Below are 142,876 nucleotides of genomic sequence, written 5' to 3' on the forward strand. Positions count from 1 at the left end.
AAAAAAAAAAAAGTTCCACGAGGTACTGACTACTGAGGTATGCTTTGAGATAAGGCCTGTAAAACCCCCAAAAAAAGGTTTCCGTATTTCAACGTTGATAAATGCATCCTACTTACCCTTTATAAATTTATCCACTTCACCAACACAAAAAAAAAAAAAAAAGCATAAGATAACTTTTTTTTAATTTTAAAACTCCAATAAAAAGCATATTATGCCTGACTGCTAGCATATCCCTTTCCTCCATACTCCTTGATTACGACATCACATCTCAAACATTGCATCACCACCGTCAAATCCAACGGTCCAAAACAAACCCACACATAAACCCTATAAATCAAAACGTGTTGGTGGATCGAATTTACAATAATTTATTTTGCACATAAAAATTGACGTTGTTGCGCATAAATTGAATATAATATAAAAGATTATTGACTACATCACATAAAATCTGATTATGAGTGAGTTCTTTCTTCACCTAAATAACATGAACTTATTTAAACTGACTTATTAAACCTTATTGATCCTTACTTGAACGTATATTTGAGTATTATCTCAGACCTGATCAATTATAATCAGACTATATCTGAACTTATTAGACCTAAAATTTATTTTTTAAGTTGAAGAGAATATACCTTATAATTCATATTAAAAAATTAACTACATATACAAAAAATGATTATTTAAAAAATAATTATATCAAATAAAAACGGACTATATTATACTAAAGCTATATTTAGTTCACCCGAATTTTTTGATTAGAACTTATGTTTTCTAATCTGATCTGATCTGAACTGATCTGATTACAAGATCTTATCTTTTAGATTTTTCTCAATATATAAGAAAAAATATAATCATGTGGGGTCTTGTTTGATTCGTATCAATGAGTACTTTATTCATGTTCAATTATTATAATTTTTACTAATACGTGAAGAAAGATATTTAATAGTAATAATGATTTTTAAATATGAGCATGATCTGAACTGATTTGATCTGAACTTTTTTTTTATCTGATCTGAAATAAGTAAAAATAAGCTCAACTAAACATGGCCTAAGTATAATTTTCAATAAACAACATTAAGTTATTATGAATGTAATCCATTTCAAGTTTTTTTTAAAACCCTATTACACCTCACCACACCCAATAAAAACCCGTCCTAATTTCTCCTCACTATAAAACTAAAAACCCACTCCACTCTCTTACACACACTCCACACTCAAATTGTGTTGTTGTCTTAACTGTATTTTCTCTGTTGCCGGAATTTCGGCGATTTTTAGGGTTCCGGCGTAAAATTAGGGTTCCGGTGAAGAAAAATGATTTCAGATCTAGCAACAGAGATCTTTATTCCGGTGTGCGCCGTCATCGGAATTATATTTTCTCTTGTACAATGGTTTCTTGTTTCTAAAGTTAAAGTTTCCACTGACCGACACGTCAACAATGGCGGAAGTGCTAAAAATGGCTTTAATGATTACTTGATTGAAGAAGAAGAAGGTGTTAATGACCAAAACGTCGTCGCTAAATGTGCTGAAATCCAAAACGCCATTTCTGAAGGTGAACAAATTTTATCTTCTTTTTTAATCTTAGCTTCTCATTATTATTATTTTGCTCTGTCTAATCTTTAATCGAAAGTCATACGACATCTACAATAGATATCGAATATATCTGCTTCATACTACAACATTTTGTTTTGTTCAGATCTAAATATTTATATATACTTCACCACCCTTTCACTATCTCTTATGATTTTTACGTTAAGGTAAAATATAGTCACGTATGATCTTGTTAGATTTGTCTCGATTTGAATAATTTTAAAATTGGCAAGCGTGAAAGCTCTGTTGTTGCAATAGAAAAAAGACGGTAGTATGATTTTAAGTTATTAATTAATTTTGTGTTTGTTGCTATTTCTGAGATTTATAAAGTGGAAATACTTTGGATCGGAGGTTAGATCTGATTTTATGTTTATGTAGATTTTTTTAGTTCTAAGTTTGTAAATTAAGGTGGTCGTTGTTGAATTTTATTTTATTATTTATTTTGAGATGTTTTGCCGCTCAAATGTTGTTTGTAGTTTACTTAATGATTGTTGTCACTTTCCAAATAAAGAAGGATTTGGTTGCTACTTTCGATGTTGTCGTAGTATGTTAGTTCAATAGTTTGTTCTGTATCTAAATTGTTCACGTGTATTGCACGTGATATGCTACTTCAAAATTTTGAGTTCTGACAAATTACTATAGTGAAAGTGTTAGTAATTGGGTGTGACCTTCTTTTGCTGGGATTGGTACATTGCAACTTTTACCAATTTTTATCTGATTTACCTGATATAAGTGAATTAAGATCTTTAGGAAAATTAAGTAGAAGAAAAAGAGAAAATCTGAATTTCCCAATTGCTTGGGATTTTTGGTTAGTTGATTTCGAGTCCAGATCTTCTACACCATCGATCTTGTTGTAATGATATGCCCATATTCGATATGGGGCCAATATCATGGCATTTATGTAATTTTTATGACAAAAATAATGTTAAAAAATTATAATTTTTTAGTTTTTTATTTTTTATTTTTTGGGAGCTTGTTAGTTGAAATCTTATATCATATCAGCTAGCTATTAAATCATATCCGAACTACATCTAATCATATCAAGATCCGATATGTACAAAGTGTGCACATATCGGATATGGGCAAATACTTTCTCATCGATCTTGTACCAGTTGTGTGTCACTTTTTTTTTTGTAATTTGTTGTGATTGCTATTGCCATCCAACTTACACACAAGTGGTACACGAATTGTGGGACATTTGGAGTGAAGATTCGAACGTGTGTATTTACTATTTACGGTTTGGGGTTACTTTGTAGATAAACTGAGATGCTAATGCTGATTCGTTCACTACCTTAGAATTTTTTTTTGGGTTAAGGAAGAATATGCTGGAATTATGATATAATTGAATGAAGGCCCTGTAAGCGATGTAGTTCATTCAAATAATTTAGCCTTTGGATATCATATGAAAGAAAGTTGGTCTTTTTAATTTTATTCGAAGTTAAACAATTTTTTTATAGAAATTAGCCTTGAATGAAGAAATGAATGAAAATTCTAAATTTCTATTTGCTTTACCTATAGTGGTTATTATAAATAACAAGTAATGAACTATTAAACTTCAGAAGGAAATGTGTAGTGCATTGTAAGAAATGTAATTTATCTTCATTATCTGCTAAAGTCCTGCTGTCCTGCATTTCTTGTGTGGTTATACTTTATCTTTTTCCGTGTCTAAATTGCTATTTGTCTGTATTGTAATTTACTTTTGTTCTTCTTATCAGGTGCAACATCCTTTCTGTTTACGGAATACCAGTATGTGGGGGTGTTCATGTGTGCATTTGCTGTCCTCATCTTCGTCTTTTTAGGATCTGTGGAAGGCTTTAGTACAGAAAGCCAACCATGCACTTACAGCCCTTTGAAGAAGTGCAAACCTGCATTGGCTACAGCTCTTTTTAGCACCGTCTCTTTCTTGCTTGGTGCTATCACTTCTGTCGTCTCTGGTTTCCTAGGAATGAAGATTGCTACTTATGCAAATGCAAGAACAACCTTAGAGGCTAGAAAAGGTGTTGGGAAGGCTTTCATTATTGCCTTCAGATCTGGTGCTGTTATGGGTTTCCTCCTTGCGGCCAATGGTCTATTGGTCCTTTACATTGCCATTAATTTGCTCAAGCTGTATTATGGCGATGATTGGGAAGGTCTTTTTGAGGCTATTACTGGTTATGGTCTTGGTGGTTCTTCAATGGCCCTTTTCGGTAGAGTTGGGGGAGGTATCTATACTAAGGCTGCTGATGTAGGTGCTGATCTTGTAGGAAAGGTTGAAAGGAACATCCCAGAGGATGATCCAAGAAATCCAGCTGTAAGTGTCTTTCTCGTTTATGAATTAGGTCTCTGTTTTGGCTTAATTCTCACAACTACTTTCTGTTGTTTTAGGTGATTGCTGACAATGTCGGTGACAATGTTGGTGATATTGCTGGGATGGGTTCTGATCTTTTTGGTTCTTATGCTGAAGCATCATGTGCTGCACTTGTTGTTGCCTCCATATCCTCCTTCGGCATCAACCACGAGTTCACTGCCATGTGTTATCCGTTACTTATCAGTTCCATGGGGATCATAGTTTGCTTGGTCACAACTCTCTTTGCTACTGATTTCTTTGAAATTAAAGCGGTCAAAGAAATTGAGCCAGCACTGAAGAAGCAACTCATTATTTCAACTGTTCTTATGACCGTGGGAATTGCAATCATCACTTGGATTGCTCTCCCATCCTCTTTCACCATTTTCAATTTTGGCACACAAAAGGTCGTCCACAATTGGTAAGATTGACCATGTATTCTATCTATCTCTAGTTTTAAGTAGTTGGACACCTAGTAAACCAGTCCTTAGCTACCACATGAAGGCCAATAGGTTACTTGTTCAACTGCCATAGGTTAATTTCTTTGTGGGTCGATCCCCTCACTTGCATTGTACTTGTGGGGCGTTGACTAGATTTTCTATATGCCCCCCCTAAGGGTCTAACTGTTCTCAATTTTCTTTGAAAGCATGGGGTTCAAGTTATTGATAGGCTCTGAGTTGTTTGCTTTTGGAAGTTCCCATATTTGGGCAGATAAACCAGAGGTCACATTTATTACAGTTAGCAATGTCGGAAAACAATCTAAAATGTGGTTCACTTTTGTGTCGGAATTATCATGGCTACTAGGATCTTTTAGGCTTTTCTGCCATACTCATTGATATTAGTATATAAAAGTAGAGCTCTGTGTCTTTGATTATCTATGATCAAATTTTCCAGAGCTAGTTCTTGAAATGATACTTGAATATAGTATTATAGTACTTCATCTTAATTCACCAGTAGTTGATTTGCTATTCATGGTTTTCTCGTACATGACTTAAGCAAAAATTATGTGCAGGCAACTGTTCCTATGTGTATGTGTTGGTCTTTGGGCTGGACTCATCATTGGTTTTGTAACAGAGTACTACACCAGTAATGCATACAGGTGAGCCATTTCGCCTGGAGTTCTAGACGTCTATTTTAGTGTGAATGTAATTAGATTAATCGACTTTAAAACCCTTTTTAAATTTTTTTTTCTTGCAGTCCTGTGCAAGATGTTGCTGATTCCTGCCGGACAGGAGCTGCCACAAATGTTATTTTTGGTCTAGCCCTGGGTTACAAATCTGTCATCATTCCCATCTTTGCTATAGCTGTCAGCATCTTTGTCAGTTTCAGTTTTGCTGCCATGTATGGTGTTGCTGTTGCTGCCCTTGGAATGCTGAGCACCATTGCCACTGGTCTTGCCATTGATGCTTATGGTCCAATCAGTGACAATGCTGGAGGTATTGCTGAGATGGCAGGGATGAGCCACCGGATTCGTGAGAGAACCGATGCCCTTGATGCAGCAGGGAACACAACTGCTGCCATTGGGAAGGTATCTTCTCATTCCTAAGAAATGCATTGGTCTTTTTCTGCACAGAACTCAATGCTGGTTGTTGATTTTCCCTTAGCAATGCCTCATATTCTGTTCTAGCCAATGTTTTGCATAGGAACTATGTATCTCTTTGGATCTCCTTGGTTCCAAGGATCATTTTATTGTTTGCGAGCTTTTGCATCTATATTATAAACGCTGTCCAACAGCAATACAGTATAATGTGGTTTCTAATGGGATTAAACTGCATAAAAGAATCAGTTAACGATACATGGTTAATGTGATAGGTTCTCATCTTATATATTTCTTCTTGCAGGGATTTGCTATAGGATCTGCAGCTCTGGTCTCCTTAGCTCTGTTTGGGGCCTTTGTCAGCCGTGCAGCTATTTCAACCGTTGATGTTTTGACTCCTAAAGTTTTCATCGGTTTGATTGTTGGTGCCATGCTTCCTTACTGGTTCTCTGCCATGACTATGAAGAGTGTGGGTAGTGCTGCTCTTAAGATGGTGGAGGAGGTCCGCAGACAGTTCAACACCATCCCTGGTCTGATGGAAGGAACTGCCAAGCCTGATTATGCCACTTGTGTCAAAATCTCTACTGATGCATCTATCAAGGAGATGATCCCACCTGGCGCATTGGTCATGCTCACCCCACTTATTGTTGGAATCTTCTTTGGTGTTGAGACCCTATCTGGTGTTCTAGCCGGATCCCTTGTTTCTGGAGTCCAGGTAACGCTTGTTCCTTTTTAGCTGTATCAGTTTACCATCATATTACCTCTATACTTAGACTCAAAATGAGAGTGATGCTGGAATCTTTTCTAATTTCTGTTCAACTTGCATATGAACAGTGAAAAAGGTAGTATATGAATAGTGAAAAAGTTAGCGTATGAAAAGTGAAAAGATCAAAAGTGTTGCAAGTATTTCGAAAAGGAGAATGTTGTAGATAGAGAGTGGAAAGGACATGTAGAGAACCAGTTTATGGTGTAATGGTCTTTGAATTAATGGGTCTTGGATTATATTTTGCAGTTGCAGCATTCGTATAATACTTCCTTTGGTTGAGATAAATCCAACATCTTGCATACTATTTTTTTGTGTTAATTGTGTATTAGTCTAAAATTACCAGTCAAGGTTAGTATATAAATAATGCGAAAGGCAAATTTTGCAACTAAAATATAGGTGGTATATTTTTGCCTCACAGAGTAATGATTTAATTTGCTCCTTTGCTATTAATTTCTTTCTTGCTTAACAATCTTTTTTCGACTGACTGGTAACAGATAGCAATATCTGCCTCCAACACTGGTGGTGCATGGGACAATGCCAAGAAGTACATTGAGGTATAGTCTTAAAAGCTAGAGGGCACCTAAGTAGTACTAGTGAGATTTATTTTCTTTGATACGAAGTAAAAGTGAGATTTAAGATGTACAACATATTCTTTTGAGTTAATGTCGATCTTCTTTGCTATTCTATATTATTAGGCTGGTGCTTCAGAGCATGCAAGGAGTCTTGGACCAAAGGGGTCTGAGCCACACAAGGCAGCAGTCATTGGTGATACCATTGGTGACCCACTCAAGGACACCTCAGGCCCTTCATTGAACATTTTGATCAAACTTATGGCCGTTGAGTCTCTTGTTTTCGCTCCATTCTTTGCAACTCATGGTGGTCTGTTGTTCAAACTATTTTAAGAGGATGCCAAATGTGTATTCAACAGGAAGGTCAATTTTCGAGCTTCTCTTCAGTCTTTATGGGCGAATGCAGAATGCGCATTAAGCAGACATCCTGTTGTACTCATTTCTATCATGGCTCAGTTTTTGCCCCAATTTTTTGGGTTTTGTCTGTTAGTTTTGGTAGAGGTAAGGATGATTGTTGTCACTTATGATGATTGTAGGAATGATTATGCATTTCGAGTTTAGAGGAAAGAAAATTCTGCGGTTAGGGGTTACCTTTGTTGTAGGAAAGGTTGATAGATCAACCACCAATGTTGTTAGATCGGAATGAGCAAAATGTTGCCATCTTGTTGAGGTTATAAATTTTGTTGGCTTCTTTGTAACATCGATGATTTGATGTATGGTGTCTTATCGGTTATTTTGAATCACGAGTATTTTGAAGGTATTTTACCTTTATAGTATTTTTGAAAATTACAACCAACGGTTAGAAATCTTGAAAACCTCTCTAGTATTCCGATATTGTGTTTTTTTATAGAGTATTTTTCAACTTTTGGAACAACCATATATTCTAGCACCTGTCGTCTGCAGTAGGAATTCTACAACTCATTCTTAATTTTGTATGAGCAAAATTTTTTAAGTTATTGTCCTTGGGTGTTTGGTGGTACCATTTGGTTGATTATATGTGTTGGTTGGTTGTTTGGTGGTACCATTGGGTTGATTATTTGTGTTGGTTTTCTATCCTATTTTTATAGTTTGTGGTACAATCTACATATCACTAGGTAGCATATCGCTATTGCCTATTTATGAAGATCTGAATCTTTTGATATTTTCTCAATTTCCAACCATTTATAACATGGTTAAAAGTCTCTCAAATAGCTAAAGTACTCGAATACCCTAATCCTCCTTCCTACACGATTACGTTTTCCTCTCCTCCAAAAACACGATTATATACGCTTAATGGTACAAGTTCATGTTTACATCATCAAAATCTCATTAAGGTTTAAAAAAAATGCACCTTTGTCACAAGTTTTCTCAGTTTCAATCTTTGATTAATTGTTGTTTAGAATAATTTCAAACTTAATTTTCACATTCAAACTATTCTATATACTTGCTAAATCTCATTTTATTACAATATTTTCAGTTTTGGTATTATAAACCGTCAATTATATAACTAGCCTTTGTGTTTCATATGTATGGAAAAATATAGTCATGACTCACATGAATCTTTCTCAATTGTGTACTTTATTAATATTTAATTTTTAAAGTTTTTATCAAAACATAAATAAAGATATAAATCGTGTAAATTGTGCATTAGTAAACGTGAAAATGGAAGTGTTTCAATTTGTGGTTCTATGCAACATTTTTCTTTTATCTAATTCTTCATAACAAAATTTCATTTGTAATGTTTTCGAATTAAGGATTGCCCCCTTAGTTATAGATAACTAAGAATGTTAGTGGGACATGTTTTGTGGAGACCTGCCCCACATCCACCCCAATTAAATGGGAAAGAGGGTAAGAGCACCATTATTCATGATTGAAAACAAAGATCATCCCACTCTCTTTCTAACTTTCTCTCTCTAAAAAATAACATCCCACAATCTTTTTCCACTCATCTCCTTAACCATGAACCATTTTTCAATCATCCCAACTACTTTTTCCTCTCTCTCTTACTTTTTGACCCCACCCAACTACTTTTCCCTCTCATCACCCAACTACCATCATACAATATTTTTATTATTTACTTTTTAGTGATATGAAATATTAATTACTAATTGATATTTTATTATTAATTAATTAAAAAAATAAAAATAAAATTTTAATTTTAATTATCATTTTAATAATTAGCGTATGTAATTAGTGTTTTCATTAAGTAATTAAATAATGATATGAGACACAATTAGCATTTTTAATATAATTTTAAGAACGAAATACATAAAATGCTACATTGGTGCGACAATTACAAACTTAATTACGAAAAAAAGTGAATAAAACTTCTCCACATCAAAATTTCAAACTTAATTAGCATTGCCACCAAATTTCTGACATGTATTGGCAAGTCTACTCCAACGACCTTTCAACATAGCAGCATTTCTTGGAGCAATTTTTGTTGGGTGTGCTATTCTTCCTGCCTCGAAAGCTTCCCAAACTTTTCCCCAGAAGACATTTTTCCTTTGGTTCGTCCCACTCACCTTATCAAGAGTCGTGTTCGTAAATGCGGAGATCAGGAGTTCATCTTCATGTTCACTCCAAACCCTCTTACCACAAGAACCATCAGAATCATCATCTTCACGGTATGATAGGTTGACATTTTCAGATGGGGATTCATGGTAGAGGTTATCATATTGAGGAGAATAATTTTAAGAATTTCTTATATAATTAGGATGATTAGGATCCATAATTATAAGAGTTTGAAATTAAAGAGCAATGGAAGAAGAGTTAGAACAAATAGAAGAAATTAGTGAAGAGGGAGAAAATTAAGTGTGCCCAAAATATAGCAAAATGGGTCTCTATTTATAGATCTCGAAAAAATAGAGCCGTTGGTATTTTTTTTTTTTTTATTTATATTTTTTAAAATATAACCGTTGTAAAATTTACAACGGTTATATTTTACAAACCAATAACAACGCGACACTTGGCAGCATGCATGACAAATGTCACGCTGCAACTGGCGCTGACACGCGTGTCAGCTGCCAGCTGCAGCGTCAGCAAGCCAAATTTTTTTTGGCTGAGAACGCAGCAAAACGCTGCGTTTTGCTGTTTCTCAGCCAAAAAAAAATTAACAATTGATGACCTGGCTGTGGGTCCCAACCCCACGGCTGATCATCTATTCAATCGTTCCATCCCTTTTTTTTCCCACTCACCTTCAATCACTCCACAATCTTTATTTCAATTGTGGTTAAGGCCCATTTTTTCTCAATCACCTCCATGATCTTATTTTCCAATCATGGTTAATGGTGCTCTAAATATGTCGGTTGATGGGTCCGGTATGAATATTAAATTTTACTCACCTGTACCCACCCATTTCCTTTTCTATATTCACCTATTTAATGAAAGACAACTAAATTAAAATTAATAATTTATGAAGATTCCCATACAAAATATATTTTTTGCGTTGTTTTTCTTTCGATTTGGTAGCCTCTATGGTAAGAGTATCAAGCAAATATTGCAAGCGGGAATCCCCACCATGGCGGCAAAAATTGCTTCATATCTCTTCAAACTTATCAAGCCTATTAGTAGAGGATACATATTTATTCTTTATTATCCTTGTAAATGTATTTTAGTTATGATAAGATTTTGTTATTGTAAACCTTCTCTCCATATCAGTTTAGGATACATATTTATTATCCTAGTGATTTTAGGTATCCTAATTATTGTAGACTTTACTGTAAACCTCTATATATAATGTGATCAATGAACTTCATAACTCAAGATTACGCAGTTTTACCAAATCTAACATTCAGCAAAAAAAATTAGTTCCTGCGCAGTATGCAGAATCAGACGATGGAATCACATACCCACCTCCCAATTCTTCCAGACCATCTGATAGTGGAACAAATACTGTTTAGACTTCCAGTAAAATCCCTAATCCGCTTCAAATCTGTTTCTAAGCATTGGTTTTCCATAATTTCAAGTCATAAATTCGAAAAAACCCACCTAAAATTCTCCTCTTTCTGTCCTCAAGTTATCATGGTTAATGATTATATAGTTGGAAAGAAGTACTATTTGTTATCCTTATCTAACGAATGTACCAATGTGAAAGAATCAGTTGAATTGGAGTGTAAGTATAAACTCATGATCGCACCGCCTCGTCAATCTACTGTTGTGATAGGATCCATTAATGGTCTGGTGTGCTTGTATGACCAAGTTTCTTGCTTTTATCTATGGAATCCTGCAACTCATCAACGTCGCAAGGTTGATAATCCTTTTTATCAGTATCCTATACGTGATTATATTAAGGGTGTCGGATTTGGTTATATATCTTCCATGGATGATTATAGGATAGGGTGCATTAGTTGTTCATATGATGAGGAAGTGTATCATGTTGATGTTTTTTCCTTGAATGCTGGAAAATGGAAAAGAACAGCGACTTTAGATGAGGATTATTATTTCTCAATGGCTAGGACAAATATATCAGTGTTAGTTAATGATACTATATACTGGCCTCCACACCTTCTAGATGGTTTGCAAGGTAAGGAAAGCCACATTGTTGGGTTGAATTTAGTTAGTGGGCAATTGAAGAAGATTCAATTGAATGATTTGGTGATTGGTTACAACAACGTTGACGTATTTCAGATGGAAGGAGGTTTATCTTTGGGTGGGATTAGCTATTTGAACGGTTATCATATTTGTGATGTTTGGATGTTGAAGCAACATGATAATTGCACTTCTTGGGAGAAAATTTTTTCTCTCAACATTGGGAAAGACACAAGGTTGATGTATCTCTTTGAGACGGGGAAGTGTTTCGTGGGAGATTATTATGAGAAACTTAAGCTACTTGACCCTAGTAAAGGTGAACAAAATTCTGTTATTTGCCAAGGATCTAAAGAAGGTACTCTCACTTCTATCACTGATGTATGGGGTTATGTTGAGAGTTTGATTTCGCCTTTTGGGAGAACCAAGCATGATGAGGATGAAGATTATTATTAGATTTAAGGAATTTGAGCAAGAAGCATAAAACATATGATTTGTGTCATTCTATATTTAGTTGTTCCTGTAACATCTTTTTATTTTATTTTTTGTGGAGTTTGAATGTTACAAATACCAGCTAGTTACTGGATATATAACTATTTTAAATTTCAAGTTGAAGTTTGTTAAACACTCAATTTTCAATATTATGTTGGGATCAGAATGAGCAAAAATGTTGCTATCTTGTTAAGGTTATAATTTTGGTTGGCTTCTTTATAACATCGATGATTCGGTGTATGGTTTTCTATTAGTTATTTTAAATTACAAGTGTTTTAAAGGTGTTTTAACTCCAAGATTTCTCAAAATTACAACCAAAGGTTAGAAATTTTCCTCTTATTCTCTAATTATGTAGAGTTACTGAAGCTCGTTCTTTTGGACTAAAAGTAACATAACCAAACTGAATTGAATTGAATTGAACTGCAGAGAGTAACTAAACTGAATTAAAGTGAAAATAAGTCCAAAAGAACAGGATCTTACACATCTTTTTTTTTTTTTTTTTGAAAGAAAGGAAAGGGATTTCATTAATATTTCGCCAAACGGCACTTACAAGTCATTTCTGAAAAACATAAAATTCTAATAGAAATACATATCACCCTAGAAATGTAAACATCGCAGATTTGACTTAATTTTGCCTTAATAAAAATCTTCATCTGAAGCAATGCAATCTGTGAGTTCGCTCTGGTTCGGCATACGATCTGCAAATGCGGAAATTTTGGGATGAACGTACTCCAATAGTCTTCCATAATTTTACAGAAGTTGTGAAACCCTAATTCTTCAGGTTGAATCTCGAACTTCAACCAATGAGAATAATTTATCATACCTAAAAACAAAAGAACCATACTCATAACTCCCATAGGGGAGAAGGAGATTTCCAAAACAAAAACTAAAAACCCCATAAAAGGGTTTGAGAAAATCTCATAAAGAGATACTAATTTATTGAACAAAACAAGAAAATGAACTAAAAACTGAAAATAAAAGGGAAAAGGGGCTTACCATGGATGAAAACATCCATGGCAGCCCCCTAATTGATGAAGAAGGGGTAAAGGAGGCTAGGTTTTAGAGAGAGAAAAGGAGAGGGGAGACTAGGTTTTTAGGATCTTACACATCTTATTAAACACGAGAGGTTAAGTAACGAAACAAGGAGAAGCCATGTCAACAATGTATTATTTAATTTGTCCCTGATTGTGCGAAATCCCCCACCTCAAATTCTCCTCTTAATTCCTCAATGTCGTTCCATCTCGTGTCAAAAACTTTGATAAACTTCAAGTATATTAGATACTAGTTTTGAAGCACGGGTTATTGTTTAAGAGGTGCGCTAGAGGTGGCCAATGAACAGTTTGGGCCACGAGTTTTGTGAGCTAGTTTAGTGGGGCAATTTGCTCGACTCACGACAGTCCGATCGAATCTTTCGCGGTGCATGTAGTGGGTTGGCGAGTACTCATGGCTTTAGTGGGTTGGACTGGGTTGGGCTATCAGTTTTTCCCACAAAATACACCTGTATAAACAAATTAATTAATCACGAGTCGATGAATACTTGTTAATAGTATAGTATTGTATATAACCTTTATTGTATAATTATGGCCTTGGTAATTTTTGTTATCATAATATTAAATATTTTACACTTGGAAAATAATTTAAATATAACACTTAGTAATTTTCTTGATAAAAATTGTTTATTTTTATCATTACATCTTACTCATTATAATATACACTTTCACACTAATTTAAAGAAAAACAAATAAAAATGTCAACGATTTCATGAGTTGGGCTAATCCTTGAGTTAGACGGTTTTACTGGCAGGGTTTTATAGGCTAGACTAAAAACAATCATCCAATGACCCATCCAATAATTTCACAATTTTGGATCAAGCTGTTCAAGGACCTGATCAGCACATCCATGAGCCGGATTAGGTTGGATGGACTGGATTATCCCGCACTGTGGGCCACCTCTACGGAGCGGTGCGCCACGCAAGCGGGCATTATTTTCCAACGTTCTCAAAATTTTTGCAAATTGCCAGCTTCCCGCCCATTTTCTCCATCCCCATTTTTTTTGCCCCCTTTTCCTTCTTCTCAAATCTCAAAATCTTCTTTCTGCGATACAATCTCACAAAGTCCAACTGTAAAAAATTCCCCTCTTTTATATGTTCAACAAACTCAATTTTGGCAATTCCATTATTTCTTTCTCAATTCGATGAACTAACTAGAAGCACAAACAACTAGAAAAAGAAATTAGGTTAAGTTATACCAGCAGCAGCTGCAGAAAACTCAAATTTCGACGAATTTCAGGTGGCGCAAACAAGTAAGTGTTGTTATTTAGCGATTTTGCACTTAGGGTTTTGAAATTGGGGATTTCTCTGTTGTTCTGAATGTTTGCGTTAATGGTGCTAGGTTTTGGATGGATATGTTAATTCATGAAGAACAAGAAGCTTATAAATTATGAGGTAATTATCTATTTTTGTATGTGTTTTGATATTTATTGTGAGAAATGGAGGAAAAATGTTGCTTATTTTAGTTGTTTTGTAATGCAGTGGAAAGGGTTTTATTGCTGGTGAAGAATGCAATAAGAAGCATCCTAAAGTTAATTGGGCTGAGCATGTAAAATCACATAATAATTTTGCTACTCAAAATAAGTTCTTAACCTCTAATTTTCTTTTCTCGCTACCTACACAAAAGGCACATTCTGAAGACAGGTAAATTTCTGTAATTGTTTCATCAATTATTTGTATACGATTCTCTAGTGTAATGTAGGGTTTATTTCGTTGAATGTTCAGTGCGTTGGAAATGTGACGATCGAATAGTTTGAAAGGTGGAAGTTTAAAAGTTATGAAGGGAATGATTAGTTCCATGGAAGAATGGGTGTATAATGAGACGTGTATCTTGTTGTAATACACTACACTTGCTTTAGTTCTAGAATTTTTGCTAGGAGATTTGAAAAGTATGATGTTTTTGTATATTAAGAAGTTAATCAATGCCTGCAGTGGCAATAGTCTGCTCGATCATTTTGCTAAGCTTCTGTACTACTGTTATCTTTATCTGTGGCTGCAACATAGTTAATGTGGTGTATTCGTATAATGGTTCACGGTAGCTAAGTTCTGGACTACATGATGATGTCATATAGTACTGGCGGTCCAATTTGTTATAGAAAAGGATAGAATCAGCTATCCTTTTGTGTTATTACATTGTGGATTTGGCCTCCTGGGTACATATCTGTTTTCTTCAACTTGTATTATAAGTATATATGCTCACCATACTCATGGGTTCTATGTTCCTTCTTAGGATGATGGGCTGCCAAGTTCAGAGTATTGCCAGATCACAAACGGAACAGGTAAAAATTCTGCTTGGCTAGAACTATATGTTATAACGGCTGGATTTAATGATAATTGGAATTGCCATTCACTATCTAGTCTATAGATTGTAGACTCTTTCCTGTTTTCAATTGACTGTTGGCTGTTCATGTGGTATTTATTTGTCCGATTCTCCTCCCTTCCCTTGCTCTTTCTGCGTGTGACATTTTCATGGCACATGGAGGTAGTTTAGGGCTGTCTCCTTTGATTCAAGATGACAATTAAGCTTTGGAAAGGTCTCTTTTAGCATATTGGTGTTTATCCAAACTTTTTGTGTCATTTCTGGCAGGCTTGGAAGGCCCTCTCGAACCTTCAGCTCGGTTGCAGGAGCTTTGTCAGGCCAGGGAAAACTGTACTGCCAGTGAAGGATGTAAATGCCTTTCAGATTGCTGGAAGACATACGGTGCCAAATAACTCACATTATAGCAGCATAAAAAATTCTGTAAATCAGCAATTGCATCATAAAATTGGTGAAAGCAATGATAAAAGCGGAGATCCGACAAGGTATTATGCTACCTCAATTCCAACGTATGAGGCTTCTGAAGCTGGAAAAGCTATTGATGACCAAAACAAGAGAGAGAGAACAGTGTTGCACAACTCTCGTTTACCAATTCCTGAAGGTTCATGGCATTATAATGTCAAGGCCATAAGTGATAGCAAAGGGCCGGACGAGGCAATTACCGATGTCGTAAATGATGATGATATCCTCGAGGTAATCTAATGTATAATTTGACATCATTATTTCATCTGGAGCTGCTTGAAGAGGAGTATAAGCCATTCTTCACGTTTTTTTATATGATGAGGCACTTATGTTTGTTACGAACCTCAATCAATGTTAAAACAACATATGATGACCATGAACTGTCAGCTTGTTACCCTCATGTTCAATGGCATATCATGAATCTGTTATTCTTATTAAATGTGGTAATTTGACTGGTGAAGATTTTGCTTATGATTGCCGAAGATGAAAGAAAACTATGATTATTATTTAAGATTTTCGGTTTACTAATCAAATGGTTAAGCTGAATCTCTGCTATTAGAAAACTATGAGCTTTTGTTCATAATTTCTAGTCTAAGGAATGTGCCTGGCTTTCAGAACATTGATGTTGACCAAATAGTCATGGAGCACTACCAATCAAGTTGTACTCCTCAGCCTACTGGTTCCAAGCCTCTACAAGTTACTCCAGTGGCAGCTAAACATGATATTCTGAGACATGACGGAACCTTGCTGCCTCCAGAATTGTGCTGTAATTGCAGTCATGGAACTCAGGTGTTGTGTTTTTGCCTTTCTCTTGTTGTCATAATTTGCTGCAATAGGAACTAAGCGGCGAGGACTGAGGTGATAAACTTTGGAGTGAGCCACTTTATGTCAATGGAAGATAATAGTTTCTTATATAAGAACGGACCTATTTCACCATTGTTCTGGCCTTTGTTTTTTGTATTTCACAGCTAGGACTCTGTCCAGAAGGGGCAAATCATCTGCAAGAGATGAAAGATACGTTAATTTCCATATCAAATGAACTGCTTGACAATTTGGAGTTAACTCCTGAGAGAATGGAGACGCTTCGCCAGGACAGGTTTGTAGATAACTCTCCTCACAACCCCCGCTATGCCCCTGACCCAACTATGTGCAATGCAAATAGTTTTCGTGGTTTTGTATCATGGAAAAATATCAATTATTTTCTTAAGAAAGGATTTTATCAGACATTTTACTGTTACATTTAAAGGTTCTCCTGTTTAGGTTGCAGCTAAATAAGCAAATTCAGCTTTTGGAGACTCAAGTCCGCAATTCTGCTATTGATATAGAGAGGCAGAATTCTCAATTTTCTGCATCAACAGCAAATGTAAGGGGCTTTTATCATGAAACACCTCAGGCAACCTTTAGGTCGTCGAATGGAAATGGTACACCTCAGACAACCTTTGGATCTATGAATGGATATAATACACCTCAGGCATCTGGCTACAGAGCAGTTCCAATGAGATTAGATAACCAGTTCAATAACTTTGATGAGTCAAGTGGCTATAATCATTGTAATGCATCATCAGTTCCGTTCACTTCTATGGAGAGATTTGATTTTTCATCAGCTCCCATGGTGAGAGAGCCTTTTACACCCATGGTTGTTGATGTAAATTACATTGAAGGTTCAAGTGACAAGAAATGGAGTAGCAGGGACTTCCCATGGACGAAGAAGTTGGAGGTCATTACTTGCATTCATTTGAGAAATTCATTCCCGACATGGTTATGTTTGACTGTTACCTAAAAGTCCTCTTTCAGGTTAACAACAAAAAGGTGTTTGGTAATCATTCTTTTCGACCCAATCAAAGGGAAGTAATCAATGCAACCATGAGCGGTCATGATGTTTTTGTTTTGATGCCTACTGGAGGAGGAAAAAGTTTGACATATCAAGTACGTATCCTCTGTCGAATATTTACACGAGTTCTTTTGTTACTTTTGTGATGTCAAAATATGTAATCAGTTACTACATTGTAGACTTGTTAGGCTTTTGCTTTTGTTATTCGTACTGTCATAACATTCTCACTTTAGGATGTAATGCACTCTATTTTTTTAGAGCTAGTTTTTCCTTTCTGTGCTATCTCATATTTCAAGTCTTTAACATGGTAATTGTTGTTCTTTCAGCTTCCTGCTCTAATTTGTCCAGGAGTAACACTAGTAGTATCACCGCTTGTTTCTCTCATCCAAGATCAGATTATGCATCTTTTGCAGGTGATTTTCTTAACTTCCTTCCCTTGAAAGCTTGACATTGAGATACACAATGATCATATATGATTTACTAATAGCAATCTGTGGATGGCCTGATAATTGGTGAAAAAGCTTCATTTTCTACCAATTTAGTTAACCAAATGAACCAACATTAGGTAAGGGGTGAAAGAGCCCGTGAGTGATTACACACGTGTAAGGTGTCAGTAATCATCTCGGATATCCTCATATTCTGGACTTGTCGGGTGTATGTCAGCTGCTTGAACTGTAGCAAGCTAGCATGTAGACGACATATGAAGATTTCATTGAAGTTCTTTTGTGGTTACAGCTAAGCTAACTTTACTTTTCTCATCGCAGTAAATCAATGACAGCTATATGTACTCTTTGTTTTTTAATAAATGCCAATAATGGAAAGTTAAAGACTTAAAGTTAACAATGCACTGAATCAAGAACTAAAAGCATTTATCACAGAAAGGGGGAAAAGGAATTCCTCACTGCTGGCTAGTATTGACCCAAGTTAGTTTTCCCTCATTTATGTCATCAAACAAAGAGTAAGTTGGGGACTGTGTTCTCTTTGTCTTTAGGAATATATAATATCTGTGTGTTATGGAGTAGAAACCTCTTTGTTCCTCTAAAGTGAATAGGAAGGGACTTTCTTGCAGAAGCTGGAAAGATGTAACCAGGTTAGCAGAGGGTTAAGAGACTATATGCAAATAGAGGACTAGCAGTCTAGGAGTGCCCTGAGTGGAAACTAATAAAAGAAAGAGAACTAGTAAATCATGTATGGTTGAGGCTTGAAATTTATAGCATGTTATTTTTTTTAGGGCCACATGACTGTGACTCCGTGAGTATGGCTTTCATATGCGATTGAGAAAACAATAGATTTAAAATGTTGGAATCTTTCAAAACTTAGAACCTGTCCTTTTGTATTTTGGCAGTTGTGCATAAGGGAATACTGGTAAGTTCTAAACTTGTAATCCATAACCTTGTTTTGATATCACCAGTGATTATAAAGGATAAATTGGTGAATGAAAGTATGCATTTTTTCTTTTAATAGATATATTCTACATGAGCATCTTGATGTTTTCAATGTGTAGGAATTTGTACTTTTGAGAAGTTGGTTGGTTTGTTATGTAGAGGATGTTTGCATTATTGGGGGTCCTAGTGAAGTCAAACTTGATCAGATTGGTTTGGAATCCAAGAAACAAGTTCTCTTAAAAAGTTCATGTGTTCTGATGAATCTAGACTCCAAAAATGCAATTTAACGCTGAATAGTGCTTGGGAAATCCTTTTTATTTGGGTTTTGTTTTACTATACTTCAACCTTTTTTTCGTTGTACCATTTGCTCTTTGCACTTTTGTCAATGCACACCTTTGGGCATTAACATCTTTTATTAGGTGTAAGTAAAACTTATGAAAGTTCGATATTTTGAAATTATATGTTGTGACGAATCCCACAAGATTTCATATGATTGTTTCTTCTTGCGTCTAAAAATACAAGATGGTCAAATGGAAATTATGAATAGTTGAAAGAAGCAAATGGTGGAACTGAAAAAATAAAGTATAATTAATTAAATTCTTTATTTTGAGGAAGGATATGTGCTCGTCTCATGTTGGTTGAATCGTGCTCTGCATATAAACATGCTCCAGTGAGCTTGACGTCTCATATATTGATATATAAGTATATAACAGTTCATTTATCAGGAGCACGAATTTTCAAATGTCGTGACTTATGAGTTTTCAGTCTTCACTACTTGTCAAAGGCTCAAAGCACTCTTATATGACTTCGAAGAATCTGAATCTCTTGCTCATCTAACTTTTCTGTTTTGTATGTTTTTGCAGTCTTCATTCGTCCATTTAACCTTACAGTTTTCATTTGTTCATTTAACCTTGCAGTTTTCATTCGTTCATTTAACCTTGCAGTTTTATTGTAACTTGACATGAGTGATTTATTAGGCAAATATACCAGCAGCTTACTTGAACGCCAACATGGAATGGAGTGAACAGCAAGAGATACTTAGAGAACTTTGTTCAGATACTTGCAGATATAAGCTCATATATGTTACGCCAGAAAAAATTGCCAAGTGAGTATCAGCTGTCCTATGTATTACATGTCTATAGTGATACTGAAAAAAATTGATCAATTGCCCCTTTTAACCGTTCTTATTCATGCTTGCAGAATATTAGTTTAACGGTTTTCTCAACAGGTACCCCTATGATTTTTCAAAATTCATGGGTACCCCTGCTTTTTAAAAAATACACCAGGTACCCTTACTTTGGGGGTAAAATGTACGAAATGCCCTTAGTGATTAACGGTGTCAAGTTTTCGTTAGTCATTAGGGTTAATTAACCCTGTTAACCCTAATTAAATCCTAATTTCTAACCCTACCCTAACCCCCTTAACTTCAAACCCTAACACTACCACCACCCAACCACCACCTCCTCTCCCTCTCCCCTACTCCCGCAGCATCCCCTTCCCCTGTCGATTTCCCCACCCCCGCAGCAGCCCCCCCTCCCCCGTCGATTTCCTCACCCCCAACCCTACCCCCTCCAGCAACCCCCCCTCCCCCTGCAGCCGACCGAAAACTTCCATGGGAACACAACAGACCCCTCGCCCCATTCCCTCCACAACAGACCAAAGAAATCTCAGGTGGCGCCTCCTTATCTCACTCTCTCTCCTTCGACACCAATGGCATATTTCAATTGTTTTTTTTTCGAATTTTACCTAGATTTAAGTTAGCTCTGAATTTTTCGACACTAATGGAGGGTGCGGGGGTGGGGGAAAGGCTGCGAAGAGTGGGGAATTCAACGGGGGTAGAGGGAGGGTGGGGGAATTCGACGAGGGTGGGGGGAGGAAGAGTTCGACAGGGGTGGGGGAGGGAGGGGGAGTTCGACAAGGGTGGGGGGACAGGGCTGCTAGGGTGGGGGGGAAGGCTTAGGGTTAGGGGGTCAGGGTTAGGGCATAGGTTTAGGAGTTTAGGGGGTTAGGGTTAGGGGTTAATAATGGTAAATAAAGCTAATGGAAACTTAACACCGTTAGTCATGAAGGGCATTTCGTGAATTTTATTGAAATAGTAAGGGTATGTGGTGCATTTTTTTAAAAAGCAGGGTACCCCTTGAATTTCGAAAAACCAGAAGGGTAATTGGTGAAAAAACCGTTGGTTTAATGAATGCTGCTAGCATGGAATAGTCTTGATTTCTTCTTCATGCATCCTTGACAAAAGAAACATAGAACTCTTTGATTATAGACCTTGTTGACATTGTCAACTCTGTGAACTTGGAACTCTTTGACTTATCAGAACCGAGGTCATCAACTCATAACCCACAAAAGAAACATAGAACTCTTTTCCTTCAAATTGTACATGGTGATGATATGCAGAATTGGGTATGAGAAAGTTTTATGGCTCTCAAGTAATGCCTAACAATTCGCAAATGACGTATCATTGTTTTATTTGATATCATATTACAAAGGATTTCTTTTCGATGTGAATGTAGAAAATAGTATTGATAAAGGAGGGTAACCAGGATTCCTTTGTGGCTTGTGAGGGGAGGGTTTTGCATCACACGTGTAAGTGCCTCAAAGAGAAAATTTATCTGCTGGCAGGAGTGATGTTTTCCTGCGGCATTTGGAGAAGCTATATTCGCTTGAGTCACTTTCCAGGATTGTTATTGATGAAGCCCATTGTGTCAGTCAGTGGGGACATGATTTCAGGCCAGATTATCAGGTATTATTTTCGAGTTCGGAATGGATGTTCTGCTGCTAGGCTTCCCTTCATCACAGTCTTATTGTTTACTGTTTTCTATTGGAATATGTCCAGAGTCTTGGTATCTTGAAACAGAAGTTTCCAACCACGCCAGTTCTTGCTTTAACTGCCACTGCAACAGCTGTTGTCAAGGAAGATGTTGTGCAAGCACTTGGTCTTGCCAATTGTGTTGTTTTTCGGCAAAGTTTTAACCGTCCAAATTTGTCGTAAGTCCGGCTGAATGCTCATCTTCTCGGCAGGGTTTTAACTGATGAAACTATTAATTATTTCATCTCATGTGTTATAAAATTCAGGTATTCAGTTATCCCTAAAACAAAAAAGTGTGTGGAGGAAATCGACAGCTTCATCAGAGAAAATCACTTTGATGAATGTGGTATTATTTATTGCCTTTCCAGAATGGACTGTGAAAAAGTTGCTGATCAGTTAAAGGTCTGTGTCTTTTCTATGGTTTTATTACTTTTATAGTTGCATGTGGACAAATTTATTTGTTATAGTTCAGGCAGAAAAGGTTTTGAACTGCTTATTGTTGGTTTCATCGACGCACCTAGATGGTAGTTATGCTTCATTCTATTTCAAAATCACTGCTAGAATATAGTTCATCATATCCTGAATTATTTTTGAAGCTGTTTGATTATTGCAAACGATTATCTACTCTTAATTTCGTTGGCACAACAAATTTTGTTTCTGTTAATCACAATTAATCAGTTCAAACTTTTTTATGTTGTTCAGGAGCGTGGACATAAAGTAGCATTTTACCATGGCAATATGGAAGTTGCCCAACGTGCTTTTGTTCAGAAGCAATGGAGCAAAGATGAAATTAATATAATATGTGCAACTGTTGCTTTTGGAATGGGTAATTTTTTCTGTTGATTGGTGCTTGGTGGTTTTAGCATAGCCTTTGCTAGCTGTCATCTGACATCGTAATTAAACTGTAGGTATCAATAAACCAGATGTTCGGTTTGTGATTCATCACTCCATTCCAAAATCTATTGAAGGCTATCATCAGGTTTCACTAAACATAGTCTTTTACCCTGTTTCGATCATCAATGCTGTAGGATAATATTGACTATATGTCTAGTTCCGTTTTGTGAACTCTTAATTTATTTATCTGAAAGGTTAAGAGTAGCCTTGTTACTTTCAGGATGACTTGTATCAGCTTGTGTCCTATCCTATAAATTATCAGTTTGTTGCAATGCAGAGCAGTCATACTAATCTATTTCTAGAGTTTATGAGTTATCCATAAGTTATACTAATATATTTCTAGAGTTTGAGTCCATAAGTCATAATAATATATTTCCAGAGTTTATGAGTTGTCTGTAATGTTTTCTAGAGACCACGAGTGCTTGAATTTCTTTTTGCTCATCACTGGGGATGCATTAACAGTCTGATTAACAGAAAGTATGAATTTTGAAGCACTTGAGCTCTTGTTAGATGTATCTAATGTTTAAGCTCAAGTTTTCTCTGCTTAGCTTCCAAAATAATTTGAATTTAATTGGGTAAAGGTGCATAAAATAGAAGCTATTTATGTTGATACAAGATCCTTTACTTTGTCACTAACAAAGAATTTCATGTTAGGAATGTGGTCGTGCTGGCAGAGACGGACTACGTGCATCTTGCATGCTGTTCTACAGTTACAGTGATTATGTAAGTCCTAGTGCATGGTTTTGTTTCGATGACAAAATTTCTATGAATAACCATATTCCTTCTCATTTGGCAAAGCGTGCGTTTTTTTAGATGTGTTTTTCCTGTTTCCATTTTTATTTGTATATTGACTGTTTAACGTTGTCCAGATTCGTGTCAAGCACATGCTCAGCCAGGGGGTAATTGAGCAAAGCGCATCTTTATCTATGCATAATCGTTCGAATTCATCAAGTTCTGGGAGAATAATTGAAACTAACATAGAGAACCTTTCACGCATGGTATATGATCTTCTGTGTGTAAATTGAAGTTTTTGCTTTACACAAGTTTTTGGTTTCTCTTTTTCCGTATTGCTTTGCAAAAGTCTGATAAGTCAATCTAATTTTGCAGGTGAGCTATTGTGAAAATGAAGTTGACTGTCGACGTCTTCTACAGCTTGCTCACTTTGGAGAGAATTTTGACCCTTCTCACTGTAAAAAAACATGTGACAATTGCTCTAAGATAAGAAGTTCTATTGAGAAGGATGTTACACATGTTGCAATACAATTGGTCAGTGAACCTTCTGAATTTGTTGTATCTTTCAGTCAAAAAGATGAATTTACATAGTGATGCAGCTGGTGTTTTGTGTAGGTGGAGCTTGTAAGGTCAACAGGACAGCATTTCTCATCAGCTCACATCTTGGAAGTCTTCCGGGGCTCCTTAAGTCAATATGTAACAAGTTCATGCATTCCAAATACTTGGTTTCTTCATTTTTTTTCTTGCTTAGGTGATGTCTTTCACATCTAATTTTGTGTTGAAATCCAGGTCAAGAAGCACAAGCATAATTCTCTGAAACTTCATGGAGCAGGAAAAGGTTTGGCGAAGGGTGAAGCTTCAAGAGTGCTCCGTCACCTTGTTGTAGAGAACTTTCTTGTTGAGGAGGTCAAAAAAAGTGATTTATATGGATCTGTCTCATCAACTCTAAAGGCATGGAAGTCAAATTAAATCCCAGTTATTCAATCTATTTATTGCGTGTGTAAAACTTTGCCCTAGTTTAAAGGCATGATGGGGAATATTCATTGAACTTACTATAGATGCATTCTTCACTTGGTTTCAGGTCAACGATAGCAAATGTAGAGTCCTTTTCTCTGGCAGTGAAAAGATCATCTTAAGGTCTGGCCTCTAAACCAAATTATTCATTTGGTGACAGATTCTTACATATGTGAGGTCAACCTTTTGAAAATTTACGGTCATGGGTTGTGCTCTCGACCACATCTCAAACCTGTGATAGATTTTCTTGGGATCGGCCTTTTTGGTAGACCATTTTTAGCTTGAGTTTCCCATAATATGTTCATTTAACAAGTTCAATTGTTGGAAATTAGATTTGAATAGGTGTAGAATTGCAACTAGCATTAAGAAAGTTAATATTTTGTTGTAAAGTCCTTTTTTCAGCTGAGTAATGAGCATCTGTGTATTGGACTGTGTTGTATGCTGACATTTGACATGTACACTTGCAGATTTCCTTCAACCACCAAAGTATCAGCATTGAAATTAACCAGGGCTGAGGCAACAGCGGCCAAGTCCATGTCCTCTTTGGGGAAAACAAGTCCCCCGCAAAGTAACACTTCTAAACCTGAATCAGATTATGACGTGGTATGATTCAAGTTCTCCCTTTTCATTATGAATTTTTGGCTCCATTTCTGCAGCACTAATAATTGATTGTCTTAAATACTTATCCAGAATCTCGCTGCTAAATTGTACTCTGCTCTTAGAAAGCTAAGAATGGCCCTCATGACAGAAGGTGGAGAAAGGCTCATGGCACATCACATATTCACGTAAGCATGGTCTAATTACTGGATCCATTTCAGCATGTCTCCTTTTTATTGTTCTATTGCTTTACTGTTAGATTTCAATATGCTACTTAGGATTAACGATTTTCATCTGAGAATATAAATTGCTGCGTATAAACTCACTTAATTTGATTGCTTTAATGATGAATGGAAATCCTAGTATAAAATTCTCCCTAGGTACTGTTCGCGCATTTATTTGACGTTTTCTTGCCCTCACCTCCCACCCAAAAAAAGGAAGAAGACTCATCGTAATGTATAATCTGTGGTTGAACCAGGAATGCGACATTGCATCATATCGGCAGGAGGGTACCTCGAACCAAAGAAGAACTACTAGAAATAAATGGCATCGGCAAGTAAGTTATGCTTTTAAATCCTTGCATATAGGAGTATTATGTTTTCCTATCCCTGTCTTGCAGTTTATCTGTCATTCACCCCTAGGCTCTCTAATCTTCCATTTTCATTGTCATGTAGTATAAAGCTGAACAAGTATGGTGATCGTATGCTGGAAATCATTGAAGCTACGATCAAGCAGCATTATAAGATAGATAAAAACAGCAGCAGCAGTAATGAGAGCGCAGATTCAATAAAAAGGAGAAGAGAGGCTGCTGCCAAGGTTTCGAATGGTATCTCTAACGACAATGAGGATGACCTGACGGAAAGCACTGGGAGATCAAAGAAAAGAGCTGTCCAAGCCAAGAACATTGCTGAAGTCAAACCCTTAGACATTGATGTATTTAGTGAATGCTTGGATGATGTTGATCTTGATTTTGATGACTCAGTTTACGAGACTCTGACTAATGGGTCGAATCCAAGGGGTGAAACTAATGCTAATGGAAGAAAGCTGCCTTCGTGGTCAGGACAAAGCAACATGTAACTCAGCTAGCCTAGAAATGTTACAATTATGTTCTCAAATGTGTTAGTGTATGTATATAGATGTAGATTTCAGCTTAGGCTACCCCGTTTATGAGGCGAAAGATATACTGGACGGTTGGAAATGAAGTTCTGCTGATGTATTTAGCCAAAGAAGATAATGTCTATAAAGCTTTTGAGCTCGCAGTCAACTTGTATTGGTAAGACATCCAACCAATCATATACTACTATGACATCCTTGTTTTTTTTATTCATATGAGCCACGAAGGCAGTATAAAGTACAAAGGGGAGGAGGGATTCGAACATGTGACCTATTGTTCACAACATCTCAATTTTAGTTACTAGGCCAAGACATCCTTGTAGCGGGAAACGGATTAATTTGTTAGCAAAGTTGATTGCTGATATGATGCATTTTTGACAATTAGTTGTAAACAAGTCACAGTGATGTGGTTGAGATTTAATCTTAGGTTTTGAAATACGGCCTCAAAAAGCTCTTGATATGTTTCATCTTTCAACCGAGGCTCATTTTCTATACACCTCAAAATCATCATCAAATCCTTTTTACATTATTCAAAAACCTAAATTTAACATCTATGTAGCTTAAATTCGTTCTTCCAGTACATATATCAAACGTACATATATGCTATGATCTTTATAACTTATATTCCTAAGTAAACAATACTATGAATACACTGTTAAAGACGAGTACACCACGTATGCCACCAGAAAGAACTTTTTAAAATATTCTAATAAGAAAATTAGGAAGAACATCTATACAGGAGGAAATGTTACAGAAAATCAATTTCAGTGAGATGTCAAATTTATTTTGTGCATGCAAACAAAAAATACCAATTCTATAGATTTTACTAATAGAAAACTACTTAATATTTAAGTTGGGGGTGGATAAGCGTTGCCATACTTGCCACTCGCAATAATTGGGAGAAGTAGGTTTGCAACGAGAAAGTGCAACTATTAGTGTCCAACCATCTGAGTCTTCTAAAAGATCAGGTTCAAAATTAGGTAACATCTGATATTCTTACCTTTTTTTAAAAATTGGATTAAACTCGTATTTTGATACGAACGATTCTCTGGGTCAGTTTAGTTATCAAATATATTATTATTCATAACTTTTATGATTGATTTCATTTGCTTTTTATTGTCTAGTGCGAAAGTGAAAAATTAAACGTCATATCATGATAAGTTTTTTATAAAATAAAACTCTAATATATTGGAGATTAAAATAAAAAATTTAATAGAATTGAGAAATACTTTAATAAAGTGTTAGAGATTAAAAAGCTTATCTATATCTTTATATTTACATATAACTATAAAAACTTTATATATTTTATTTGAAACATCAAACATTGCAATTGTCGTGGATTGGGGATTAAGGGCCTGTTCTCTTCGGCATAAAACAGCTGAACTGAATTGAACTGAACTGAATTGAACTGAACTAAACTGAATTGAACTGAACTGATATGAATAGTGATATGTGAGAGTAAAAGTATTGTCAAGAGCTGAAATGAACTGAACTGAACTAATCTGAACTGAACTGAATTGAACTGAACTGAACTGAACTGAAAATAAGTTGGGGACAGGCCCTAAACCTCACATTTCATTTCAAAAGTTATGTGTTCAATTTAGTAAGTACACATTATTAATATTTTTAAATGAGATCATAAACATGTATTATAAGTTTGAGAAGAGTCTCACATGACACCATTCGTTTAATAGTAACGCCTTTTAACGTATCTGTGTAGATAAGGACCCTCTTTCCATTGGTACTAAAAATTGTACATATTCCAATTCGTTATAGAAGTATCGGATTGAAATCAGAATATCAAAAAAAATTAAAAATGTTAAAATCATCAAAGAGTATTTTTAAGTTCTTTTATCCTTTTAAATTGAAAAAAATAAGGAAAAAACCCTAAAAATTTTAGTAGTCAGAAGATGAAGATTTGCATGTGACACCATAGGTATTGCACAAAAACCATCCACGTACTTATAGATAGTATGATGAAATACCCATGCACAATTCTACTACTGACACGTCCTTAACCTCACCCAAAACTTTATATTTTATCACTCTTTATTTTATGTATTGTGGATAAACCAAAATACACATTATACTTTATAAATTAAAAACACTTTGATCTTGCAAATGCATTCGTCCTCACTTCAACTAAGTTCTACAAAAAAAGTTAGAGCCTAACTAATAAAAAGAAGAGAAGAAGAAGAAGAGATTAATAGAGGGGAAAAAAAATGCAGGTAATAACACCTGAAGAAAGTGATAATATGAGAGGAACAAAAGCACAAATGATGAAAAGAATAGGAGAAAGAAAAGTGAAAGATATAGTGGTAGAAAAGAGGAGGTTGGTGGAGGTGCCATACACAGCCACCCTAGCACACACCATGAACACCCTGGTGGCTAACCGAGTCGTGGCGGTGCCGGTAGCGGCACCGCCAGGACACTGGATTGGAGCTGGTGGGTCTATGATTATGGAGACTGATAAACAAACTGGGGCAGTAAGAAAGCATTACATAGGTATGGTTACTATGTTGGATATATTGGCTCATATTGCAGGGGATGATAGTGTTAATGGTGGAGAATCTACAAATGATGTTGATAACAAGTTATCTGTTCCGGTTTCCGCTATTATTGGTCATTGTCTTGAGGGTTTGAGCTTGTGGACTCTCAATCCTAATACTAGGTAGTATTCCTCCGTTTCTTTTTAATAGTTGCACCCCGTTTCTTTTTACAAAAATTTGTAAAAAGGCGGTTTAATTTTAATATAAAATTAAACCTAATTACTAAATGAATTAAACTAATCATCGAAAAAATTAACTTAATTACTATTGATTAATTTCCTTTTTGTTATTGGGTTTATTATTGTCTAATTTTAATTTAAAAGTAAACGGCTCCTTACAAGATAAATTATACTTTATAATATCTTTACAAGTCTGTTAATGTTTTGAAAATAATATTTATAAATTGTATTTTTAAAATTATAAAAATTGATATTCTAGAAGTATATATCAGAACGAATCGAATAGTGTTTATAAGAAATTTATTACTTCGTGTCTTATTAGTTGTAATATTTATTTATTTATATTTATTGATCTTTATAACAGTATTTTAATTATTAATAATTTTAATTATTAATTACTTGTAAAATTATATAATTAAATAATTTAAGAATATATATTGAAACGAACCTAACAATATTGAATATGATTTCATGATTCACGTACATCTGTCATAGTTTGCAAAGTTTGTCCACACAAATGTTGCAACTCATAGAGAACGGAGGAACTATATATCTAGCCTCTTATTTGTTTCTTGTCACTATGATTCATGGTAGCAAGTTTTGTTGACATACTCCCTCTAAATTATTAGACATTATATTAATAATATTGAACTATAATGTGATAACTAAAGTTTAAGACTTGTTTATACCTTTATTACACTAATAGGGCTATGTCTTTACTCATGAGCATCATTAGAAGTTGTCTTAAAGATTGCATTAGGAAGTTTGAGTAGGCTTTGTTGGGTAATTAAATAACACTTGCTATTTTTTTTTACATTGTTTATGTACATCGACTTTTAGCTTATTGACATGGACAAACAGCCAAAAAAGTAATTGATAAATATACTAAATATTTGCATCAAAAGAAATATATACGAAATATATTCATCTGGACGAAAAAATTTGGTTTTCCATTAAATGAAACTTGTGCAAATAACAGGAATTATTGTTAGCATTCTGAATTCTAAATAGCTAAATAGTCAACATAATCAAATTAATAACACTACTATGAGCTGGTCAAACAAGCCACCAAACTAATTAACTCTAAGGCCTGTTTTCTTCGTCATAAAACAGCTGAACTGAACTAAAATGAATTGAAATGAATAGTGATATGTGAGAGTAAAAGTATTGTCCTGAGTTGAGCTGAGCTGAGCTGAACTGAATTAAACTGAACTGAATTGAACTGAAAATAAGTTGGGGAGAATGGATCAAATCTCATCTATATTATTGTCCTTTGTAGCGCTCTCTATATATACATGTTAAAAAGACGTTGGATTGGATAAAAATGTCATATTATTGAGGTCCAAAATGATGCTAACCGAAACCATAGTGATTTTATCTTTTACAAGGAAGCACCTAAATGGTGAGATTTGCTTTTTCTTAAACTTCTTCAAGTAGTTTAGTTCTCCAATAATAATATATGCATGGCATGGTCATATTGTTGGCAACGTATATATGGCAGTCTCCTAGATTGCATGGAAGTCTTCAGCAAGGGAATTCACCGAGCAATGGTTCCATTAGACAGTCACATGGAGAACATATCAGGAGTTGAGCTCGTAGAGTCATCATCTTGCTACCGAATGTTAACACAAATGGATGTCATAAAATTCCTGAAAGCTCATGGCCATCAAGAGATGCGTGATGTATTGGCGCGCACCGTGAGGAGCACCGGGGCTGTTACTGACACTGTACTTGCTGTGTCTCAGCGCACGAGAGCGATTGATGCCATCAAGTGCTTGAGAAACGCTTCTCTTCAAGCCGTTCCCATTGTAGAAGCCTCTGAGATTCCATATGAAGGTCACAGCCAACTGATAAATGTAAGTTATAGAAACACTTGTTTTGTTTTGTGATTCGATTATAATGTATGCTAGTTGCTTCCGGTAAGTTTGTCATATGATTCTTCATAAATCATAATTTTTAGAAAGTCAATTATTTAACACTTGTTATGTGTTGAAATAATAGTTTTCCCTTGATAAATTAACATGTTCTATAGTGACTTTTATCTACATCTTATAAAGGTTTGTTTGGTAAATGGAAGTAATAGGTTGTGTACTGTCTGTTTGGTAAATGGAAGTAATAGATTGTGTATGATGAGTTCATATCTAATTTTAGAATGAAAATCTCATGTCGATGCCTGTAAAAATGGAACTTCATCTTCAAAAAATCTCATGTCGATGCCTGAAAAAACGAAACTTCATCTTCAAACATGTGATTTCTTCATGAATCTTTCGCTCAAATATGTGCTCCTGGACACTCATCAGCAAAGTTGTTGTTCGAAATGTAGGGATATGGCAGGAAGCTTGTGGGAACATTTTCTGCAACTGATTTAAGAGGATGCCCAGTTGATTTGATGCAATCCTGGCTATCGTTGAATGTGAGAGATTTCATGAGAAGAGTTTATGAAAACCCTTCTCACGGAGCTCCAGACTTGGTGAACTCCCCTAAGTTGCTTGTAACTTGTCATCTTGATTCGACCTTGTCGGAAGTTATCGACAAAGTAACTACCAAACATGTGCACCGCGTTTGGGTTGTCGACGAGTACCAATATGGTACACTCCTTGGGATCATCTCTCTTACAGACATAATCCGAGTTGTTAGAGCAGCTCTTATTTCAGGATCCTAGCTACCAAAATGGGTCCGAAGAGTTTGCTAACTGAGATTCTCTAAGGTTCACAATCGAGCAAGGTTTTTGTTCGGGTGTATGATGTAACCTTTAATGCTTTGTTGCGAATTAAAGGGAGTGCATCTATAATGTTTTCAGACTTAGGGTTTTTCTTTGTTCTTGTGTTTGAAGTAACTAGCTTTTTGGCTAAAGCTGGTTTGTTGTATGTAATGTTCATTGGTTTATCCTAGTTTCTGTTGAGTAATGTGTGTTTATGTATGAGTGCATGTGCTCAATACTCCTACCAAGAGCTTCTGTTGGCATTTGTAATTTGTTCGTAGGTATAATAACATGGTGTACTTGAGTTTTGGAGGGGTTCATATATGTTCAATTGTGCAATTTTCATTAGGCTTACAATTCTATAAAATCCCATAACAAGTAGTTCCATTTGTGGAGGTTTTAGTATTCTTTTTCCGATCATTATTCTAATACAAACCTTTTTGTACATGAATCCCTAGAAGACCTTGTCCATGAATGCCTATAATTAAAGGAAAGAAAACCTGGATCAAAGTAGCTCTCGACTCGAGCTCAACGAAACGCGATACAGATGACCTAATAAAAGCATACATTATTAATAAGATGCAGTAGGGTTAACCTAATCAGCCAAAATAAAGAGATGAAATGGAAGCACAAGATCCATGATGATGACCACTAAAGATGAAATATTGGTTCATACTGTTGATCTTATCCTATTAAAATCAAGGTTTTCATATCGTTACAACGAAAGATGTACGATAACATATCGTTCTTGACGAGTAGACAAAGACCAAAATTTGAGAACATTTGCTGCTTTTGCTTTTCCTACATTGTTTCCCATAAATATGTAGTCATGCCTTAACCCTTTCTCAAAATTTCTCATGTCAAGGTGAAGGGGAAACAATGGTAAGGAAAGCTTTTAACTAACATAAAAGTTCACCAACAATAAAGCAATGCAAGAACCTCGACTACAATATTGTTGACACCACACGATCTATATCTAAATGTAAGGGCTTTTTAAACATTAATTGAGTCAAGACCTTGCAAATGTTGTAGACGAGAGCCACCTGAGGTGTCATCTTAATGTCTCCTGGATTTCACTTCACTTTTAGATTGCATCATAGTTGAAAGCGTATTAACTTCGTACAATAATCCAACAGAGAACAAGAAGCTGCAACGATATTTCATTAGTCAACGCTTCAATTATAAGTAACTGCATCTATATATTCAAAAGTTCCATACATGAAAATTATCAAGCAGAAAAATGACTTCCCAGTAATTCACGAGTAAAAATATGCTAGAGATGCTATGAAAAACAGCACAACAACCATGGTAGAGAAAAATAATAGTTCGTGCATGTGAGAGCATTAGAAGACTAGAACTATGAGAAAAAGAGAGATGACGCAATATCATGTGTTGCTCCGATTGCTAGACTATGTGTACGGATTTATTGACAGCATGAAGGAATACGTAGAACAAGATTCATTATTCTTTGGCTTTGTAGTCAAATCAAATGATTGAAAAAAATGGCTCACGGAAACATCTGTTTCTTTTCTGGTTGTGCAGCTCCTGATTGTTGCATTTGGTTGTGCAGCACCAAATGTTTCAAGTTTTTCAACAGATATAAGAGCACTACATGTGGGCAGTTCTGATATCTTCTCCAATCCCAACCCAGAACACCCCCCCCCCCCCGGGGGGTAATAAACCAGCCTGAGGGAGAGGGTACTTTAGAAATTGCAATACTAGTCAGTTAGAAGTAGCTTGAGGGAGAAGGATAGAGTTCGTTCCAGGAATAAGAGAGAATATAGTTCAGAATAGTTATAGATAGAGGAGAGGAGAGAAAGAGACGATCATCCAAATATTGTATTATCATTTTTACTTATTGCTTAGCACAGTTTGGGAATGAGTCAAGCCACTCCAAAGCTTGATAACTATATTTAGAGTCTGAGCTTTCCGTTTTAATCAATCAAATTCTTCCATTGATTTCTGATATCAAATTCCAATTCATAACCTTCCGTCCTTCCCCTCTCCCTCAGGCCTAACGGGAATGAGCAACGGCGAAATGAAAAGAGAAAGTTCCCCTGGCTCCCTCATTGAGGAAGAAGGGTCGAACGGTTTGGGACTATGGGACGCAGGCTCCCGAAGAGGGAAGCCCAACGAATGTCAGATGCAAAGCCCCGCACCTCATTAAGATCATATTGGCATACTCTCCTAAAAAAAAAAGAGCAGACCCCATTGAAGACGAGAGTGAGGTACAACAAGGCCATTTCTGTCCACCACTCTTCTCATAAAGCCAAAACCACCACCCCAACAATGAGCTAGGAAACACATAGTTCGTTTTTTCCAGGCGGGTTTGAGGGATAAAGCAAGAAACACTTTGCTGAATTTTTTGAAAAGAAAGTGATGGGCTGTTTCATCGACACTAATGGTTCAATGGCCTTTATCGAGCTTGCCTTTCCACTTCTCTCCCTCATCTTTATCCAAAGCAAGGTTCACCACCTCTGTGTTTGTGGCAGCCTGCGACTCACACTATTCTCTTCCTAATCTACAAGATGAAAGTTAACCAATCATTTTTGATTTGTAAAAGTGTAGCGTAATTAACGGAACGAGAATAGGTCTGGCCCCACGGCAACACAATTGTCTACCTAATTTTGTTGAACTAGCCCAACCGCAAACCAGTTGCATGTAGCAATTCGCCTTTTTGGATTATAGGGGGTTTAGTGAATGGTAATATGAAATAGCAGCCAAAGTAAATTAGAAGGAGGATATGGGAGAAGTACAAAAAAAGACAAGGGAGAAGACAACAGTCTAAATAACGTGATGGCAAAATTGAAAGATGCCACCCAACCATTGGAATTCAAATATTTGGTCGTTAGTTCCTCTTGCGGGTTGAATTTGACCACTAAATGATTAAAAAAATAGACGGCTTCAATTTTTAAGCATTTGGATGACTCTCAGGCATGAGAGAGATATGTTGGAAGAAGAAGTGATGCAGATTTATACAATGGTGGCAGGTGGTGATGGAATTAGTTACCATGAGAAATAAGAGATATAAGAGAAAAAATAAAATAAAAAACTTCAAATAAGGCAATAATGTATGTCAAACACAAAACTGTCAACATGTCTTTCCTTTTTTTTCCTTTTTGTTGATGTGTAGGAAGGGGGGGGGGGGTATATCCATCTTTAGTGGTTTATGCTATATTGCTGAAAAAAATGTACCTAAAGGGGCTTGTGAAATTACCTTTCCTATCTCACTCTTTATACTTGTTTCTACTTTCTATGTATTACTTTAAGAATAATTAAAAACAAATTACATTCCCTCTTGTCCTTGTCCCCCAACTTCAAACTTCAAGAGCATGCTTGGAGAAAAAAGATGTCTATATATGAAGCCATATCACATGTATAATGAAGATCTACTGGTAAGAACCAAAGTACAAGACTATAATTTGCATACCATGTTGTGACACACACTCGATGGACAGTACTGGCCACAAGAAGAGCAACTACTTCAGCAAGTATAACTGCAAAAAGATAAGCATTACAAAGACTTAGTGGCACTTCTTAAAAAGCCCATGTCAAAAGTAACACACTTTTTTTTTTAATTGAGATTATCCCAATAAGAATAATACTTAACTTACTGGAATCGAATTATAGTCTTAAAAGCTACATGACCTATGTGCAGTGTGCACCCATCACAGTTTTATCTCAAATTTTGCATTTACTCAGGATAGACACAGTAACAAAAATACACTAATTCTTAATCATTTATTTTCCTTCTAGCATCTCTCTCCGACAGATTACTTTGTCATAAAATTCTAAATGCACAAAGCAGAATTCCAAGCATAACATTATTTCTACAAAGAATTGTTTGTTCAACTTAAACTAGCAGAAAACTACAAAAGAGAAATCGTATTTACCAGCACCCCACCCAGTTTTGATGCCAGACGACTCTTGAAAATTTCCAATGAACTGCATCACAAAGCAAGCAAACAAAAAGAATAAAGTTCCTAATCAAGCTGAAAACAAGCAACATACAAATCCAATTATCTCAAAGGGTCGCATCAGATGCCAAACTCACTACGAAGGAGAAAAGGAATAGTAGAGAACTAATAAACCCTCCAAGGATGGTGAATAACTCCGACGATGCTAACTTCCCTCTATAAATCACTTCAAGTGATAGAACCACAGTGAACAAAAGAAACGAGAGCAGCATAGAACTTCCTGTGCTCGCCATTGCTCTACATTTCGAGAGAAGAAATACATCAATTTAGGAACACATGATTAACATGATTAAGGGGAAAAAAACGACGACTGCAAAACAAATCAAAACAAAATGCAATATTTTTGATCAATCTCTATTATATAAGGGAACTATTGAGGACTTTGATGTCCATCCTTTTTCACAAATATACCCCTAACTACAAAAAAACTACAACACTAACAAATGCGAAGCAATTGCCACTCATCCTTCGACGTTGCACTATACGGCTAGTTATGATTTATGCCTACCTATAATTGGATAATAAGCAGGCCCGTCCCTGAGCGAGGGCAAGAGGAGCGGCCGCCCAGGGCCCAAGGATCACAACACTTGAAAACTTAATCTGATGATTTAATCAAGTGAACAATGGCATAAAAATATGCCCATCTACCAATTGTATCATAAATTTAGTTACCATTTAGTTCCATGAAACAACCAAACATGAATTAACAAGTTATACCCAGAAATTCGAATCATAAAAACATGAAATCACCAAGTATCTGAGATAAAGAAAAAATAGGTTGAATTCATGAAACAAACAATAACAACAGCATAAAAACAAACAATGGCATGAATAATCACATGAAGTAGATCTAAAAATCGTAATTTGACACCAAAATTCGCAACAATAACAAAAATCGTCTGAACAAGTAGATTAATCTAAGGAACAGAAGAAGAACCTGGAACCAGCTTCTGCAATTCGAGCACGAGGTAGAGGAGAGAGAATACGAAATTTCAGATTCAATTGTCTTGTGTGAGTGAAACCATAAATGTATGGACTATGGCGTTTTTTACTCTATGAAATTTCATGTGGAAAGTTTCTTTTACCCAAATGCTATGTTTAGTTCCCTCAAATTTTTCTCATTTAAACTTATTTTTTCTGATCTGATTTACGAGATCTTGTCTTTTATAAAATATTACTATTATATTATTACTTTGTAACTCATTATTATACAATACATTATGAGATCTTATTTATAGTATTACTATTATTATCATTTTATTTCTATCACAACTTTTACCTAACTTCTATTAATAATAATTAGGAAAAATTGACAAAAATAAGCCAACCTTTGCCCCATCTTTCACATTTAAGCCGTCCATTTGATAATCCAGAGTTAATACAACCTTATAATCATTTAAACAAATTTTAGGTTACATAACCTGTAACTTATTCTACAGGTTACAAATATTCTTAATTTTTTGTCTTTTTTCCCTTAAATTAATCTCTACCCTCTTTCTTCTCTCTCCTCCCTCTTTTATCTCCTCCTCCCATTTCTGTCATTCACTGGCACCACCACCACCACCACCACCACCACCACCAGTCCCCCTTTCTCCTCCACCAAAACCCTAACATCGTACCCCTTCTCTCTACTTTCTCTACCACCCTGTGCCATCTTCTTCATCTACTATCTTCTTCGGGGTTTGGGTATGGATTTGGGTTCTCGTTTTTGTGGTGGGTGGTTCGGGTGTGGATTGCGGCTGGGTTTCGGGATGGAGTGGGTTTGGGTGGCTTCGGGGATTTGGATGTCGTTTCTGGGTTTCGGGATTCGGGGTTGGGTGGGGTGTGTTTGGGTGGTTTCGAGGTGGAGAGAGAGGGAGTTAATGGGCTGGTGGTGGGGTGGGTTCGATTGTGGTGGAGGGTTTCGATTAGTGCTGGGGTTTGGTTATGGTTGTTGTGGTGGTTGTGAGAAGAGAAGAATAGGGGTGGGTCATGTGTGGTGTAACGATGGTGGAGGAGGGGGGCAGCAGGAAGAGGGAGGAGAGAGGTTGTGGTCATGGTGAGGGAGGAGAGAGAAAAATATAAGGGAAATTAAAAAATAAAATTAATCATAATTAATTATTATTAATCATAATTAACTTGTTGCAACCTGTGTTAGCAGGTAAACTTAAATCACTAACCTAAAATTGGCTTAAATGATTATAAGGTTGTATTAACTCTGGATTATCAAAAGGACGGCTTAAATGTGGAAGATGGGGCAAAGGTTGGCTTATTTTTGTCGATTTTTCCTAATAATTATTATCATTATTACCATTGTTATAATAACATTAACAATAATTATAATCATAATAATAATTATTATTACTAAATATAATTCTATAATCCAAGTCATTAATTTATAAGAGCACTTGTAAAATTATTGTCACCCATCTTTCGGTACTACAATTGAAAGATGTTTTAGAACCCTTAAAAAGAGATGGAAAATATTGTCAAACATGCCGAACATGAATGTCCCATATCAATTGGCTATTATTGTTTCTGCATTCACACTCCAAAATTTCATCCAATTGTATGAGTTGGATATACCGATTTCAATGATATGTTGACCAAGTAGAGCAGGTTGTGATATGTTTAATGACTTGCACAAGAAAGAAATGGATAGGGTGCAACTTCAAAGAGCTATAGAGATTTGGAATTCGATAGGAAGAGGTATACCAGATCTAAATTTATAATTTGTATCTCGCACTTAGCTTATTTTGAAATGTAATCCGAACTTAATAGTTTCGTTGTCATGAATTTGAGCTATTATATTTTATATATTTCTTATCTTTGCGCCAATCTCATGTTCTTAATACGTGGCTTTTAATTTTCTATTGTTTAATAATAACAAAATAACTTAAAATAATGATAACAATGACATTTATAATGATAACAACGAGATTAATAATAATTACCAATGTCAATAATTAATAAGTACAACAATAATAATAATCCTTTTGAACAAATGTACTAGTAAATAATAATATTAATAGTAATAATGAGTTTTTAAATATAAGCATGATTTGATCCGAACTTTTCTGATCTCACCTTCTTTGTTCATAATATGGTTGTAGTATTTCCAAATTGATCAACCCTAAACCGCAATGATACATATTAAAAGAGATTAAGAGCTAAAATATTCTTGAACGAGCTTTATGTAGTTAATCCCCTTTTTTATGCAAGAAACTCATAAGGAAGCAAGTAAAATTGGAGTAAAAACCAAGAACATGAAAAAGTGGGACATGATCATCGAAAAACATGACGGATTAAGTGAACAAATTGCAAATATACAACTTTTAAGATTATAAACTAGTTATTAGGCTCGGGCTATGCCCCGGGTAAAAAAAAATCATTTATTAATATTGTACTTTGATATGATAGTACTAAATACAACTTGGTATAGTGGTTAAAACTTTAGTTCATGAGCTTGAGGTCACGGGATCAAAACCTATACTATGCAATTTCTAATTTTTTTTATTGTACATTAATATATTAGTATAGATATAGATAGATGAAAATTGTTAGATTAAATACATATGATTAGAATAAGTTTGACTAATTTCAGTTTCATTATTTTGATGAAGTTATTTTAGTTTCACAATATATATTTTTAGATTGGTAAGAGGAAGTGCTCTATTGGATCGGAATCTCTCATAGGTTAACTCCGTCTAGCCATATTAGCAAGGTCCCTTGGAAGTAAGGGCACGGTAAGAGAATCCTATCCCTTAAGTGTCTTTAGTGGAGATTGATCCTACAACTTGTTGAGATACAAATCTTACCACTACACCAAGCACTATTTGGTATATATAGTTTCTCTAGATCTTTTAGTTATTGATATATTTCCGTTATATAAAAGTTTTATACTAATTGTTACACATCAATTTTTTTGATTATATGTTATTTCTATCTCTATCCCCATCACACGGATCTCTCTCATTACAATTCTGAATTTATCTTATCCCTTAATATATGTGTGTCTTCCATATCTATATAACAAACAATAAAGAACGCAATAAGTATCATATTTCGGTTTTTTCACCAAATAACCCTAAGAAATCAAAAAATTCACCATATATATACCCATGCCTTTTGAAAAACGTTCACCAGATACCCTTTTTCTAATTGTTGTTAGCTCACTCTTAGTTTATTTATCATTTTGCCATAATTTAATCCTAATCCTAACTCCTAATCCACTAACCCCCAATTAACCCCCTAAACCTAACATTAACCCTGATCCTAAACCCTAACCCACCCTCCCCTCCAGCCTAGCCCAAACCCCAACCCCTACCCCTCCTCCTCCCCTCCACCCCATCCCAGCGCCCCACCCCAGCCCAACCCCCTCCCCTCCACCGCCGCAGCCTCCCACCCCTGCCATCCCACCTCCGGCGCATCTCCCTGACAACACGTTGTTTGCTCCTACCATCACAGCACCACCGCTACTCCTGTTTTCCTCTATCTCTTGTGCTTTTCCTCGACCCACCCACCACCCCCAATTTATCTTTAATTTTATCATTATGAGTTCTAATTTTTGAATTTTTGCTTAATTTAGTTGCAGAACTTCAATTTAACTTTGTTTCTTTGGATTATAGTGAAAGAAATGGAGTTGTTGCTGCGTCGTTTTAGCTTCAAATGGGGTGCTGAAAATTTCCGGCGAGTTGAAGTAACCCCCCCACCCCTTCGAAGTACCCCCTCCCATGCTCCGCGTCTCCCTCTCGTCCTCGTGCGCCTCAAGCTCCAAATCTCGCGTCCCCCCCCCCCTTCGAATTTCGAACCTCAAGCTTCGGATTGCCTGTGTTGCGAAAACTCGTGCTTCGTGTGTGCTTGGGCTGGCAGATGGGAGAAGGGGAGGGGCTGGGATGACAGGGGGATGGGTGCTGAGCCGGTGGAGGGGAGGGGGTGGGGTGGGGGCTGGGCTGGCAGGGGGAAAGGTGATGCGTCGGTGGATGAGGGGGTTAGGGTTTAGATTTTAGAAGTAGAGTTTAAATTTTAAGGTTAGGGCTTAATGACGGCAAAATCATAAATGAAGCTAATGGTGAGTTATCAGTAGTTAGAAAAAGGACATCCGGTGAACGTTTTCGAAAACTCGGGGATATATGGTGAATATCTGTAATATTAAGGATATATGGTGAAATTTTTGATTTGTCGAGGTATTTGGTGAAAAAACCTTATTATCATACCCATGCATAAAATCTAAAAACAAACAAACATAAAACTGATTGTAAATTTGTACTATAATATCAATGACCATGTTTGGTAAATGACTTTTTCATTGGCTTTCGACTTTTTAATTTGGTCAAACACTCAAAAAAAGTACTTGGTTATTGAGTTTTTGGTTGGTTGAAAAACTAACATGTAAGGCAAAAGTAAAAAAAAGCTACCTGGAACAACTTTTCGGATTGACTTTTTACTTAATAACCCACAAACTCTCTAACAAACCGCCAACAACCACAATAATTTTTGCCAAACACTTTTACAAACAACCAATACTTCTAGCCAATCAAACAAACCAACTAAACTAATCAAAAGCCAACCGTCGATTGCCAAACAACCCCACTATACATAGTTCTAAGATTCCATGAAAAACACCATATACTACAATTTACAAGTGTAGCATCTCAGCATCCACCTGTGTCTGATGTCTAGTATAGTCACATATGGACTTTTCAATTACCACGATAACCCCACCCCAGTCTTTCCTTTCTACTACTACTATAATCTAACCCCCAAAACATCATCTATCCATCTATTTACAAATCTGACTTCCATTTCCACATTTCGTGTTCACATTTTCTGGTGCATATCTTTCAGATCTAATTTCTTTCGTCACTTCTTCAAATCGTCCCCACACCACAAACCCATTCAACAATAAAAACTCACACACATTCCACACAACAAATTATTCACTATACGACTAACATCATCAATTCCTTTCTTTTCCTTGGAAATCTCCGCCCATTCCCATACATACCCATTCCCTTTATATATACCCCCCATTACCCCCATTTAATCCACAATGTATGTCTCCAACTATATTTCAATCTCTATTAACACCGTCAAATTCAATGGACGGTGATTCTCCTCTTCGTTACCGGAAACCCAATTTCTATAATTCTTCTAACGGAAACGGTTACTGTTACGGTTACGATTACGATTACGGTTACGAAACAATGAACATGAAGGGAAAGAAATTGGGATTAAAAGGATTGATAGAAACAGCGTCGTTTATGAAATGGGGATTTGATGATGTAGTAGGAGTGGTGGTTAATCATCCATTACCTTGTTTTTTTATGGTGGCGTTGTTGTTTTTTATGGGTGTTGAGTATACTTTACGTATGATTCCTAGTGATTCTCCGCCATTGGATGTTGGATTTCTTGCTACACGGTGGCTTAATCGTGTGTTTTCATCTAGTCCTTATTTCAACACCTTATGCGCCGCTCTTAACACGGTATTACCTCTTTCTCTCTCCTCCTTTTAATGGTGATGATGATGAGATCTGTTCAAGAAGTTCTAAAAATGAACAAACATGTTATACCATGTCCTTTCTTTTTATTATTTCCTCCGTCCTTAAAATAAAATTGTTGTTTGCACAATCTTATCCACAAGATGTACAAAAGGATAGGAGTTAGTTCAAGTGGGTAGAACATTTTCCATTGGCCCCTCAGGGGTTCGATCCTTACTCCCAGCATTATGTTGGGGTATTTCTTTAACATGCTATGCATGCCTTATCAGCTAATGTGTGTTTCCTACAGCTAGTAGCCTTGTAGGGATTAGCTCTTTGGGCTAACTTAATTTCCTAATAATAATAAAAAAAAATCCACAAGAAGTACAATCTCTGTTATTTGGTATTAGTAAAAAAATATAAAAAGTTGATATTATGAATGTATTTGGTCAAAGTTTGTAAAATTTGACTCTCAAAATATATTATTATTGTCCATTTGACAATGTATTTGGTAATTTTTTATTTTTTTTAAAATAAATTAAGGAGAAACCTTAAGTTAGGGAAATAAAGGGATCCCAAAGATGAGAATCGATTTAATGACCTCCTGGAATCGTGAGGGAAGCTCTAACCACTAGGCTATCCCATACTCTTAATGTATTTGGTAAAATGCTAATTAGTGCTCCGGACATGCTGGATAAGGAACATAAATTTATACTTCAAAAGTGAAATATTTGTTCTCTCTCATTTAAACGTATTTTTTAGAGAAGTGTTTCACTTTATTTCATAATGGATAAAGAATAATACTCTCCCAAAGTGATTTTTATTTAAATGATTTTTATCTTAAAATAAGTTTCTTATCCAGCATTCGGAAGAAAACATGTTAGGAGGATGATATTTATTTTTGTCATATGCAAGAAAATGCAAATAGTCTTTTTGATATTGAAGGTTGTGATGAAATTAATGATTTATAAAAAGCTCTCTAGATAAGAGAGAGGATTAGGGTAACAGGACCGGATAAACATACTCATTAGTGACCTCAGAAATGATAAGGAGTTCATTAAGGTGCTAATATGGTTAGAGACTTAGAGTTGTTTGGCATGTATTTCAAATGGAATTTTAAATGCTCAATAGGACTTTTATTGAGAAGATAATTTGAGTAGTTTATGGGAATAAAGAGCTTAAATATTTCCTCCTTCAATCTTTGCAACTTATTCTACTAATCAATCAAATATGTTATCAGCATTAAACTTTAGTAGTTCCTCCATTTTAAAATAAATGAAACACTTCCCGTTTAGGTTGTTTCAAAATAAATGAAACGTTACTATATTTGGTACTTATTTATCTTATCATGACATGGGTCTCTCTTTTTCTTTCTTCCTATCTCTATCCTATCCTAAATCCTCGAGTCATTTAAAACAGAACGGAGGAAGTATATATATTTGAGCAAATTTTAAGTCGATGTTTGTTAATTTTGTGTCCACAAATGAACGAGTGACTAGCTTTAACTATTTAAACTTACATAGTACTTGGTATTTAAATTTGACAAAATATTGTTCTATTGGTATTTTAATCTAGCTAACGCCTAACAGGGTGTATTGATGTTTTTAAATTTTAAGTGATATAAATTTAGATCTGATGAAGTGGTCAAATAATGTAGAATGGAGGAAATTTTGCGCTCTTAGCTTGTGCATTTTGATAAGGGACTTGTGTTATTGCAATAACTAAGTGTGGAGATTTTGATTTCTTGAATTCGTATTTGCAAGATTTAATTCCATACTCAATCAAAGGATGTCCGGAAAGGCTGTAAATTCCTTACACAGAAGTCTGTTTACATCTACCATATGTTCATTGTGGCTGACTGGAGGAAGCATTAGACTTTTAGCCGAAAATGGAGTTGAAAGTTCTTCATCTTTCTTTTTCTTGTTTTTTCCCCCCTATGGAGGGGATGTTGAGGATTAGGTTTTAGGTGAATGTTTGTACTCAATATTTTGATGAGTTAATGAGTTGATTAATTGTGATGATTATGATAGGTGTTCGTGGGGATGCAAACAGCATACATATTGTGGGTTTTCCTGGTGGAAGGAAGAATGAGACCTGGCCTTGCTGCCTTGTTTATGTTCACTTGTAGAGGAATTCTTGGTTACTCCACTCAGTTACCTTTGCCTCAGGTATATTTCTTTTTCTTTTTGAACACTGTGTGTGCCCCTTTTGTCCTTTCTTTCTTCACCGGAACACCCCTAAATTAAATACATTTCCTAAATTGATACAGTATCTTTCATTAACAATACAATAGCACTTATGATTCACAGAATTGCCGAACCAAAATTTTTGGTAACCGAACCTAAATGTCGTTTTAGTTCGTTTAATCACTGATGAATACTTAGATATACGGGGATGGACAAGCATTACCTATTTACCTTAAACGTTAGCATGAGATCTTTTTCACAAAATCAGATTTATAGTTGTTACTATTGTTAGTATTTACACCAACCTACTATATGGGCTATAAGTATTCCAAATAAAGGCCGCATTTTTCTTGTTGTAGCATTCGATAACACCCCTCTTACAGCTGCTTTTGTTTTGTTTTGTTTTTGCTAGTGGTAGCATGTATTTACTAGCCTACTCTTTAAGAACCCCGCATTTTGGTAGTCTTCTATTGTTCTTTTCATTATTTATGGCAACTGGAGTTTCTGTTTAGTATATATTATTGAGTTAACAAAGAGGACATGTCACATATGACTCATTGAATGTTATCCTATCTACATCACCATACTTTACAACTTTCATTTCTTATTACTTAAAAGATGAAAAATAGTACAATTTTTTTGTGTGGTTGCTATTCAGATTCCTCTTCTTGTCAGTTGGCCATATTGGGACCATGAATTTGTAGTTTTCATTTATTTCTGTTATAGCTCAACGTGACCTACAATAGCAAGATGTTAAGCATCCAGTTGAACTGGCTTTTGGTTCTTCTGTGTAGTATCATTCTCTTTTATCACCATACATCTTTCATATCTCATACCAACAATATAATATCACAAATCTACAATAAACCGTGGATACAAAATTTATTGCTTCCACGTTCTCGACCCCTCATAGCATCTAAGGAGCCATTAGGCAAAATAGGCATTGACTATGTGTTTAAGACTGAAAATTTGAAAATGTGTGAAACTACGCCGATAGTACATCTTCTTGGCATGAAATCTAGTTAGTAGATTTGGTTTATTCAAAGGATCTAGATTTCCAAGGGTTTTTCAGTTGGTATAAACTAAATTTTATCGGCCTTCTTTGTCAGGATTTCGTGGGTTCGGGAGCGGACTTCCCCGTGGGAAATGTGTCATTCTTCTTGTTCTATTCCGGCCATGTGGCTAGTGCGGTGATTGGGTCTTTAGACATGAGACGCATGCAAAGAAGGGAGTTCGCATGGACATTTGATTTTCTGAATGTGTTGCAAATGGTTAGGTTGCTTGGAACAAGAGGTCACTACACAATTGATCTAGCCGTTGGTATTGGAGCTGGTTTCTTGTTCGACTCTCTTGCTGGCAAGTATGAGGAGAGCAGGAAAATCTACTCTCCATTAAGGTAGATGTTAAAAAAAAGGAGGAGGGGGGGGGGGGGTTTGGACTTAGGACTATGAAGCACGTCAACAGCCAAGACTTAGGTTTCTCCATTTACAAAACGTTTCCATGCCCAGAAAGCCAACGTTTTTGTGCTAATGAAGCCCTAGAATGGCTGGGACATGAGGTTTTCCATTTTAGAAAGCATTCATTTTTCTGTGCTACATAGGTCCAAGAGATGTATCATGTGTATGAATTAGTAAACATGGAGTTGTTGCTTGAATTCAGGTTATTTAGGATGAAAGCTTATATGTTAGGAAATCGGTGTTGTAGTTTGATTATTGCGGAACAGAAAATCAATGAAATAATGAAGGTGAGAAAACTATAAAGATGAACAAACAAATAACACAAGGATTTACGTGGTTCAGTCAAATTTGACCTACATCCACAGGTGGGGGATTAGAGCTTCTTCACTATAATGGAGAAAATCAGAGAGAATAATACAAGGAGTCCTAAATCTAGAGGCTAAATGTGTTTCATAAGTTGTGTTAATAATAATGAACACTAAGAGCCCTTTTATAATCATAAGGAACCCGTACAAACCCTAAAAGATAACCTAAAAACGAAAAAGATCCGAAAAACGCGTTCAGCGCCCAAAATCGCGCACCGCCCGATTGGGTCGGGCCAAAACCGCCCGATCGGGCCCGGGACAAAACTGCTTCGTCAGTTTTTCGTAAAACAGCCATAACTTTCTCGTTTCTTATCGAAATTGGGCATATGACCTATCGTTGGAAAGCTCTTTGAACAAGCTATCACCTCCAATTTGAATCACATCAAAATCATTTATAGATTGAGAGATATGTGCATTCAAAGTTAACCTTATGCCATTCACTAGATTTCAAGTCATATTTAACATTATACATGATTGAGTAATGGCTAACCTCAGAGGGTTTTTAATCACTTGTTGCTTCCTAATTTAACCATTGCAGTTTCTCCATTTTCGTCTGTTCTGAAGTTTTTAAAGGGGCTTTCTTCTGAAACATGGTGTATTTCAGTAATTTGCTCTTATTAATCCTAGAGTTTCTTGTTTGGGAGTTTATGGATTTAAACGGTGTTATAGCCCTTGAGGCTGTGAAAAGGCAACGAGTCCTTTCATATTTCCGTGTTCTGTTTCGGGGTGAGAAGAAGACCTACTAGACCAGCACCTCTTACAGTTCATGACCGCAAAGTCACAACTCCTCCTTTACAACTAGTTCAAGTACTACTTAATTGGGAATTTGTGACAAAATTACATTCGTAAGAGAATATCTTTCCACACAGCTCAATGCATCAAATGGTGCCAGTAACACAATCTATTTTTACAATTTAAGGAACATCATTTTACAGTAACTTTTAGTTTCTATATGCAAGTTTAGTGAATCTTTCAGGCAACAAAAAGATAGGTAGGTTCATCTGCTCTGATATTATTATATACAGTGTATCAGACGTTGTTCCCAAATTCATTGCTCCTCAGTTTCTGAATCTGAATATGGGGGACATGACCCATCATCTACATTGGCGAATGGGTCATACATAGGTGAACTTGGATCTGTGCATCCAGGTACAAGGTCCAAATTGCAACGGTCACCCTGCATGAAAATGCAGTTGATTATCAGCTGAAGTTCGAACTTTCACTGTCATACAAGATAGGGCTAAGAAATGAACTACTACTTACCCCTTCCACTGTCAGATTCGCGATGATGGCACACCTTGTGATGACAATGCTTGTGTCTGGGAAGATTGCCCTGTCACAAGCACCCTCTTTGCTCAACTCTTCTGCTAGGCCCTGTGTGGTTCAAGAAATCAATCGGAAACATCTTCTGGTGCATAATTATAATTGTTAAAGCTGCAACCCAAACTTATGTCTTCCAGCTTTAAGCTTGACCAGTTATACTATGAAAAAACTACAGAGATCTAAATGTAAAATAGGAAAGTGGCAGATCCTACTTTAAGTGAAATAAATTTCCCCTGCAGACTTGTATTTTAAACATTCAGATACGTAAAATTTAGATACATAGCTGTTCTACCCCCTCCTTGTTCTGAACAGAACAGAACAATGATGATTAGCTGCAGCAGAAACAGAGGTTGATGGTTACCTCATTAAGAACACTGATTGGTTTGTTTTGTAAAGACTTGGGAATTTGAAACTGCAGTCTGTAAGGACCATCCCATTCCGAACCGTTGGTGAAAGAAAATATCAAGTTCATAGCTGACAATAGCACCATAGTGAAATAATCAGCAAGAATTATCCAAAGCTCATGAGAAGGCAAGTGAATCTATGTTACTCGGACTCTTCATTTTATCTTAGGTACCCGTGTTAGATCTATGCTTAGTCAGACGCTTGTACACAGACATTTGCCTGATACGAGTACCCATCTCCGAGTAACATAGAGATAAGCTGGTGAAATTAATTACTAACCATGCTTAGGGATGCATATTTGAATAGTATAGATCGGGGGATCAACTTTGCCTCTTTCTTTCTTGAGCATTGCTCTTGGCTCACCACCACACATAATTGGCTGGTTAAAGCCACCTGCGAAATCAAATCAGTGTACAAACATTATAGCGAGTTCAATGATTAATCTGAAGATTCTCAGAATATCTCGAATTTAAAAGAAAGTACCATTGAAACCAATTCCAAAGTCTTCATTAGGTTCAAGATTAACAGCAGCTGGATTGTAAAAAATTCTGAGTCTTTCACCCTACCAGTTCACAACTGCATTTGTTAGGTGAATGATCCAGTGTAGAATTGAGGAGCAATGTAGGAAATCAGATATGTACCGCGGTTGGAGGTAAGCCATTCATGGTTTTCCAATACACAGGAGCAGTTCCAAACTCAAACTCAGCCCATGTAGGCAACACAAACCTACATAGAGAGAAATTCGAAATAGAAATATACATTATCAGGCTGCTGTAGTTAGTCATCCAGAAAGAAAGCATCCCCCATATGAACAAAATATAAACTTTATTTTGCAGCATTTTGTTAGAGGTGACAAACGGGTGGATTGTATCAACTTCGTGTCGAATTGACCGGTTAATGAGATTGACTCTCTAAGAGCAATTGTCAATCGGAAAACAACTCATTTATTGAAGCGATCCATCAAAAACACATATACTAACCAAATAAATTAGTGCGATTGTATTGAACATATTAATGGTATTGATAATAGCCTAGCAAATACTTTGCAAGTAACGAGGTGTCGTGTTGGCTATCAGGTTTGTATTTAAAAGTTCGACCCTAATCCAACCCTTTCAATACATGGGTTGTGTTGGATTAACCCACTTTAACAAAACATCAATCAAACCCGCTAAATTGATGCTGGTTCAAGTTCAGTTATTAGATCATGTCAGATTTTTCTACCTCTACATCTGTATCATGCAATATCTAAAAGAAAAAAAAAGGTACAACAAAAAGCTATACATACTCTTTCACTTCATCTTTAGGATTCGTAGCAATAACAGCAGTAGCTCTAACTTGCCGGTCTCTTATGCTAATAACTCTACCTCTTGTTAAAGGATGCTCCCACAGTGGACTAGTGATCAAATTATTACCTGCATTTCAGAACTATGGTTTAAATCTTCAGCATTTTATGGTGCGATAGGCCCACATGAGAAATATGCCCAATTACTCTCCTAGATAAACATGGAAAGAATCAAGTGACATATTTGTAATAAAATTGATAATACTATGCATTCGAAATCATAGTAAGAAAAACAAAAATTCTTGGGTGTAATTGTTATGATGTAACAATCTATAAACTACCGCATTTTTTGTAAAAAAAATTCAAATGACATGAAATAAATAACAAAATGACATGAAATTCATGCCGATATTTGTATAGTCCATGTCATATATTGTTGTTGACATGTACATCTAAACAATCATAGTATTGAGCTGTGAAAGATTGAGGTGTTGTGAAAGATAGGTCACAGGTTCGATTTTCCTTCCCCTTTTTTGTACTTTGTACTGCCTTCATGGTTCATATGGATCAGAAAAAAAAAATCATAGTATTGATGGTTGAGAATCTACAGTCGTAGATGTTGAATATGCAATCGCAAAGTGGATTCTAGCTAAAGGTATTACGAACTGAAGTATATATGGATTCCAAAGAAGCAGTCAAGATACGCTATTTTAGTCCTATCATTGTAGCAACTCCATTTTTGTTTGGCATAAATGATGGAAAATTTTGCAATCAACATCTATGCCAAATCATGCTTAAATTAATAATTAGTATACACAGAAGTTAAAGAGAATCAGTATTAATCACCTAGAAACAAAGTGTTGGTTGCGCCATTGCTAAGTGGAATACGCTGCTTTGATGATGCAAAAATTGTTGTAGCTGTTGTTGCTGCCATTGTTTACACAACTTGGACCTTTCTGCTCAAATTTACTGGCTATCTAGTTTACAGATCGATCACTTCAGTTCATTACTTTGGCAAGACATATAAAAGGGTATTATTACTAGCAATATAGCAACAATAAATGGAGAAACTTTTGGATAAGAGAGTAAGAAAGAACCACACAAAAACAGGCAAAAATATCTGCTCCAAATGACGAACATCAAGACAAAAAAGTCAATGTTAGTTTGTGATATATGTGCATTGTGATAGCCCCCCAGGAAAAAAATCTGAAAAATTAGTGTGGAATATCTCCAAGTATGAATGGATAGCATGGAACAGGAAATTCAGATGGTGGTAAAAGACAAGGGTACAAGTACAACTTGTCAAAACAGTCTTTTATACTTCCTCCGTTTCGTTTTAAATGCAACAAAGGTGTATTATTTGTGAGATATAAAATATTCATTTGTTGCATCTAAAACGAAACGGAGGAAGTATATTTTATTTAGGATAACGCTTGGATTAAGGGTAATGTATTAAGAGGATAATAAAAGTAAACTAAGGAAATTAAGGTGGTTAGAGGCGATTATGAAAGGAAAGAAGAAGTGATTAAGAGGATAAGTTATAGTGTTGGTAGGAAGAAATGGGAATAAGGAGGGTACTGTTAGTCTGTTACTGTTACCCTTAATATGCAGAGGCATAGTATAGGAGGGGAAGGTGAGAGCCTTGAACTTGTGGATTTTGAAATTTATCTGATAAAACTTGTTGAATTTTTTGAAAAATAGGCTAAAGATTCAATTACTTGATTCACCTGAAGATATGAAACAATATTTTGGTCACTTCTAAAAACATACTGGTTTCACCTGAGCATGTGGATCATAAATGTTCAACTTACTAAGAAGAAAGTCGTATCGCTTCTTGTGCAATACTTTATTCACAAACTGAATAATATAGGAGGGTGTCAGACGACCATTATGAATAGCATCACTCACAATTCACAAAGTGACCATCAATCACAATATGCTATACCAGCACAATGATATTTTTTTTGGGATCCCCTTTCGTGAACCCGTGATAAGATGAGATTTCTTTGGGCTGCCCTCGCACAGGGCCAATCATCCAGAGGCCCAACAAGCTCCAACCCTCTCCCCAACAATATTGAAATTTTGCTTCTACCGAAATTTGAACCTCCATATGGGAGATAAGAAGCCATACCATTGAACCTAAGAGTCCTTAGTACCAGCACATTGATATAACCCAATGCAAATATGACCAAAATCTTGAGATGTCCCAGTTAAAACCTGACTCGAGTATCTGAATTGACACCTCTAGTAATTCAACAATTTCCATTACACAACAATGTGTACATATACCAAAACGAAATGTGAAAGCTTCAACAAGAAGAAAATGAAGAATGGGTACAAAACAAAATAAGACATTTCTAACTCAAATGAAAGTGTACATATGAGTCGAAAATTATATAAGTATAATGTACAATAAATTTATTTTCAGAATTCAAATAACATGCCTTATCAATCTTTGTATTTATTTGTAGCACCTACGATTTATGTATATCCTTATCAATCCACGTTAGACCACCTAAGATCTCTCTCAAAAATTGCGGCCACTAAAACTTTACCACCCTTCTTCACAAAAAAATACAAATTCTTTCAAACAAAAATGATGAAATATACCCCAATAAAATCAAACATAATCACAAAATCTTAAGTCACAAAAACACCCATTTTCATGGCTCTCATTGCATCAACCTCAAACTCCAAACTAAACCCATCTCTCATTTGCTTATTCTCTCAAAATAAACCACAAACTACAACTCTATGCTTCAAACCAAAACTACCCATAATCTCAAAAAATAGCACATTAAAGCGCATAACACTAACTATTCATCCCTTCATTTGCAAGTATGGGGATTCATCAAATACCCAAAATGAGGCTAGAAGTAAAAGAACTCGAATTTCGGCGATTTCGACACCAGGATTGGAATCATATTCCCATAGGATTTGGTGGTCTGATGTTGTAGTTAAGAATCCAAAAAATGTGTTTGTGGATGGAAAATGGGATTCTATATCTGTCCCAAATTTATGTGCTGCAGTAGGAATGCATGTGTTGGCTGTTTTTGCACCATTTACATTCAATTGGGGTGCATTTTGGGTGGCTATAGTTCTGTATTTGGCAACAGGGTGTTTGGGCATTACTCTTTCATATCACAGGAATTTGTCTCACAGGAGTTTTAAACTACCAAAATGGCTCGAGTACTTCTTTGCTTATTGCGGAGCTTTAGCCCTTCAGGTTGGTTAATTATTCTGTTACATTACCTTAAGTTACGCCATATTCTTTTGGACTTATTTTTTAAAAAAAATTCAATCTAGTTAAATTTTGTTTAGTCTGATTTAGCTTCAATGCTTCATTATGATCAAATTTAGTTTAGTCAAATTCTTAATTAATCCTTTACATAATTTTGGTCCTATTACGTGGACTAATCTCCTGCGGGAGTTTACATGAGTACCTCAAAGGACAGGAACCCTCCCAGTTGGAATTTTTTCCACACCAATGCTCGAATCCGAGACCTTGATTAAGGAACGAGAGGCCCTTAACCACTCACGCCAACTCCAGTTGGTATTAATTATTAATCCTTCATATATGATCACACAGATAGTCACATTGCTATATAAGTAGTTTTTATTATGTACAGTATTTGATTATTTTAGTTATTTTATCGAAAATATACATTAAAACGAATTCAAATATTATTTAAAAGGATCGGAATAGCTTTTATATTAGATATTAACAAATAGTAAAAAATATGAACGAGATAAAGTATGTAAATAATGTAAGAGCGAGAGTTTACCAACTAAAAATATGGAGGGAATGAAGTATGATAGAGGTACCATTCCTCATCATACTGAGATAATTGAAAAAGTTGAAAGGATAATTTGGATTTTAAACTCGAAATGGAAAGGAAAGGATAATTACACTCTAATTTGGTTTTGGTTTTAGTTATACTATTACTGAAAATTATTTTTACAGTATGAATTATTTGGTTAATGACTTCACAATTTTGATTTTTATTGTTGTCTTTAATTTGATTATTGGAATTAAAATGCAGGGGAATCCAATTGATTGGGTGAGTACACACAGGTATCACCATCAATTTTGTGATTCTGAGCAAGACCCACATAGTCCACTTGAAGGATTTTGGTTCAGCCACATGAATTGGATGTTTGATGCAAACATTGTTACTGAAAGGGTAATTTACTAATTTTCCACTTCTACTATGCCAAAATTTGTTTGGAATATGTCTAGTGACTAGTAGTAGTACATTTCATTCGTTGAAAATGATTGTTTTATAAAAAAAATTCTAAACAAGTAAGGATCATTTCGGTATTACTATAGTTTTCAGTTTTTTGGTTTTTTGATTTTCAAAGTTATATGATATATATCTCATAATGAATAAAAAATTAGTTAAATTTATTGGAAACATGATGATTTTGAAAACTGACAACTAAAAAGTGAAAACCACTTTTCTGGTTTCCTGTTTTCGGCTTTCTAGTTTTCGAAAAAAAAACTGAAAACTGAAAACAAAACGATAATGAACGAGCCCTAATATATTTTTTCTGAAAACACTACTATTTATTAGCTAAACTGTTTTATTTACTACCAGTTTCTCATCATTTTTTTCCAAATAAGGGGGGAAAGGTGATAATTATATTATCCTCAAAATTGTATTATGATAATCATTGAATTAAAATCAGAATAATTGAAGTGTGGCCGGAGTCATTTAATCGCGATAAATCTTTAACATGAGATATAAAAGTTGTGGAAGAATTTTCCTTCCCTATAAATTGAAATTATATTGGTTTAAAGTACAGTATAACACTTGGTCAATTGTTCAATTGGCTAGCTGGTTTCAAAAGAAACATCTTTTACCATATATATATGACAATTGTTAATTACTTGATACGTAAATAAAATAACGACTCACCTTCATAGGTAGCTACACTTTATTTCAATAACATATAAATTATACAATGTACATAATATTCTTAAGTATCCACTATTACTTTAATAACTCTTGCTTTAAGATTATTAGATTTTTTAAAACAAATTTAGGTTATTTATCCTTTATCTTGCAGTGTGGTGAGCCCAACAATGTAGGAGACCTAGAGAAGCAACCTTTCTACAGGTTTTTGAGAAGCTCATACATTTTGCACCCACTTATTCTTGGAGGACTACTTTACGCTTTTGGAGGATTTCCCTACCTTGTGTGGGGGATGGTAAGCATCCCACATTTCCACCATATGTGATGTTGAGCATTTGAGCAATTTTTCTCATATCTAATGTGAATTGCGAGGGCCAACTTTAGTAGCTTTTCGTTTTATTAGCACATGTTTTGCATGAATCAATCCCATCTAGTGGTCGGAGATTTTACATGCATGTTAGTGGAATTTCCTAGTGCCTAGCTCACACACTTTAATTATACAAACTTTTTTCTAATCATAGTGCAGGTTACCTGTATTACACGTTACAAGTTTAAACCGGCCTTTACAATCAAATAAACAATATATTTTTATTAAGGTAATAAATATGTCACTCAAAGAAGAGTCGTTTGTGATAGGGACTCAGATACATACTAAGTATTGAGATTTGCTTTAATTATGATTAGGTGTGATAGTACTTTCAACAAGAGGCGAATTCTAAGTTTGATATTAAGTTTTCCGTTTTTAGTAACTTTTGGTATGAAGAAAATTCTTACTATTCATAGTATATGTAAATATAACAATCTTTTTTTAAGCCTAAGGAAAAAAATCATGGTGATGTAGGGAGTAAGGACTGCATGGGTATATCACATAACTTGGTTCGTGAACTCAGCTAGTCATGTATGGGGAACTCAAGATTGGAATACCGGTGATTTGTCAAGAAATAATTGGTAATATTCTGAATCCTTTGCCTCAAGTTATTACCATCTCAAACTATACTACTATACTCCTATAATCTGATTTTATAACTATTCGATTGTATTTTATTTTCTATTTAGGGTATGTTCTGTACAACTTATTTTGTCTTATCTTATACTTATTTTATCTTATAAGATCTTATAAAATCTTATTTGATATGATCTTATCTTATTTTTTTCTGAAATGAGTGAAGATAAGTTATCAGAATATCTGATCTGATTTGATCTGATCTTGTAAGATCTTATATAAGTTAAAATAAGTTGAACAGAACGGACTCTTAGCAATTACACTTGCCCTCCTTAATGCCTGATTTTATAAACTAAAATGTGATGTCAGGTGGGTAGCATTGCTTTCATTTGGGGAAGGTTGGCACAACAATCATCATGCTTTTGAATACTCTGCTAGGCATGGCTTAAAATGGTGGCAAATTGATATGACTTGGTATACCATAAGATTTCTTCAAGTTATTGGCTTGGCCAAAGATGTCAAGCTTCCTACTGAGGTTCAAAAACAACGTTTAGCATTTAAACACGAGGATATAACAACTTAATAGAGGGAACCATGAGCACATCTTGATATCAAGATGTATTAAGTTAGTCTTAATACTCTTCATTCGGGTTTATAATCACATTAATTAATAGAGTCGAACAGTGCAATAATATATTGAAACTACTATTGTGTTCCCTTAGAAAAAGAAATTACTATTGTGAGAACAAAATTTGAATAGAGGTAGTATAAGGTAATAAATTTGTGTTACTTGCTATAGAGACATGTAAAACGGCGTCATATTTTGAACCTTAATCTCCTTGGTGTGAAGCTTGGTTATTCCCTCTCGTTACGGCCTTACATAACATGTGTGAGCAATCGTACAGCTGACTAATAATTCTTCCCTCTGTTTTTTAATATTTGTTGTGTTTTGTATTTTATGAACTTCTTTGCTTGATCTATTACTTGTATTGTTATATTTTTATCAATATATTCTCTATTTCTCTCTCCTAGCACATGAGTTTTTTTATCTCTCTCCTCTCCAATAGGTCCTTGAAATTATGAATTTTATGCTCCGAACTTTGCATGCCAAATATTGAGAGCGTCTTTGTAAATATATTGGCGGATTGTGAATTGTGGTGAAAATCTCAAAGCATAATAGATTCTTAGTTTAGACGTAGGGGATGTAAATGAGATGAGGCAACTCGCGAGTTACTCGAGATCGATTCGGTCAAAACTCGATTCAAATTAGTTAGTTTGAACTGAACTCAAGACTAGTTGAGTTGAATTAACTCGATACTCGACTCCAAAACTCATGAGAAGCTTGAATATCCAATTATCTATAGCAAAATTTCTAATTTCAACATATTTCATACCTTAGGATTGCTTTTAAAATGAGGTATTTGCAAGCTACTTGAGATACACTCGGTCGAATAAAGTCGACTTGTCAGAGCTCGGTCAAAACTCGATTCGAGTGAGCTCGATTCAAAATACTAAAGGCTCAATTCAAGCTAGCTTAAACTCGAAATCGATTCGCATCATTTAGACCCCTACTTAGACGTAGCTTCTATTACGTACATCCAACAGCGTGCTCATTATTGCCCAAAAAAGCGTTCTTGTTAATTTGCTCATTTTAATTTTCTATATACTAACATTTATTTTCATATATTAGTAAAAGTTATTATCTAGGTGGAATATGAGACAAGCATAAAAACTCAAAGTAATGCATAATGACATTATTTTACTCCATTTTTTAAAAATTTAAAATACTATTTTTATAATTAAATACACTAATACTCCTGCTTTTTATTGATATTTCGATGCTACTTGAAATCTTGTCACTATATAAAATTACATATAATCTTCTAAATATGTTTAATATATAAGAAAAAAATATAATCATGTGTGGTTATTCGACTCGTCTCAACGAGTACTTTAATAATGGCAGATTATTTCTCTTTGTGCATATATACAACATCTAATGCCCTAATGAGAGAAAAAGAAATATAAGTCAAATTCATAATTGCCCCCCAAAAAAAAAAGACAAAGTCATCAACAATTCTACAAAATACGTGGACAGTCTCAACCTGAAAAAACTTTATCTACCCAGTAGGTCAACAACCCACTACTAATAGAAATAAATAAATAGTGGAATCTAAGTATCCAACTCATCAGTTCTAATATTTTTTAATACTCTATCTCTAGTAACTACCCACCGAATAGATGTAGCATTGTCCGTCTCAACCAAATGCTCTCAAAAATGTGAAGCCTACTATAATTAACATCATCGACAACTTGCACTAACTTACAAGGAAAGCACTCTCAATTAGTTGGTCACAGAAGAGTTTAATTATAATTTTTCTAAAAGGATGTACCATCGTGGAAGAACCAACATAGTTGTTTTCTTGTACGCAAACTGATGATAGTGTATTAGTGTAATACTTATTACTTAGGCTTAAATATCCGGAATACGCATTTTATTCTGAAATTTCAGAATATATCAGAAAATTAATGAAAGAATCACGCTATGACTTGTTTATGAGTATCTTATAAACCAAACCCTCAATTCTAATTCTATTAATTATATCAAATTAAGTAGTTCGATGATTGATTTATCCCATTTGGAATAGACTGTATGCCAACCTACTCGAAGATTATATGGATCAACATCAAAGATTTTGTGAACTCAAATACTTCAAATATGTAACACGAATATGTTTGTTATTTAACATCTACTATTATATTTTTTACAAAATAAGTAATGATTGATGTAGCTTGTCGGATAGTGTGTATCCAAAAAAAAAAAAAAAAAAAAAAAAAAAATTTGCTTATAATAATTAGCATTATGTTTACATTAGTAGGCTTGATCAACATGAACCGAATAAAGTCAAAGATTACAAAATAAATGTAACATAAATTTGAAACTAATTATAACACTCCTTTATTGTCTAATTATATATTGCTAAAACCTTTTCCAAGTAGGTCCAATGATTTCACATTTTCACATAGTCTTATTTAGTTGATGATTACTTTGACTATGCCAAGTTCACGTTGTCTATTTAGCTAGATGATATAATTGAACATGAAAAACTTAAAACACTTATTTATAGGTACAAGAAAAGAATGTATACTTATGACTGAAGAGCCTTTTAAAATCAATTAGTAATAGGAAGAGTAGTGGTGTCAATTGAGTTGAGAAGTTCACGAGCAACTCCAACTCGACTCGGTCTAAGCTCAACTCGAGTTAGCTCGAGCTCGCTTGATTGAGCTCAAAACTCGATAACCTTGCAGGCAACTCAATTGTTTTCAATTAATTTTCTCTCTGAATTAATACATCAATGGAAAAAAAAATGTAAGAAAAAAAAGAAGATATAATAATGAAATTCCTAGAATTAGGTGAACCGGAAATCGGCTCGACTCGAACCTTAGCGAGCACGAGTCAAGCAAGCATCTGCTCATGATCGACTCGCTTGATTAGCACATTTAAGAAAGAGTAACTCCTCAAGTTACGTCATTTATATCTCTCCTCGTGTTTAATGTGGGACACCACTTATACAATCTTTATCATACAACCAAGTGTACTTTGAGCACGATAAATCCAAGGCTATTTTTTTGCTCATTTGCTTTTTTGGAGCTCTCACTATCTCATTCAAAGGTTCCAAATGAGCAAAAAATAACATTAGATGTATCATGCACATGGTACACTCAGATATATAATAAATACACTCCAACACTTATACTCACATAACATATACTTTGGTATTGGGATTTCAACAAGCCCAAAAAAACGAAAACAATCTCGTGTTAAACTCTTCTCACAATAATATCTAATTATTTTTTTTAGGGAAGTGCTAGAAAGTTCAACCTTGTCAACTCATTTTTTTAAAATAATTTTAGACAACGTCTACCAATTCACGTTTTTTTGTATTAACGGGGTTGTCAATTCACGTTAACCTCAGCTTTCTTCTTTCTCAATAGAAAAAGATTGCGGCCAAATAATGTCACGCTATAAAATAAAACCCAACACAATCACAATTCTTAATCATAATAATACCCATTCCTTGTCTCTTCACAATAAAGAAAAGAAATCACGTTATTCATGGCAACACCGGAATCGGAATCGGAATCGTATTCCCATAGCATTTGGCGTTCAGATGTTGTAGTAAAGAACCCAAAGAACGTGTTTATGCAAGGGAAATGGGATTCCTTGGCAATTGGAACTTTAAGTGGTGTGTTGATGATGCATGTTTTGGCTTTGTTTGCACCATTTACATTCAATTGGGGTGCATTTCGTGTGGCTATAGTTCTATACTTAGTCACTGCATTGTTGGGAATTTGTCTTTCATATCACCGTAATTTGACGCACAAAAGTTTCAAGCTACCAAAATGGCTCGAGTACTTGTTTGCTTATTGTGGCGCTTTAGCTCTTCAGGTTGGTTACTTATTATACTATGGAGCCTTGCTCAATTAAAAAAAAAGTACTCTTCTCCTCTGAGATAGGGTTTAGCCCCCAGCACCTCTGGCTAGTCTCACCGTCTCGACGGTCTCGCCGGCCACCATGGCTGACGACCTAGCCGAAAAATATTCCAAATTAAACATAGAAGAAGATGAGAACGCTGTTATTGACCTTGGTAGTGATGCTACTGGAACCCTAGACGCGAAAACGTCTCTGATGCTTGTTGGAAAAATTGTTTCGGAAAGAACGGTGAATCTTGACGCCCTACGACGGACTATGAACCAGATCTGGGCTTTGAATAGGAGTATGATAATCCGTTCGATTGGTGTGAATATGTTTGTTTTTCAATTTTTTCATTGGAAAGACAAGGAGAAGATTCTTGCAGGGCGTCCGTGGTGTTTCGATCAGAAGTTGTTGTTACTAGAGGAAGTTCGAGGCAATGAACAACCGTCACAAGTTGTCATTGATTCGTCACCGTTCTGGGTGCGAATTTATAATATGCCTTTCAACTGTCGATCTAAGACAGAAGTTTCAGCCATCGCGAGTTCCCTTGGACACGTGCTTGATATTGACATTGATGATCTGGGGCTGGAGAAATTTTGTCGTGTGAAGGTCTTGCTAAATGTCTACAAACCGTTACGAAGGAAACAGAAGATTAGAAGGAAGGATGGTGAGGTATCTTCGATTGAATATAAGTATGAAAGATTACCCAATTTTTGTTTTCGTTGTGGAGTTATGGGACATAGTGATAAGGATTGCCATAATGATGCATATGATGAGGATGACCAGGAGTTAGGGTGGGGGACATGGTTGAAGGCCTCCCCTCTCAAGGGGCGAATAAGAGATAAGGAAGAAGTGGTGGCAATTACCACTAGGAGGAAGGCTCTTTTTGTGATCAAAGAAACTGGAGGTATTGAGGGACAACAAGAAAAACCCAAAAATTCTCACTCTTCTAGTGCTGGACCCGTGGCAGTGAATGTGCCCCTTAAATCCATTCCCATAAATAATGAGTTGCATGAGAGTGGAGCTGAGATAGTGCAAATTGATGATGTCACAGGGGACAAACCAATCAATGTTGGTAGGGACACTATGGGGGCTTTGTCTCCTTGTCTCACGCATGGGATTAATGATGTGTGTGGTGGGTCTTCCACTCACATTAATGAGCAGGTTGACTCTCCTGCAAAACATGTGGAGCAGGTGGTGCATCAAGAGGATATGATTCCTTTATTTAATATGGGGTTGGCTCCAGCTCCATCAAAAGGCAGAAAAGGCAGGAAAAAAGGTATGCATGGCCACTTTTCTTCCCCTATATCTACTGCAGTTAGTCCCATGGAAGGCATTGATGCTAGTGCTGCGATTTTATGTCCTCTGTCTGCTGATAATATTGGGGAGGTTGGAATTGAATTATCTGGGAAGCGAAAGGCTATTAGGGACGAGAATATGGATGTTGTAGAAGGGGGTAGGGTGGAGACAAAAAAACACAAGGTGACTTTACAGGATCAGGAGATGATTCAAGTAGCGGAGGTTGGTCATCACCAACCCCGCGAAGAGCAATGAAAATATTGAGTTGGAACTGTCAGGGCCTGGGCAACCCTTGGACAGTTAATGCTCTTCATTCGATATGTTGGAGAGATAGGCCTGATCTTGTCTTCCTTATGGAGACAATGATTGATGACAAGACGTTGGAGAAAGTTCGAAATAGATGTGGTTTCACTAATGGATTATGTTTGAGTAGTGTGGGAAATTCTGGTGGTCTGGGAATGTGGTGGCGTAATGTGGATGTTCGTGTAAAGTCATTCTCTCCTCATCATATTCATGGGGAGATTTTTGATGAGAACAATGTTTCTATCTGGAATGCTATTGGGATATATGGATGGCCCGAGGCGGGTAACAAATTTTTGACTTGGCATATGCTACGACAACTTAAACAACAATGTGACTCACCTCTTCTTTTTTTCGGGGATTTTAATGAGATAACTAGCAATGAGGAGAAACTGGGGGGTGCAACTCGGAGTGAACGGATGATGGATGGATTTCGAGAAGCTATTGATGATTGTGGTGTCCGTGACTTAGGTTTTAAGGGGTGTTGGTATACATGGCAGCGGGGGAATTCGCCTTCCACTCTTGTGCAGGAACGATTGGACCGAATGCTTGCTGTTGAGGAATGGTGCAACTTATTCCCTTCATGGGAAGTACTTCATTTACCACGGTATCGTTCAGACCATGCTCCTCTCTTGTTGAAAACTGGTATTAATGACGTGTTTAGAAGGGGTAATAAGCTTTTTAAGTTCGAAGCGTTATGGCTCTCGAAGGAGGAATGTGGCACTGTGGTGGAGGACGCGTGGAGGGAGGGAAGTGGAGAGGTGCTTTGGCGGCGGTTGGAGAATGTTGCTGGTAAGTTAAATTCTTGGGCTCTTAAAACTTTTGGCCAATTGAAGAAGCGCAAGAAGGATGCGCTGAGTAAGCTTAATAGTCTCCAACAACAACCGATGGATGCTGTTACTATGGCGCAATGTGAGTCGATGTCGAGTGAACTGGATGAGGTTCACAAACTTGAAGAATCCTATTGGCATGCACGTGCGAGAACGAATGCACTGAGGGATGGTGATAAAAATACGGCGTATTTTCACCACAAAGCGAGTCAGCGAAAGAAACAAAATTTCATAGGGGGACTTTTTGATGCTTCGGGAGTGTGGAAGGAGGAAAGGCAGGATATAGGCTCGGTTGTTGAAGAATACTTCGCTGGTTTGTTTGCCACGTCTGAACCGGAAAGTTTTGATGAGGCTATTGCGGGGCTGAGTAGGTGTGTGACGAGGGAAATGAATGAGATGTTGTGTGCAGGTCCGACGGGGGAGGAGGTGCGCAATGCTCTATTTTCCATGCATCCGAACAAAGCACCAGGTATTGATGGGTTTCACGCTCTCTTTTATCAGAAGTTTTGGCATGTTCTGGGTAAAGATGTCATTGATTTTGTGCAAGATTGGTGGAGGGGCCGAGTTGATATTGGTGTTCTTAATCAAACTTGTATTGTGCTCATTCCCAAATGTGCTTCCCCGAAATCTATGACAGACTTTAGGCCGATAAGCTTATGTAATGTGCTTTACAAAATTCTCTCCAAAACGGTGGCAAATAAACTCAAAGTAATTCTGCCATCCATTATCTCCCCTAACCAGAGTGCTTTTGTTCCACAACGATTGATCACGGATAATGCATTAGTGGCCTTTGAGATTTTTCATGCTATGAAGAGATCCGAATCTAATAGAGAGGGCTTGTGTGCACTAAAACTTGATATGAGCAAAGCTTATGACAGAGTCGAATGGTGTTTTTTGGAGCGGGTGATGAGGAAGATGGGGTTCTGTGATGAGTGGATTGGGAAAATTATGGCATGCGTTTCATCTGTGGCTTTCACTTTCAAAATAAATGGGGGTGTGCAGGGGTCTCTTTCTCCATCTAGGGGTCTCCGTCAAGGGGATCCGATTTCCCCTTATTTATTTTTGTTGTGCGCTGACGCCTTTTCTACTCTTATTTCAAAGGCTGTTGAAGAAAATACTGTCCATGGTGCTAAGATATGTCGGGGGGCCCCGATGGTCTCACATCTTTTCTTTGCAGATGACAGTATACTGTTCTCGAAAGCTTCTGTGCAAGAATGCTCTATGGTGGCTGATATTATCAGTAAATACGAGAGAGCATCGGGTCAGAAAGTTAACTTAAGCAAAACAGAAGTGGTCTTTAGTAAGAATGTAGATAGGGGTCGTCGCAATGAAATTATACAGATACTTGGGGTGAAGGAAGTGGAGCGACATGACAAGTATTTGGGGTTGCCTACTGTTATCGGTAGATCGAAAAAAGCTACTTTTGCCTGCATTAAAGAGAGAGTATGGAAGAAGATTCAAGGGTGGAAGGAGAAACTATTGTCCCGGGCAGGAAAGGAAATTTTGATCAAAGCTGTTGTTCAAGCCATTCCTACTTACATGATGAGCGTATTTTGCTTTCCTACTAGCCTTGTTGACGAAATTCACTCATTGTTGGCACGTTTTTGGTGGGGTGCTAAGGCTGAGGAACGGAAGCTTCACTGGCATAGTTGGCAGTCCCTTTGCCTACCTAAGTCAATGGGAGGACTCGGTTTCCGAGATTTACACTGCTTCAATCAGGCTCTTCTAGCTAAACAGGCATGGCGGCTCTGCCAAGGCGAGTTCTCCCTGCTTCACTCGCTGTTAAAGGCTCGTTACTATAAAAATTCGGAGTGCCTGGATGCCAGGAGGGGCTACAATCCGAGTTTCACGTGGCGAAGTATTTGGGGTTCAAAATCTTTATTGCTTGAGGGTCTTAAATGGTGTGTTGGGGATGGAATGAGCATACGGGTTTGGGAGAGTGCATGGTTGTTGGGTGAGGGCAACCACCTTGTTCCTACTATGAAACCCGATAGTGATCCGGAATTACGAGTAAGCGACCTGATTGATTTTCAGGGTGGGGGGTGGAACGTCAGCTTGGTAAAACAAGTTTTTGTGGAAGATGAATGGGGGAGTATTCTTAACATTCCACTATCACGATTTTGGCCGAGGGATTCACTGTTCTGGTGGCCAGGCCGTGACGGGATGTTTACGGTTCGCTCCTGCTACTGGTTGGCTCGTCTTGGGCACTTACGGACCTGGGCTCTTCAGTTTGGCGCAAGGGAGACTGAGTTATGGCGTGATGTGTGGAGGGTGGAGGGTCCTCCGAAACTGAATCATTTTATTTGGAGGGCGTGCAAAGGCAGTTTGGCGGTCGCAGAACGGCTCGCTTCGCGCCATGTTGCGGTGTCTAGCCAATGTCCGGTTTGTGGTTGTGCGGAAGAATCTATCATACATGCCCTTTTCGAGTGCACTTATGCGCAGCAGCTATGGAGTGCGAGCGAATGGGGGTCACTGTTGCTCGAGGCCCCATCAACGTCATTTGCAGACCGGTTCGCATGGTTTAAGTCGCGTGGGGACGGGGAGGAGGTGCGAAGGTTTTGTGCATTGGCTTGGGCAGCGTGGTTCTGTAGAAATAAGTGTGTGTATGAGCACGAAAATTCGGATGCGGTGCGAATGGGCTGTAGTTTCGTGAAGCTGGTTTCGGACTACAAGGAGTACGCAGATAAGGTGTTTAATCCTCCGCGTGTGTCGAGTCCGCTGGTTTCGAGTTGGAGTCCTCCCATGGAGGGGTGGGTTAAACTCAATTTTGATGCTCATATAAGTGTTGCGGGTGAAGTGGGTCTTGGAGTGGTTTGTAGAAATCATCATGGTCAGATTATCGCTCTTGGTGTTAGGCGTGTGGTGGCTGAGTGGGAGGCGACTTTGGCTGAGGCAATGGGTGCCCGTTACGCTATGGAGCTGGCTGCTAGGCTGGGTTATGTGCGGGTATCTCTTGAGGGGGACTCGTTGCTTGTGGTAAACGCCGTCAAGGATAGGAGAGTAGGTGCTACTCCTCTTTTTCGTATTTTTTCTGATATTACTTTTTTAGCTGGTAGTTTGGAGTTTTTTTCTATTTCTCATGTTAGACGAGCGGGCAATGCTGTAGCCCATTTGTTAGCTCGTTGGGTGTGTCCCGCTGGGGATGAGATTGTATGGTTGGACTCGTTTCCCCCAAGTATCACTACTTTGGGGGCGATTGATTTGATTTAATATATTTGTGTTCGTGTTTCCCCTCAAAAAAAAATGGAGCCTTGCTCAATTGATCAACGTGACTTATCATTCACGGCACTTCAATCTTAACCACTAGGCCAAGACATTTTGGTTTTTGGTCGGCATGTTGTTAGATCTTTGAGTTATTCTTCATGGTGCTTTAATTCAATGTGTTGGGATGTTTTCAGGGAGATCCAATTGATTGGGTGAGCACACACAGGTTCCACCATCAATATTGTGATTCGGAGCAAGACCCACATAGTCCACATGAAGGATTTTGGTTCAGCCATATGATTTGGCTATTTGATTCTAGAGATCAACTCGAAAAGGTAATATGTTATTCTTTGCATATTTGTTTGGATATACTCATACATTTATATGCATTACTTTCTTATATCATTAAATACAATTTGCAATAGTATTATTTGAAGAATTTATGACATAATTATGCGTCAGATGATATAATTAATTCTTATTTATTACTTATATTTTAATTTTTAACTTTTTATATTCAACCTTAATGGTTGAATATATAATTTTCCAATTAGGTGTTTTGTGAAGTCGATAATTTCAAAGTCATATCCTTTTCTAAAGTCTTTTTTTTTTGTAAATTTTCCTTTTTTTCTTTTTCTTTTTAAACAATAACAAATAATAAATTTCAAATCTTTCCACCTTCCCTACTATCTTTGGGGATGTTTGGCAAATGGCTTTTTACTTGGTATTTGGATTTTGACTTTTTAGTTTGGTCAAACAACCAAAAATCATGTTTGGTTTGTGGCTTTTTTGTTGGCTTTTAAGCCACTTTTCAGCCAAAAGTCAAAAGCTACTTGGAGTAGTTTTTCCTCCTTGGCTGTTGACTTTTTAATAATAAGACTACAAATATACCTTATGGTATAAGTTAGATGAAAAAAACCAATGTCCATAATAGTCATTTTATAGTGTAACAGCCAACCGTCAAAGACAATTTTACCAAACATGTTTATAAAATAAAAATAATCAAACGGCCAACACAAACCACCAGTCAAATAAAACAGCCAACCGCTAATTACCAAATTAAACAAGGTCAAAAAAAATTATCACAATCTCTAGGTTTTCATTTTCCCTTCTATATACATTCTCCAAAATATACACACATGACACATATACTACTGCTGTTCAATTATATATACTTGGGAATTGAAGTATTTTGTCTTGTGTTCTTTATTGACTGCATTGTTTGTTTATTTCAATTCCCAATAAACTATGGGAGTGAGCGATGACCTTGAATGAGTAATATAACAACAATAAGGCTCATTGTATATTATCATGAAAACTTGGGAAATTTCTTTCCCTTCCTCTTTGAGAATGATTGAGAATTAAAAAAATAGTAATAATTGAGAATGAAGTTCTACATTACACTCCCATACTTTGAACAATTTTAATTACAATTTATTTATACAATTTATCAAATGCTCCGATGTCCCTTTATTAATACGATTTATTAAAAAATAGTAATAAAATTACACGTCATGCTCCCATAATTTGAACACTTTTAAAAACTAGTCAACTTAGTTGACTAACAATTTCTCACCATTATTTTGTCTATGGAAGGTGAAATGAGGATACTAATTACACTCATTGTGAAATCTAGAGCCCTAAGTTTAATGGAGTGAAATTAGATCTTTCACGGTCTGTTTGGTAATTGGTCATAAATGGTGGTAATGGAAATAAATTTGTGTGTAAATTTGTGAGAAATATCATCATTATCCATTCCTATGGTAATGCTAATTTATCCTAAAGTGTCCACTTTTCATTTTGAATTTTCATTCCCATCCAATACCACCTTGTAGGTGGTAATGAATGGTAATGAAAATTGCTTCCCCTTGGAGACAAAAACACAAGTTTATGGGTCAGATTGCTTGCCCATGGAGAAAAATACCTCCCCATGGAGATTTTAGGGGTGCTTCCCTAATAAAATTACACTTAAAATTGATTCCCATTACCGCATTTTATTAACGACTACCAAACGGGCTGTAAGTGTTTTCTCAAGAAGAGTTACAGAATCATAGTAAAAGTATACGGAAAAAAAATAAGGTGTTATATTACACTCCAAAACTATCATTTAAACCTCTCTTTTCTGATAATTATGAAGATTGCCTTTTTTTTCTGTTGGGGTCTAAATTTTGTTATGCGGTTGTTAGAAAAGTGAAGATGATATTATGATTAACAAAAAATATTAAAAAAAAAATTAATTTTAATATAAAAGTGGACCTAATTAATGGATTAAATTAGCTAGTAATTGAAAGAAATTAACCTAGTCACTATTGAACTAATTCTCTTTTTAATATTGAATTTACTACCATTGCCTGATTTTAATTTAAAATTAGACGGTTTCTTAAACGACAAACTCTATGATTAATTACTTAAATCACTCTTGGTTACAAATTGACTAGCTTCATAATTTTCTGATAGTAAGATTATTTTTGTTTACGCAGTGTGGTGAGCCAAATAATGTGGGAGATCTAGAGAAACAATTCTTTTACAGGTTTATGCGAAGCACATACATTTTGCACCCACTTGCTCTTGGAGGAGTACTCTATGCTTTTGGAGGATTTCCCTACCTCGTTTGGGGGATGGTAAGCAATAATAAGCATATTTGCAACCCACATAAATTACTCAAATAATATAATGATGTTATTTAGAAAAATATATTTAATACTTATTTGAAACTTTAAAGATGGCATGTATCAAAACCCTAATATTTAATCTTATGTTGTGCAATCCTTTTCATGTCAAATTTTCTATCTTTAGTAGTAGCTAGTTGTTTTAGTACATGAAATGCATGGGCAGCATGGCTCAATCGTCTCAAGTGGCTAGTGCCCTTTACGTTTACTTCTCAGGAATAATCAAAGACTAGTGAGATTCTAAAAATAAATTACTTGTCTTTACAAAAATAAATTAAGATCATTAAAAGCAGAGGCGGGGCAAATATAGGCAAAATTAATGGGCCCTGTACAATTTTTTTATTGGGCCTTCATTTGTAGTTCAAAAAAGATAAAAGTATAAGATTCGTATTTCCAGCTGGCTAATGACGACTATCTTCAAAAGTTTAAGTAACAAAACTTTGATGAATTTCATGTTCTCATTATTCCTTTTCCCTTACACTTTTACTACCGATCCAAATGCTTTGTTTTGTCTAATCTTCAAACAATCAAAAAATAAATATTTTTTCGAACCCTTATATTTTGGGGCCCTATTTCGTCGCCCTATTTGCATGGGCCAAGAACGATCCCTGATTAAAAGTTAATGTATTTCATCTATGTTAGACTGGCCTTATCTTGCAACATCTTTTAGGGAGAAGATTTAGAATATATATATCATGTTAAATAATAATTTTCTAGTCAAGTTCAAAAAATTAAAGAAAATCATGGTGATGCAGGGAGTAAGGACTACATGTGTATATCACATAACGTGGTTCGTGAATTCCGCAAGTCATATATGGGGAACTCAAGTCTGGAATACTGGAGATTTGTCAAAAAATAACTGGTAATATATTTGATTTTTTTATAACAATTTTTCTAATTATGAATGTGTATTTCTCCATAAAACACTTTGACTTGCCTTCACTAATTGATTTTGGGAACAAATTCATGTGATTTTTATTAGGTGGGTAGCATTGCTTTCATTTGGGGAAGGTTGGCACAACAATCATCATGCTTTTGGATACTCAGCTAGACATGGCCTAGAATGGTGGCAAGTTGATATGACTTGGTATATCATAAGGCTTCTTGATGTTATTGGTTTGGCTAAGGATGTCAGGCTACCTACGGAGGCTCATAAAGAACGCTTGGCCTTTAAAAATGAGTGAATAGCAACTTCATAAAAATTATGAGCACGTCTTGTTATAGGGATGTCTGGAGTTCCTGGATCCGTTCAAAATTAATATGTTGTCTAAGTTGATAATATCATTTGAAATTGAATTGCAACAACTAAATTTGCACAAAGGTACTTGTCAAAAAAAAAAATTGCACAAAGGTAGTTTAAATATATTGTAAATTATAAAATTTGTAATTGGAAACCCTAATATCCTTCACTTGAAGTTTAATTTATTGCCCGTTAATTGTTAGAGTAGAGCACACGTACATAGAGGATCTAATAAGAGTCCTCAAGGGCATGTGCACCAGCTAGAAAAGTATTTTTTTTTCTTTTCAAGTCAAATACATGTCATACTAGTAAAAAAAACAATTTCTAGCTAATTATTTGGTCATAATAAAAAGTTTGTTATGTGAATTGATCGAAAACTATATTTGATTTGTTTATATCATATTGTACTTGTTAAGATATATATTTTATTTTGATTTTATCTTATCTCTCTTAAATTCCTTTAATCATTCCTTTATAAGTTTCAATTAGCAATAAGTAACGAGTTGTATACTCGTATTGATACAAATTAGCAATAAGTAGTCAATAAGATTAACATTTTTCACAACGTTCCTAAATTTGTTTTCAAGTCATGAGTCGCCTTTGCTAAGGTTGATGCAATTGATGCATATGGAAAGGAGATGCAATATTGTCATCATAAGCCGGAATATGAATTTCTCTTAATCCTAAATTATACAAACTTATCTAAAAGATTAGGATTAAAATTATCCCTATTTATCTAAATTAATCAAAGTATTCGATAAATACATTAATCAGGAATATAGTATTGCATTGGAAATTAAAAATAACACATGACATGAAATCCAATAGTAAATAAATGGAAGGAGTACGATTTTTTTTTTTTTTACGGTAATTTTCGAGGTTTTTGATATCCCCCAAGCTTCATCAATTATAGTAATTGACCTCTAACAACTTTTTTCTTCAAGGTATACCTTTATTTACAAAGTTTTTTTATTTGCATTTTTAACAATTTGTTTTATATGTGATAGGTTGTCGTACACCCATCAAAAATAATTCATGCAAAACCTTCTAACAATGTAGTAGGATAAGTAGGGTTTAATCCACAGAGAGTTGGTCGTTTTATTTAGTTTATAAGGTATAAAGAAACTAAACAAGATCACAAATATTTGAATTAAAGTTCTAAACTAATCAAACTACGAAAATCAAACTAAAAAGGATCTAGGGTAATGGTTCACCCTGTTTACAACTATAATCTATCAAAATATCATCAATAGTTCAATCAATCAGATATCTAGAGCATAGGTTAATCCTTGGTAATGCATTAACGCTCTCAAATCAACATATGCTAGTACGGTCGCTCAACATACTCAAATTTGCTAATGGTAGGTAAGCCTCTAAAGAGTACTATCTCTCGATCTATAACTCAATATTAACAATAAAACACTAATTAATTAGAGAAAATCAAACCACGAATAAATATCAATCATTAACCATATCATATAAACATGGATTCCCAAACCCTAGAAATAAAAACTACTCTATCATGAAATAAATAATGAAATCTAAATCTACTACGAAAAGCATAATCAAATAAATCAAGGAAAGAAACTTATGGAACTAATGAATTAATGAAGAAGAATAATTACTAGGGTTTACAACTAGAAACTAGAGAGAAAGAGAGGAGAGGAAAACTAAAACCTATAATCCCCAAAAACAACGTGAGAAAGGGAGAGGAGAGAGAGAATGAAAACTAATCTAAATAATATTCAAAAACGACTAGGAAAGTCATTTACAAGATAAGAAAAGTCTTAATTAAATCATTAATAGGCGGATTAGTGATCCGCGCGTACGCGTGGCAGATTCCAGCAGAAATAGTGCAATCTTCCGAAAGGTATAACTCCTTGATTAGAAGTCTCCTCGGGGGCATGCCACCTACCGTTGGAAAGCTCTTCAAGTCTACTTCCCAAATATGCTGGAATTAGTCAATTAAAATAAGCACATCAAAAGTTATGATCATAAGAGTAGACGTGATTCTTTTTCACATTTCTTCTAATGATTTAATTTTCCGCTTCATTTTTGCTCAAACTTGTACTATGACATATCCATACGATCCTTATTCATTGTAACTTCTTTCCAAGTGCTCATAATCCTCAAGCTTAGCTAACTATACTCCAAATACGTTCTCATTACCTGAAATTTATCAAAAAGAAGAAAACATACCGAATAGGAGTAGAATAACATATATAACTTCATAATATGATGCAATAATGAACCTACGGATGAAACTAAATGCTCTAAAATGCAACCTAAATGCACCTAAAAACTATATATAAAAATAACTTATCGTATAAATTTGCCGAAAAAAACCTATTAAAAGTTCAATTTTGCCAGAAAAAACATTTTAAACCATTATTATTTGCAAAAAAAAATAAAAAACCACAAACTTAACTTTTCTTGTGGGAAGAAACCTATTCCCATCTTCCGGTGTGGTTTTTCTCAATTCTAGCACTGACCCTTCTATCATTCTTTAACCCTTTATTTCCATTAACTGCAACATCACCCCTATGCAACTCAAAAACTACATCGAAAAATGAGAATAATAAGTTTCATCTTGAATGAAATATTTAGTATGTGGTTTTTTTTTGCAAAAAATGCTTGAAAAGAAGTTTTCTTGCAAAATTGAACGTTAGAAAGGTTTTTTTGGCAAATTTTCCATATAAAAATAATCAGGGCCGTCTCGTATAATTTAGGAGCCTGTGCTATACTAAATTATAAAGATTGCAAATTTTTGGTGAATACGAAGAGATAGAAGAGTTGTTAATGAGGATTATTTTGTAAAGAATAGGAATACACGAAACAAAACACCATATATAAATTGACCTTTTTGGATATGCATCCAACATTACACTCGATAAATGAAAAGAAAATGTAATTAAATTTAGTTTTTTATTACTTTGGGCGAACAACTAATATAATTGAACCCTCATATTTTCGAACATGTTCAGTTAATCACCCTACAGATGGCCTTAACCGGCTAGCTGCCCTTGAAAATAAGCCTAAAACAAATTTGATTTTCTCTAATAATCAAAACTCTGTGTTATAACTTTCTTCAGCAAAAATCAACCCTTGTCACACGAGTAGAAAAAGAATATCCAATTAATAAAGTCCATCTTAATTCTTAGGAAAAATTGTGAAATAATACCTTTTGTAGCACTAATTTTGTGAACTAGTACCTTTATTATTTGATTTTGTCAACTAGTACCTTTAAGTTGTTTAATCTTTTATTTTCAGTACCTTTACTAATATTACCAGCCAAAATAGTCAACATTCTGATGTTGACTCCAAATTTCCCACCAAATTTTGCCTTTTTTTTTCTGCTTCTGATGGAGCGTGCTCTCACTCTCCTCTTTTAACTCCACCCCCGAATTTTCTACTCTTTCATCTTCCATCTTTACCAACCTCTGTTCATTTTCAGTAAATTCTCTCTCTTCTCACATTCTCTCTCCTCTCTGTCTCTTTCTTCCTTTGGGCTGTTCTGCTAAGCCGAGTCATCATCCTTGCGTAGACAGGTACTGAATTTTGTCTTTATGGACCACAAAACAGCGAATGTAAACAAAGGTACCTTTTTTGGCTGAGAAAGATCTAGCTAGACTTTGGAGAAGACATTCTTGTATAAGATTAAAACAAACAAAAAATTAACCCTAATTTTCCAAAAATAAAACCAAAAGGAGTTGATATAACATACCTTTGAAATTGAAAAGACTGAAATTGAAATTCAATTCCCAACAGTTGAATTCTCTTTCATAAGATGAAATTTAGGGTGAGACAGGGAGAATTTTGATGAAATTGGTCCAGGTTTCTGTTTTTTGGGAAAGGGATTGATTTAAATTGGAGAAGAATTTTGGGCGAGTGGGAGAGAGGAGTTTAAAGACGTAATGTTCTCTTCGGCATAAAACAACTGACCTGATTTGAACTGACCTGAATTGAACTGAATTGAACTAAATTGAACTGAACTGAAATGAATAGTGATATGTGAGAGTAAAAGTATTGTCAAGAGCTGAACTGAACTGAAATAAATAGTGATATGTGAGAGTAAAAGTATTGTCAAGAGCTGAACTGAACTGAACTAATCTGAACTGAACTAAATTGAACTGAACTGAACTGAAAATAAGCTGGGGAGAAAAGACCCCAAATTTGGTGGGAAATTTGGAGTCAACATCGGAATGTTGATTATTTTGGCCGGAAATATTAGTAAAGGTACTGAAAATAAAAGATTAAACAACTTAAAGGTACTAGTTGACAAAATTAGACAATAAAAATACTAGTTCACAAAATCAGTACTACAAAAGGTACTATTTCACAATTAGTCCTAATTCTTATTTACGAGATATTAACAACATTAACTAACAACCAGAGAAGGATAAACATAAGTAAAGATAAAGAACCATATTGTAAAAAACGTCGTTAAACCCTAACCCTAAACCTATCACCTTCCCCAAATTTCAGAAACCGATCATACGAGAGAGAAAAGGATTTGCGGGAAATCAAACTACCGAAATTTCCTATCTTCTGAAATTTGGAAGGTTTGTGTCAAATATCTTACCAATATTTGAGCAATAATTCAGAATTTCACTAATCATTTATCGGTTAGCTCAATAAATTTCGGATTTTGGGGGTTTAGTTCAACGCAGTGAACGATTTTGAGTAACAAATCTTTATCTGAAACAGTAAAAATGTTAGCAAATGTTCTAAATCATGAAGAAGAAGAAGAAACAATGGCAGTAAACTCCGTTGATGTGCTAAACAAAGTAGTTGAGGTCGAAGTAGAAGGGGAAGAAGAGGAGGAAGATGATGATTGGTCTTCAGATTCTGAAATTGGAGATGCTTTGGATTGGTTGGATTTGAAGGATGTTAACGAAGGCGGTGTCGAAGGCGGGTCAATTACTCTTAATGCTCGACGGCCGAATGCTCATGGTGGGGCTTTGTCTAGGCCTACTTCTTCAGCGCTTCAACCTCTTTCGAATCGCACCCAGAAGTTTACTCACCGCATTCGTGCTTCGCCTCTAGAGGTATTAAATTTCATGTATTCATCTGTTTTCGGCTTGGGCTTACATAATGTATCATGATGTATTCAGGCCCCGTTCCTTTGGATTGAGAGAAACTGAACTGAATTGAACTGAGAGAAACTGAATTGAAGTGATCAGAAATTAACTGAACCAAACTAAACTGAATTGAAGTGAACTGAGAGAAACTGAATTGAAGTGAACTGTGAGAAACTGAATTGAAGTGAACGGAGAGAAACTGAATTAAAGTGAACAGAAATTAACTGAACCAAACTAAACTAAACTGAACTGAAAATAAGTCTCGACAGGGCCTGAGTGTATTTCCGTCAACGTGGGTTCTTTTGTAAGCTCTTAGCTTTGAAGTTTGGAGGAATTAGTAAGCTGGAAACAGCAATCTTTGGTATATATGTATCTTATAGCTATTTTGGAAATTGCTTGAATGCCCAATTGAATTAGGTTATCTGGTTAATTATACTATCTGTTGCGATTGTTAGTGAACTGTTACAGTGATACTTAAGTATTTTGATTAAGAATGTTGCTGTAACAGGAATGGGAGGGAAGGATGAATGTTGGCATGTCCAATTCAGTTACTACTGCAATTCGTGAGAGTGTGCGGGGAATGGCTATTGGTAAGACGAAGAACACGGAGAAAGCTGACCGTGCAACTGTTGAACAAGTGAGTCAAATGTTATTTCTTGTCATATGAGCTGGGTGCCTGCTTTCTTAAGTCCACTTACAATATAAATTTGTGTCATAAAATATATGTGTGTCCACTTACTATTGATATGTATGCGTTCCTAAACTAGTGCTGGGAGCTCAATTTATCAACAGTTCTGTTTAGTGAGCTCCTAAACCAGTGCTGGGAGTTCAATTTATCAACAATTCTGTTTAGTGATCAATTTGCTTTTAGCAAAATTTGTGCTGTATCTTTCTTTTAGGACTTTGTCTATAGGCGAGGCTACATCTTCTGATTTTCGTTCTTGTGATTTTGATGTATTTTCATATGATGAGTGTCTACAATAATCTTTTTATATTACAGGCCATTGACCCCAGGACTCGAATGGTTCTCTTCAAAATGTTGAATCGGGGTGTGTTCAATGATATAAATGGCTGTATATCAACTGGGAAAGAGGTAAATACTTATTTTGTTTAGTATTATACTATTATCTCTAAGACAGTATATCACCTGTCTACAGATTGAATTTTAAAGTGTTTTATGTGCTGTGCAGGCAAATGTTTATCATGCAACAAAGTCTGATGGTCCAGAATTGGCAATTAAAGTATACAAAACTTCGGTTTTGGTGTTCAAGTAAGTTAAATGAAAGTTTAACATTTATGATTAGTGAGTGATCTCAAACGTGTCTTTTATTTATTTTTTTGACAAACTCCAGCGATTGCGTGTGAGATTTCTAGAAAAGATTATTGAATATTGCCAATGATATTTTGGAACAGTGGATGCTGAACTAAGTATTAGAGTGTGATAGTGTTGATGAATCCTGAATGAGAAGGGTTATTTCTCTATTTTTGTGCTGTTCTCATAGTAAAAAAAACATTATGAATTTGACATTTGACAAGAAGCAGTTTTCCATTCAGTTCAGAATCTGTCAAAGTGTTCAAGAATCAAGACTCAAGTGGTGAAATTCTTCTCAAGGAACTAAAAAAGAATCTTATATTTCTGCTCGAAGGAAGAATTTACTTGTCGCTTCGAGTGCACTTTGTTGTGGTTTATGATTTACAAATACAAACTCATTTTAACTCTTTTCTCAGACACTTCTAGGTTCACCATATGTCAGGTTCCAAAAATTATATCAGTGCGATAATTATATGGTGGATAACCATTGGATGATCTTGAATTATTAATCTGCAGTACGAGAATAATACATATGATGAGATAGGTTTTGTTTATAACTATCCAGACTTTCTGTCTGTATGATGAGCTTATGTTTAAGGACTGCCAGAGTTGAGTAAATTGCATGCCTTCAGATTACCTGGATACATCATCCTTCCCACTATGTATAAATTATCTTTTCATAGTTGATCTTTCTTGGTTTTCTACCACGCCTCTACTCTCCCTGCTGTTGTCATCCTTATTTTCATGTTTCATAAGTGCTAATGATTTATTACTCTTAAATTTTGTATGTTTCTAGATGTATCCAGATATGCTTGCCCCATCTAATTAGAAACATATAAATTTACTATATTATTGCTGACTTAGTCACTTTTTTGTTGGAATTTTGAATTCAGGGATAGAGACAGATATGTACAAGGTGATTATCGTTTCAGACATGGATATTGCAAGCACAATCCTCGGAAAATGGTCAAGACATGGGCGGAGAAAGAAATGAGGAATCTTATGAGGTACTTTTGCCTGTCGTTATTCTTATAGGAGAACTCTGTAATACTTAGGTGCATTTTATGATATCATGAATTATGATATGTGTGATATATGGGCTGTATTGAAATTTTCTAGATGTAAGAGACTTAGAGAATCACAACTATGTTACTCAGCCTTTGGTACCAGATACATTTCCAATTATTTGGCTTAACCATCGTATAGAATTTTCTTAGTTTTGGTTGAAAATGAAGTGTCAACAGACTCTATCCATGTTGGAGTGGCGAGGATCTAACACTTGTTCTTAAAATAAATTAATAAAATAAAGAATTCAAGTAACATAGTCATACAACTATGTGGAAGGCAACTTGGGATTGTGTTGTAGGCCTTCTCAATGTTTCCTGGCACAATACATGCAATTTACTCTGTATTTTGCTGGTAATTTAATGAGTTACATGCATATGTCACATGTACAGATGTACTAGACAAAAATTTACTTTAATCTGGTTTTACAGTTCTCCAATCGAAAGAAAATCCTCACTTTGTGAGACAGAGTGAACTTTTGTGGATGGATGGAGATATAGGGCTTGTTTGGTCGAGCTACTAAGACTCAAAAGCTGCTACTTGGCTGAACACTATGGATTTTGGGACTTAGATAACTTTATTTCACATATTTCCCCCCTCATTAAATAAAGACATCAAACATCAGTTAATGAGATAGGAATAGGAACTGCCTCTTTCACCTCCACCAACTAGAGTAGCAGAATTACACTATCAACATGCTTCACGGAAATCCCTGGCCATTAAAACAACCTTTTCTTTCACCCTGAATAACAAACTCTAAGCAGTGAACATAATGTTTATTGAACTTTATAGATGTAATATATTTTCTTTGCTTATTTGCAAATGTTTTTTATAAAATAGGGTGAGGATATTATATTTTTTTAGCAAGTCTATATTAGTTCAAAAACAATTTATGTGCGTGAATGTCTACATGGCCCAAGCTGTAAAAAATTGTTTCCGTTTCTATGAAGTGTTTCTAACATAGGGTGGCCAAATACATAATTTTTCTATAGGGGGTTTCTGAAAAAGGGCTATTGTGAAGTAGAGGCTATCTTTAAAAGCTTGGCCCAACTGACCCTTAGTAAAACAATTGTGACTTGCTGTTTAACTCTTATATTTAATCACTGAATAATTACATGATGAAGCTTATGATATCTTCTGGCAGTTATAGACTAACAGCAGAATTATTGATCCATCTTGTCGATGCTTTTAGAAGATCGACTGTTGAATAGAGCATTAGTGTTATCCCTTCCGTTTCCTAGGATGTGCAAGTTAATCAAGGAATTATTTTGGTTGTATTTTTTGAAAAACGCAGGCTGAAAGCGGCGGGATTACGCTGTCCTACACCTATTCTTTTGAGACTCCATGTATTGGTCATGGAATTCATAGGTATTTTTTTTAATTTATTTCTTTTCTTAAAATATCTACTAAACAAGATTAAGGTTGTAGAAGAGGAAGTAGATGTAATCTCTCTCGATACAGAACAAAATAAGTGAAGATTGAAAAAACCAGCCAAGAGAGAACTCGTCGAGAAGAATTCCATTGTACTTTGGCATATCTTATTATGTTTACCTATCAAATCTATGGAGAACTTTGGACTTTTTAGTTGGTATCTTAACTATTTTAAGATTGGGGGTGGTGTAGTAAGAGTATTTTTCCACCCGTGGAGAAGGTATATGGGGATCTGTCACCTGCTTTTCATGTGCTGAAGTCCTTGCTTTCCAGGTAAAATTATAAATCACATTGAGGGTTCTATTTTGCCTGATTGCCGTGGGGATTGACCCTTAGAGGTACAAGTTAACTCGGACTAGAAAACTCATCTCAAACATGGGTACATGTCTAAGTGTTTGACTCCAATAATTTTTGAAGTTTTTCCATGATATTGGTCTGAAATGAAATGTCAAGTTTCTTGTATCATCTGCCAGTTGATTCTTTACAGTGAGAAATCAATCATAACTTTAGATTTAGGGGTTAGATGGAAACCATAAACAGAGCTACAGTTGACTAATAAAAAGAGCATAACAATTGTGATGCTCAGACTCGCCATATTATCAAGCCATATCTATGTCAACATACTAGACCCAACCCGAGTGCAAACAAGGAATACGGGTCGGGACTTGGGAGGTAGAAAGCAGACTTACCACCTTCTATCCCTATAACTAATGTTGGAGTTTGAGATCCACCATAATGTCAAGTAAGACATTAGGGTTTTTCTTCTGCCAACAAAACCTAATTGATACACTTTTCATGCATCCAACACTCTTCTGAGTTCTGGCTGCCTTCTCCGGGGATAGCTGCTTGATGTTTCAATATAAGGTGGCCGACGAGTGAGCCTCCTTGTCCCTTTTTATTGGGAACAGGCTGTCCCTTTTTTTATTTTTTCTCTCCAGTAAATAAGAGGAAGAGGAATTTCTCGTCAAAAGAATTAAAGGTGGAGGAAGAGAAATTGTGTGGGATAATATGTGGGCCTTGAGCTGTGACACTTTCAAGTTTCTGAATGCAATATTTTTAACCTTCTCATTTAACCTTTTTTTTTTGTATTTTTTCTAATTCAGAAAATCTTACTTTGTTACTGTGTTACTACTTACTAGTACAAGTAAAAGAAAAAAAAAATCAAAAAATAGTATAAAATACGGAAGTGTGGGGGATGGTTAAGTTAGCAAGTTGGTGGTGCACGTGGAAACAAAGTAGGCAACAATATTCTTCATGATAGAATCATGGAACTAGATATCTTTAAGCCTTTTGTACAATCGGAGTCAAGTGAGGCTATGGGTCTGGTTAGGATACCCAAATATTTGATGGTAGTGTCAGGTCAATAATTGGTACTTGTTTAATTGGGGCAAGATTAAGTCAAGCTCAATGTGGCACTAACCATTTATACTAGCACAAACTTTATTGACCCAAAATTACCTACTTTCCTGCTCTATGTTCTGCGTATTCATTCTCCATTGTGCAGAAAGTGACAACAGTTTATTGTCCAAGCCTCTACAGGAAAGGAAGAGGATTACACAAGATTAAGCATACCTAGCTTGTTATCATTTATTAACTCTTTCCAATGACGAGTATTAGAACCTTGTGGATTAGAAAGTGAATCCTAAAGTTGACTCTGAACGAAACTCATTTCTCTAAACAAATGTCAGCTGCTTTGCCAGCTCATGACCTTCTCGTGTCAGTGTTGCATGGCGCAAGAGGGAAGCGGTCTTCTTCTGGGTCCCATACTTAGAAGCATTACTTTTCTTTTCTTTCCAAATTGAAGAATTCAATTGTTATGATCGATTGATCAGTGTGCTTCCCTTCTTCTCTCAAAGAAAGACACCAACTAGGACATATTGTGGCTCTGAATGATCTTAGCTAGTCTTATGTGCTTATGTTGACTTGCTGTAGTAGCTATAACATGCAAGGAATCAAGTGTACCCCTCCCTCCTACAAGCAGTGGATAGTTAGTTCCGGAAAAGGGGTATAAATAGTACAGGAAAGGAATGTATGGAGTATTGAGGAAAGTTGTGAGGAGTTAGCTAAAGGAGATTATCCTAATCTCTCGAATGTTGTATACGATTAGGTTTCCCTGACGTAATCTGTATCTATACCCATTTTATCTGATTCTTGATGTTTTCTGTGCTTTTGGACCTTTTGTTTTGCAGGGAAGGCAGGTTGGGCAGCACCTCGACTTAAAGACGCAGCTTTATCCCTTGACAAGTTGCGTGAAAGTTATGTAGAGGTACGTCTGGACTCTTCCTCTCACCCTCCCTCCTCCCCTTTAAAAGATGAAATGCTGGTCATGATTGTTTTAATTCTATGGTAGTGTATATTTTCTGCCTTCTGTTACTGGGCATCAGAGGAATTTGGCTATAATATTATTGAACTTTTTAGATGAAGTTTGTCTGACTGATCTATAGATTGTCCAGTAAAAAAAAAAAGACATTATGGCATTCTGATTTCCAACACGTCCTAATTTTAAAGTCCCACTTTGTTTGAAGATTATTACTGCAATGAGGACGATGTATCAGAAATGCAAATTGGTACATGGAGACCTTAGCGAGTACAACATTCTATATTATGAGGTATGTTTGTGCCAACATCGAATGTCTATGCCTCTGTATGGACAGATTTACATAAAACTTGCATGGATTGCAGGGCCACTTGTATATTATTGACGTTTCACAAACCGTTGATCTTGACCATCCTCATGCACTTGATTTCTTGCGTGAAGATTGTCTTCATGTTTCTGTAAGATATTCTGCTCGATTTTCTGTATTTTTTTCTCCTGTAATCCAGTTATATTTTCATCCGGGATGTTAATATAATTGTTAACATGCAGGATTTCTTTAAGAAAAATGGTGTAGCTGTGATGACTATCCGGGAACTTTTTGATTTCATTGTGGACCCAACTATTGCTGATGATGCTGTGGATACTTATTTGGAAGAGGTATTCTAAGCTTTTTCATGTCATACAATATTGTCATTGTTCTTATTTTTGTATTCATTTGTAAGATTAACTGCATCCATTCCGATTTATTCTTCTTCAATGGATTGTCTGTATTACCGGGCCAAACGTTTCACGTGGTCGCGTGTTAGATTCTTTTCAATGTATATTTTCTATACATCAGCATTTCAATAATTTTCACGGATGCTTAACTAAGGTTTTAAATTTAATGGTTGAAATTTTTCATTGGAAACTCTGAGAAAACAACCGCAAAGAACTAATTAGATTAGAGGGAGTATAACTTCGCGACTAAGAAGCTAAATCAACCTCGTAATTAATTTGTAGGTACAACAAAAGATTCTAGCTAGAGGGGATATGATATCTGCTGAGGAGCAAATAGCAGACTCCGTGTTCGTTCAGGTACCTTCTTGGCTGACAATCATCACTTAATACTTGCTTTACCCTTTTTCTCTTTTAATCCAAGCATAGTACATCATTTCTCTAGTCCATTATGAATGGAAGATTACTTTTCATTTGTTATCTTCATGTCTGTTTTCTCCCAGTCATATATTCCAAAGACACTAGAAGAAGTGAAAGATGCTGAGGAAGATGCATTTCGTTTAACTAGCGGGAAGGACACGGGAGATATGTACTACAAAACCATCACAGGGCTCCAGCAGACGGTTGATATGACTAGAACTTCCGCTCGTTCTGATTTGAGTGTCAGTGAAACAGACTCAGGAACAGAAGATGAAGATGATGGTGAAGATGAAGATGGGAGCTCTGGTGAATTAGAAGAGAAGGAAAGTAAGCTGGGCCCTGAAGAGAAAAAGGCAGCTAGGAAGGAAAACAAGAAAAAAGTGAAAGAGGAGAAGAGGGAAGCTAGGAAGAGCAAGATTCCAAAGGCCATGAAGAAGAGAAAAAAGAAGCTTTCCAAAGCTCAAAAAACAAGGTAGTTTATTTTAAAGAATGAAGATCAAGCAAGTTTTGTAGATTTTATTATTAGAGATTACTAATATAACACATAGGTTAAAATGAAGAGAGGGTTTTTTTGCGTCAGTTAGAAAGTCGTTATTTCTTCCATTTGTTTTTCATGTACAAGAAATGAGCTTGTTTTTTCACGCAAACTTCACCTGTCTGGCCATGTAAGATTTAACAGAACTTATTAATTAAGAATATCACTTAGGGCCTGTTCTCTTCTGTATAAGACAGCTAAATTGAAATGAACTGAACTGAATAGTTATATGTGAAAGCTGAACTGAAATGAATTGAACTGAACTGAAAATAAATTGGGGAGAACAAACCCTTATTTGAACTTCGTAGATTGGATATTATTGTTGTTGTATGGTGAACTAGGGTAATATTTATTGACCTTTAAAACATATTAAACTTGAACTATTCATGAAATAAGTGAAAATTAAAGTGAGTTAACTAGTTGCTAACGTGTAAAATCTTATATATATTGGCATGAAATCCTTTATTTTATTACATTATTTGATCGCTAATTATTTTATATATATACATTTTTTTTTTGAAGGAGCTAATTATTATATATTTGATCATTAATATTTTCTGTTACGTATGAGTAAAAATATAAGACAGAGAGTCATTGAGAATATAAAAGTTAGAGCAACTCTAAGAAGAAACATAAATATTTTTCCTTATTGAATATGATAAGATTTTCGAACTTAAACATGATTATTTCCAATATAAAAAGCTACAATGGTATTTGGTAGTAATATACGAGTTAACATGAATGAGATACTTTGGATTCAAAAGATAACATCTTGTACTTTAAAAAACTGTTGGAATGAGTCCTCTATTAGGCACCCATATACTGTAAGAGGTAGTAACTAGTATCCAAGTTTATATCTTCCATGCAAATCACTACTCACTCGCGATTTTCATACAATATCATTATGAGATGATGTAAACTTTAAGAGAGAAACTGGACAAACTCTAAGAATTTGGTTTCCTGACAAGGTCAAAAAGGATGTTTAGGAGATCATTTGTGGCTCAAGTGAGTAAGTGAAAATGTCGAATTAAGAATGCCATTCTGGCTCGTAAACTGACTTCCAAAAGAAAAAAAGGAAAAGCTATATACAACTCTCAAAACTACATATAAGAAACTAAAAATGAAAATAAGTTGCATTGATTGACGATATATAGCATAATCCAAAAAAAAAAAAGTCACCAAAATGTCCATGTCATGTATTATATATGTACCATAGAAGGAGTAGGTAACATAAGAATTTTAGAACCAAATCTTTTCAAGTGGGCCCACTTTCAGCGTGAAAATTTTCAACAATTTGTTTGTAACATTTGTGGGGAATGTAAATGTCGAGAAAAATCTGAAAATCATACCCCCTACTCCACAAGTATGACCCAATGGATGAATGGAAAATCTTAGACAAAATTTGAGGAATGTCTTCCTATCTCCCATCTAACCAAGGTGACTTAAATAACATACATGACCATGCCATATTCACAAATCACAGTACATAATATGAGGCTCGCGGAATTTGATGGTTATAACTTATAACCTATAACTCAAGTGTCATGTACTCATGCTATGAGGCTAGCATATGATTTAGTAAATTGGAATGAATCTAATTCTAAATATCTTTTGTGGGAGTGACTCTATAATGCATATTTCCTCTATTTTCCATCAGTTGCTTTGCTTTGTTTTTTTGGTTGGTCTCTAATGTACACTTTCAATTATTAATTCCTTTAATGCAAATTTCATTAATTTTAGAGTCTCGTGTTCATGTTTATGTTAGTTTAGATTAAGGTGGCAAATATGTTGTTCAGATTGACTGGGTTTTTGAAGTAATTCGATTTGTGTCATATTCAAATTACAAGTCATTCAATTGTTTCAAAGTTATTTTGATCAATCATAAATGTAATTATTGAATTTTGCAAGTAAAGCATATTATATTCACCTTATTTTCGGTCCTCATAAGAAAAAATAAGTTTAAATAAGTTAAATTTAGAGCTGATAAAAAAAGCCCGGTCCGCGAGTCCAGCCCGAATTTTATTCGAAATGCGAGGAAATCTTGACTCACTTTGTCAATAATTCAAAAAGGTCAGGGTTCAAACGGTGTGGCTGATGCTATGGCGAAGCAAGGCTTGAGGCAAATGGATGAATTTTTAGGTTGGATTTAAAATTTTCCGAGGTTGTATGATTGTAGTTTGCGTTTTCATTTTTGTGCACTTTCCTTGTGTTGTACCTTCTTTAAAAACTCCTTGAGCTCGAGCCTTTAAGCAGCAATAAAATTGAAAGCCAAACTATCGAAAAAAAAACAAGTTTATATCAGCAGAAATAAGTGACACTCTCACAAAATAAAAATTAATAAGTTTAGATAAGATCTAACAAGTTTAGATAAGTTCAACAAAAATCAAATACGTTAAATAGAACAACTCCGTATTGTGTAACATGATTGTTTGTTTCAAATTATATTGAAACTTTATAATCAAAACTCAAATGATTTACCATTGCCAAACATCCGAATTCATTCCATGATTTATGGATCATAAAGAGTGGCTAGTAATACTCCTATAGACCTATTATTAACTAATTAGTAACCTGCCAATTAAGTGGGAGAGGTAATGATACTCTCTCGAGCTATGAGTCCTCACCATCACTCTAGTCGGCAATTACACTAAACTTGCTCAAATGAATTCACACAGACTAATAAACTATATACACTTAAAAAAAAACAGTTAAATTTATAAAGATCGTGCAAATTACGGAATTAATAGAAGCCTGTGGATTGGAATTTCGAGGTCGAAATAATAAGTCATCAAAACTCAAAAGTGCGATGATTAAGTAAAATTAATTACTTTTGTTAATTGTGAGTGAATATAATGCCTACAGTACATAAGCTAGCGAGATTGAAAAGGCATGATTATGAAGTCTATGCTAATTAACCAATTAATTAAAGCTCATTTATTCATGGATATAAACGCCTTAAAAGTGCTTTGCTTCGCACTAATAACTAAACATTCTTTCATTTGTGTCTCCAATTATCAGCTGACGTAACTAATGCATGCTTAGATTCATCTTCTTGTTATGTATTTATTTATGATATACATAGCCCTAAGGTGTTTAAAATGGAAATCTATGTACAAATATATTAAAAGGCGTTCGAAAGAACGTTTATGTGCCACGTGGCACTCTCCCTAGGGTATTAGTTCATGTAATCCATGTACATTAAAAAAATTTAGAAATTGCATGGTATAGGATTTGATCCCTAGACCTCAAGTACATATACTAAAGTCTTAACCACTAAACTAAGTTGTATTTAGTGTTCTTATCATAAAGTGTTATATTAATAAATGAAAGTTTTTCTTACCCGGGGCATAGCCCGGGCCTAATAACTAGTAAAATATTAAATCAAGCATTTATTACATCAGTTGATGTGAAAATGTATCTTGAATTCTTAAACTGTCTCCATTTAAAGAAATGTATTTAATGCTTATATGTAGCCCTTAGAGCTACATATAACATTACCCTATTTTATATAGCTTTTCCCTTTTATTAATTATCTTTTACTGTGTGTACATGTCAAGGTAAGGAGTAATTCGTGTAGGTGACTCCACTACCCACTTATGTTTGGGAGTAGGGATTCTCTTACATCCCCCTACTCTTAAGCATTGACCTGTGTAGCTGGACTTGCTGACCTGAGCGAGGTGTTGGTCCAGTAGGGTCCTTCTTACCAACAAGTCCCCATTGGGGGCAAAAAAAAAAGTTCTACATCGCAGAGATAAGAAGTTAATTATAAGAGTTCACTAACTACAGTCATATAAAGTAATTTGAGAAGGAGGCCAAAAACAAATTCGTGTGTGCTTGGTCCAAAGCGGACAATATCATGCTAAATTGCAATCATACTTGTATGCTACCCCCAAATATTATTAACTTAAGAAATAATATATATTTCTCTCCCTCTTTTGGATAGGAAATTGGGTAAATATGTTCTAATTAGCCAAATTAGGTATGTTCTAACTTATGAGATGAGTAAGGTGGGATGTTTCATAATAGTCAGTAATAGATTGCTAATTGAGTGAGTCAGAGACTAGGATGAATTAAAGGAGTAGTGAACTATGGTGGAATTTAAGCACAACAATGATAGTGTAAAAAATAAGATTCATAACGTCATTACAAAGCATGCTTATCAAATGAGCCACATTCTAGGAGTAAGTAAACAAATGAACATGCTTTGTTTTCACTTGTGTACTAAATAAACCTACACCCATCATTTTTCACACTAGGGTTTTGTGCATGCTCTTCAACAAATTAAACAATGCTAAAACTGCTCGATAACTGGCCATATAATATGAGAACCTCTATAAAATATTAAGCTATCATGTAGCAATCCATCTCTCTTTCACGAACTCAATTATTTTATCATATGATTGCATAATTTATTACATGCTCCTTTCCTGTCTATATGGTTAAAAGGACTGTTCTACATCATTATTGTTACTCAAGGTTGAGGTGGTGGAGTAATGGTGTCGTTTTCCACTTCATATTCCTGAATTTAGGTATCAAAACTTATGGGACTCATTTGATGATTTCTCCTGATCTCTCTCAAATGAGTCACCTTCATCTTACCTTAAAAAAATCATTATTGTCACTCCATTGGTGTAGTATTGTTATTTCAAAGAATTTTAAGTTTTTTTTTGGTCTTAGGGGAAAAGTTATTAAGTATACTAGCTAGTTTTATTTCCCATTTGATGCACGAATCGTGTGGAGAAGTATAAAACATACTTACTCATGCAACTTATAAAACGGATTAATAATTTCTTAGATTATTTTTATTAAAATCAATTTGTAGTTTTTCTAAATTGGAGTTTCTAGGCATCATCCCTTTTTCATTCTCTCCTTTTCCAACTAATGATGGACTTACGGATTTGTTAATAATTGATAAAAGAATCATTAATATCATCTATATCTATTTTTGTGTATAATAAGCGATTAGGAACAGTGATATAAACGAGATTCATATCAGGTTTTAGCTATCATCCTCACAATACTTTACCAGCTAAACTAGCTAGATGGTGTTCACGTATCATCAACTGATCAACATCTATTAATCGGGTGTCTAGTCATTTCTTTTTCCTAGTCTTCAGATACTATATTCATTGATAATTGTTTGAATTCAATTTAGTAACAAAAAGAAGGAGAAATAGTATCTTAAAATAATGACAATATTATCCTCCGTTTCATAATAAGTGAAACACTTTTTTAAAAAAGCTCTCACATAAAAGAGAGAAGTGTTTCACTTATTATGGAACAGAGGAAGTAACAAAATATGGGAAATTGATACACCTACTCGTCAAGTAAATTAACAACTAACATATCAACACTGTGGACGTCCCCGGAGAGGGGATGGATGAAGCGCAATGTAGATGCGGGAAGAATAGGTGAAGTTGGTTCGAGGCTGGGCGCAGTTGGCCGTGACGAGTATGTGGCGGTAGTGTACTGTGTGGTGGTGTAGTCGACTGCCTGTTGGGAAATTAGAGTGGCCGGAGCCAAGGCGATTTTTACGGGTCTGCAAGCAGCCAAGGAGCAAGGCTACACGAAAGTGGTTATGGAGAGTGATAGCCTCCAAGCGATACAGGCTCTTCAGACGGGGGTTGGTGATTCGAGTGATTTCCACTTAGTGCTCGATGATATCTTAGCTTTAGTTCCTGATTTTGAGTCGGTTAAATTTTCATTTGTGAAGAGAGCAGGGAATAGTGTAGTTCATGCTTTGGCTCACCTCCAACCTATGGAGATGGGTAAAAGGTGGTGGGAAGATGATTTCCCGAACTCAATTGTTTGTTTGGCTGCTAATGATTTAATAGATTAGTTCCCTTTGAGCGTTCCGTTCAAAAAAAAAATTATCAACATTGTTGCTAACTTGGACTCCGCGTAATATTTTTGTTTGAATAGATTATCCACTAGATTGATCAAATATTTTCTCAAAATATGCATTACCTCTAAAATAAAATTAGGAAAAAATAAACTATTTCTCAAAAATAAAATGCTAATGGTATTCAAGAGTTTTTTTAAAAAAATATATTTTTTTTTTGAGGGGGAGAATTTGAGAACTTGAAGATGAATAATACCTTAAAATAGTCAAACAAAACAAATAATACTCCTACTCTCTTTCATTTTGTGAGAATAATCTCACTTTTTAAGTAAGAAAAAGACAAGAAAGAAAAGACACTTGTCAGCACAAAAATTCCTGAACAAGAAGTCTAGAGTTGTCAAGTAAAAGTAGACAATATATAAACCATGACAGTCTGACTATGAAGCCTAGAATTTCGGGGGAGGGGAGGCCGGAGGCATTCTCAAAAAAAAAAAATGTTTTCTATTAAAAATCTTTTTTATATGGGACTGGTTTCGTAGTCAAAGTTCGATTTGAATTAGCTCAGCTCGAACTCGGCTCGAAATTTTAATTAGACACGGGATGAGTAGGTTCCTATTTGACTCATTAAGCTTGCGAGCAGCTCGATAACTTTTCCTTATAAAATTTATTCTAGGAATATTTTCTATTTATTATATCTTTTAAGAATTTTGCAAAATAAGATCCAAGTTGTCAAGCTCAGTTAAAATTTATCTCATGGTCCATGATCATACTTCATAAACTGGTAACATGAATTTAAAAGAAATAATAACAAATACAAAAATCGAATAGTCGAGCTTCGAGTTGATATGCAAAAAGAATCAACGAGCACGAGCCTTAGAAGAGCTTGATGAGCTTAACGAGTCACCCTTATATGGGGAGAAATAATGATTCTACTAGAGTAGACTGTAAAATAATTATTTTATCAGTTTAAAAATAGTTGCACTATTTCATGTTTTCTTTCTTATCGATGTATGGTTTTAAACACTAATATCTTTAATTATCAATAAGTAATTATAAATATATGATGTTCATATATATATACACATTGAGACATATCTAACAAGATCCCATATTACTATGTTTTTCCTAAAATATAAATCAAAAAAAAAAAATCAAAGTGTAAAATAATGCAACTATTTCTAAATGGATCGAGGAAGCATTTTTCTATTTAAAATAATCTCATCAATTTGATTTTTGATATATTTTCACACCTTAATTTGATTGTATTTATGTGGTAAAATATATACTTCTGCAATTTTTTTTAGTTCCAATATTTTCTCATTTTATTAAGTTGCATATTACTTGCAACTATTTGTATGGATAAAGGTTGTTGTAACTCACAAAAAAGTACTATTGTAACATAACTAAAGATTATAATAGTTGAATTTCAAAAGTATATATTGAGAGGCATATAATACAATAATACTCACTCTATTGATATAGTATGTCGTTTGTATGTATTTCTTTTTGAGTGTTTTAAAAAATTGCTACTTGTTTTAAATATATTTCTATTTATTTTTAATATCATAATTCTATTGGTGGTTGGAAATATCTAAATGTACAAAATTAAAGTAAAATCGTAAGAGGAAATTAGCCAGACTGAACTAAACTTAAAGTGAGCTGAGGTGAACTAAAACAAAACAGTACCCAAGAAAACATGTGGTAACTAAATCGATCATTTAAAATGATGAACTTATAGGAAGTGATAGTTAAAGAAGTTGGGCAAGTATCTTGTTGTAAAGGACCCACTTAACCAATTAAGCTAATGGTTAGAGTTTTAGGAGCAGTTTTGTACTCTATCATGTGATTCATGTCCCCTTATGCTTTAGTCCATTGGATTCCACTTAAAAAGGAAGGGTGGATGAAATTTTAAATCCGTCACCTTTATGTCACAATGACGTTTATAACATGTCAGTGAACAACTCAACCAAAAACTTAGGTCATGTTCTTTTGGACTTATTTTCAGTTCAGTTCAATTTAGGGTCTGTTCTCCCCAGCTTATTTTCAGTTCAGTTCAGCTCTAATAAGTTCAATTCAGTTCAGTTCAGCTCCAATAAGTTCAATTCAGTTCAGTTCAGTTCAGTTCCAATAAGTTCAGTTCAGCTGAGCTCCATTCTTTTATAATCATTTTGTTAAATATTATTATTATGTTGGTATAATTTATTTTACTAATTACTCTCATTATTATTATTATTATTATTTAAATATATATCATTACTAATAAGTACTATTATTATTATTATTATTATTATTATTATTATTATTATTATTATTGTTTCTATATATTATTTTATTTATTATACCTTTACTCATTATTTTATTACTATTATTATTAGGAGGAACATGGTTTAGGTCAAAGCACAAGTAAACCCACTTTTTTTTAGCCCATAAACCAATCAAATCGCGTCAAGACGTTTTATGATGTAATTTTCGCGATCCAACCCAATCATTATTTTTATTACTAAATATTTTTATATTATTAAATCTAATTATTAAAATAGTAATATTAATTTACTTCTTAGATATTATTGTTATTATATATCATCATCAAGTATTTATATATTAATACAAATAATATAAAATAATTATTATTAATTATCATTATTATCATTAATTATTATTATTATTAATTTTTTGATTATTAATATTATTTATTTATAACTATCATTTAAAAATATCCAAAATACTATTATTCATTATTATTACTTATCATTATAATTATTATTTAATATTCATATTATTATTGTTTAAAATATTATTTATACATTTATAACATTCAATTTAATTCAATTCAATCTAGTTCAGCTCACAGCTCAGTTTAGTTAAGTTAAGTTCAGTTAAGTTCAGTTCAGTTCAGCTCCAATAAGTTCAGTTCAGTTCAGCTGTTTTATGCCGAAGAGAACAAACCCTTAGTAGTAGTTTTCTCACGGTTTTTAATCAGTTTAGTTCATCACAGTTGAGTTCAGCCTAATTCAATCCAAAAGAACAAAGCCTTAAGTTCATGGTTGAAGTTTGAAAAATAGTTTTATAATAAAGTCCAGTTCTTTTAAATTGATAGAAATTGAAGTGAATTAAACGAAAAATTGTGAGAGAAAACTAAATGTTCAACAGAATAGCCTAAATTATCTTTTAACTATTAGAAAAAAGAAAGAAAGCAAATGAAAAGTTGAATTGATTTGTGATAAGACAGGAAAAAGAAGAAAAAGGAGGCGGAGAGAGGAGAGAGAAAGAGAAGGATGGTGGTGCAGCAATTGAACTGCAAGGATGGCTGGCTGTCACCCGCACTTGGAAACCTCGCGTGCTGTCTAATTGTGCAGCAACTAGCAAGTGCGGCGTTTTACTACTTGCCACCTTCTCCCACCATACAAAAAGTAGTAGTAAAAATATTACTACAGCTTAATTCTTCTGAACACATAGGATAAGAGATTAAGAGTGTAGTACTTCCTCCGTTTCTTTTTACTCGCTACAGTTCTCATTTCACGGACTTCTAGGCAATTTTTGAAGAAGAGAGAGGTAAAGAGTAAAAAGAAAAGGGACCCATGTGGGAGGAGAGAGATAGAGAGAGTTTATTGCCCAAAAAAGAAGTGTAGTAAGTAATGTGAAACTTTCCATAATAGAAAGTGTAGCGAGTAAAAAGAAACGGAGGAAGTATAATTGTATAAATGTGGGTGGTACTGGTTTATGCAAAAAGTAAATTGTATGCGGGTCAGTTGGATGGTTTGGTTGATACCCCACATTTACCTCGATGCTTGCTATTTTTGCCCCACGCTTTTACCTTTTTACCTTCGTTTCCTTAAATGTACCTTAAATATTAGCCTACTTCCTTCTCACCCTCCTTCTAACTTCTAAGTTCTTACTCTATTCTAAGGCTACTATGCCTTTTATTTTGAATTTTTTTACTTAATATGAGTACATTTTCAGATTTATATAGTTTGCTTAATTTGGTCTGCTTTGTGATGTTTAGATCACAATTCACATATAGTGTCATTTGGAGAAAAAAATATTGGATGAGGTTGTTCATGTAATAAGACAGTGTACGTTTAATTTAACTGATAAATGTAGATATAATGTTTAGAATACACTCTGAATTGAAGAGATTTGAAACACATACAAAATCATCAAATAGCAAAGCATACTCTAAACTCTAAAGAGCAAGGTTTTGCTACAACGATTTTTTTTATTAGGAAATTAAGTCAGTCTAAGGGCTAACCCCTACAAGACTACTAACCTGTAGAAAACACCAACATATTGGCTGATAAGGCACGCATAATATGATAAGGAAATACCCCAACATAATGCTGGGGGTAAGGATCGAACCCCTGACCTTAGGGGCCAAGGGGGAGCGCTCTACCCACTTGAGCTAACTTCTATCCTTCCAACGAATATTTTTATAACCATATTATGCAATCGAGCAATATGATATAAGTTAAATAACTTGCATGTATACCTCAACCAATTCATTTAATCTAAAGGAGAAAAGGAAATAAACTCCTTTTTCTAGATCAAGAATGAATAGTAGGAGTACTCCTATTGTTTTAATGTAATACTATTTCTAAACTATTACACATATTAATTACTTGTATTGAATTGAAATTGCTTTGGCACTGTTAAGTGTTGTTATTTGAAGTTCAGATTATATTTGAAGGGAGTACAAGTGTACAACTTATCCTCTTATTTGTCAAAGTACATGCAATAGTTAACAAAAGAAACTTACTTGTTGAGAATTCCAACTTTAAAGTGTAATTAGTACTAGCTAGGTCATAATTTCTACTTTTAGTTTGGCCAACAAGGCAACAAATTGTCAAAGCTAATTAATGTAATGCGTTTGGTACATGTAGTTGGACATTTATCCCTTTGACAATTAATTATGACTATATGTAGTGAGTAATAACTGAGTTGAAAATACTTAATTCCAAGTGTATTGTTATAATTTACAATATATGTTAAAGACTTTTTATGAATAAGTGGAATGAAAAAATAGTAATATTTAACAATATTGATTTCTTGCAAACAAAAAAGAAAAAAATATTAATTGAAACACACATAATCATAACTAAAAGCATACTACTCGATCTTACCTTTCATAAAAACAAAACAAAACAAAGCATTATATAATCCGTTCTATTCACGTTATTTTCAATATTTATAAGAAGAATAGAAAAGTTCAAATATGATCTCATAAGGACTATAAGGTCTAATAAATTCAGCGGAATACAATTCAACAAAAATAAGATTAATACACTCATAAAATACTATCTAATAAATTCAGATAAGAGCTAAATAAAATTTAATATGTTAAGACAAGTTCATTCAAATTAAGATAAGTTTCAATAAATAATAAAAATAAAAAATAGGATAATTACAAAATAATTGTATCACAAAAGATATAGTAGTATAATTTTATCCCCTGTCAAAACAAAAACTTTTACTTGAATACAATTTTTTATTCAATCAAGAGTCAAGACCATCCCTTTACCACATGGTCCACCCTTTAAATACCCCTTCTTCCACTCTTCCCGCTTCCATCCCAAAAAAAAAAAATATAACCTCATTCCAAAGGAAAGCTAAGAAAAACCACATAAAAGGCTCCTGAAATCCATACATATATATCACAATACTCCCTCAAAATCCTTATACAAAACTGAATAATATTTGATTATAAGTACAATTTTCTTGTTATAAACTTTGGTGTAAGTCTCAACTTTCAATCCTTCAAAACGGGTCTTCCATTGTGGATGCTTGGTTTGGCCGCTGATCAGCTGCGCGCCGATATGAATCGCTTACTCGCTGTCCTCTTTCACCAAGTACGTACCATATTATATCATTTTTCAATCTTATGTTTTTTTTTTGGTGAACTAGCAATAATCAATCAAGTGTTCATACATTCCGCAAGGTACAACTTCATACATGAACTTGAGGCGAAGGGAAAATCCTAGTTACATTTGCACTATCCTTACTACTACGACATTAGTTCCTTAGCTATTACATCTGCGATTTTGTTGTATTGCCTTTTACAATGCTTAATCTTCAAGTTTCGGAGCTCCTTCTATAGCTTTCTGCAATTTTTCAACACACTCATATAATTGTTAGAAAATCATCGTATTACATGAAAAAACTTTATCTACCCAGTGGGTCAATAACCCACTAATAATAGAAACAAATAAATTATGTAATCCAACACATCACTTTTAATAGTTTTTTTTAATACTCTATTTCTAGTGGGTTAACTACCCACCGGGTAGATGTAGCATTGTCCGTTATTACATAGGAGGTTTATCACTTGTAGGCAATCCGAATATAGTGTCCTAATTCAATGGCCTTTAATTCGGACATAAAAGAATCACAAGCATATGTTTTCCTACTAAAACCCACGACCCATTTCCCATCTTATGCATGAATAAAGCATCAATAATAGAAAATTTTCAATCTTATTATAGAATAAAACAATATGTAATTTGTTTCTATGAACTTTATGTTATTAAACTATTTGATCACATACATATATGTTATGTTGTATGTACGTCGTAGTTTTAACTTTGGTACGTCGTTATAATATAACGTTTGCGTAATGGAATGTGTAGGGGGTGTTGGATGAACAATTCTTGCAATTACAGCAACTTCAAGATGAGAGTTCTCCGGACTTTGTTTCTGAAGTTGTCAATATTTACTTCCATGAGTCTGAAAAACTTCTCAGAAATCTCCGAACTTTTCTGTAATTAATCTATCATCTTCTCTTTCTTCAATTCTCTAGTGTACTACTGTTAGTTAATTAATATTATTACTTTTATTTAGACTTTTTTTATCAATAATTATTCATTTCAAGAATAATTCAACAGAAATTTCGAGAAAAAAAAAATTAAGATTACAAAGTTGAATTAGTATATTTATCGTGTGTAATTTAATGCACGAACAAACTACTTTATATAGTATATATACAAGCTATACTTAACTTTATTTAATGTGCTTCTATTTTGAACATCTCTTTTTAACACAAAAGGAGTAACGTGTGAAATTTGTAAACCTAGTGTTTTCACTAATCTCAGATTGTGCCTTGTATAGGTAGGGTTGTTTTACAGTTGTATGTTGATAGTATTTGAGATGTATAAGGATGAACCAATTATACGAATATATTAATTGGGTAATCCATACATGTACACAAGTATAATACTTTCTCCGCTTCATTTTAATCTAGTATTTGGGCTCGGGCGTTGCCCCGAGTTGGTATTGTTTTCCAAATTTGATATGCATTTTTTTTTTGCATTCCTATTAAAATATATTAAGCAAAATTCAACATTTAAACTATACAAATATAATAATATAGATACTTAAATCATGATTAAAAGTTGGTTGAAATGGTAATTCTGTCATGTATAATAGCAAAAGGTGTCAAATGACGTGTATACTTTGTCACGCACGCTTTTTAATATATTTGTATACATGGAACAAAAAAATATTTTATACTCTCATAAAAAAATACTCTTTTATTGCATTTAAAACGAAACAAAAAAAGTATGTACATTATTTAGCAGTTTGTTGTTATTTTCTTTACCACATTTTCTTCGAAAAAGTTATTGTTAATTTTTCTTTATTTGACCTTGTCTAGTTAATTATTATTGGCTCAATAATTTATTTTCTTTTGCTTTATGCATGAAATGTGGATCAAAAAAGATTGGATAAAGAATTTTCGGACTACAAGAAAATAGGGATGCATTTGAATCAGTTCATGGGAAGTAGTTCAAGCATAGGAGCTAAAAGAGTTAGAAATGTATGCGTTGCATTTCGTGCATCTTCTGAACAAAATAACCGTGCTGGGTATTTCTCTCTCTCTCTTTTTTTACGTGACTTTTCATGTCTACCTATAGATTTCTCCTTTTCATAAAAGCATGATCTGAATTAGTAGAAGTTGATTAAAGTTGAAAAATGTCATTATTAGTACAATAATACATACTCTAATCTCTTTTTTGTTGTCTTAATCTAGATGCTTAAGAGCACTGGAGCTATTGGAGCACGAGTACTCTTATCTCAAGAACAAATTGCATGAATTTTTTCAAGTATGTCCGACCATCTTAATTAATTCACAACAAGTACATTTTTTCATGGTTACATAATCAATATTTGTATTTTGTTAAATGTAATGTGTAATAACTCAAGTCCTTTAGTAAATCCTAAAGTGTAAAATGGAAAGGTTAAAGATTAGACGAAAATAAGTTTCAAACTTGTGGTTTATGCAATGGGTTTGTTTTTCCATTTATAGTCAATACTCCCTTCGTATGTTCACATTTTTTTTTGGCAGAAGTATTAAGAAAAAATCATAATTAAGTGAGATCAAAGTTGAATTAAATCAAAATTAAAAAATGAAATAGGTATACTATTCATGAATTGTTTATTGAGTAGAGCGAATGTGTGTCACTTTACAAAGTCATCTTATTTACGTGAACTCGAATAATATAATAAAACATGAAAGCTAAAAGATATTTTAATTGGTGGACTCATACCAAATAAGAAAATAAGAAATCTATTTGAAACAAACATAAATGAAAAATGAAAATTCTATTTTAGGAACGAAAAAAGTACTTATTATTATAGTTGTTCCATTATAATGTTTGATAAATTATCCACTTACTTAAAAGTCGAGGTGGGACAATTGAAAACAACATGAGGAAATAAAACATTTTATATTTGTCATAGCATCATAAACATTACGCTTCAACAAAAAATAACGAGGTTCATGTGAGTTGTGACACAAGAGTAATTAACGCTATTTTAGAATATATAGCTGAAAACTGCAAACTGCAACGTAAATTGAGCAAAAAGATATAATGAGCAAATAGTTCTTAAAATGAGCAAAAATTTGGAAAATGATCAAAAACTTTGTAAAATGAGCGAAAGTTTGTTAAAATGAGCAAAACCCATAGAATGAGCAAAAAAAACATAAAATGAGTAAAAAATCTGCAAAATGAGCAAAAATGTCGGTTTTCAATTTTCAACTTAAAGTTAGTTTAGAGTATATAACCTGTATTTTATTTAAACCATTATTCATTGAGTTTATTTCTTAAATTGATGCAGATAGAACAGCAAAGACTACTTGCAGCTGGGGTGAGGTATCCAGTACAACACAACTAAAATCAACTATGGCAATAATTTCTCATACTAATTTTCTTCAGTTTTATCCCCAAGTTTTCAGAATTAGGAAGGGATTTTTTTCTTAATTTAATTTAAATGAATGCTAATTATGCAGTAGTAGTAATTAGTACTAATTACCATGGAAATTGTAATGCTATTCAACACCAGTGGTTGTAACTTTGAATGCTTGGAGATTTAAATGGTAATTAATGAATGTGCAGTTAATTTAGGGTGGTTATATATTGTTTGATTGTTCTTCTGATTTTTTCTGATCTTCAGAATCTCATTTGAATAGTAAGATTGACTTATATTGGAAAAGTAATTAATAATGAATGGTACAATCAGTAGGTACTGTGCTTTTGCCAATTTCTAAATAAATCTATCAAAATCTACAGAAATCTGGGATGATGAGAACTTTTAGTCAAAAGTCTCAAATTCAAATAAGTTACTTCAGATAACATTTGTGCGTCCAAAGGATTGTAGAGAAGTTCTCATAAAATCTGAAGCTTTTTATTTTTGACAGCGTAAAATCTGAAGTTAATACTTACTGTTAGTGTACGTAACTTAAAGATGTTACATCAAATTTGCCCAAATAGATAGTAGCATGATCTATTCTTGCATAGTTGCATGCATATTGCATAGTACTATTACTATAGTAGTAGACTAGTAGTGCTATTTTTTTTGGCAATGATAATAGCTTTTGTTTTCTTTCCTGATTTGGCTGGAAATTCTTGTTCGATGAACTTTTTTTTTTTTGGAATGAATTCTGTAACAAAAAAAAAAAAAATCTTCACATCTCTTATCTTTTTGTAATGTTTTATCATATTTCATCTGAATAAAATTAAATTATTAACTTAAAATTATAAAGAATCTTTTCGTAAGATATTGTTAAAAGTAGTTTTAATTCCCTCTATAAGTGGAAGTTAAAATTAATTCCTTGTATACCGTTCGCCAGAAATTTGGTTTTTATTTTACTTAAGCAAAACCACTACTCGAGGTAGCGGTTAATTAACCACAAATGAGCCGCAAAAAGAAAACCGCTACATATAATAGTTGTTCATCAAACATTACCACTACTCCTAGTAGTCGCAACTCAAGCTGCCAAACTGGGCAATTCCATATGGAACAACATATATAATTATTTTAGCGGTTTTTTCACCACATACCCCTGAGAAAAAATTTATTCACCAAGGGTTATGCTATATGCAGCCCTTAGGGCTGCATATAAGACATAAATACATTGCTTAAAATGGAAATTAGTTGTCAATTTATGACAAAAGTTTGCATTAATTTATGTAATAAATGATCAATTAATGCTCGTTTTTTCCATATTTAGCTTCTTATATGCAGCCCTTAGGGTTGCATTTAGCTTTTCCCATTCACCAAATACCCCAACTTTTTTCAAAATTCGCCAAATACCCCTAACTTTTGAAAAAATTCACCAGATACCCCAAATTTTAAAAAAAATGACAAACAATCCCCTTAATGACTAACGGCGGTTAACTCCATTAGTCAGTAGTGTTAATTAACACTAAAAAACTCTAATTAACCTAAAAATCCTAAAAACCTAACTAACCTAACAACTCCAGCCCCACCAACTACAAGCTCCCACCATCCACCCCCCCCCCGCCAGTCGCGCCGCCCCCCTCCAATCCCTTTCCCCGCCAGTCGCGTCGCCCGCTACCCTCCCCTTCCCCTGCAGTCGTGCCTCCCCTACCCTCCTCTTCCCCCGCAACCGTCACGCAACCCCCTCCCTTCCCCGTCCATTCGCGCACCTTTCGGTCGATTTTTTTTTCATTTCAGATGGGGTTGAAGGCGTTTGCGAAGGAAGGGGAGGGGAGGGGAGGGGTTGGGCGGCATTTGCGGGGGAAAGGGAGGGAAGGGGGGTTGGGCGGCGTTTGCGGGGGAAGGGGAGGGGAGTTGTGCGGCGGTTGCAGGGGAAGGGGGGGAGAAGGGGGGTGGGGAAAGGGGGAGGGGGTGCTGGGTGTGGTGGGGGGGAGGGGTGGTGGGTGGATGGTGGGGGAGGAGGTGGGGTGGTGGGTTAGGTTGAGTTAGGGTTAATTAGGTAGAGTTAGGGTTAATTAGGTTGAGTTAGGGTTAATTAGGTAGAGTTAGGGTTAATTAGGTTGACTTAAGGCTAATTAGGTTGACTTAGGACAAACTTGTAAATAAACACTAACGGTAACTAACATCCGTCAACTTTTGGGGTATTTGGTGAATTTTTTAAAAAGTATGGGGTATCCGGTGAATTTTGAAAAAAGTTGAGGTATTTGGTGAATACATTTTTTTGTCAGGGGTATTTGGTGAAAAACCCGTTATTTTAGTGATGAATCCTAAAATTTATGTTTCTACTTAGAGATATATTATTTTCCGTTGCTAATTTTTTGTTTCTAATTGGAAATCGATTATTTTCCATCGCTATATAAGCAATTTTTGGTAGTGGTAGCAAATAACCAAAAAGAAAGCTAAACCAACTGGCAATTTAGAATAATAAGCCCGCTATTTTCCAACTCCCTCTTGTTGGCTTCTACTATAGGTCGTGGCTTGTTGTGCCAAAAGAATTTTTTTCTAACGTGCTATCTTACGTGGACTTGTATGCAGGAAATTGATTTTAACTTTGCCGCATAAAGGGAATTAAAACTCCCTTTAACAATATCCAGGAAAAGAATTCAATTATACAACATCTAAATACTAGTCAAAACTAACATATAAAAGTATATAATATAAATTTAAATTAAATCATTCTCCTATGCAATAATACAATAACCACAGTCATTAATATGATCTTATACTTCTCCAAACACTTTCATATTAGCATTTGAAAAATGATCTCCAATCTTTCAAAGGAATAGTCACATTCAAATATTCAAACATATTTCCTCCAACTATAGCCATGTTAATTGATGTTACTAACATCAAAACATAAGATTGGGCTTCGAACCCTCACAAACGAATTGGGCCTACTGATCTTACGCTGAAAAGTCAAAATCTTAGACATCACCAGGCTTTAATGCTTAATCGTATTAGCTAATCCGGTCTTGTAAATGTAGTTAAAAAAAAGTGTGGAGAATAAAAGAAAAATTAATTTTACCTAGACTGTGATACTATGTACAACTGTACAAGTGTAAATAATAATTGTATTAACCTCATTAAGTTAACCCTAACATTATATACATAGAGTTACAATACAGACCTAATACGAATATAATTCCTTTATATCTTGTGTATATATAATATTACACTAAGAATTACATTATATTCTAGAGGAAATACCTTTTAACAATTGTCAAATCACGAATCACCATCAGAATCATATACTTCTGTTGGATGTATTTTAGTACTCCCTCTGTCTTTTTTTATTTGCTACAAGCACTTTTTCACAAAGACCAAGGAGGGAGTGGGGACCATTGACATAAATGGAATTAACAAAAAAGCAAATAGGTAAATTGTGGGACCTATGTATTATATATGGAAACATTTACAAAATCAAGAAGGGAGTGATGGCAAATTTGTAAATAAAGTGTGGGACCTATGTACTATATATGGAAATATTTGCAAATGTAGCAAATAAATTGAAACACCCCTAAATGGCAAAATGTAGCAAATAAAAAAAGACGGAGGGAGTATATAAAAAGGTTGAACATTGACGACTATACAATGGAAAAATGGACAAAAACATACTCCCTCCGTCTCTTTTTATTTGCTACATTTTGCCATTTAGAGGTGTCTCAATTTATTTGCTACATTTGCCAACATTACTACAAATGATAATAAAACAAACATCCAAAAGTTCAGCCCAAAAAATTAGCCCACTTAATGAAATTCCCTAAACCTACCCAACCCACCTAACTCAATTTATTACCCCACTTCCTCCATTTAACCCCACCCCAACCCCCCTATAACCACTCCCTCCAAAACCCTAATCTCATAACTTCCGTCATTTTCTTCTCTCTCCTTCTGACTCTCTCTCTCCTTCTGACTGTCACTTTCCTCTCTCTTCTTTTCTTCAAACCCTCAGATCTAGGGTTTTTTACTCCAAAATTGTTGAAAAAAACAGTAGATTAATTATCTACTCTTTTCTGCGATCATTATAAACCTAGATTTTGTCATTTTGGAGTGATTTCAGAAACGAGTCCCCTGTTTCTTCGGTATTTTTGAGTGATTTTGGGTATTTCATGGATGAGTTTACTCCGAAATCAAAGAAACGGCTCTTTGATTTGATGGACGAGTTAGATGCGGAGGCTAAAAATTCTAGGGTTGCAAAAAAATCGTTGGATTTTGGTTCGTTTTGTTGGTCTTGTGGCGCGCCTTCAAGAAAACCACCAGATCTTGAATTTGGTGGTGTATTTGAGGGCAAAAAACCTGAAAAATTGGAAGATCCACCTCCGGAAGGCTTTAAATCATGGCGAGCTTACCTCTCTTGGTATAAAACCATCTCGAAATGGTTTCGGAGAGTCCCCTTTCAAATTTTGACTCAGATCGGTCCACTCCTTAACTTAAATCTTTGTTTTTAAAATTTTAGGAAGTTTTTTTAACTTGCTTTGCCTGTGGGGTTGCGTTTGATTAGATTGCATGTTTAGGTTTTTGTGTTTTTTCATGTTTTAGCCTCGATTTGTTTATACGCATGTTGTTTATGCCTCGATCTGTTTATAAACTTGTTTATTTTGCCTTGATTTGTTTAATTTCTGTTTATTTTGCCTTGATTTGTTTAATTTCTGTTTATTTTGCCTTGAGTTGTTCTGTTTATATGATATTTTGCCTTGATCTGTATATATATGTTGATTTTACCCTTCATTACTGCTGTTTATATGATATTTTCACTTGATCTGTTAAAACATGTTAATTTAAGCCTTGAGTTGTTCTGTTTATATGATATTTTGCCTTGATCTGTATATATATGTTGATTTTAGCCTTCATTAGGTCTGTTTACATGATATTTTCACTTGATCTGTTAAAACATGTTAATTTAAGCCTTGAGTTGTTCTGTTTATATGATATTTTGCCTTGATCTGATATATATGTTGATTTTAGCCTCCATTAGGTCTGTTTAATGATATTTTCACTTGATCTGTTAAAACATGTAATTTAAGCCTTCAGTTGTTCTGTTTATATGATATTTTGCCTTGATCTGTATATATATGTTGATTTTAGCCTTCATTAGGTCTGTTTATATGATATTTTCACTTGATCTGTTAAAACATGTTAATTTAAGCCTTGAGTTGTTCTGTTATATGATATTTTGCCTTGATTTGTTAAACATGTTCATTTTATCCTTGAATTGTTCTGTTTATATGATATTTAGCCTTGATTTGTTAAAACATGTTCATTTTTCCTTGATTGTTCTGTTTTTATGATATTTATGCCTTGATTTGTTAAAACATGTTCATTTTTCCTTGAATTGTTCTGTTTTATGATATTTGCCTTGATTTGTTAAAACATGTTCATTTTTCCTTGAATTGTTCTGTTTTATGATATTTGCCTTGATTTGTTAAAACATGTTCATTTTCCTTGAATTGTTCTTTTTATGATATTTAGCCTTGATTTGTTAAAACATGTTCATTTTTTCCTTGAATTGTTCTGTTTTTGTTACCTTTTGCCTTGATTTGTTAAAACATGTTCATTTTTTCCTTGAATTGTTCTGTTTTTGTATTTTGCCTTGATTTGTTAAAACATGTTCATTTTTCCTTGAATTGTTCTGTTTTATGATATTTGCCTTGATTTGTTAAAACATGTTCATTTTTCCTTGAATTGTTCTGTTTTATTGATATTTGCCTTGATTTGTTAAAACATGTTCATTTTTCCTTAATTGTTCTGTTTTTATGATATTTAGCCTTGATTTGTTAAAACATGTTCATTTTCCTTGAATTGTTCTGTTTATATGATATTTAGCCTTGATTTGTTAAAACATGTTCATTTTCCTTGAATTGTCTGTTTTTATTGATATTTAGCCTTGATTTGTTAAAACATGTTCATTTTTCCTTGAATTGTTCTGTTTTTTATTTTGCCTTGATTTGTTAAAACATGTTCATTTTTCCTTGAATTGTTCTGTTTTATTGATATTTGCCTTGATTTGTTAAAACATGTTCATTTTTTCCTTGAATTGTTCTGTTTTTATGATATTTAGCCTTGATTTGTTAAAACATGTTCATTTAATCCTTGAATTGATCTGTTTATATGATATTTTGCCTTGATTTGTTAAAACATGTTCATTTAATCCTTGAATTGTTCTGTTTATATGATATTTAGCCTTGATTTGTTAAAACTGTTCATTTAATCCTTGAATTGTTCTGTTTATATGATATTTTGCCTTGATTTGTTAAAACATGTTCATTTAATCCTTGAATTGTTCTGTTTATATGATATTTGCCTTGATTTGTTAAAACATGTTCATTTAACCTTGAATTGTTCTGTTTATTATATTTTGCCTTGATTTGTTAAAACTTGTGCATTTACCTTGATTGTTCTGTTTATATGATATTTGTTATATATATGTTCATTTGCCTTTATTTGTGTGTGTGTTGGTGTGATCCTCTATGATGAAATAGGATGTTACATCCAAATTGTTACTCCATTTTGCATTTAATCAGTGGTAAAATGAATAGAATTGTAGTATAAAGAATTGATGAGGCATTTGTGTTATATTTTGGTTTTTGTTTGGCTGTCCAATTTAGTTTTAATGACATATACAAAGTTTACATGAGAGGTGCACTATGTTCCTCAATGATGAATGAGGTCAGATGATTTATATAAGGACATTATGCCTTTTAAGACCAGTATACTCATGTTGCCACCAATTTTTTGTGCTCTTCTTTTCAACTTTTCCTCTGTTTTAATAGCATGTGTTGAGTAATATGGATGAGTGGGGACTCCCTGAGAGGAACTTAAATCATGCCTTGATCTGGTTTTATTTGAAATTGGCCTTCATTATCATTTTGTCTTAAATATGATCGAGAAAAAAATGAAATCTAATTGAAGTTTTTGTGAAACAATGTTCAATTTGATTTTCTTTTTTTCTCGATCATTTGTTTGATACAATGATACCCTGTTTTTTGTTCTTAACCTCACATGAACTTTTATTTTTACTAACTGTTTTTTGCACTACAGTTTTTGTAAACCTAACTAAACTTGAACTTTTATTTTTACTAACTGTTTTTTTATGGATGTTATATCAAGTGTTTTCTTTTTTTTAACTTAACATAACCCAACATGTTTACATATTATAAATGTAAGATTTAGTACAAAATGTTTTTAACTACATATACAAAATGTTTAACAACCTATATATGTTGTATTTTACTTACAAAATGTTCTTGCACTCTAATGCCCAAAAAAATTGGCCTTCAAATGCCCATTGCTTGCTGTTTTTGCTTTATATTATCCCAAAACCATCATCTGAATCTTCATCCCCATAGTTTGCTTCTTCTTGATCATCTTCAAGATGACCTTCTTCTGCCCATTTTCTGCTCTCTTCTACTAATTGTGGGCTAATGACAATACTTGTTGGTAACTCACCCCTCCTCTCAAGTGATTTCTTCCCCATATGTGGTATGTGGTAATTGTTGTTACCCTTAACTATTAGAGTCTCCTTCATCACTTGTTGTAGAGTTAACCAAATGTGATTGCATAGCTTAGGATCATAGTTGTCAAATGCCTTGTTCACTGCCTTCACCAACTGTTTCACACTCCTAGGTGCTATTTGATCTTTTAAGGTTTGAATTGCATTAAAAAAACCAAGATCTAACACATTCATATCTGGTGACTGTGCTGGCTGATTGATTAATCTGATATCAAAACCATCTTTTTGTGCTTCCAACATGAACTGCTCATCAGTACTTGCTATGTGTGGCCTTGCATTGTCTTGGACAATCCATATTTGCTTGCATCCATTATCTGGCCACTTGTTTCTTATAGATGGCAGTATGTGATTTATGAGTTTCTCCCTTATGACATCTTTTGTGATGCTTAATTGAGCTTTGGTTTCAATCACCCCAGCATCTCTGTTACAACTTGACCTCTTTGCTGCCACCTCTTCTATGAATGGGAAGATTCCTATCTTCCCATCAAAACTGACCTCTCCACTTAGTGCTATGTGTGGCCTTGCTAGTGCAGCTATGAACATCACTTTGACAATGAACCTCTTGCTTTTGCATCTTCTTATGGCTCTGTTTCACCAGGAGCTAGGTAGTACCTTTGAGAAATTTTGCTCATGCAAAACCATTTCTCATCCACATGCACCAAATTATACATGTTGCTGAATTTTGGTATTGTTTGGATAGTGTTTGGTATGATAGAACCCAAACACCACAAAACCCTTGCAATTTTATGTGCTGGAGTCAGGTGTGGTTTTATGGCATTAGTGTGTTTTTTGATTGCTCCCCTTTTCACCAATCTGTGCAATGTAGACCTGTGTATCCTAGGGATGCTGCTGTTGCTCTTATAGTAGTCCTCTTTCTTAGAGGAATTGCCATTAACCTTTGAGGATCTAATTGAATTCTTTTTCTTCCTACCCTCCCTGTTTTTCTGTGATTCACATCTATTCTTGCATCTTCTTGAAGTTGTTGTCTTAACTTCTTCCATATTCTTCCAATTGTCCACCTTGAAGTATTCAATTCAATGGCAATTTTTTTGATAGCCCCTTGAGGTATAGTGAATATGCCATTAAATTTTGTGTAAGCTACTTGTTGTAGCCTGTTTGCAACATGACATCTTGAGTTGTTGTGCAAAAAATGTGTGCTGTTGACCACTATTTCTGGCTGTTGCTGTTCTTCATGTTCTTCATGTTCTTCCTCTGATTCACTATCTGTCCAATCATATTCTGAGACGTGTACATCTGAATCATCATCTAACCATTCAGCCACCAACTCTTCTTCATCATTCCCATGTTCCATTGCTGAGAAGTTATTTTCTTCTTCTTCACTTGATGTTGCTGGTGCTCTGTTAAGATCAAAGGCCTCTTGTTGTGGTTGAACTTGTAAGTCTGGTAATGGTTGTGGTTCTGGTTCTGGTTCTGGTTCTGGTTCTGGCAGTGGGTCATTCAGATCAAAACTTGGGTAAGTTGGTGGTGAATTAAGAGCTGATGGGGATGGTGTTGAAGTGTTATCAGTAGAACTGTCTAGGGGGCCATAGCTAAGCTATGGATGCCAGACATGTTCAAGCTGAGAAAGCTTCCACACTTTCCTCAAGTGAAGCTATGAAATCAGAAATGGCTTGTATAAAACTCTATGATGATTTTGCTCTGAGAGTTAATCTACCCAAACCCCCCCCCCAAGGAAATGGCTACTGCTGGTTTTTTATGGTGGTTTAAGCTGCTGGTTGGTGTCTTTGATGTGGTGGTGGCGCTGCTGCTGGTCTGTTTGGTTATGTTGATGGAAGTGGTGAAAATAATAAATGCAAGTGTAAAAGTGGTTGTGTATATATAGTCCAGATTTTTAGGATTTTTTTCATTTTTTGGGGGAAAATTCAATTCCCCTTAAGTTCGAATTTTTGGTAAAATTTCAATACCTGTTATGTAATCTACCTTTAAAATTTTGGAGGGAAAATTTTTGTTCCCTTTGGTTGTATAATTGTAACAGAATAGTTTAGTTGTATTGTTGTATAAAAATTTTGGAGGGAAATGAAATCCCTCTTTCTATATAATTGGCGCCTTCCTTAAAAAAAATGTGGGCCAACTCTTTTTTTTGCCTTCTAATCTTTTTTCACAACTTAATTAACCACAATTATTTTCTTCAAAACACCCACTGCACACCCACTGTACACCCACTGTACAGTGGTCCCCCCCCTTTTCCTTGGTCTTTGTGATAAAGTGCTTGTAGCAAATAAAAAGAGACAGAGGGAGTATATAAAGATCGACAAGTCTTATTCCTTTTCCACTTTCTAACTTGTACACATTTTTCTTATAAATGTTTCTTCTCGTTATTTCTCTGTTGGTTTCCACATTTGCAAAAATAATGAAAATAAAAGTATAACATCTAATTCATAACTTCTTAAAATAAAAAGTATAAGTTTTAATTTGGAATAGAGGAAGTAAGTCATTTTTAGAAACCACACAGAATAGTTAGAAAAATATGATAGTAGCATGGGCGGTTCTTGGCTCATGCAATCACAGCGATAGAATAGGACCCCCAAAATATAAGGGCCCTAAAATATAATTAATTTTAATTGTTTGAAGATTAGACAAAAGAAAATATTTGGACAATAGTAAAGGAGTAAGGGAAGGAGAACATAAAATTCATCAAAGTTTTGTTGTTGAAACTTTTGGAGATAGTCGTCATTAGCCAGCTGTAAATACAAATCTTATACTTCTATCTTTTTTGAACTACAAATGAAAGGTCCAATTTAAAAAATTATAGAGGACCCCTGTTGAATCTCATTGAACACCACATGTGAGTGACCCACATTGGAGAAAGAGGAGAGACTAAACTACTTTATAAGATTAGGAGTTACTCTTCTTATCACCAATTGTTTTAAAAATGGAAACTCTTTGGACTTGTAAGTGGCCTAAACTATCCTCCTCCTTATTGGATTACTCAGGTCCATTCATATAATTTGAAAATTAACAACCCCCATTATTTTTACCCATATTTTCCCCGCCCCTGGATTAGGGTTGACAATCAAGTCGGGTTGGGTCGGTTTTAGGTTGACCTGTTTTGTATTTCAGGTCACTTATCCCTGACCCAAACCCGACCTTATATTTATCGGATTGACCCGAAACCAACCCAAAATGACCTGAAATAAAAATCTAAATATCCAATGATAAAAAAACTGTCAATTAATTCAAAAAGGTAATGTACATGAACATGTTTAAGTTTCAACATTAAAAGCCGAAATTTTCAGGTTAAAGTGAAATGGGCTTGGCCCAATATTATAACCTAACCGCCTAAGGGCTAACTTAACATAATATAAGTTATTTTTAAAGCAGGTCATTTCGGGTTATTTTCAAGTTGAAAAAGTTAACTTAAACCTAACCCATTTTATTTTCAGGTCGGGTTGGGTCGACCCATTTTTTTAGGTCGGAAATCTCAACCCAAACTCTAAATTTTCAGGTCAGTTTCAGATCGGATTATCAGGTTGGGTCATTTTTGCCAACCTACCCTGGATAGTAAAATGTAGACTTGCAACAAAAGCTAGAGGCTAGAGCACAATGAAACAACGAAATATATGTGTGTGTGTGAGAGAGAGAGAGTGAACAGTTTATGTGTGTGTGTGTGTGAACAGTGTATGTGTCCTGTATATTCATCCTCATGTAGTCTAAAGACTCTAAAGTCTTCTCCAAAAATATTTCTTGTTATTTTGTTACACTTGGCTCAAACAAAGATACACTTTTAAAACATGAAAAATTATTAACTAACTAGAAGCACTACTTCACAAATCACACTTACAACTTAATCCAACAGCTCGAACCGTAAAATTGGTGAATGGGTCGTGGGCCAGATTTTTTTAGTCTGATATGCAAAACTGGTCCAATCCGATCCATGAAACGAACCAGCCCAACTTAAATCATTATTCACTAAATTGTGTATATTTTAATCAAATAATATATATTTTAATAAAATTGCATTATTACATTTCAATCAAATTCAAAAATGATGGAATTATTCATTAATATTAATAATTGCATATATTTTAACTAATTTTAAAGGTTTAATGTAACAATAATAAATGATTACAATGATTAAATAATTTTGGAAAAAAAGAATTATCATGCCAACCCGCTAGGCCTATGAACCGCCGAAACAGCTTCTTGAACCGTGAAATCATTTTTGGCTTGCCCAAAGCCCACCCCAAAGTAAAACATCGGGGAGGAGCGCGGGCCAAAAAAATATCCCCAAAATAAACCACCCAAAATTCGGGACAAGCTTTTTTGATCAGCTTTACTAGTATGACGTAACCATGACGTGATGTAGAGAGATGTTTCTTGTGAGCTAACAATAAGGAAGTACTGAGAGTGTCATCGGAATCCCCCCTTATCAAGTATGATCCAAGCATTTTTAGCTGTGTTGTTTGAAGTCCATACCCTAAGAGCAACGTGTCATAGGGATGGCAATCCAGTCTGAATCCGAGACCTTGGTCCGATCCGACTATGATGAAAAAAAAATCTGCATTTGTTTCCGTTTAAAAAGTCCGATTTCAAGTTGGAGTTGGGTCAGAGCCGGATCTAATGAAAAGTTTGACTCATCTGATCCGACTCCGATCGACTTTGAGGTAATCAGTCTTATTTTTGTCATATTAATGTATTATGTATGTATGCTCTAACTTTGATTTTAACTTCCAAGGCAATGGTCATATTTTATGTATGTGGCAAAAGATATATATAGTCATTAGTCATACACAATACACATATCATGTCATTTATAGTAATTAATTTTAGTTAATTATATACTTCGGAAGATTTTTAACTATCATTTGAAATATATTCAAGTTTTTTTTATAATATAAATTTGTGCAAAATAAAGTCATTGTCGGGTGTTCGAATTTTAAGTCGAATCGAATTCGAATTATCAAGGTCACATGTCGGAGTCGGGGCGGGTCAGAATTACAATTTGACTTCTTATAAGCTAAGATCGAATTCGGATTATGCATAATCCGATGCAAGTCTGACCTGTTGTTATTCCTACACGTGGATGATTGATTTGATAGGGTTTCAAGTCAGTGATGCATGTGTAGGGAAGCAGCCACAATCAAAAGTTAATAAATTTACAATTTTTTTTTTTTTTGTATATATCCCACTTTACCACTCAAGTAAAAACATTATTTACATGATACTCCCTCCGTTTTCTTTTGTTGTTCCTGTATTATACATTGGGAGATTTCAATATCTTGTTCCCACTTCCCATTTTGAATCTATCTATACACTATGTAATTTTATGGCTTAAATTCTCATTGGTTTTAAGCTGTAATAATTGTGTTGTGAACACTATGCAATATTCATATCTTATTTTTTATCTCTCAAATTTTTGTCTTATTAGTTGCCGAATATAGATTAATTCAAATGGTTTGAATATTTATTTTTAATTAATTTTATATAAAATAGTGAAATCTTACCTATTTTGTAAATTGCATAGGTTTTTACCCCAATTTCAAATAAAATAACAAAAGATCTAAAACGCATGTGTATAATAAAACGTTCAATAAAATACTAAAACACCTACAAGGGTCACTCTAAAAACATATGGACCGCAATGGTGGGCTACAGTCGCCAGCCCTCTTTGTAGCTTCACCCTTGGCCTGGTGATGTGGGTTACCATACATATAGCCAACATGAATCCTTAGTGACTATGCTACCAAAAGACATATAGACTATAGTCCTTTGGTGCGTGATTATTAAGATCTCCTTTATCTCGACCTCTAATTAAACTCATTCTAGACTCGAGTTATGTCTTATATCTCATTCATTTTGAAATAAATGAAACATTATTTTCAAAAGAATTAATGTTTAAGAAATCATTTCCTTTATTTCGAAGCGAAGGAAATATAAATTCTATTTATATCTTATTCTATAAATCAAACAAGATTTTTTTCCTCCTTTAGAAACATAAGGTCAATGAACAACATTATTGCAATAATATTATAATAACTCTCAAAGAAAAGATCAACATTATTGCAATAACTTTCCATGTGTCCATTTCAAATCCACAACTCAATAAGCTTAAAAGCAGTCAAGCTAAGCTCCATGCATAGTGATCGTGAGACCCACCGATTTATATATATGTATACTTGGATTGGTTGTTGGCCTCCAAAAGCTACAAGTTTGTGAGTCCTTCCTAGAATCATCGGTACATACCTCAAGTACGTTGTACATAAAATAATATGATAAGAGTATATATTCTTCGTTTCATATATATACATGTTTTATATAATTACTTTTTCATGATTTTCATGTGTTTATGTAGACCCTCTAGGAGTATTATATGAATCATATGTATGCAGACAATTATTGTAGCTCGACAGAATAATCTCATGAAAGATTGAAGGTTTGAAACTGATCATAACAGGAAAGATGAAAGAACATAATCAAGTGGTCAATATGCTAGCAGAATATAATCTTTGCCTGAGATTTCTTTCTGAAAATTATGATTTTCTTTCTGCAATAGAGAGTTGTAAAACGAAGAAATTTAATATTTTATGTTGCATGGCACGCTTTATCTGAAGAAACATAAGTACTTTTCTTGAGAATATTTACGTAGCCTCGTGTTGAGTTTAAGGGTTGCCTTATTGTACGTATGAGGCCTTCCGAGTTCCGAATACCTCGTGATGAGATTGAACTTTGTTCTAAGCAATAAGTTGGGCTTTTTCCTCCAATATTAATAATTAATTAAAATAAGATATCTGTTGCAAGTATTTTGGTGCAATCGTTACATATGTTAGGTAAGATGAAAGTCGAAGTTACCGGATCAAACCCTGTCACTGGTCAACCAGACTTATGTTAGTAGGCTAGACATTTTAAACGTGGTTGGGGAGAAAATGTAAAAAGTGTAAGGAGTATCCCAACCCTTCTCCAAAGTGTTTGAATAAACATAATTCTAAACTTTAGGTTGCAAGGTATATTAACCTAATGCTAAAACAAGATTATTTGTTTGGACTCCTGAGTATTTCAAATCGCTATTAGCCGGCGTAGACTATAGATATTAAAAGTAAGCTAAGAGCTCGAAAAAATCTGCTATATATTAATGATTGGAGTAGTTGTTGTAGCAACTTGTGCTTTCATTGAATATTTTGAGAGTTGTAATTGTCCTATTTAAAAATTTTTGAAATTTTGAGGAGCCATGAAAGTCTTAGATATATAGGAACCATATGTTGTATGGATTTGTCTTTAGCAATTAGCATTAGGGTCAAACGTGTGAAAAACTAAGTTAAAGATATAAGAAAGACATAAGGTTATTACTTCCTCCGTTAGGGGGTGTGTACAGGATAGGGTTGGACCGAAATTTAGACATGACCGGTCCAACGTAAATTAGAACTCCGATCTACCAGTCCAGTACAGTCCAAAGCAGGAAAATTTCATTCCGGACCGGTGGATTGGAATTTCTGTATTTTTAGTATAAAAAAAAAAGTTTAAAGGTTAAAAATAATTTCAAAATTATGAAGTTAGAAAACTAAAAAAATCCTACTCTTTATTAACTTTAAGAATGTGTTAGAATTATTAAATTTTAATTTATCGAATTTATAAATACGTATAAATCTAAATTAAATTTTTTTTTTTTAAAAAAATGTAGATTCCGGTCCAAAATCGGACTGTAATTCCTGATTCTGGTCCACCGGTCCAGCTGCGTACGAACCGGTCTCGGATCGGTACATACCCATACTGTCAATCCCATAATATAGTGCTTATTTCTCTCTCTTTGAGGTCAAACTTTAAAATATTTGACCAAATATTTTCATTAATATATACAAAAAAACGTAGATATTCAAGTAATCTTGTTAGGTTCGCCTCAATGTGTAATTTTTTAATATCAATTTTTTATTTTTTATTATTATATAATTGAAGATATGAAAGGTCAAAGATATATCTTGGAGATTGTGTAAAACGCAAACAAGAAATATATTACGAGACAGAGGGAGTACTTACCAAAACAAAAAGTACATGACTTTAGTTGATTCAAAATACATAACAACACTTATTAGTGATTATTGATTTCGTATTGGATTTGCACATAAATACACCAATTAATAACTTCATACTCCATCCTTTCCAAGTTAAATGCAGCATATTCACTTTTCACATGTTTTAAGTGTTTATATATAGCTAAGGGGTGGTGGTTAGGGTTAGAATATTAGATTAGGGGGTTAGGGTTTAACTTAGGGTTTTTTTATTCGGTAATTTACTGGCCCAAGCAGGCTCAACCCTCATGAGTTAGGGGGTATGAAGGGGATCCCAAATCATAAGGAAACTTTACACAAACACCCCAAATATGGGGGTGATGACAATCGAACTCCCGACCATAAGGTTGAGACTTGGGAGGTGGGAGCTCCAACCATTGGACTCCCACATGATTCTCGTTTAACTTAGGTTTATATTAGTTAATTAGCTAAGGGCCTAGGGTTAGGGGAGATTAAGGTATAATGAGTCAATCACTAATGGAAGTCTAACACCGTTAGTCATAAGGGCAAGTTGATGTATTTTTTGAAAAGTAGATTATATGGTGAATTTGAAAATTTCCGAATATATATCGTGCAAAAAAATTATCAGAGATAATAAGGTGAAAAAACCGATAAAAACGAAAACATCTAAAAACAAATAATAATATCGACATCGTTCGAGGCACCCATTAATTTATTTTTTTATTTTTTGAAAAAGAAGGCGGTCCATGGTACGATTAGCCGGTGAACATGAAAGAAAACGTTTAAAAAATCAACAAAAAGTGAGGAAGATATTAAGCGTCCGAGTCGAGTTAAGTACGTTACAAACTCAGCATATTACGAAAAGAATCCAACTTTACCGAGTTATTGAGTCTGACACAGTTTATGTCATACAAAAAAAACTCCGTGTTAAAAATATAAACTTGACTCAAACTTAAAAGTTGAAAACAAAAAAAAACCCGCTACTTTATTTAATGGGGCCCAACTTATTTCGTTGGTATTTATACGAGTAATACCATTCTCATATTCCTCATCACTCACGTTAGTTATTTCTACACATTGTTAGTTCATCTCTTTTTCTCCCTAAATTTTACAAAAATTGAAGAAGAATTTAGAAGAGAATAATATGAAGGTAGGAGAAAGTGGATTTACTTCTGAGAAAGAAACGCATCTTACAGTTTGTAAAACTTCGCTGTTTTTCACGGGTGATGGTTTCACTGTTTATGATTGTAATGGACAACTCGTATTCCGAGTTGACTCGTATGGTCCTGATTGGCGCGATCAGGATGAAATTGTCCTCATGGATGCCTCTGGACGTTGCCTCCTCACGGTTCGCCGTAAGGTTTGTTCTCTTTATCTCTCTCCTATCATTTTGTGTACTCACTGAGTCAACTCAGTGAGTACAGTTTTGGTGTTCTTTGACGGTTTCTTTACATCCCCGCCAGTTTTATTTTTAAAAATCTTGTGATTTAGAATGATTTGAAATTCTAATATACATGGACTCAGTTTTTTTTAAACTGCTCCATGTATTTGTTTTTACCTAATTATTTTGTTTGTAAATGAATAACAATCATTAATATCTTTATATCTCAATAATTAAACATTAATGTATAAAAATTACATTTCCGAAAAATATATATTGAGACGAACCTAATAAATTAGTATAACCATCGTAAAACTGCGTTGAGAAAAAATAAAATGGTAGTTGAATCTTGGTAAGGAGTAAGGACTAAGGATTAATAGGTAGAGTTTGTCGAGACCGTCTATGTTTAAATTCAAATTAGACAATGATAAGTCCAATATTAAAAATAAAATTAATCTAATAATGACTAGGTTAATTTCTTTCACGGACTTATAATTTAGTCTATTTAGTAATTAGGTTTAATTTTATATTAAAATTAGATTGTTTCTTTTAATAATTTTTGTAACGGGTATGAATTAGATTCGAGATTCATAGCAATGTGATTTAAGTCGTGAATTGTTGATTTAGCAGTGGGTCAATTTGTGACCACCTACTGAGTGTGATGTCTCTCTTGTGGCGGTAGTTGAAAGGTATGAAGAGATATACTCCATTTAGAAAGTGTCGGTTTTCAGATTTGAATCTTTGATTTTTGGTTTTTGGGGACTCAAAATCTTGATAATGCTTCTTTTTAGTCTATCCACACAATAAAGATGATAATAAATATGATAGATAATTGATATATATTATTACTCCCTTCGTTTTATAATATAGTATTTATTTTATTTTAGATGTGTCAAATTTTAAAATCTTTGACCAAATATATTCATTAATATATATAAGAAATTAAGAAAACATGCTCATATGGATTTTGTTAGATTAGCCTCAATATGTAATTTACAATAAGATATTGAAGATATCGAAGGTCAAAGGTTTATATTGGAAACCGTGCAAAAAAGATACAAGCTCTATAGTATGAGGGGGAAGGGAGTAAAAGATACTAGACAATTGTGCAGTGCAATTAGTGCACCCTCAGCAAGATAGTAATAGCAAGTTGAATTTGTCTTGTGAGAGATCGCCTACTTTTAAATTAAAATTAGACAATGGTAAACCCAATATTAAAAAGAGAATTAGTCCAATAATGACTAGGTTAATTCTTTTCGGTGACTAATTTAATCCATTTAGTGACTAGATCTATTTTTATATTAAAATTAGACCGTCTCTCTTAATCATTTTTGTAGCAAGTTACTCCTTTGAGCAATTAGCCAAGGGCCCAAGGAACATCAATATAGTATATCTTTTTAGAAAAAAAACATTGGAACAAATTAATTTTTTTTGGACATGCATAGTAAATTTTCATCATTAAACTTTTGGAGAATGGACAACTTTGTATTATAGCAAATAAACGTCTTTCTTTTAGGAACGTTTCATGATGTGTGAGAGGCATAAAATTCAGTTTAGGACAAATATACTCATCTAAATCTAATTCAGATAATTGTAAAACCAATATTACGAGTCTATTTTGTTCACTTTAATTTTCGTTCTTATAAGAAAAAATGAGTGTAGATAGGTTAATAAGGACTATTAAGGTCAGATTAGTTCAATTTTGTCAAAGATAAAGTTTGACATACTAAAAAATAAAAATAATAGGTTTAAATAAAGTCTAATAAGTTCAAATAAACAAAAATAAATTTAAACGAGGAATCTTAAAAAGAATAACAAGCTAGGAATATTCTATATGTAGCATGTGTGGATGACATGAAAAAGTTTGAGAAGTCGAAGAATCTAGGAATTGAAAAATTGTAGTCATATGTTGACATGTGCTAAATACTAACTTTTTCAAAATAAATGAAATAATTTACCTAGTCCTCTAGATGAGTATCCCATAAGTAGTTTTACTTCGGATTAACTGATAAACCAAATAATAAAATAAGATAAGACAAAATAAATTGAATCGAACAAACCCTAAACATTAACATGCGAGTTTCTTCATAAAAAAAAATAATATAAATTCATTGCTATTACTATCCTTTAGGTAAGGCGGTAACTCAGTAAGTACTATTCCAAAGTGTACGGTACAATAAACAAACTCTTAAAACACTTTCCTCACAAAATATAGAAAATCTAAAAGAAACCTAGACGAAGGACCGTATTATCAGATCTAACTATATTAGATTAATAGTAAAGTGTACATCACTTAAAGTTGTAGATTATCAAGTTGTGAGGCCTTAATTAAATCATACATACCACTAGTCCACTACTCTATTTATTTATGCAATGATGTTGGTAAAATTGACGACCTTTAAGTAATAACGCCGCATGTTGAACTCTTCAACGTTAGAAACTTATGATAAGCTGGATTTTATTAATCATACATAACATACCACTAGTCCTTAATTATATCATATTCCACAATTAAATTAATCTTGTAATAGCAACTTATGATAAAGTACCAATAATATCTTAGCCGAGTAGTTAAGATTGAAGTGTTGTGAATGATATGTTACATGTTCGAATCTCCCTTCCTCTTCTTTGTACTTTGTATTGTTTTCGTGACTCATATAGCTTACGATAAGGTGGATTTGATTAATTACAGAGGCCAAGTCTACACAACAGATGGGAAGGTTACTTAGGAGAACGTACCGAAGGATTAAAGCCAATATTTAGCGTGAAAAGATCATCAATAATTGGACGTTCAGGAGTAAATGTTGAAACGTACCAAAATGCAGGGGAAGATTATCAAATAGATGGGTCATTTGCACAAAGATGTTGCACAATTTATGATACAACTACTAGAGAAGTGATGGCGGAGATCCGAAGAAAAGTGGATGCTTCGTCAAATGTGGTATTGGGTAAAGATGTTTTTTCTCTATTTATTAAATCCGGATTCGACGCCGCCTTCGCTATGGGCCTGGTGTTGGTATTGGACCAGATTAGCTCTGATGGGCTTGTTGAAGCTATTACTGGGTCTGATTCGGATAGTTCTCATAGTAATAATGGTGTGGACTCCAACTCCACCAGCCCAAAATAGGGTCCATTTATGTTATTGTTTTTTTTTTTTTTGGGGGGGGGGGGGGTTACTAGCACTTTTTTTTCCTTAATTAATGCACAACAGAGAAGTGTGAATTAATGAATTGTTTTTTTCTTGTTTTGGGGGGTTGGAGTAAAAAATAATGTCTATAATCGTTGTAATTTTATGGGGTACAGTTAAGAGAATGACGAGATATCTAAATATCTATTATGAAAGATATTTTTTGTAACTTGTTTGTTGTGAGCCCCATTACTTTTTTATATATAAGGTTTAGTCGTTTAGATATTTATAAATTTTATGTAATCAAACTCATCTTAATTAATGAAAAATATGTTATAAATCATTCATTTTATCGAAGTTATGAGAAAGTTGGATTGTCATGTGTAATTTTGATTTGATGATAAAAGACACATAAAGTGAATAGAAATGTGTGATCTGGTTTTGGATTAGGTGATCCTTAAAAAAGTTAATCCTAGCTTTTGTCTGTCTTTAAGATATATTAGGTGTAAGTTTTCTCAATTAGTCAAAGAAGTGGTTAATTACTTTCAACTGCCTTTTTAATTAATTGGATATCATCATATCAAGGTCGGTTGGAGTTTTGCTGTTCCCAATTCAGATTCTTCATCCTTCTATTCTGGGATTGGTTATAGCCGCCCATTCTTGTTGTAATCTCAATTCAGAATCTTGATGTAATCTCAATTCAGAAAAGTTCTAAAACTTAAAAGAAGCATTATTGTTTTCATATTCTTTTCAAGAACAACATTTATCAACGGTAAAAAAACTCGTATGAATCTGGTGCACACTAATTAATATATATCCAATATAGTTATGTAGGTTGTAATTATTACAACTTCCACTAATTTGTCCTTTTCTCTGCTCAAATTTCCTTATCTTTTCATTTTTTCTCTCATAACTGCTTCATTTTCTCCCTTTTTAAGTTCTCACTCTTTCTTTCATTTTTTGTGATATAGTTGATTGTACAATTGAACCTGTTATACAAGATTATAATTATATTGTTAGTTTCGATATAGTGTATTTGTGTGTGGTATAATGTATTTCTCTGTGCTATAATGTGTTTGTTTGTGATCTAGTGTATTTCTTTATGATATATTGTATCTTATTTGTGGTATAGTGTGTTCCTTTGTGCTATAGTATGTTTATTTGTGATTGTGTTTCTTTGTGCTATATTATGCGTGTTTGTGATTTAGTGTATTTTTTAATGATATAGTGTATTTGTTTGTAGTACAGTGTGTTTCTCTGTGCTATAGTGTTTTTTTTTAAACAAGAGGTATAATGTTTCTTTGTGTTATAGTGTATTTGTTTGTGTGATATAGTGTATTTCTTTCTTATATAATGTATCTGTTTGTAATATAGTGTGTTTCTGTGTATTATAGTAGTGTATGTTCCGATTCACGTGCGTGAGTTTGGTGCACACTAATTTTACTGTGAACCAGGTCCACACAAGTCGAATTGTATGAACGAAGGGAATATTAATTTTAATAATTGGATCACTTGATTATTGTGTTTAGGCTATTGTAATTCTAGGAATCGAATTTCAGTGGCCAAAATTGACAAATCTCGCTCTCATTTCGCTCTCTGAAATAATATACGTGATTTAGATAATTTTTTTAGTATCAAAGGATTTGTCTCGAAGGCCCATCTTGGAGTTTAGAGTTTTTTTTTGTTACATGAGAAATTAGGGCACCGGTCTCTAAAGGGAGAATCCTAATGAATCAAGACGAACAAGCTAAGTTAATCTAAAGAATGATTAGTCTAAACATTTGCAAGCACACCTTATGTTAGGATACTAGTTTATTGATATGTCTATTTTATATAGAATTTTACCCCCATTTCCCATGGATTATTGGTATTAATTGCGCTCTTCGGAGCCCTTTTTAGTACTAATGTGTGTCTTGTAGTGGTTGTGTTTTCAGATTAACTTTAGTAGGAAATAGCATATTTTGGTGCATTTCCTAATCCTTGACATCGCTACATGAGGCATGAAGTCAGGACGCGCGAAAATCTCACATTTGCCTAAAAACCTGATAACCGCCCGACCGGGCGCAATCCGCCCCGGTGGTCGGGCGATTCTTACTTAGTCAGAATTTGGATGCTGCAACTCCAAGTGAAATTGCTCCCGCGCCCGACCGGGCGAACCTTACTTAGCGCATTTTCAGAAAAGTCGAGCTGCCAGGCAAACTTTACATGCGGGCCCGACCGGGCGACATCCGCCCGGGCGGTCGGGCGAGACGAAGATTTATAATGTTGAAAAGCGCCCGGCCAGGCGCGACGAAGGAAAATGATACCTGACAACCGCCCGACCGGTCGGGCGGGACGATCTTTTGGCTGTTTTGAGCGTGTGTTGCGCCGGATTTGCAAGACATATAAATACTATTTTATTAGAGTTAAAAACTACGCCTTTTTACTAGAGAATATATTTTATAACTTTTTAGAGAGCTTTTGAGTTTACTCCATTGTTAAACATTGATTACTACGTTTTGATTCCTTCAAGTAAAGACTAAGTTTTCTTAATCTCTTCTTTCCTTTCATTTATTATCATGTCTTTTAATTTGTTCATTATTTGTTTTGCTATTTCAATTATGTGTGAGTAGTCCATTAATCTAGGGTTAAGTAAAACCCTAGCAATGATTTAATATATGAATTCTTCCATTAATCCCAAGTTTATATGATCAATTGTTCTTGTTTGATTGGATTGTTCTTGTGCTCATTATCATACTAGGGATAGGTGATTTTGATTTGACTCCGTATATCTTATTTTCAATGGGAATTGAATCTAGATGGTTTTGTTGATCCAATCAATGGTATGAATATCTTCTATGGGAATAGTTAGATGGGATTGCTAGGAATTTAATTGTGATGTTATGCTTAATGCCTCTTTCTTGCATGATTCTATGGGAATAGGTTTGATTGCTTGTTTAGAGTAGCCATTGGTACTCGGAGAGATCTTTGGTAATTATAGGGTGCATTACTCCTCTTGGATTCTTGATTATGTTATTTGGGATGGAATTTATTCATGTATTGGTCATGCTAGTGGTGATGCTTAATTCTAGATGTTTTAATTAATTGATTATATCTTGTGTGTTCCTAGTAATTGTCATAGTTTAGTGTTAGTCTTAGTCAACACCCTTTTCATCATTGTTTGTCACTCGTTTAGTTAAATTGAGTCAAGATATCTAGTGTTTGATACGTTTGTCCATGTGGATTCGACCCTGACTTGCTCTGCTACATAGTTGGGTAGTTGGTTAGGTAATTACTTTTGATAGGTGCGCGACACGCCTACCATTTATCTAGTATTCTAGGTGATTATGGAAAATATGTGAATTTATGTTATAGTTGGATTAGGAGTTTTAGTCATAGTCGATTTAGGTTAAGTTTCCTAAACCCTTGTATGTATATTTTACCTCTGATTACGTAATATAACAAGTTAAATTTTGAATTTTTTCCTTGGATAATGCAAAAGTGGGTTTTAATTCCCAAAATATGTCCAAAAAAATTAAAATTTCCTGCGTACCGTCCACGTAGGACGGCACGCGAGATTTTTTTTTTAGTAAAACCGCTACTTGCAGTAGCGGTTTACAAGTGCCGAGAATTTTTTTTTTCAACTTAGGTAAAACCGCTACTCGGAGTAGCGGTTTATTATGAAAACTGATATCTACTTACCATATTTTGCGCAGGTAAACCGCTACTCAGAGTAGCGGTTTATATTTATAAACCGCTACTCAGAGTAGCGGTTTATTTTAAAATTAAACCGCTACTTTGAGTAGCGGTTTCCGTGGGTTAAAACAAAAAAATAATAATTTTCTCGCGTGCCGTCCTACGTGGACGGTACGTAGGGAATTTTAATTTTTTTGGGCATATTTTGGGAATTAAAACCCACTTATGCATTATTCAAGGAAAAAATTCAGTTAATTTTTCCTAATAATATTTTCTCTCTAAAATTTAACACCTTATATGAAACCAATATAAAAACCGACTTGCTATCATCCTTATCAAGTTATTCTCTACATAACTCGAAACAAATATAAATGATTAAATGGGTACGGGAAAGAAGCCCTTATTATTTGCTAAAAATTGTTTTTCACACTTAGAAGGCGAGTTAAGCATAAAATTGAGCCTCAAGTTTTAGTATTTTTCACCAATTGGGGACTCAAGTTTTTTTTTCACCAATTGAGTACTCTGATTGATTTTCACTACAATTAAACTATAACCACCCGTAATAAACTCTCTCCTCTGGTCCTCCCCTTACCCCTTTCTCTCTCTTCCCCACAAACACAAACACTCACCCACACAAACACCATCTGCCACAAAACAACCACCACCAGACACCTAGCTACAGCCACCGACCACCACTCCACCTCAGCACCGACCAAGCTCCACCTCACCACTCCAGCACAACACCACCATCATTAACCACCCTAAACCCGAGCACAACCCCGCAAACCAACATCAAATCCAACCCCACCACGATACAACCCACCAATCCACCAACCGTCCACCTCTAGCACAACCAAATCGGCGGCACTCAACCCAAACCAACGAGCAACCCAAACGAAAGAAGAAGGTGGTGAGAGAGAATTTCGAACAACAACCACCACCATTGTTGTTGAGGTTGTTCATTTTCTGTTGTTGTTGGTGTGAGGGTGTTGAAGGGGTCCAGCGAGATCTCAGGCGAGGGTGAGTGAGCATGAGTGTAGGTAGATGTGTGAGGATGAGGGTGGTTGCACGTGGAGGGACTACGGTCGGATAGGGGCGGCCAGGGTTGCTCACCGACGATGGTTGTGGTGGCCGTCAGTAGGGCATTGATGGTGGTTGACTGCTAGTGGGATGAGGGGGTGGTGGTGCTTTGTGGCTTAATTTGGTAGAGGAGAGAGAAATTTATGGTTTGGGGTCTAATGAGGAAATTAACCAAAAGAATTAGCAATAATTACTTCCAAAATTAGTCTCAGTACTCAATTGGTGAAAAAAAAAACTTGAGTCCCTAATTGGTGAAAAACACCAAAACTTAGGGCTCAACTTTATACTTTACTTGAGGGGGTGGTGGTGCTTTGTGGCATATAGAAATTAAGAGTAATTATATAAACGTAGATAAAGATAGATAAAAAGCACTCTAAATAATACCAAAGTTTTAAAATGTACAAAAATAAAGTAACAAAAAGAGTAAAGTTGTAGTTATTTTAATACCAAACGTAAGTATGAATAATAATATTTCGCCAGCTAAAAAGGTTATGAAAATATTAATTCCAGAATTAGGAATATTAATTGGGCAAGGATTTAAAATACTCCATCTTTTGGTGTGTAAGATATCAAAAAGTGACAGGTGTCCAATTAATAAAAGTTCTTGGGTTAAAATGTTCTTAAACCTCCACTTATCTTGCAATAATTTTTAACAATTAGCATCAATGACCATGACCACACGACTTAATCACGTAATCTTTGTTCTCTCAAAAGTTATTACAACAAAAGGTGACAACTTTATAATCTTTTAAGGCTTTATAATGCTAATGCAGATCATATATCACTATGGATTTCTTAACCCAAGTTTATCTGCTCCAGCAAATTAATCAACTTGAACATGATTTTCAGTCAATTTATCAGCTGCATGGATGTGTACATGCATGCTTTTTAGTGTCTTTTCTATTCCATGATTGATATTATTAATTCTATCCTATTTGTTATAGTGCTAGCTTGTTAGGGTAGAAGTAGTAGAGGCCAACTGTTTATTTGCACATAACAATTCACAATCCCTCATCCACATGTTGTAGACTATTGTATTCCAGATATTTTGGCTTCCTTTGACAATTAGTGATAGCTAATGGAGATAACTAACTCTTGTTCCGGACAATACACCCGAATTATTTATCAATGTGTATTTATTTGAATATTAATTAGTGATAGTTAATGGAAGATAACTAACTTTTGTCCTGGACAATAATACACCGGACAATTAGTGATAGCTAGTTTGTTTGAATATTAATTATATGATTTATTTGGTTACTATTTAATTTTATGTTTTTTTTTTTAATTTTTCTCACTTGAAATCTTGATTTTTAATTTGATGTCAAATTTTTGTTTTTCAAAATGTCGAGCAGCTTTTGAAAACACCAAGAAATAAGTTTCTTTTCCTTTATATAGTTATTAATCTAATTTAACAATGTTAAAATATTTGACTCTTGATATTTTAGTAAAAATACGACATGACTAATGAAGTCATGAGATGGCTTTTTTTATTTTTGTCCACATTTTCAACTTTTTCTTTGCAGAACATGTGAATGACAAAATAGGTAGCTTTAAATAATTAAAGGTGTTTTTTTCTTGATTGTACTTGACTTTTAAAGGGTTTTTTTTTTTTTATTATTTAGGCGGGTTCATCTGACTTTATTTTTCACAAGGTAAAATTCTCTTAGATTAACATCATGTAAATGTCAAACTAAAATAACCATTAAAAACGGAGGATGGAAATATTCGAATAATACGACGTAGCATAATATATTGATTGTACCTACCTTTAAATCCACTAAAATCTACTCTTTCCATCCCAAAATATAGTTTCCATTTCCATTTTGGGCGTCCCAAAATATAGTTCTCATTTTCATATTTAGTTCCAAATTTTTCAGTAATTTGTAGAGCTGGCCACGGGCCGTGCTGGGCCTGACCACGGGCCAGGCCCGCGGGCTGAAGTGGAATACGGGCCGGGCCAGGCCCGTGGCCCATCAAACTCGTGCCGTGCCGGGCCGGGCTGAAATTGTGGGAAACTTGTCCATGGCCCGGCCCGGCCCACGGGCGTGGCGGGCCGGGCTCGTGCTCACCGCGGGCTTGGTCCAAAAATCACAGTTTTTGGAAAAAAAAAATTACAAGGCCCACGGGCTCGTGCCGGGCCCGGGCCGAAATTTCAAATCTCCAAACGTGCAAGGCCCACGGCCCATGTTATGGCCAGCGGGCCGGGCCGGGCCCATAGCGGGCTCGGGCCGGGCCGGGCCGAAAACGGGCCGGGCTCGGGCAGCCCGCGGGCCAGCCCGGCCCATGGCCACCTTTAGTAATTTGTCTAGAAAAATCGTGTTTCATCATTTATTTGCTTCTTGAATTTTGGTTTTTCCTTTGTTTATTCAACCAAAATGTTACAATTAATGCTCTTTCACCAATTATTCTCCATTCTCTCTCCTAAATGGCTAAAATCACTTGTCCTATACAATATTTATTTAAATAAACAAAACATCTTTATTATCCCTCTTAGATTCTACTTGTATAAATTACCGTAAAAAAGCGAAAATGAGAACTATATTTTGGAACGGAGGGAGTAATACAAAAATTTGCTACAAAATGAAATTGCATCAAGAATTAACTTGACCTTACCCTGTCAACCACCATCCCAAAATAGAAGAATCTGTATTAGGAACAACAAGACTCCAACAAATTTCGATATCCAAAATCCAGCTATTAGAAAAGAAAAACAAAGCATTTAGCATCACTTCTTTGATTATTTAAGAATTCATAATTTACACACAAATAATATCTTAATAGACAAAGACAAGACCACCTACCAAAACGAAATAACATATTAGGTCCACAAAATTAACATATATCACTTTTATCACAAAAATGAATAAAAAAGTAAACGGAGAAAAATCAATCAAAGAAAAAGGGCCGGGTTGGGCCCATACGAAATGGACTTTATCAAATTGTCCCCTATAGCCCTATCACCTGATTCGTTCCCATGTGATCCAAAAGTTTAAAGTAAAGTCACATCAATGGGCCCAATTTTTGGGCTGATTGAGTCAAGACTATTAATATTGCTATCATCAGGATCAAAACCAGTAATGGTATCCACAAGCCCATCGGAGCTAATCTGGTCCAACACCATGACAAGGCCCATAGTAAAGGCGGCGTCGAACCCGGGTTTGATTATAAGTGAAAAGACGGTTTTGCCCAAGATGACATTTGATGGAGCATCCACTTTTCTTTGGATCTCAGCCATAATTTGTCTAGTTTTTGTAACATAAAATGTACAACTTCTTTGTGCAAATGAACCTTCTGTATGATATTCTTCACCTGTATTTTCATATGTTTCTACACTTACTCCTGACCGTCCGATCATTGATGATCTAAATACGCTGAATATTGGCTTTAGATTTGATCCTTCCATTCTTTCTGCTCCTAAGTAACCTTCCCATCTATTGTGTAAGCTTGGCCTCTGTAATTATAAACAATTCAGCTTAGAAGTACTCCCTCCGTTTCATTTTAATCTATACACTTACAATTTTCACGCATGTCGATGTAAAATTTTGAAGACATATATCTTTAGTTTTGTATTTGTAAAAATTATAAAAAGTACATACTAATAAAATACATACTAAGGCGAATCTAATAAGATCCTACATGACTATGTTTTTATTCACGTACAAATCACAAACGAGAGTCAAAGTATAATTTGTGAATAGTATAAAATGTCAAAGTGTGCAGATTAATATGAAACGGAGGGAGTATTAAATTAGGATTTTGTTTTTCAAGATTAGTTCATTAATTAGATATGGAAAAATGCATAAAGTGTTCATGTTTGTTTTGTTATGTGATTTAGATCTTAATATATATAGTGTTTTAATTTCAAATTTATTCTTTAATAGATTCATTCTACATAGCTTAAGTATATGGCGGATATTTGGAAGTGTTGTAACGAGTACAATTAAGCAACAAAGAATTGAATAACAATCGATACAAGAATTTAATGTGGTTGGTTAATCCTAGCACCAGATAATTAATTCAATGCATAGTTCAATAAGAAAATATATATTGCAGTTGAAAAAATAGGTATAATTTAATATGGTGAACAATTACTATATTTTATAATTGTGTTCTAAAGAAAGGAGATGTATATATTGTTATGAAATACACCAATATGATTAAATCAGAAATTTATCGAATCAGATCTGATTCTTTTAAGTTTTTTGTTTTTACAAAAATCGATTTTCTAGTTCTTGAAGAAAATAAGTCACTTTTGAAATTTTTTTTTTTATTGTAATGACATCACTAGTTGTTATGATCCAAGAAAGGAGAACTTAAAAAAAATCCTAATCCGTATACAAGATCCAAGAGAAGATCTAAAATCTACAAGCATGTGCATGATAATAGTACTCCTTGACAAAAGTGAACAATGATTGACCTATTATCATTCATCAACATATAAACATGCTACAAACGTTATAAACAAAAGAAAAAATAATTATTTATTTGTATTAAAGTTTTTATTCATTTGAAGTAATATACACATGATAAGAGAAAAGTTATAAACAAAATAAAAAACAATTATTTATTTGTATTAAAGTTTTTATCCATTTGAAGTAATATACACATGATAAGAGAAAAGTTCATCTATTTCTATGTTTATGATCATATACCCTTTTTTGGGACTAAAAAGAATAATCAATATCATAATTATTGCTACAGCTTGTTTTTTTGGTAAACAAGATGCATTAAATAAAGTTAAGAGTTGAAAATATTACAATCCGAGATAAAAGTTGTAGACAATAATTAAGGGTTGGAAAAATCCTAGTTACAACACAGTTCATATCGATCCATAAAACTTCTTGTGCTAGATCTTGGTTATTACTCAATTATTCTTACCAAAAAATTCACCCATTGAGTATTTGAGTTATTTGACACAATAAGTCACACAAGAAAATGAAAGTCGCAGACATATTAAAATATATGGTTCAGATACAATTCTATCATGTAGAGTTATATTAAAACTCTAAAGGATCCGAACTCTACCGACAGAGAAAGGGCTAACAAACCTTACGGCTGACAGTGAGGAGGCAATGACCAGAAGCGTCCATGAGTACGAGTTCGAGTTGATCGCGACCATACGAGTCGACTCGAAAGACGAGTTGGCCATGACAATCATAAACGGTGAAACCATCACCATTGAAGAAAAGAGAGGTTTTACAAACTGTTAGTTGAATTTCTTTATCAGAAGTAAATCCATTTTCTCCCAACTTCATATTTCTTTTGTACTCAAAACTAATTGTGTGTCAGTTTTATTGCAAATTTTTGTTTTGTGTTGAAGTGAATAGAAGGGAGGGAGAATGATAAAGTTGGTAATGAAGAGATGAATGATGAAGAATGTGAGAAATGAGAATGCTATTGATCCTATAAATACCTAGAAACTAGAAAGTCAGCAGAAAAATAATTGAGAGTACAGTGTGTATGTATGAGGAATCTCTATAAATTTGAAAGAAAAAACTGACATGTCAACATATAAAAAATTCACAAGGTTAGGAGGGATATTATTATTATTCTATTATGAAGACTTTATACAACGAATAAAATACTTTGCTAGTTGGCCTTTGATTTACTGATTTGGTAAATCACGTCATAGAATTTTTTGGTAACGTCCTGTATAAAAAACATATTTTATATGCACATATTATGTCACTTGTGTGCACTGATGTATAAAAAACATCATTGGTAGAATAAAAATAACTTTAATATTTTATTTCATCATTTAGAAAAAATAATTTAAATATTAATTACAAAAGTGTATATTAGGTATTTTAGGAAGACATTAAAAACCTAAAGTGTTCCCTTATAAATAAAGGTATTTATTAATAAAAGTTATAAATAAAATAATGTAACACAATATGAGTTATTCTTTATATTGTGAATTGACTAATAATTATCGTGCATTAGCATCTACACGGTTAAAGATATTCTATAAACTATATTGGATACCAACAATACCTCATCAATTTTCTTAGTTGCTCCATTTCATTTGGACATAGAAAAATTTTCAGAATAAACAAAATATATAGGCAATCTTAATTACAAAGTAACTTAGTTAAGCTTTATTAATATATCATCATCTCTTTACTCAGTTTTTACCTTTGATATGGAACACTAGAATTTTTTGCACGCGATGCGTGCTTGAGTTTTTTTTTCGAAACAAAAATTCGATTTTCTTCGGCATAAGAGTCAAAATTTGAACATTAGACATACGAAGTATAATTGTTTTTAGTTGCAAAAATTGATTGGTTTTATTTATGTCACTTAAGTCTCTCACCATTTTTTTTTTTTACTTTTCAAAGTTAAATTTTATGAACAAAATAGAAATTTCATTGAATTTATTTATGATTTCTGATATTATAATTTTTTAGTAGATTTTTGAATTAAGTACAATACTTCATAAATTGTAAGGAAAGTGGACACTTTGATTTCAAGTCAATTTTTTCATAGGTTGTAGTTTGTAAGTGAATTTCTAAGTTTTTGTAAAGTTTCCTCATTTTAGTGATTTGCATAACGTAAATTATGCAATTTTATGATTTAGTTGACTTGTGAGTGATTGTTATAATTATATTTTTGGTATTTTTGCTTGAAGCCCTCTTTGATTTGTAAGTAAGTTTGTAATTTAGAATGGAAAGGGGGCAAAATAGGCATTTCAAAAGAGGACACTATTGCTCCCCATTCCTTTATATAATAGAGATATATTGTTTAAAAAATATCTTTGATACAAATAATTAAATGGTCATAAATAGGGAATATAGCTATTTTGGGATGAAAATTTACCCTCAAATATAAAGGGAGCATCTATTGATGAAAAAGGAAAGTAGAGAAACTAAAAAAAAGAGGGAGTATCATTACAAATATATATGGAATAGCTTTTGAAGTTTCAAATATACTTCTTTCATTACCTCTAAAACCATTAACATTTGCGTTAAAAAATCGTCTAGATCAGATTGTGTGTATGTACTAAACTCTAGATTATCCAATCAAAAACCGTGCATATATAGATTATTAAGGCTCTGTTATTTTGGATTGAGGTAATGAAAATTCAGTTCAGTTCAGTTTAGTTGAGACAAATTCAGTCCAGGTCAGTTAAGTTTAGGAAAATTCAGTTTAGTTAGTTTTCTCTCATAGTTTTCATTCATTTCAGACAAATTAAGTTAAGGGTCTGTTTCATTCAACTTATTTTGTATAATTTTGTTCTATTTGTCTTCTCTTATCTTACCTTATTTGAACTTATTTTATCTTATCTGATCTTATCTTATTTTAATTTTTTTTTTCTAAAATGAGTGAAGATAAGTTAAATAGAGCATGTTATAAATCTTATCTGATCTTATCTTATAAAATCTTAAGTAAGTAAAAATAAGTAAGCAGAATAGAACCCGAGTTAAGACAAATTAAATTCGAATCTGTTCAAACAAATTTATTTCAGTCTAAAAACATAGAGCCTATGTCTCTAAATACAATAACTCTAATTATCATAATAATCTCTACCATAATGGCCAGTCTAGAAGTTTAATGAAGGACTTATTTTATAAGGATATATATATAAGCAATACACACAATGGTCATGTTTGGTAAATGGCTTTTTCATTGACTTTTGTTTTTTTTATTTGATCAAACAGTCAAAAAATGTTTGGTTATTGGCTTTTTGGTTGGCTGAAAAGTTGGCTTTTAAGCCAAAATGAAAAAGCTGCCTGGCGCAGCCTTTTGGATTGGCTTATTGGCCCACAAACTCTTTAATAAACAGCCAACGACCACAATTAATTTTGCCACACTTTTGCGAGTAGCTGGCAGCTGGCTTAAACAACCAACTTAAAAAGCCAATACATATAGTTAATGCTTCCAATCAGTCAAACAAGCCAACTAAGGCTATGTTTAGTTCACCTGAATTTTCTGATCTGAACTTATCTGATCTGATCTGAACTTATTTTTTCTGATTTGATCTAATCTGATTTGATATGATCTGATTACAAGATCTTATCTTTTAGATTTTTCTCAATATATATATAAGAAAAAAATATAGTCATGTGGGGTCTAGTTTGATTCGTCTCAATGAGTACTTTATTTAAATTCAATTATTATATTTTTTACTAATATATAATGAAAGATATTTAATAGTAAAATAATTTTAAAATATAAGCATAATCTGATCTGATCTGATATGAACTTATTTTTTCTGATCTGATCTGATCTGATAAGATCTGAAATAAGCAAATAAGGTGAACTGAATATAGCCTAAACCAGCAAACAACCAACAGCGATTGCCAAACAACCTCAATATAATAATAAGACGTCCAATTGCCATTTATAAATCAAAATAAATCATAAAAAATAATCATGATAATATATGTTCAACTCATTACATAATGATAGGGGTTGGGGGCGTTGGGCACGCTCCAATAGTAACACCACGTCAACCAAAATTATCTTGTCCTCTCAACCCCGTCTTTACCTTTGAATTGTCATCATCATCACAATCAAGTATATGTCCTTTTTCATATCCTCTTTTTGGGCGTTTTGGTCCCATGCCATGATCAATACTAGGGTCGGATGCCCTAGGAATGTTTAAAACTTGTTTACTTCCTTCATTTACAATTAATCGTTACTGTATATTTTATTATAGAGAAGCATTCAAGAAATTCCGCAAAAAGTAAAAAGTACAATATAAAAATATTTAGTTCTGAAAAATGTAAAAGAACTTCAAAATATCGGAGAAGAGAGAAACGTATGAGGTAGAAAAGTTTTTTTTTTTGTGGATTAATAAAATAGATAGTGGGGTGCATAAGGTAGAAATTGTGTAGATTGATTTGATAGATTATCGCATAAGAAAAAAGTGAAAGTGTAACAATTAGGTAGAAACGCATGAAAAAGAAAAGCGTAATAATAATATAAGGAGGGAGTACGTATTCATGATCTTCAATTAATTAAGATACATAGTTAAGATAATTAAAGGGTTACGGATCATGGATAATAATAGGTTCTAAATTCGATTTTTTTTTCTTTAATTAGTTTTTTAATGAGATTTATGTGGTAATTGCTAAAATTAGATTAATTACCAACTTCATATGTATGTACATAGTACCTAACATTTTTTTAAAAGACCATAGTACCTAACATATTATACAATTTCATTGTTGATTGAGACCCAAATCTAATATAAGGAGACTTTTTAATTTAACTTGTCCATCAAGAGGTTCAAAAATATACATCTCAAACTAACGTTTTCTAATTAAATATGCCAAAATTGATATAAATTCAAAACTGACTCGAAATTTGAATTATAAATATAATTTATAATGTTACTTAACCAATGAATTGAATTAGAGAGATGATACGCATACACTCGGTGTATTTGAGCCACACATATATTGGAGGTATGTGTTTTACTTAACCAATGTATATCTTTTGTATGTGTACTACTAAAATGTATACCATTACTAAAAAAATTACAAACTTACAATTATTTGAACCTATTTTGTTATTCGACGATATTTGAATTTACATAATACATAGACGATTGAAATACTATATTTCGAATTGAATTTTACTACATGGTAGAAATGAAAATATAACATTATTTTTCTACAAACAAATTAAATAATTGAAAACGACAGGAAAATTTAATTGAAATCAATAGTAGAAAAATGGTGAAGATGAATAAGATGGAGCAAATATATGAATAATCTGGAAAAAAAATTACAATCCATTTTTTAGTTTTAAACAAAGGATTCATACAAATCTAAACAAAGAAAATTTCATAAAACAGATTTCTTAAACAAAGATAAAGAACAAATTATTAAAAATAAAATTATCTGCCGAAATATTGTAAATTTGTAATATTATTAATAATAATATACTACCTCTGTTTTTTTTAGTTGCAACGATTAGACATTTTCTAATCACACTTTATATCTAATCGTTGCAACTAAAAAAAACAGAGGTAGTTTATTTTAGTAGTAATATATACATAAGATATAAGTTTTAATAGTAACATGTATACCTAATATATGTATTGCCTATATACACCCAGTATATGTGTGGTCTTTGCGATTGAATTAACTCATATTTATAGCTTTGTAATCAGTGAGAAAAGAGGCAAATAATATAATTGGAGAGTGAGGGCGAGAATAAGAGAGAGATAGAAGAGACGAGAATGAAAGTCGGCTAGGCTATATGCCTATATGTATACAGTATACTAGCTAGGGGTATGTCATATGTGAGTTTTTTCTTCTAAGATGCAGTAAACAGTTACCAATGCAAATGCAAAAATTAAAATGACAAAACTACCCAAATAGAAACTTTCCACAATAATAATATCAATGAAACTCCTTTAATTCGTCTATATCATACTCCCTCCGTCTTTTTTTATTTGCTACATTTTGCCATTTAGGGGTGTTTCAATTTATTTGCTACATTTGCAAATATTTCTATATATAGTACATAGGTCCCACACTTTATTTACAAATTTGCCATTACTCCCTTCTTGATTTTGTAAATGTTTCCATATATAATACATAGGTCCCACAATTTACCTATTTGCTTTTTTGTTAATTCCATTTATGTCAATGGTCCCCACTCCCTTCTTGGTCTTTGTGAAAAAGTGCTTGTAGCAAATAAAAAAAGACGGAGGGAGTAAGAGACAATCACTTCAAACAAAACTAATACTTATACGTCAATTTTATTAGCGAACTTTTAATAAATACCCTCCAACAAGTTAACTTCAAGGAAGAGGTCTATAGTCAAAACTCAAGACTTAAGTGCAATGTACTTGTCACAATATCCTTCCCTTTTCTTCTAGAGAATAGATGTTTATTTAATTACTTCGTTTCACACTTGTTGAACACAATTGGTCATGAACTCATGCTCCAATCCTGTTGTACATTTTTTTTAAGTTGGTAAGATGAATATCCTATGGCCTACTGAACTGACATCTTATACAGTGCAGGTATAATCAGTCAGGTTTGTAGTTAGGTCAAACTTCTTGAAGGAAAGGGAGATGGTAAAGGAAACCTTATCGTAAAAAGCCTCTAGTGGGATTTGATTCCATGACCTTGAAATCATGATGTCAAATTCTTACCACTAAGCCAAACTTTACCTGATCTAATCGTGATGTACATGTAGTTAGTAGATTTTTTTGGGGTCCCCTTTCGGGAACCCGTGGTAAGATGAATTTCCTCTGAACTGCCCTCGCACAAGGCCACTCACCCAGAGGCCCAACAAGAGCCCACAATATTGAAATTTGCTTCCACCAAGATTCGAACCTTAATCTCCCATGTGGGAGATAAGAAGTAAGGCCGTCTCATAAAATTAGGGGCCCTGTGCTAAAATAAAATTATAAAGATTAAATTTTTTGGTGAATAGAAGAGTCGGAAGAGTTATAAATGGGCCTTTTTGGAAAATAGGAGAAGAATAAGAAAAACACCAAATAGAAATTAATCTCTTTATATTTATAATTAGATTTAGGTTTTTTTTTTCTTTGAACGGACCACTAACATAATTGGGCCCTTATTATTCGGGGCCCTGTACAGTTGCTCACCCTACACATGGCCTTAGCCGCCTCTGAGAAGCCATAACATTGGATCCAATCACCCAAAGGTCCAGTATGTAGTTAGTAGAACTATTAGGTCGAAGGAAAACAACAAATGAACAAATCCCAGAAAGCTCGTCTGTTGCTACGTCGTCTTTTATTGAACAACACTTAATGAAGAGAAAATAAGTTATGTCATATCAATATCTCCATGCAGGAATAGGATAGCACCAAAAAAATATCTCCATGCAAGAAAAAATCCTCAATCTCATTCATATCTATTTGTACAGCTACATACATGTACGCCGTTAGCTCTTTCGTTGGTTTTTTTTTTTTTTTGAGGGGAAAACGTAGCCAATATTATTAACTAACATCCAGCTCCGCCAAGGCTAAGACGCCTTGCGGGAAATCAGATACATAAACATGTTGCACCCCATCAGCAGGGTAAAGTCTCGCAATGAAATGAGCTACTGTATTCCCACTACGCTTGACATGCAGAAAAGAAAAACTAGATAAACTATTTCCCAGAATACTAATGTCCTCCAAAACCAAATCTGTGGGAGACCTCCCGAAACTCTTCTTCGCGATAGCTTTAGGAATATTGCTCGCATCACATTCAAGCTCGATCGACCCATAGCCAAAACGTTTCGCCATCTCCATCCCAAAACGAGCCCCCATTGCTTCAGCAAGAGCGACAGACCACCGAGCCCGAAACCGACGCACTGCCACCAACAGGACCTTGCCCGTCGAATCCCGCACCACAGCACCCACACCCACAATGCCATCCGCCAGCATAGCTGCGTCTGTATTCAGCCGAAAACATCCTTCACTCGGCGCCACCCACCTCGCCCGCGACTGATACGCCAAAGCAGCAGGCTCTGCCCTATAAACCGAGGCGGCATAATTCTTATACTCACTCACGAGTTTCAAAAATCCCATAACACGAACCTGCACATTCAGCCATGGTTCCTCAAAAGTTACCGAATTACGGTATGACCATGCGGCCCACGCCAGTGCCAAGAAAGATAACAAATCATTCTTCTCCAACCTTGCTACAATCCACACAAAAAAATCTAAGAAAGAGGAAATGGGACCATCTCTTACGTAGTAAACGAAAGGGGAATTTTCCCATATGGGAGAAACAAGAGAACACCGGAAAATGGCATGAGTGATAGACTCATCCTCCCTGCGACAATGCTGGCAGCACCCTTCGTTGCCAAAATATGGCGGTCCTTTAACCTTCCTCTAGTCGCTAATGCCCCCATACACGCTCGCCACACAAAGTGTTTAAGCTTCGGGGGTCCGTCCAGTCCCCATATCACCTTCCAGACCTCCCCATTAACATCCCCGAACCTGCCCAGCCAACCTCGCAGGTGTCCAAGGCGTCCCAGCCAATACGCAGATTTTGTAGAAAAAAACCCATCCACCGTCGGCCACCAGTACAGCACATCAGGAGGTTTACGGGAACTAAGAGGTATTTCCCGAATCAATCGAATGTCCTCATCCGTAAAATGAGTGTGCAGCTCCACCTCATTCCAAGCTCCATTCTCGTCAAATAAATCCGACACCCTGAGATCTACAGGACTCTCCAAGTTTGGTGTAGGAACCACCGAAGCCGAGTCACCTGGGAGCCAAGAGTCCTCCCATACGCCAATGCTACCACCATCGCCCACTCGCCATTTCAGTCCTTCCATCAAAAGAGACTTCGCACCCCATATGCTACGCCATACATAGCTAGGGTCGAAACCTCTCATAGCACTCAGAAAGGTAGTGCGTGGATAATACCTCGCCCGAAGCACATGATGAGCCATCGAATTCGTATCGCACATCAGCCGCCACCCCTGCTTGGCTAAGAGAGCCTGGTTAAACACCCTGAGGTCCCTAAATCCCATACCACCATACACCTTCGGTAAACATAATTTCTCCCAACTCACCCAATGCATCTTTCGTTCCGTCCCCCGAGCACCCCACCAAAATCTAGCACACATAGAGTTAATTTCAGAAAGAATGCATTCCGGAATAGCAAACAGACTCATCATATAAGTAGGAATGGCTTGTATGACAGCTTTCAGTAAAACTTCCTTCCCAGCACGAGACAGTAACTTCTCTTTCCAACCCTGCAATTTCTTCCAAACTCTTTCTTTCAACACCATAAACACCATCTTTTTCGACCTGCCAATTACTGTCGGAAGCCCCAAGTATTTCTCATGTCTCTCAACCTCCCTGACACCAAAAAGGGAGCGAATTTCATTTTTCCGCCTATCATCCACAGATTTACTAAAAGACACTTCAGATTTATCAAAGTTAATTTTCTGTCCAGATGCTCTTTCATACGTACTGAGAATATCAGCCACTACAGAGCATTCCTGAAGCGTAGCTCTAGTAAACAGTATACTGTCATCTGCAAAAAATAAGTGCGAAATACGAGGGGCAGAACGACATACCCTAGCACCATGAATCAAGCCATCACCTGCCGCCTTCGATAATAGTGCCGAGAAAGCTTCCGCACAAAGGAGAAACAAATAAGGGGACAACGGATCTCCCTGCCGAAGCCCCCTTGATGGAATAATGTTACCCTCCACACGGCCATTAAGCTTGAAAGAGTAGGAAACACTCGATAAGCACTCCATAATCCTTCTCACCCAGCCCTCACAGAAACCCAATCTCCGCATCACTTTTTCCAGAAAAGACCATTCCACGCGATCATATGCCTTACTCATGTCCAATTTGAAAGCCATGACACCATTCCTACCATCACCCCCTCTCTTCATACGATGAAAAATCTCAAAAGCAACCATCGCATTATCTGTAATAAGCCTGCCAGGAACAAAAGCACTCTGGTGTAAAGAAATAAGATCAGATAGAAAAATTTTGAGCCTATTTGCCATCATCTTCGAAATGATTTTGTACAGGACCGTACATAGACTTATAGGTCGAAAATCACCCATCTGCTGCGGGTTCGAACATTTGGGAATCAATACAATACACGTCTGGTTCATTGAATCAATTTGCACCCGACCAAGCCACCACTCTCGAATAAACTGCACAATGTCATCTCCTACAATGTGCCAAAATTTTTGATAGAACAATGCATGCATACCATCCACACCCGGGGCCTTATTTGGGTGCATCTGAAACAAAGCATCCCTAATCTCCTCCTCCCTAGGCTCGGCCACCAAAGCTTCATTAGCCTCATTCGAAATTTTTGGCGAGAGACCCGCCAAAGCATCCTCGGCATTTGACGGATTAGAAGAAGAGAAAATAGTAGTAAAGTACTCAGAAATAATAGTACTTACCTCCTTCTCATCGGTTTTCAACACTCCCTCACTATCTTTAAGCTTGTGGATTGTATTACGCTTTTTCCTCTGGCTTGCCTTGTGATGAAAATAAGAGGTATTCTTATCCCCATCACGCATCTCATTAGCTCGAGCACGAGCATGCCAATATGACTCGTGTAAACGGTTCAAATCATCTAATTCCCGAACAATTTCTTTACATCTTCCCAACATACGACCATCCGGCACCTTATTCTGCCAAACCTGCAGCTCCTCCTCCTTATGCTTTATCCGCTTTTTCACATCACCAAAAGTTGCAGCCGCCCACCCCTTAAGCGCCGAAGCACACCCATCAATTCGGTCAACCATTCGTGCCCCCCCGCTTTCACCCCACGCCTGCTGTACCACCTTGTGACAATCCGCATTTCCTAACCACATCGCTTCAAAATGATACCGGTTCCCTTTCCTTCTCTCTAGCTGCCCCGAATCCGAGCAAAGCAGTATAGGTGCATGATCTGACTTATAAATAGGGAAATTCTTCACCCATGCCTGCGGAAATAAGTTGCCCCACCTATCACAAGCCAGAAATCGATCAAGACGTTCACGGATCATCGTGCTCGCGTCATTACCACGCTGCCACGTAAACGCACCCCCTCTACAACCCAAGTCACTGAGCCCACACAACTCCACAGAATCACGGAACGCATCTATTTGTCTTTCCCCTCTAACAGCACCCCCTTCTTTCTCAGATGCATGTAAGATCTCATTGAAATCCCCGAAAAAAATAATTGGAAGTGAAATCGCATCCCTAAGATCCTTCATCAAAGCCCAAGTTAAATGTTTAAGGGACGCCTCCGGCCACCCATAAATGCCCACAGCCGCCCACACACCGTTACCATCATCATCTCGTACCTCCACCGCTACATGGTGAACCGAGTAAGAGATCACATTAATGTTTAAATCACTCCACCAAAAACCAATCCCCCCTGAAAGTCCTACACTACTTAAACATAAACCTTCAGAAAAACCGCACTTATCTCTAACTGTCTGTAACCGTTTTGCATCAATCATAGTTTCCATCAAGAAAACCATATTGGGTCTATCTCTCCAACACCACGATTGGAGTGTTTTAACTGTCCTAGGGTTGCCCAGGCCCTGGCAGTTCCAGCTGTATATTTTCATTGTCCTTCGCGGGGTTGGTACATTCCAACCTCCGCTACTGTCAAGGGAGCAAGTTCCCCATCCAAAGTACTTATTAGTTTCAATTTTTTCCCCGAAACATCCATCTCCTCCATGTTCACATCATCACCATCCATCCCCGAATCCGCATCCATAAAAATTTTTCGCTTGCCCCCCACAGCATCCCCCACTCCTGTTTTCGCCATCCCCTCACTACATTTTACCTGCTTCGAATGTAATTTAGGAGCTTTTTTAAGACCTTTTCTGCCTTTTGTACAGGCTGCCACATAGGATCCGATAGTAAAAGGCAACGATTCAAATTGAGCAGATGTATGTGTCCCCTCCGTACCATCCCCCAACAATCCCACGTTCGGTTCTGCCACATGTCCACTAGCATGAACATCCTCAACAAAATTTGTCCCCTCCAAACCCCCTGGCATTAATATACTGGTCCCTACCTCACCACTAGCTTTATTTGCATTGGGAATATCAGACAAAGTTAACGTACCTTCAATATGAAGAGCATTAATTGATGCTGCAGGCAAATCATGAGGACTAGAAGAGATAGGGCCCTCTAGAACCACGTCATCATCAGCTGCATGGGAAACCACATCCTTCCGCTTGATCACCTCGACATTTCGCCCAGCTCCACTCGCAGCACCTACTCTCTTACTACCCCCATCCTCCATACTATCAAGGCGAAGTTGCCTAGCACACGACAAAAACCGCCTCGCCTCTTCTTGTTTCTTGGCACTACCTCGCCTCGGTGACGCTTTTAACCAAGCCCCCCATTGTTTGACCTCCCCTCTCTCCGTCTCCACCGCCTCACTGCAGTCACGTTCAATGTGTCCAATAAGCCCACACACATAACAAAACATTGGCAGCCTTTCATATTTAACTTCAACCTGTATTACTTTCCCCGTACTCGAACGAATACGTTGAATACGTTTTAAAGGTTTCGTAATATTCATAATAATTTTAGCCCTAGCAAAGGTATCCCACAAAATACCGTCATTGTCCACCTCCACAACCTCTCCTAGACTACTTCCAATGGCTCGGATATGGTTCGCACTCCTGCAGTCAAGGGGAATGTTATAGAATCGAACCCAGAAAGGACTATGATTTAGCGCAATTTCAGATGGTTGAACTCCACCCTCAATTTCATTCAACACAATCAGATGTTGATCAAAGGTCCAAGGCCGACCCTCCATTACTTTCTTTCGATCCTTGCCCGACGCAAATTGAACGACAAACAATCCGTTCTCAATCGAACGAAATAAGGCCTCTTTCGAAATTGCCCATATCTGATTCATCGTCTTTTTGAACGCCTCAAAGTTATACGGTCGAACCGTCATGATTTTCCCCACTACCGCTAAGTTAATGGTTGGTTCCACATCCTCCGATACCACCGCATCAAAACCTACAATACTTTCTTCCTCCTCTGTGATCCGAAGGTTCGACCACCGGATCGTTATATCGTCTGCCATGGTACACCACTCAAGATCTGATCCCCCAGAGGGAACAGTCGACTCACCCACAGAGACCAAAACTCGCGACCCAAGACTGGACGCTCAAACCCTAGCAAGAAACTAGAGAGAGACTAGTTGTCATGGAGTTCTTTCCGGAATAATAGTACTGTAGTAGTAGAGTAGTAGTACTCGCCAAAGATTTTTTAGCTCTTTCGTTGGTTTATAAAGTATCAATCATTTATTTCATCTGTAGTATTTCTATTTAAGGTACATGAATTCAATTTTATTGTAAGAAAATCAGCGACAATTACCGTCGACTACGGGGAAGTAAGGAGTTAAGGACAATCGCCATCGTCCACCTCTTATGAGCTTGATTGAGGCCATCGTCATTAATCGACAAATTTATACTAGTCAAATAGGTACGAACGATATAAAATTTATTAACGATAACAATCATAATAATCCTCTTACTCCGATCTCTCTATTTGTTATTATAAAATCAAATAATATTGTTTAGTTTTTATTGGATTCCTCTTAATATATGATTTTAAAATATCAATATTATTCAGATTTGTTAAGGATAATTTCGAGACCTTATGCCATGCATTAAACATGGTTTTATGGGGACATAAAAGGGATTCATAATTTCGTATTTTTAATAATTAATTTAAATATTTTATTAAAAATGGATGAGAAAATTATTAAATTTCTCAAATACTTCAAAAGTAATTTTAATTTTTAACAACGAGACACCTTAGCAAACACATACCAGAGATAAAATGAAAACTTATCGATATAAATTCCAAGTTTGAGCTTTGTTCCTATATTAATGCAAAATTAAATATGTTTTATTTTTGATTAATCCCAAGTTTAGGGGTAGTCTTCCATTGGTCTCTAATCCAAAGTGTCCGGTTGCTAACTTATTAAATAAGCTGGTATGCACGTTTAATTAAAAAAAGTTGATATTCCGACAAAAAGTTGATATTATGCTAAAAATATACATTGAGACGAATCTAACAAGATCCCACATGACTATATTTTTCCTTAAGTACAAATCACAAAAGATAGTCAAAGTTACACATGTGGATATTACTAGAAGTCAAAACGGATCATCTAAAAAAACGGAGGAAGTTTTGCTTTCCATCCCTTCTTTCACTCTTTTTTTTTTTGAAAGAGAAATTTCATTAATTAAAGGTCAAACGGCATCTACAATAGATATTAAAGAAAAACAAGATACAATTAAACAAGATTAAATCAAATTCGTCCTCGAAGAAACTATAATGAACCAAATCGAGCAATACAGCGCAACCCCCTTGTATTTGTTGAATCAAACAGCTATTGATGAGGAAGTCTATCATTCTGACATAGTTTGGGAAGAGCATTCTTGATTGAACCATGTTAACCGCATCCGAGATTCCAATACCTTCATGTTGAGTCTCGAACTTCAACCAATAAGAACAATTTCTCATACCTAAAAACAAAAAAACTACACTCACAACTCCTACAGGGGAGAAGGAGATCTCCACAACAGAGACTAAAAACCCCATAATAGGGTTTGAACAAATCTCATAAAGAGATACTGATTTATTCAACAAAACAAGAAAATGAAATAAAAACTGAAAATAAAAGTGCAAAAGGGGCACTCTAATTTGTTTTAGAGAGAAAAAAAAAGAGAGGGCTAGGGTTTTTTTTTGATTCCCTTCTTTCACTCTAATTTGTTTATGTTTTCCATCTAATATTTTCCTTCTAATGGACATTTTTTTTCAAACATGTGATGCATGTACATTATTTAAAAATTTCAAATACAACAAAATCAACTAATTAAGATAACATTGATGTCAATGAAGTACAAATAACGCTTTCCATCCCTTCTTTCACTCTAATTTGTTTATGTGTTCCATCTAATATTTTCCTTCTAATGGACATTTTTTTTCAAACATGTGATGCATGTACATTATTTCAAAATTTCAAATACAACAAAATCAACTAATTAAGATAACATTGATGTCAATGAAATACAAACCCATGTTTTAACCGGTTTTAAGACCTCCACGAAATCATTTCCCAAGTAATTCGGCGGGCTTCAACTCTCAAGTGGTGGAAGAAAGGATTAGAAAATGGTGGATGGAGAATGGGACAAATAAGAGAGATTAGAGAAGATAAGAAGTTAATTACTTTTTTTTGAAGTAAAGAAGAGTTAGTTACTTAGTAAAAATGTTAAAGGTTACTTGGACTGATATTTGGAAAATCACCTTTAAACAATACTTGGGATTATTATGGGAAGACACATCAAATTTAGGATTTATATTGTCAATTTTTTCAAAATAAAACTAAAATAAGCTATGAAAACTGAAAAAATTATACAGCTTAGGGGCAAAAATTTGGATTAACAAATGCAAAATTCTTTTTCGATCTAAACTCATATATATGTATATAAAATTGGGGACCTTAAACGATCGTTCACTCTGCTCATTTGTTTGAGACCTATATGATAATATTGCTATTTGTACCTTTACTACTCCCTCCGTTTCCTAAAGATCTTCCCTCTTTCCGTTTAAGGGTGTTTTCAAAAGATCTCCCCTCTTTTGCTTTATTCCTTATTTGGCAAAACAAGTTTTCCTATTTACCCTCTCATGTCACTATCATATGGTCCACCATTACATTATTTATTCAATTTTACTCCCTTTCTCTCTCCTACTTTAACCCCTTTTTATTTGTTTATTTATCTTAACCCCTTTCTCTCTCCTACTTTACTCACACCATGCCCCACACAACTTGATTTTCCTTGGTATCTATAGGAACAGTAAGTGGGAAGATCTTTAGGAAACGGAGGGAGTACTTAATACTTCCTCAGTTATATCAAAATTGCAATGTTCTATCTTTCATATTTACGACTGCATAACTTTGACTATTTAATTTGTATCATTAATATTTCAGCTTATAGAAATTATAAGAAGTTGATATTAATAAAATTTACATCAAGACTAATCAAACTAATATACTATAAATAACTTTTATTTTATATTGTATATTAGGAAAAATATGGTTAAAGTTAGTTTATGATCGTGTAAAAATAAAGAAGTTGCCGTTTTATGAGAATAGAAAAAGTAGATATAGTAATATAAATGGTTAAATATATACGCAGGGTAACATATAAAGTCAATAGTGTTACAAATAATAACAAAAGGAGGGATGCTTATTAATTGGATGAAGTTCAGGTGAAAGCAACTGATCTAATATATATATATATATATATATATATATATATAATATATATATATATATATATATATATATATATATAATATATATATTATATATATATATATATATATATATATATATATATATATACATATATATACATATGAGAATGTGAGAACAATGATAATTAATCCATTTTCAAAATTATTACTCTATTAGTATAATGCAAGATGATACTATTTCCTGAAAAATGAAATCCTTTAAAAAGATTGGTCTTATAATGGAAAAATTATTTAGCTCTTTAAGTAAATTGGATTACTTGTTGATTAAAAAGAACAACCTAAAGTAGTGGTCCTACTCGAACCCAAAACCTATTAACTTGACAAGAGCTAAAAAGAAAGACATGAGTTTATTGATTTGGGCCACCAACAGTGAGACCTTTACGGACACATTCGTAATGGTACAAGAAAAACAAAATAGTGGCATTAGAAAATTACAGTACTGATGCATTATGCAAAGTAAAAGAAAATAAATTAAATTATGAAATATGAGTTGTGTCATTAATTGTTCAACCACAAAATCAATTTTAGTTTTGTCGAATCTCATAGGTCTAGCTCACAAGTCACAAGGCCTACAATGGTTTTAACCTATACGAGGCCCACATGCATAGCAATTACTAATCATGTTACTAGTAATACAACGCTCTTACAACTTCTGAAAAACAAAAGAATATTTTGA

General features: G+C 34.7%; 15 protein-coding genes across 17 annotated transcripts; 10 read left to right on the plus strand and 5 right to left on the minus strand.

Annotated features, from left to right (window-relative positions):
* The first annotated feature begins 1,177 nt into the window (after window positions 1-1,177).
* LOC104904547 (pyrophosphate-energized vacuolar membrane proton pump 1) lies at window positions 1,178-7,522 on the plus strand. The gene is made up of 8 exons (XM_010692825.4): window positions 1,178-1,549; window positions 3,303-3,877; window positions 3,952-4,331; window positions 4,923-5,009; window positions 5,108-5,438; window positions 5,752-6,162; window positions 6,708-6,767; window positions 6,909-7,522. The coding sequence occupies exons 1-8, from the start codon at window positions 1,312-1,314 to the stop codon at window positions 7,113-7,115; spliced, it is 2,289 nt and encodes a 762-aa protein (XP_010691127.1). The 5' UTR covers window positions 1,178-1,311; the 3' UTR covers window positions 7,116-7,522.
* Window positions 7,523-10,784: 3,262 nt separating this feature from the next.
* Window positions 10,785-11,744, plus strand: LOC104905028 (F-box protein CPR1-like). The gene has a single exon (XM_010693472.1). The coding sequence runs from the start codon at window positions 10,785-10,787 to the stop codon at window positions 11,742-11,744; it is 960 nt and encodes a 319-aa protein (XP_010691774.1).
* Window positions 11,745-13,778: 2,034 nt separating this feature from the next.
* Window positions 13,779-26,206, plus strand: LOC104904548 (ATP-dependent DNA helicase Q-like 4A). 2 transcript variants are annotated; one of them, XM_010692826.4, is made up of 26 exons: window positions 13,779-14,081; window positions 14,171-14,223; window positions 14,311-14,472; window positions 15,059-15,107; window positions 15,416-15,838; window positions 16,223-16,396; window positions 16,576-16,703; window positions 16,868-17,324; window positions 17,402-17,533; window positions 17,765-17,851; window positions 19,801-19,928; window positions 21,449-21,569; window positions 21,663-21,814; window positions 21,902-22,037; window positions 22,338-22,461; window positions 22,544-22,614; window positions 23,184-23,252; window positions 23,399-23,527; window positions 23,637-23,795; window positions 23,877-23,957; window positions 24,051-24,212; window positions 24,343-24,398; window positions 24,743-24,878; window positions 24,966-25,060; window positions 25,351-25,428; window positions 25,547-26,206. In XM_010692826.4, exons 2-26 carry the CDS (start codon window positions 14,219-14,221, stop codon window positions 25,947-25,949), a joined length of 3,717 nt encoding a protein of 1,238 aa, XP_010691128.1. In that variant the 5' UTR covers window positions 13,779-14,081; window positions 14,171-14,218; the 3' UTR covers window positions 25,950-26,206. The 2 variants fall into 2 exon arrangements, with proteins under 2 accessions (XP_010691128.1, XP_057247838.1); XM_057391855.1 differs by lacking the exon at window positions 14,311-14,472 and having other exon boundaries at window positions 13,780-14,081.
* A 1,854-nt stretch (window positions 26,207-28,060) lies between these two features.
* Window positions 28,061-31,738, plus strand: LOC104904549 (SNF1-related protein kinase regulatory subunit gamma-like PV42a). The gene is made up of 3 exons (XM_010692827.3): window positions 28,061-28,656; window positions 30,215-30,569; window positions 31,037-31,738. The coding sequence occupies exons 1-3, from the start codon at window positions 28,208-28,210 to the stop codon at window positions 31,373-31,375; spliced, it is 1,143 nt and encodes a 380-aa protein (XP_010691129.1). The 5' UTR covers window positions 28,061-28,207; the 3' UTR covers window positions 31,376-31,738.
* A 321-nt stretch (window positions 31,739-32,059) lies between these two features.
* LOC104904551 (uncharacterized) lies at window positions 32,060-36,489 on the minus strand. The gene is made up of 5 exons (XM_010692828.4): window positions 36,329-36,489; window positions 35,469-35,628; window positions 35,308-35,359; window positions 34,845-34,911; window positions 32,060-32,561 (listed from the first exon to the last, which is right to left on the minus strand). Exons 2-5 carry the CDS (start codon window positions 35,622-35,624, stop codon window positions 32,471-32,473), a joined length of 366 nt encoding a protein of 121 aa, XP_010691130.1. The 5' UTR covers window positions 35,625-35,628; window positions 36,329-36,489; the 3' UTR covers window positions 32,060-32,470.
* A 4,537-nt stretch (window positions 36,490-41,026) lies between these two features.
* On the plus strand, window positions 41,027-45,461 carry LOC104904552 (phosphatidylcholine:diacylglycerol cholinephosphotransferase 1). Its single transcript, XM_010692829.4, has 3 exons — window positions 41,027-41,855; window positions 43,880-44,017; window positions 45,145-45,461. Exons 1-3 carry the CDS (start codon window positions 41,427-41,429, stop codon window positions 45,433-45,435), a joined length of 858 nt encoding a protein of 285 aa, XP_010691131.1. The 5' UTR covers window positions 41,027-41,426; the 3' UTR covers window positions 45,436-45,461.
* A 1,242-nt stretch (window positions 45,462-46,703) lies between these two features.
* LOC104904553 (hypothetical protein) lies at window positions 46,704-49,993 on the minus strand. Its single transcript, XM_010692830.4, has 8 exons — window positions 49,714-49,993; window positions 48,871-48,997; window positions 48,227-48,311; window positions 48,069-48,147; window positions 47,865-47,978; window positions 47,542-47,654; window positions 47,121-47,231; window positions 46,704-47,034 (listed from the first exon to the last, which is right to left on the minus strand). The coding sequence occupies exons 1-8, from the start codon at window positions 49,799-49,801 to the stop codon at window positions 46,906-46,908; spliced, it is 846 nt and encodes a 281-aa protein (XP_010691132.1). The 5' UTR covers window positions 49,802-49,993; the 3' UTR covers window positions 46,704-46,905.
* Window positions 49,994-51,372: 1,379 nt separating this feature from the next.
* Window positions 51,373-55,757, plus strand: LOC104904554 (palmitoyl-monogalactosyldiacylglycerol delta-7 desaturase, chloroplastic). The gene is made up of 5 exons (XM_010692832.4): window positions 51,373-52,093; window positions 52,911-53,051; window positions 53,938-54,078; window positions 54,625-54,731; window positions 55,096-55,757. Exons 1-5 carry the CDS (start codon window positions 51,533-51,535, stop codon window positions 55,307-55,309), a joined length of 1,164 nt encoding a protein of 387 aa, XP_010691134.1. The 5' UTR covers window positions 51,373-51,532; the 3' UTR covers window positions 55,310-55,757.
* Window positions 55,758-58,728: 2,971 nt separating this feature from the next.
* On the plus strand, window positions 58,729-69,140 carry LOC104904555 (palmitoyl-monogalactosyldiacylglycerol delta-7 desaturase, chloroplastic). The gene is made up of 5 exons (XM_010692833.4): window positions 58,729-59,176; window positions 65,031-65,171; window positions 67,317-67,457; window positions 68,261-68,367; window positions 68,488-69,140. The coding sequence occupies exons 1-5, from the start codon at window positions 58,844-58,846 to the stop codon at window positions 68,687-68,689; spliced, it is 924 nt and encodes a 307-aa protein (XP_010691135.1). The 5' UTR covers window positions 58,729-58,843; the 3' UTR covers window positions 68,690-69,140.
* Window positions 69,141-73,141: 4,001 nt separating this feature from the next.
* LOC104904556 (uncharacterized) lies at window positions 73,142-81,800 on the plus strand. The gene is made up of 12 exons (XM_010692834.4): window positions 73,142-73,793; window positions 74,335-74,463; window positions 74,827-74,919; window positions 75,017-75,096; window positions 76,032-76,145; window positions 77,498-77,571; window positions 79,824-79,900; window positions 80,160-80,243; window positions 80,317-80,409; window positions 80,501-80,608; window positions 80,951-81,025; window positions 81,169-81,800. Exons 1-12 carry the CDS (start codon window positions 73,458-73,460, stop codon window positions 81,559-81,561), a joined length of 1,656 nt encoding a protein of 551 aa, XP_010691136.1. The 5' UTR covers window positions 73,142-73,457; the 3' UTR covers window positions 81,562-81,800.
* An 11,109-nt stretch (window positions 81,801-92,909) lies between these two features.
* LOC104904557 (pseudo histidine-containing phosphotransfer protein 6) lies at window positions 92,910-96,862 on the plus strand. The gene is made up of 5 exons (XM_010692835.3): window positions 92,910-93,305; window positions 94,083-94,213; window positions 95,170-95,313; window positions 95,480-95,552; window positions 96,568-96,862. The coding sequence occupies exons 1-5, from the start codon at window positions 93,237-93,239 to the stop codon at window positions 96,622-96,624; spliced, it is 474 nt and encodes a 157-aa protein (XP_010691137.1). The 5' UTR covers window positions 92,910-93,236; the 3' UTR covers window positions 96,625-96,862.
* A 7,131-nt stretch (window positions 96,863-103,993) lies between these two features.
* LOC130590239 (uncharacterized) lies at window positions 103,994-104,743 on the minus strand. The gene has a single exon (XM_057392295.1). It carries the CDS (start codon window positions 104,741-104,743, stop codon window positions 103,994-103,996), a length of 750 nt encoding a protein of 249 aa, XP_057248278.1.
* An 8,480-nt stretch (window positions 104,744-113,223) lies between these two features.
* On the plus strand, window positions 113,224-117,042 carry LOC104904558 (protein LURP-one-related 12). Its single transcript, XM_010692836.4, has 2 exons — window positions 113,224-113,542; window positions 116,256-117,042. The coding sequence occupies exons 1-2, from the start codon at window positions 113,327-113,329 to the stop codon at window positions 116,688-116,690; spliced, it is 651 nt and encodes a 216-aa protein (XP_010691138.1). The 5' UTR covers window positions 113,224-113,326; the 3' UTR covers window positions 116,691-117,042.
* A 7,103-nt stretch (window positions 117,043-124,145) lies between these two features.
* Window positions 124,146-126,883, minus strand: LOC104904559 (protein LURP-one-related 5). Of its 2 annotated transcripts, none has more exons than XM_010692837.3 (2): window positions 126,497-126,883; window positions 124,146-124,899 (listed from the first exon to the last, which is right to left on the minus strand). In XM_010692837.3, exons 1-2 carry the CDS (start codon window positions 126,701-126,703, stop codon window positions 124,438-124,440), a joined length of 669 nt encoding a protein of 222 aa, XP_010691139.1. In that variant the 5' UTR covers window positions 126,704-126,883; the 3' UTR covers window positions 124,146-124,437. The 2 variants fall into 2 exon arrangements, with proteins under 2 accessions (XP_010691139.1, XP_048492538.1); XM_048636581.2 differs by having other exon boundaries at window positions 126,502-126,637.
* Window positions 126,884-133,374: 6,491 nt separating this feature from the next.
* On the minus strand, window positions 133,375-137,378 carry LOC125493714 (uncharacterized). Its single transcript, XM_057392296.1, has 2 exons — window positions 134,165-137,378; window positions 133,375-134,063 (listed from the first exon to the last, which is right to left on the minus strand). The coding sequence occupies exons 1-2, from the start codon at window positions 137,376-137,378 to the stop codon at window positions 133,375-133,377; spliced, it is 3,903 nt and encodes a 1,300-aa protein (XP_057248279.1).
* Between the last annotated feature and the right edge of the window lie 5,498 nt (window positions 137,379-142,876).

Source organism: Beta vulgaris, chromosome 9 (assembly GCF_026745355.1).
Source record: "Beta vulgaris subsp. vulgaris cultivar EL10 chromosome 9, EL10.2, whole genome shotgun sequence".
Classification (NCBI taxonomy): Eukaryota; Viridiplantae; Streptophyta; class Magnoliopsida; order Caryophyllales; family Amaranthaceae; genus Beta; species Beta vulgaris.

Coding starts and splice junctions, on each gene's coding strand:
- LOC104904547 (XM_010692825.4), top strand. CDS start 1,312: ATGATTTCAGATCTAGCAACAGAGATCTTTATTCCGGTGTGCGCCGTC. Junction 5,010..5,107: donor TACACCAGTAATGCATACAG/GTGAGCCATTTC, acceptor TTTTTCTTGCAG/TCCTGTGCAAGATGTTGCTG. Junction 6,768..6,908: donor ATGCCAAGAAGTACATTGAG/GTATAGTCTTAA, acceptor CTATATTATTAG/GCTGGTGCTTCAGAGCATGC.
- LOC104905028 (XM_010693472.1), top strand. CDS start 10,785: ATGGTTAATGATTATATAGTTGGAAAGAAGTACTATTTGTTATCCTTA.
- LOC104904548 (XM_010692826.4), top strand. Junction 17,534..17,764: donor GAAAAAGTTTGACATATCAA/GTACGTATCCTC, acceptor TTGTTCTTTCAG/CTTCCTGCTCTAATTTGTCC. Junction 22,038..22,337: donor AAGTTGCTGATCAGTTAAAG/GTCTGTGTCTTT, acceptor TATGTTGTTCAG/GAGCGTGGACATAAAGTAGC.
- LOC104904549 (XM_010692827.3), top strand. CDS start 28,208: ATGCAGGTAATAACACCTGAAGAAAGTGATAATATGAGAGGAACAAAA. Junction 28,657..30,214: donor ACTCTCAATCCTAATACTAG/GTAGTATTCCTC, acceptor TATATATGGCAG/TCTCCTAGATTGCATGGAAG. Junction 30,570..31,036: donor GTCACAGCCAACTGATAAAT/GTAAGTTATAGA, acceptor TTCGAAATGTAG/GGATATGGCAGGAAGCTTGT.
- LOC104904551 (XM_010692828.4), bottom strand. CDS start 35,624: ATGGCGAGCACAGGAAGTTCTATGCTGCTCTCGTTTCTTTTGTTCACT. Junction 35,360..35,468: donor TATTCCTTTTCTCCTTCGTA/GTGAGTTTGGCA, acceptor TTTGTGATGCAG/TTCATTGGAAATTTTCAAGA. Junction 34,912..35,307: donor CAAAACTGGGTGGGGTGCTG/GTAAATACGATT, acceptor ATCTTTTTGCAG/TTATACTTGCTGAAGTAGTT.
- LOC104904552 (XM_010692829.4), top strand. CDS start 41,427: ATGTCTCCAACTATATTTCAATCTCTATTAACACCGTCAAATTCAATG. Junction 41,856..43,879: donor TATGCGCCGCTCTTAACACG/GTATTACCTCTT, acceptor TGATTATGATAG/GTGTTCGTGGGGATGCAAAC. Junction 44,018..45,144: donor CTCAGTTACCTTTGCCTCAG/GTATATTTCTTT, acceptor CTTCTTTGTCAG/GATTTCGTGGGTTCGGGAGC.
- LOC104904553 (XM_010692830.4), bottom strand. CDS start 49,801: ATGGCAGCAACAACAGCTACAACAATTTTTGCATCATCAAAGCAGCGT. Junction 48,998..49,713: donor AACCAACACTTTGTTTCTAG/GTGATTAATACT, acceptor TCTGAAATGCAG/GTAATAATTTGATCACTAGT. Junction 47,232..47,541: donor CAATCAGTGTTCTTAATGAG/GTAACCATCAAC, acceptor TGAACCACACAG/GGCCTAGCAGAAGAGTTGAG.
- LOC104904554 (XM_010692832.4), top strand. CDS start 51,533: ATGGCTCTCATTGCATCAACCTCAAACTCCAAACTAAACCCATCTCTC. Junction 52,094..52,910: donor GCGGAGCTTTAGCCCTTCAG/GTTGGTTAATTA, acceptor ATTAAAATGCAG/GGGAATCCAATTGATTGGGT. Junction 54,732..55,095: donor GATTTGTCAAGAAATAATTG/GTAATATTCTGA, acceptor ATGTGATGTCAG/GTGGGTAGCATTGCTTTCAT.
- LOC104904555 (XM_010692833.4), top strand. CDS start 58,844: ATGGCAACACCGGAATCGGAATCGGAATCGTATTCCCATAGCATTTGG. Junction 59,177..65,030: donor GTGGCGCTTTAGCTCTTCAG/GTTGGTTACTTA, acceptor GGATGTTTTCAG/GGAGATCCAATTGATTGGGT. Junction 67,458..68,260: donor CCTACCTCGTTTGGGGGATG/GTAAGCAATAAT, acceptor ATGGTGATGCAG/GGAGTAAGGACTACATGTGT.
- LOC104904556 (XM_010692834.4), top strand. CDS start 73,458: ATGTTAGCAAATGTTCTAAATCATGAAGAAGAAGAAGAAACAATGGCA. Junction 80,410..80,500: donor AAGATTGTCTTCATGTTTCT/GTAAGATATTCT, acceptor GTTAACATGCAG/GATTTCTTTAAGAAAAATGG. Junction 80,609..80,950: donor TGGATACTTATTTGGAAGAG/GTATTCTAAGCT, acceptor ATTAATTTGTAG/GTACAACAAAAGATTCTAGC.
- LOC104904557 (XM_010692835.3), top strand. CDS start 93,237: ATGCTTGGTTTGGCCGCTGATCAGCTGCGCGCCGATATGAATCGCTTA. Junction 95,314..95,479: donor GAACAAAATAACCGTGCTGG/GTATTTCTCTCT, acceptor GTCTTAATCTAG/ATGCTTAAGAGCACTGGAGC. Junction 95,553..96,567: donor AATTGCATGAATTTTTTCAA/GTATGTCCGACC, acceptor AAATTGATGCAG/ATAGAACAGCAAAGACTACT.
- LOC130590239 (XM_057392295.1), bottom strand. CDS start 104,743: ATGTTCATAGCTGCACTAGCAAGGCCACACATAGCACTAAGTGGAGAG.
- LOC104904558 (XM_010692836.4), top strand. CDS start 113,327: ATGAAGGTAGGAGAAAGTGGATTTACTTCTGAGAAAGAAACGCATCTT. Junction 113,543..116,255: donor TCCTCACGGTTCGCCGTAAG/GTTTGTTCTCTT, acceptor GATTAATTACAG/AGGCCAAGTCTACACAACAG.
- LOC104904559 (XM_010692837.3), bottom strand. CDS start 126,703: ATGAAGTTGGGAGAAAATGGATTTACTTCTGATAAAGAAATTCAACTA. Junction 124,900..126,496: donor TCCTCACTGTCAGCCGTAAG/GTTTGTTAGCCC, acceptor TTATAATTACAG/AGGCCAAGCTTACACAATAG.
- LOC125493714 (XM_057392296.1), bottom strand. CDS start 137,378: ATGGTTTTCTTGATGGAAACTATGATTGATGCAAAACGGTTACAGACA. Junction 134,064..134,164: donor ATCACTCATGCCATTTTCCG/GTGTTCTCTTGT, acceptor TGTGGATTGTAG/CAAGGTTGGAGAAGAATGAT.